This window comes from Loxodonta africana, chromosome 1 (genome assembly GCF_030014295.1).
Source record: "Loxodonta africana isolate mLoxAfr1 chromosome 1, mLoxAfr1.hap2, whole genome shotgun sequence".
NCBI lineage: Eukaryota > Metazoa > Chordata > Mammalia > Proboscidea > Elephantidae > Loxodonta > Loxodonta africana.
Window position 1 is genome coordinate 99,383,514 of NC_087342.1, and position 142,864 is coordinate 99,526,377.

The 142,864-nt window shown below is 46.5% G+C and overlaps 2 protein-coding genes across 4 annotated transcripts; one reads left to right on the forward strand and one right to left on the reverse strand.

Moving 5' to 3' along the window:
* The first annotated feature begins 14,666 nt into the window (after positions 1-14,666).
* Positions 14,667-64,885, forward strand: CMTR1 (cap methyltransferase 1). Of its 3 annotated transcripts, none has more exons than XM_064285417.1 (24): positions 14,667-14,789; positions 16,914-17,051; positions 24,490-24,641; positions 26,096-26,254; positions 28,299-28,391; positions 29,816-29,887; positions 31,726-31,820; positions 31,941-32,013; positions 36,721-36,919; positions 37,719-37,837; positions 46,288-46,384; positions 46,701-46,833; positions 47,566-47,745; positions 53,072-53,128; positions 54,800-54,857; positions 55,328-55,396; positions 56,335-56,466; positions 57,480-57,602; positions 58,287-58,378; positions 59,195-59,263; positions 60,692-60,739; positions 61,702-61,814; positions 62,418-62,526; positions 63,327-64,884. In XM_064285417.1, exons 2-24 carry the CDS (start codon positions 16,919-16,921, stop codon positions 63,457-63,459), a joined length of 2,508 nt encoding a protein of 835 aa, XP_064141487.1. In that variant the 5' UTR covers positions 14,667-14,789; positions 16,914-16,918; the 3' UTR covers positions 63,460-64,884. The 3 variants fall into 3 exon arrangements, with proteins under 3 accessions (XP_064141487.1, XP_064141482.1, XP_064141483.1); XM_064285412.1 differs by lacking the exon at positions 14,667-14,789 and adding an exon at positions 14,839-16,288; XM_064285413.1 differs by lacking the exon at positions 14,667-14,789 and adding an exon at positions 18,551-18,630 and having other exon boundaries at positions 16,938-17,051; positions 63,327-64,885.
* A 174-nt stretch (positions 64,886-65,059) lies between these two features.
* On the reverse strand, positions 65,060-82,578 carry CCDC167 (coiled-coil domain containing 167). The gene is made up of 5 exons (XM_064285428.1): positions 82,490-82,578; positions 68,524-68,618; positions 68,079-68,131; positions 66,461-66,560; positions 65,060-65,184 (listed from the first exon to the last, which is right to left on the reverse strand). Exons 1-5 carry the CDS (start codon positions 82,529-82,531, stop codon positions 65,172-65,174), a joined length of 303 nt encoding a protein of 100 aa, XP_064141498.1. The 5' UTR covers positions 82,532-82,578; the 3' UTR covers positions 65,060-65,171.
* Between the last annotated feature and the right edge of the window lie 60,286 nt (positions 82,579-142,864).

A 142,864-nucleotide genomic window follows, 5' to 3' on the forward strand; every position in this document is an offset into this window, starting at 1 on the left:
ATGCTAATTAGTATGCTTCCCTTCAAATTTTAGTTTTTCCTCATAGCCTTCTGGACATCATTTTCCATTGCATAGTGATGGTTAGAATTCATTAAATTAATTCTAGATAGCGGCTTTCAGGAATTCAACTGTCATTAGGTAGACTTAAGAATTTTCTCTTCCATAGTGCCCTGAGGCGAATTGTCACGTTGTTAAGTGTGCCATAGGATATCAGAGACACATCCATTCCAACATCCACTGAATTGGTCGTCAAGATAAATGTTCACCAACTGGGAAAGCCTAAGTGCTGGAGCAGGGAAGTTGTTGCTTCAAGACTCCCCCACACAGACGTGCGGAAAACAATCACATATAAAGTATATTCAAGCATTGTGATTGACATTTGTGACAAAAAGAAATATCCCATCAAATGATCTTCTGAAGTTGCTGCCCACATCAGGACAAGAGGAGGCTGCTGTTCTGGGATAGAAGACATTATGCCATGTGCAAGACATTTGTGGCTTCTCGACATAGGAGTCAAGACTTCAAAGGTGAGATCTGGGTTGGCAATACAGTTGTGGGAGTTGTGGATGTATAGATGATCATTGGGGTCATAAAAGAGAGTAAAATCCCCCAGGAAGAGTGGGCAGAGGGAGAAATGACCCAAGACAGAACACTGAGGAACACTGATGTTCAAGGGAGTTGCCTACCAAGACCAAGAAGAGATAGGAGGCAAGAGGTATTTTAAAAAAATATTGCAGAGGGCAAGAGAGTGTTTCATGGAACAGAGTGGTTGACTCGGCCAAAGGTTGCTGTTTGGTCAGGTAAGATTAAGACCTAAAAAAAGTATCAATGGATTTAGCATCCAGAAGGTCCTTCGAAGAGTAGTCTTAGTAGTATAGTGGAGACAAAACAACCATTTGCCCTCCATTAGGAAGTGAGTGAGAAATAAAGAACTGTAAGAGTCTGTGGCAACCAACAACAACAACAAAACTTTCAGGGAAAAAAGGGGGAGGTGGAAATAAAAGTCTGAAGACTTGGTGGAGGGAAGTCGAGAAATTTTTCTACTGATGGTTTCTATTTCTTCTGTGAATGAAGGGAAAGAGAAATGGTGGGATAGGAGATTTGAAGGTGGTGGAGAAGGTCTGAGATAGCTGCTGCAGAGAGCTCACTAGGGAAATGGATTGCTGGGCTGCATGGAGGTATGGTGTCCAGGGAGGCCAAGGATTTCTGTGGCGTCATAGAGTCCCTGGGTGGCACAAATGGCTAAACACTCAACTGCCAGCTGAAAGATTGGCAGTTCAAAGCCTCAGAAGACAGGCCTGGCGGTCTGCTTCCAAAAGGTCACAGCCTAAAAAAACCCTATGGAGGCTACCATCAATAACCACCCTGACATAGAACACAACAGAGAGTCCCTGACGGAACAGGAGAAAAGTAGAGTGCAGAGCTCAAATTCTAGTAGAAAGACCAGACTTAATGGTCTGATTGAGACTGGAGGGACCTCAGAAGACATGCCTCCCAGACTCTCTTAGCCCAGACTAAAACCATTCCCAAAGTTAACTCTTCAGACAAAGATTAGACTGGACTATTAAGACATAAAATGATACTTGTGAAGAGTGTGCTTCTTAGCTCAAGTACATACATGAGACTAAATGGGCAGCTCGTGTCTGGAGGTGAGATGAGAAGGCAGAAAGTGACAGGAGCTGGTTGAATGGACACAGGAAATATACGGTGGAAAGGAGGAGTGTGCTGTCACATTATAGGGAGAACAACTAGGGTCACATGACAATGAGTGTATAAATTTTTGTGTGAGAAACTAACTTGAACTGTAAACTTTCAATTAAAGCGCAATAAAAAAAAAATAAACAGATAAAAAAAAAAAAACCCTGTGGAGCAGTGATATTCTGTACACATGGGGTTGCCATGAGTCGGAATGGACTTTATGGCAACTAACAACAACAATGGAGCCCTGGTGGCGCAGTGATTAAGAGCTCACCTGCTAACCAAAATGTCAGCAGTTCGAATCCAACAGCTGCTCATCAGAAACCCTATGAGGCAGTTCTGTCATGTCCTATGGGGTTGCTATGAGTTGGAATCAACTTGATGGCAGTGTTTTGTTTTGTTTTGTTTTGTTTTAACAACAACAACAGTAGGTACCACTATGTGATTTTCCCTGGCAGGGCTCAGTCCCATATGTCTGGAGAAAATGGAGCTAGATGGATTCAGGGTTGGGATTTTGGCAAGGCGGTGCCATGGGGATCAAGAGGAGTTGAAGTGATGGAGCTTAAAGTTAAGGCTGATTGGGGTGGAAAATGAAGACCAGGGGGAGCTGATAAGTGAAAAGTAGAGAGGACCAGGGCCTGGAGGAGGTACCTGCGGAGTCAAAAAATGGTATGTGAAGGAGACAGCCTGAAGTCAGAGAACAGATGTGTGGATTTAGTATTTAAAATCTGTAATAGTTCCATGACCAAACATGGATGTCCTCATCCAAAAAGAAAATGATAGGCTTTGCCTCATGAGAACTCTCCATGAAAATAATTTTGGATATTCTTCTTAAATATATTTATGAACACACTGCAATTATGGGTATATTCTTATCATTTATATTAATTAAAAATAAGAATATATTATTAAAGAATGTATTTATAAGAACTCTTCATCTTCAAGAATATATTCTTAATATACCCCTTAATCTTCCACTTTCCTTCCACCTTAATTTCTAGCTGCATCAGCAGGGTGTTGGGCAGACAAATTAAACATTATTTTAAAATGCTGTTACAAAAATCTTTCTTGCCTCTTGTCCTTTTCCTGCAACTGTCCTACCTACATTTGTCCTTCTTTTTTGTCGACCAGCACCTGGCTTACTTTCTTATGTTTAACTAGCCTCCATCTTTATGAAGCAGAGCCCACCCTCAACACCCACCCTCCAAAGAAACTGAAAATACCAGACACGTGGCTTTCCCAGCATCCTTCGCAGCTAGAGCTGGACACATGACTAATAACAAAACCAAATCCATTGCCATCGTGTTGATTCTGACTCAGAGGAGCCCTATAGGACAGAGTAGAACAACCCCATAGGGTTTCCAAGGCTGTAATCTTTACAGAAGCAGACTGCCAGATCTTTCTCCCTCGGCGCAGCTGGTGGGTTCAAACTGCTGACCTTTTGGTTAGCCTCTGAGTGCTTAACCACTGCTCCACCAGGGCTCCGAAACTTGACTAGGCGCCATCAATTAGACACACTCAGGCTGTGAATTGGAAACTAATGATGGAAAGCATCCAGGAATAGCAGAATCGTGGTTCTGTAAGGGTGGTGGCTGGGAAGTCTAGTTTCCAGAGGTGGTTGTGGCAACAGTTCTGGCAGCGTTGTCCATGGTCAAGGGTATTTGCCATGCAAGCTTTGGTGTTTGTGCGCAGGTGCCAGGGACAGTGGTGACTTCACCCGAGTGGTTCTACAGTGTGATTTGGGGTATTTTTCCTGGCGGAATAGCCACCAAGCCCTGTTCTTTGGTCCTCCCAAAGATACATCTTTATCCTTTCATTATTCCTTTTCTAGTTAATGTAGCCAGAATCCATTTCTGTTGTTTACACCTGAGTCAGAGAACTTACAGAGCCTGGTTGAACCTTGCCCCAAGTGGATGAGCTAGCTTATATCCCCCAAAATACTCCTTTTGACTTGAGTTAGCATCATCTAGGTTCCATTGCTTTTGTAGGTGGCAGCATGGGGTGATGAAAAGAGTAGGAGCTTTGAGTCTACCTTTCACTCTCTCTGTGACCTTCAGCTAGTTACTGGATCTCTCTGGCCTCAGTTATTTCCCCTAACAGATGAGAAGGTACTCCCTGCTCTAACCCACTCTGATTACAGATTTTGGGTAATATCTAAAAGATCTGTCCTGAGTACTGAGTGCCAGATTGAGGTGCTGATTGACCTTTAGCCCCTTTAGGATTCTCTTTTAAGTTCCTGGTATCCTAAAACAAATGGGTTTAATCTGCTCTCCTCCCCCACCTGTTATCTTCCCTCACAAACTCAGGAAATACTGGGCAGCTTGGGGACAATGGATATTCCAGAGGCTGAGGGAGGTGGGAAGCAAGAGGGGATGGAGGGAGCTACCTAAAAATCTAGGAAGGAGAGAGATAAACCTCCTCAACCTCACCCTCTTGCAGAGGGACTGTCTTGCAAGGAGCTTTCCTCAGAGAAAACATACCACACATCCTGGAAGTCAGGCCCCAGGACAAAGTGACCAAGCACTCAGGCCTTCCCCCCATTCTTCTCAAAGTCTTTCAGCTAGACCTTTTGTAACATGGATAATTGTGCAATCCGAGTATGGGCCAAGCAGTTTCAAACATGTATGATGGTAGTAGGTAACTTAGTATAGCTAACACATGATACAAGTTATGTATAGAGTTATAAGTTCTGTGAGCAGCAGGGATTCTTTTACTTGTTTTTCTCTTTAAATTTCTTTTTTTTTAAATACATTGTCTGCTTTGAAGTAAAAGCATAAAAACACAGTATGTTGTACAGATGATATTTGTATGTTATTTTTCTTTGGAAAATACCTACCATTTAAAAAAAGAAAACTGGTGATGGGACTTGTGGTTATGTAACTATGGCCAAGTGAGGAGATCAGCAAATCATCTCCCCCTCAAAAGCAACTATTGACAAAAGCAAAGCTGGCACAAAAACAAACAAAAATCCAACTTTTTCAGTGCTTTAGAAATCAACTAAAGAGGCATACAGCCATCTGAGAACCATTTATGCTTAGGAAGCTGCTAAACTTGAGATAAGGACCGTAGGAATCTGTGGTGCTCTGGTCTGGAGCTGCTCCATCTAAAAACCAATAAAAAATGAAACCCATCGTCATTGAGTTGATTCCAACTCATAGCGACCCTACAGGACAGAATAGAACTGCCCCATAGGGTTTCCAAGGGGCACATGGTGGATTCGAACTGCTGACCTTTTGGTTAGCAACTGTAGCTCTTAACTACTATACCACCGGCGTTTCCTGCTCCATCTAACTCCTCCCCAATTTGTTCAAACTAGAGGTTCTGCTAGAATGTGGCAGGCTGTGAAGACTGGCAGATTCTCTGCTGCAGTTGAAAGAGGTTCACTGGATTTGGAGCAATGGATGACGACTACGCCTTGTGGCATTGTTGGTAGAAATGATGATTTCAGAGGCAGGTGAGCAGGGAGGGCCAATGGCTCTACTAGCCTGAGGTTGTGGTCTTGCTTGGGACAAGCATATTCCTGGCTGAGGCAGCACACATGTGCAAAGGAGACTGGAATGGACCCAAGTCAGCTACACATTCCTGAGGTTGTGTGCATGTGCACAGGTGATACAAAAGGTGTCAACAGAAAGTGGAAACTGGGGAAGACTTGAAAATTGACTAAAGTTTGAATGTCATTCCCTACCCACACACAGATTTATCAGCAGAAGATGGAAGGCTTACTGGCTTGAAGTAGTTGAGCACAACCTCTGCCAATCAGTGACTGACCACTAAGCTACACAGACATGAGGTGACCCTTAAAAAAAAAAAAAAAGTGTTGCTGTTGAGTGAATTCTGACTCATAGTGACCCTATAAGACAGAATAGAACTGCCCCATAGGGCTTCCAAGGAGCAGCTGGTGGATTCAAACTGCCAATCTTTTGGTTAGCAACTGAGCTCTTAATCACTGTGCCACCAGGACCTTTAGGAGGTAAGAAATAAAACTAAGAACTAAAAGCTAACAGAAAAAAACAAAACAAAACCAGAGACATCAGCAGTTGCACACTAAAGGGGACACAGATATCACAGATTTAGCTTAGACAGTAACAGAGAAAAAAACAAAAATTAGCAACAATAGCAGCCTTCTGGGGAAAAATTAGAATTCGGGGTTGCTACAATATATTATCTAAAATGTCCATTTATCAACAACAACAACGAAAAGACATGCATAGGAAGAGGAAAGTGTGACCCAAACTAAGGGGGAAAAAATAGTCGATAGAAACAGACTCTGAGTATTATAAATGTTGGATTTAGCAGTCAAGGACTTCAAAGTGAGTATTATAAATATGTTCAAAGAACCAAAGGCAACCATGTTTAAAGAAATAAAAGAAAATGTGACAACGATGAGTCAACAGAGATTCACGATCAGGAGGTAGAAATAAATAAATAAATAAAAATTATGGAGTTGAAAAATGCAGTAACTAAACGAAAAATTTGGTAGAGGGGCTTAGCTGCAGATTTGAGATGATATAAAATTATCCATGAACTTGAATCAATAGAAATCACTCAATCTGAAGAACAGAAAAAATAAATTGAGAAGAAATAAACAGAGTTTCAGAGACCTGTGGGAAAATGTCAGGCACACTGAGATATGTCTCATGGGAGTCTTTATAATAAGAGGAGCGAGGGAAAAGAGCAGAAAAATAATTGTGGAAGAAATAATGGTCAAACACTTCCAAATTGGGTTTAAAAACATTAATCTACAGATACAAGAATGAGACAAACCCCAAGTAGGATAAATACAAAAAGATCCACACCTAGACACCTTGTTGAAATGCAAAGAGAATATCATGGAAGCAAGAGAAAAAATGACTTATCACATACAGGGGAGCATAATACAATGATCCCATCAGAAAAAATGGAAGCCAGAAGACAGTGGAATGGCATATTCCAAGTACTGAACAAAAAAATTTTATATCTAGCAAAACTATCCTTCAGAAAAAATGAAGGCAAAATAAAGGTATTTCCAAAGAGTAAGAGATTTTGTTGCTAGTAGACCTGCCTTATAAGAAATTCTAAAAGGAGTCCTTCAGACTGAAAGGAAATGCACCAGACAGCAACTTGAATCCACAGGAAGAAATGAGGAGTACCATAAATGGTAAATATATGGATTAATATAAAAGAATTTTAAATACATTATCTTTCATTTATTTTCTCAAATATCTAAAAAGATTTAAGATTATATAAAGCAATAATTATAATGCTGTATTGTTGGGTTTATAATACATATAGATGTTATATGACAATAAAAACTTTATGAGAAAACCAAATGATGTACCTAGGAAGACACAGAAAGCTACTTGATATTATGTGCAACAATAGCCAAATTCCAGGAAGGTTACAATTCTTGAGCTGCTACTGCTATAATTCACGTGTCTTTCTGAGGATTGAGTCATTAAAAGTGATAAAACTTCAGACAAAGTGTAAAACTTGCCTTGTTTTACTAACTTGTTATACATATTTCTTAGATATCATTTTACTCAATGTACATTTTTTTCTATGAAGATTTGTGAAAACGGTAGACAGAAAATCAGGAAGGATATGCAAAAGCTGAATGACATCACCAACCAACTGAATGTAATTGACGCTTATAGAACACTCCACTCAACAGCAGCAGGATGCATGTTCTTTTAACGTGTGCATATGCAGCAAGATAGATGCTAACCTGTGTCATAAAGCAAAACTTACCATACGTAAAAGAATAGAAATCATACAAAGTAAGATCTAACTATAATAGTGTTAAAATAGAAATCAATAACAAATAACTGGGAAATCTCCAAATACTTGGAAATTAAATTCTTTTAAATAATTAAGATGAATAATCAATGAGTTAAAAAGAAGCCTCAAGGAAAATTAGAAAATTTTGAACTGAATAAAAATGAAAACACAACATATCAAAATTGGTGGGATGCAACTAAAGCAACCTTCGAAGGGTACCTACAACATTAAATACCTCTGTCAGAAAGGAATAAGGGTCATGAATCAACAATCCAAGCTTCTACGTTAAGAAACTAGAAAAAGGAGAGAAGTGAACCCAAAGCAAGCAGAAGGAAGAAAATACTAAAGATACATGCATAACTCAATAAAATTTAAAACAGAAAAATAAAGAAACCAAAAGCTGATTCTTTGGAAAAATCAGTAAAATTGATAAACTCCTTGCCAGACTAACAAAGACAAAAGGAGAGAAGATACAGATAACCAATATCAGAATTGAAAGATGGAAATTCTTTACAGACCCTGAAGACATTAAAAAGTTCATAGGGGAAATACTAAAAATATCTCTACACCCATGGACCAATTTATTGAAAGCTACAAACCACCAAAACTCAACCAAGAAGAAATAGATCGACAACTCCACAGTTAGAGTTGGAATCTGTTGATTTTATCTTCCTGCTTCTTTGTATATTGAGTAATTTTGGATTTTCTCTGAACATTTTGAATATTTGTTATATGACTCTGAGTCTTGTTTAGATGCTATGGAGAATCTTGTGTTGTTTTTTGTTTTTGTTTTCTTAACAGACACCTTTCCCAGTTAGGTTCAAGCCACAAGGTCCTACCCACCATCTGTGGGCTAGGGTTCCAAAGTCAATTTAGTGCTTAAAGCATTTCCATTGCTATTTGCATCTTTCTTGTGTGTGCACCACCCAGTGACTATTTATGGGCCTGAACAATGGTGTAGTCCATAGTTCAATTCTCCAAGCCTTTGATGTGCTATTTAGGGTTAGATTCTCACAGGCAGGGCTCAGGGTGGGCCCTTATTCATATACAACTTTATGGGGTTGTTTCTTGAGCTTCCTTCTTTCTGCTATTTTCATGACACTCTGAGCTTCTACAGGACTCCCTTTCTGGCTGTCTGGCTAGAAAGCCAGGGCTTATTTTCCTGTACTCTGCAATACACTTCCTGCAACTAACTGTATTTGCCTCCACGGCCTTGTGGCAAGAGAAGACAGAAAGAAAGAAAAATGCAACGAGGATTTGGGACTACAGCCTCCCCAACTGCCACTGCTTACACTGTGACTGTCACCATGATTGCCTGGGGCTGGGGTGAAAAAAAAAAAAAGTGAACCAAAAAACAAAACAAAACAACATGAGATTTTCTATACTTCTCTGACCCACAGAGGCCTCTTTCTTTCTCCTGGGACAAGAAATAGAAGCCTTTTCCTGGGGCTCTTTGTTTTTTCACTTGTTGCTTAGCTCCAGGCTTCAGGCTATCTTTCACTCTAGGCCAAGAGATACCAGAGAGTGAAAAATTGGGAAACTCACCACGGATTTGGCAATTCTTTGACTTCAGTTTACTTCCTCAACACTCAGTAGCATTTACTTTTCGGTATCCTCAGATAGCTCCTTTATGCATTCTGTCCAGAGTTTTTAACTGTATTCAGTAAGAGAAATAGGGTGGAACATGCTTTCTTCAGCTTGACAGGAACTAGAACCCTGTTTGTCTTTTTATTATTGAGTTTTATGGATTTTGGATATAAGTCATTTATCAGATATACGTGTTGTAAATATTTTCTTCCAGTCTGTGACTTGCCTATTCAATTTCTCAGTGGTGTCTTTTCATGAGCAGAAGCATTTTATTTTGATGATGTTCATTTTATGAAGTTTTTTTTTTTTTTTTTTTTTACAGTTAATGCTTTCTGGGTCACATGTTTACACATGTTTAAAAAAATAAAAACAAAACTTTGTTTATTCCAAAGCCACAAAGATGTTTTTTAAGTTTCGTTTTATAAGCTTTGTCATTTTAGCTCTTATGTTTAGGTCTATGATCCATCTTAACTGAATTTTGTATATGGCAAAACCAAACCAAACCCTCTGCCGTGACTCACAGTGACCCTACAGGACAGAGTAGAACTGCCCCATAGAGTTTCCAAGGAGCGCCTGGTAGATTAGAACTGCTAACCTTTTGGTTAGCAGCTGTAGCACTTAACCATTACTCCACCAGGGTTTCCTTGCATATGGTAGGAGGTAGGAATCAAGGCTCATTTCCCTCCGTCTGATTATCTGGTTGTTCCAACCCTATTCATTGAATACATTCACGTATATTTAAAAAATAAAATTTAACTTTAACTTGTCTATATTTTAAATGCATTATCTTATTTAATTCTTTATCAAAGAAACATTTATGATGGTATCGCTATGAGTTGGAATCCACTGGATGGCGGTGGGTTTGGTTTTGGTTATGTATGGTAAAAAATTATGTATAGTAAATAAATGGTTTTGGTTATGTATAGTAAATAATTTACCTGGGGCCAGATAGTGGAACAATGTGATTTATGGCCAGGGCTTTGGGTCTCATGGTATCACCTCAACCTCCTGAGGGGTTGGAGACTGAAGTCCGTTACAATCGTGCCTATGTGACTGAGTCCCAATAAAAACTCTGGACACCAAGGCTCACGTGAGCTTCCCTGGTTGGAATACTCTGTACATATTGTCACACATCATTACCAAGAGTAGTTAGCATTGTCCACAACTCTACTGGGAGAGGAACAACTGGGGGCTCCTTGCCTGGAATTCTCCTGAGCTCTGTCCTTGAGTCTCTTCCCTTAGCTGATTTTAATCTGTATCCTTTCACTATAATAAACCATAATCATGAGTATAACAGCTTTTAGTGGGTTCTGTAATTCCCAAACCATAAGGTGGCATTAAGGACCCCTGAACATGCAATTGGTGTCAGAAATGAAGGTGGTCTTGTGGAATACCTCCTAACTTTCCAGTATATCAGTGTTTTTTAAATATGTTGTTAACTGCATCTCAATATAATTGATTTCCTTTGGAATTCTATATATTTTATTTTATACACTTAAAATTATTATTTTGAGAATAGGTCCACAGGCTTTACAAGATTGTCAAAGATATCTATGGCACAACAGAATTTAAGAACGCTTGGTGAGGTAGAAAGACACTCAACTTTAGAATCAAAAGAGGTGGGTTATATACCAGTTTACTGCTTCCTAGCTCTGTGACCTTGGGCACATCACTGAGCCTTCATTCAGCTTTCATAAATCAACAGATTCAATAAATGTCTATTGAGCATCAACTACCAGCTGTTGTATTAAATCTTGTGGGTACTCTAGTGAACAAGACTTCCCTGTACAGAGTTTACAATAGAGTGAAGAAGGCAGAGGAGTCAACAGACTGTTACACAATGTAAGTGAGTAAGTGATTTGATAGCTGAAGTACAGAGTGCTAGGGAGCAATGAGGTGGGGCTTCCAACCTAGACTTGTGTGGTCAGAAAAGATTTTCAGAGATAAGAGCACTAAACTGAGACCTGAGGGATAAGTGGACATTAACCAAGCAAAGAGCAGGATAAAAGTGATCCAAGCAGGGGAATGAACATGTACAAAGGCCTAAAGAGACATGGCACGTTTGAAAAACTGAAAGAGTCCAGTATGGGGAGAACTAAGGGACCAATAGTAGAAGGAAGGACTGCAGAAGGGGCCAAGGGCCTGACTGAAGGGTCTTCTAAGCCATCTTAAGTGAATAGCATCACCATCCATGCTGTTGTGCAAGCCAGAAATCTGAGGACTCCTCCTCTCCCTCATTCCCTAGACCTTCCAATCTACCCTTCATTGAGCTTACCTCCTAAATGTCTCTCAAATTATCCATTTCTCTCCATCCCCATTGCCATTAGCTTCATCCTAAGAGCAGTGGGAATCCATTGGCCATTTTAATCAGGGTTGTGATGGGATTGGGTTTAATTTTTAAGAGGATAATTTTGGTCGTGTGAAGAACAGGTTAGAGGGATTGAGACTAGAGAGAGGTGCAATTATTTGGAAATTATTGGAGAAATTCTGGTTAGAGAGGGTTAGTATGTGGGTAGTAGCAATGGGGAAGGAGAGGAATGGACAGATTTGAGAGACATTTAGGAGGTGTCTTAGGCTAGGTTCTCTAGAGGGGCAAAACCAATGAAGCCTATATATATATATATATATATATAAAACAGTGCCATCGAGTTGATTCCAACTCATAGTGACTCTATAGGACAGAGTAGAACTGCCCCATAGAGTTTCCAAGGAGCGATATATATATACACCCATTGCCATCTATATGGATACACACACACACCACACCCATTGCCGTCGTGTCGATTCTGACTCATAGTCACCCTATAGGACAGAATAGAACTGCCCCATAGGATTTCCAAGGAGTTGCTGATGGATTCAAACTGCCAACCTTTTGGTTAGCAGCCAAACTTTTAACCACTACACCACCAGGTTTTCCTATAGAGAGGGAGACATTTATTTCAAAGAAATGGCTCACATCGTTGTGGAAGCTGGCAAGTCCCAAATCTGTGGGTCAGGTGTCAGGCTGGAGGCTTCTCCTGAGTCACGTGGTCACAGGGGCCTACGAACCAAACCCCAAATCAGCAGGTCAGACTGCAAGCCGCGGGCTCACGGGGCTGCAGGAGCTGGTGAATCCCAAAAACTGCAGGTCAGATGGTAGACTGCTGGCTCACGTCCCAAGAACCAGAGGTCAGAGGATGACGAGTCAGTTGCAGGATCATGAGACAGCAAGTTTTGCCAGAACATCCATATATATTGGATGCAGGCCACACCCCCAAGGAAATTCCCCTTTCAACTGATTGGCTGCTGCAGTGCAATGAAATACTTAATATGGCCCTTCTAGCCATTGTCTTTGTAACTTCCAACAAATTACTGGGGGGAGCTATGCAAATGAGGTGCTTGTGGCCCACCCAGGGGATTGGATAGCTTTCTAATAATGTAAATAAGGTGCATGGCACTTTTGTGGGGGTTATAACTGGTTGCTGTCATGTCAATTCCGACTCATAGTGACCCTATAGGACAAAGTAAACTGCCCCATGGGGTTTCCAAGGAGCAACTGGTGGATTTGAACTGTCGACCTTTTGGTTAGCGGCTGAGCTCTTAACCACTGTGCCATCAGGGCTCCTTTGTGGGGGTAGGACCATGCAAACAAAATGTATGGAACCTTAATGAGGAGATTGGTCAGTTTTGCCATCCCACTAGGCTTAAAACGAGCCATTCCAAAGGCGGGAAGGAAGATCTCACCATGACTAAGAAAGAACAGCCAGGAGTGGAGCATGTTCTTTGGACCTGGGATCCGTGTGCTGAGAACCTCCTACATCCAAGAGACAGAGAGAGTGGTAACACTGGAGACAGGGAGAGATGGGGAGAAGCAGTGGCAGAGAAATGGCGGCAGCAGAACCAGGAAACCAGGAGGAGATGGCGCAGTGAGCTTCCTGGTCCACAGAATGAGAAAGCTGAGCACTTTTGTGCAAGAGGCTTCCTGGTGGAGTGGAATGCCTCTGAGCACTTATCCGCAGAGCTAAAAGAACTTTGTAACACTTGCCTGAGCAGGGCAGAGGCCAAGGGGTCAGAGAGAGGCGTGCCTGCGGCCATGGCTGAGAAGAGGCTGTCCTGATAGAAGAACTGTATCTCAAGTGTTCCTGAACCTGAATTGTAACCCGTTACTTCCCTAGTAAACCCCATAATGGTAAATATTGTCTGTGAGTTCTGTATGGCTATTGCAACAAATTAGCAAACCAAGCAGAGAAGTAGGGTGCCACAGGAGGGACAGCTGATGTCAGAATTGGTAAAAAGGTTGGAGAGGGGAGGTATGTCTGACCTCTGCCTCATAGGAATCAGCCTTAGGCTGTTGATCTCGATTCTCTTTCCCCCTTGTGAAGCTAGAGGAGGTCGGATGCCCCTGTCAGGCCATTTTTACAGTTGCTCACATCAGATCACAAAATGGAGGATGATTACATAATATCTCCCAAACCACTGAGAATCATGCCCTAGCTATGTTGACGCATAACCATAACCACCACAGGAAGTAAACTCAGTGATGGGTAGACTGGAGGGTTTGGGGAATGAGGGAGATGGAGATTCCTCAGATTACTGGTTTGCCCAACAGCTTGGGTGGTGATGCTACTGATGCTATTCACTGGAAAGGGAGTAGACTAATAGGAGAAGATAAAGTTCATCTTGAACGTGCCGGGTTGGAGGTGACTGAGTGAGGATGTTCAACTGACTCTGGACATAAACTCATTGCCCTGGAGTTGATTCTGACTCATAGCGACGCTATAGGACAGAGTGGAACTGCTTCATAGGGTTTCCAAGGCTGTAAATCTTTATGAAAGTAGACTGCCACATCTTTCTCCCACTGAGCAGCTGGTGGGTTCTAATCACCAGCCTTTCGGTTAGCAGCCAAGCGCTTAACCACTGTGCCACCAGGGCTCTCTAGATTTTGGACGTATTAGTCTGAAAACTGGAAGAGGGGTTTTAGATGGGGAGCCAGCATTCCTCCCTCCCTCCCTTCCTTCGTTCAACATCTGTTGGAGATCTACTATATATGCTGGATGTTGGGGGTAGAGCAGTGAACAAGACGACTGGGCTTTTGCCCTCAGCCAGTTTACAGTATGCCTCTCTGAACTTGTTCTTGTTCTGTGAATGAATGTCAAAATGAGGTTAAGACGAGGAAATGTGAAGGCATCTGGCCCTTTTATTTTTTATATCTGTTCCTCATCCTCAGGAGTCGGAAAAGAAAGGGCTCTATTGCTTTAGCTTTTGTACCCTTGGGAAACCCTAGTGGCGTAGTGGTTAAGTGCTATAGCTGCTAACCCTAAAGGTCCGCAGTTCGAATCCTCCAGGCGCTCCTTGGGAACTCTATGGGGCAGTTTTCTATGGGGCAGTTCTACTCTGTCCTATAGGGTCGCTATGAGTGGGAATCGACTGGATAGCATTGGGTTTGGTTTTTTATTTTGTATCCTTGCCATCGGCTCTTCCGCGCAGGCGCCGTGGAACTCCCTCGTGGACTTAATGGACCCGCCTTTCCTGGGGCCAAGACCCAGCGGAGGGGAGGGAGCGGGTGCCCTGTGACGTCATCAAGCCGCGCGGCCTGCAGGGCGGAACCGGAGCGCGACGGCGGGGCTGACGATCCTGGGCTGGCTTGTGGGAAAACGAAACTGAGGGAGGAGGCGGCGGCTCTGGCAGCTGCAGGGCCTGGCCCAGCGGCGGCGGCGGCGGCCTGATCCCCCTTTCCGCTCCCTGGCAGCTCGCTCTGTTCCCTCAGCGTGAGTGCCGACGCGCGGCCCGGGGGGAGCGAGCGGGCGGGAGCGCGGGCTCGGCATCCCTCTTCTCCCCTCCACCGCCGCCTGGGCCCCCAACCCGCGGTGGTTACCCTCGCCGCCTCCTCGCCTCTTGTCGCTCTGCTCCTCCCTTGCTCCCTACTCCTCCAGCTCTCAGGACCCGGAGCTGCCGCTGACATATGTCTCTGCGCACGCATTCACACACGTTGTCTTCAAATGAAAAGGCCTGGGGAGAAGGGAGCCCTTCTCATCTCTTCCCTCCGTGAATGGAGGTTGCAGTGCGAAACCGAGGCGCAGGGAGAGACTACTAGAAGGGGTTTGCACCCCCTCCTTGGGGGAGGCAGCAGGTTGAACCAAGCTACCTGCCTTCTACTTACAAGTTCCCTGCTAGCGCACATTCTTGTAGTATGTGTAGGTCACTTGAGCTGAGCACTGGCTAGCTATGTGACCTTACCCTCTTTTCCAGTAGAAAATGAGAGGGTTGAACTAGATGATTTGGAAGGCCCAAATATAAGGTCATGTGATTTAGAGAGAAGCATCAGCAGCTCCCTTTCACACAGATACCTCCTCTTTTTTTTTTCGACTACCCCAAAACAGTCTGCATTGCGTTTTCTGTGCTTTCAATCTCCCCCAGAGTCGTTTAAGATTCAGAAGGGGGTTTTTTGCTACTTGTTGGCTCTGTGATGGAGTTTCCCACAGCTCACATTGTGGGCCTTGTTTGAGGGATTTCAGACTGCTTTGAAGTGAAATGTGGCTGAGCTTGGTCTTGCTTTTCCTTTGCTCCAGTTCCTGCTTCTCCAGAGCAGTCCCTGCCTGTACCTAGTAAGAGATTGCGTCCTTAGGAGGGATGAGATTGTGCATTGGATCGGCTGCTTCATCCTTGAGCTAGAGAGAAGTAAAACATGTGACCTAGGGTTTCACGAGGTTGAGAGATTAGTGGCACCTTTGGACTTTATTGCTTTTTTGTTGTGGCTGCTGTGGCTTATGTTGTAAGCCTGCTCTTGTGCCCCTGTAGTTCTTCTTCCCCAAGGATTGTAGCCCAGCTGGTTACCCAAGCTGTATGTCCTTACGGTTTGAGTCCTTTCTCTTTTTGGGGGCCTCTCTCAACCAGTTGGAGCCCTGGTGGCACAGTGGTGAAGAGCTCAGCTGTTATCCGAAAGGTCAGCAGTTCGAATCCACCAGCTCCTTCGAAACCCTGTGGGACAGTTCTACTCTGTCCTGTAGGGTCGCTGTGAGTTGGAATTGACTTGACGGCAGTGGGTTTTTTTGTTTGTTTGTTGTACAACCAATCAGATGTCCATAAACCACACTGTATTCACTACTTCACTTGGCATGCTCTTTAAGTTGATCATTCCTTAAGATTTCAGGGTCTTATAATCATGTTATTCGATCCTCTTTCTTCTCCTGCTTGCCTCTCTTATATCAACCCATGGACATGGATGATGGTGACATGGTGCCTACCTTCCCCATTGTTTTTTGTGGAGGTGGGTTTCTGTTCTTAAAATTATTGTTATGTACTTCAGTCCTGTGATATGGCTACCCAGTAACTTTCCCACTCTTCCCTCAATCCTAAGTCAACCACTGCTTGTACTCCTTACTCTGGTTATAAACTTTCCCAATTCCTTAATATTTTTGAACACGTATCTCTTAATTTTCTTGGTAAAATAATAATGGTGATGAAATAACCATTTGGATGAATCTCTTTACTTTGGAAGTATTGGTTGGTTTTGTTGATTAGGTTTCATAATTCATTTCCAGTGTACATTGTTATGACCAGTTTTGGATCAAAAGCATAGAATAACAAGTACCCAAGGCCCCTTTTTCCTTTGTGGAAATTGATCTATGACTTTTTGGTATCTGATATTGACAGCAACCCAGGGGCCTCAGGGTCTGTGAGCAGCACATTGTCCAGTAAAACTAACGTCTTTGAAAACCAGAGCCTGGCTAACATCCTTTTTGAACCTCATTCTGAGGAAGAGGTTATTCAAGTGTTCGCACTGGAAAGTGTTTGGAGTTGCCAGATTCCATCCCATTTATACTTGGAATCCCTGCTCAGATCCCAGTGACTGTGACTGAAGGGCAGCTAAATGTCTGGATTTATGGTTGCAGTAACAATGAAGAGGAGAGCTGACCCAGAATGCACTGCCCCCATCAAGAAGCAGAAGAAAAGGGTTGCAGAGCTTGCCTTGAGCCTCAGTTCCACATCTGATGATGAACCTCCCTCCTCCATCAATCATGCAGCAAAAGGTATGCTTGCCCATGTGGTCTGAGGCCGTTGGTTGGTTATTTGAAGCTGTGATGCCTGAATTGGGCAGTGTACAGCCCACTGCCCCTTGAGGAAAAGTAGGCAAATTCTACAGAGAAATGTTGGCTGTAGACTTTCTTCCCTTCTGCCATTCTCTAAGCGTGGGGAACTTGTTTTAAATAAAAAATTGGAATTTTTCCAGAAGTGCCTTAGTTCTGTAATTGACCCTTCAATAGATGGCACTCTTTTGCTGTCTTAAACCAGTTGGAAGTAGTGGGGAAATGTGGAGTGCTCTGTTCCTTTAATAGCTATTAATGATCCTGGGGCTCTTTCACAGTGAGGGACCCTTTGCTGTCCCTTCGTCGGCCTAATTCCCCTCAGGTTTTTGCATTCTGTTTTCTTAACTCGGCTGCAGTAGTAGTCAGAAACAGACAACTGTATAGGAGAATCTCTGTGTTCACTGTTTGCATTAAGGTCAAGGGATTTTACTGATCTGATAGAAACTAGCATTTTGTTTAGCATACTTTTTAGGGTTATGGGCATCCACAGCTTCCACGGATGCTTCCTGTGAGAAATTGTGAAGCATCTAGGAGCTTGCCTTAAATACCAAGCGGTCAGAAGTAGTTGCATTTGCATTTACCCTAACTTGCCAGCAGCCTTACGTTTTGAATCCTCTGCTGGAGCACTGGTAAACTGGAATGAAATTTGGTAACATATTGGTGACTGAGCGGGTGTGAAGCGTCCTTTGAGGCTGGTAAAAAATGCAGTTTATTCACAAGTGTAGGCTACTTGAAGGGCAGTTACTCATCAGCTGTTACTGAGAAACTGATCCAAAGAGAAGAAGCTTAACAGGCAGTACACGTAATGAAGCATCTTGTGTGGCTGTGATCCAGGCTGGATAAGAGACTCTCTGATAGCCCTATGTGTGGAGATATGTGTGCCTTTAAAGTTGTCGAGGTGGATTCCAGGATGGGAGAGAAAGGATATATGTAATTGGGGTTCCTAAGTGGAAAAGCAAAAACACGTTGGGCCCATTGGTACTAGGGCCTGTTGAGGAAAGGGAATATTTCCTCCTTTTCTTTTTTTTTCACCACCTGGGAACTGAGCAGCTTGGTGAAGGTAGAGCATCTCTTGGATAGGGCTCTGGGGTATTGGAGAGAGAGCCTACAAGGGAGAAGAAAGGAGGGCGTGTCAGGGGAATAAGTAATATTCAGGTGGTGGAGGCATCTGGTTCTAAGTGGATCTTGGTGGACATTTGCTCTCCAGTTAAATCTCCTTGAAGTAAGGAGAGGACAGCTCTTGGGTGAAGGGAGGTAAGGGTGTATAAGGATCCTTCAGGGGGACCAGTCTGCTTTAAATTTCAGGCTTTTAAAACTGTGACTGCGAATTGAGAATGTTTCCCTCCCCCACATTCCCTTTAATTTTACCAAATAGCTTTAACCTTTCTGAGAGTAGCACCATATGACTCAGCCAGGACTGACTGTTGCTATTGTGTGCACAGAATGGAAATCCAGAGGTGGCCACTCCCTTGTGTGTGTGCAGCAGAAGGCCAGTTGGTCCCTTTGATTTGCAGAAAATGAGGTAGGAGGCAAAGGCAAAGCAACTTTGTTAAATTTCCCTGGGTCAGTTTGTCTTAGGAAGGAGCCACTCCACATTGACACAAGAACTCTGAGGGTTATAGTTTGGAGGCTTTTATCAGCAAGACTGCTCTCTATGCACCCCCCCCCCCCAGCCACCCCACCCCATGCCTGGCTTGGAATAAAATGCTAAGTAAATATTTGCTGAACGGAATTGGTAGAAGGCAACAATAGTGTCTTTTCCAAGAAACTTAAAATGTTTCACATCTTTTATTTCGCCTATCCCTTCTCCAGTCTATAGAATATCATTTCATTAAGTACTGAATATTTATATCATCTGTGTACTGTATTTGCTCCTCTTATACCTCCCCTGGACGGTGTGCCCCGATAGCTTGCTGTTTGCCCAGAAACTACATGTCCCCTGAGGTGTATATGCAGCTTTTCTTAATCAAGTCATTGCTAAAGTAAGTGCATTTCCTTTTGCTCCAACCACTTCTACCTGGACATACTGTTCAAATAGAAGACTGAAAAGTGCTCTTTAGGGAGGACAATTAGAAAAAACAAAACAAAAAACTAGTAGTTACTGTTTCTGTCTGCCTGGGCCTTGTTATCGCTTCCTCTGCTAGATCAATGTAATGACTCATTAATAGATCTGTTTTGTTCAACCAGCTTGTTTATTTTACATTATGTGCAAGGTAGCTGCATTACGGACACCTGGCCAGAGTAATGGGAAAAGGGATGTGGTTGTCGTGTCCAGTGTTGCATCATGTGTTCTTTTGAGTATTTTAAGAGGAGCTTGAAGGCATTTTCAAGCATAAACTCTTGAAAATTTGCTAATAGCAACCTTTCGAAGTAAGGAGGGGTAGATGAGATCATTTTGTTCTTTTTGGTTGTTGCCTAGACCCCAAGGATCTTTCCTTCCTCTCCTCAGAAGTGGAGCCAGCGTGGGCTTCTGGCCCTTATGCATCAAGTTGCTTTGGAAGTTGCCAGCTTCCTTCACCAAACCAGAGTAAATATGCTTTCCTTCCACCAGGTTTGATTCTCGCCTGAGTAGGCTATTTGCCCTGAGACACCATTGCTTTCCTGTCAGCCCAGATTCATGACCTTAATCAAAAACTTCCTTTATCGGTATCCGTTTAAATTGCTCTAACGAGTTGCCATTTGTCTGGCATGAAGGAGAAATTAAGTCTTTGAACAGAAATGAGTGTGTTATACAGCGATTGTTTTGCAGGATGTGTTTATTAAAATCCATAATTTATTCTCTATCTGTGTGCTGCTCACCTTGGCTGTAAGTGGTTGGAGCTGCTCCTCCTTGTGTGTTGTGACTGTCGTTTTTAATCTTGACACGTTCGCCTTACTGCTCTCTTGCTGTGTGAAAAATTTTGCCAGCAGCTGGAAGACCTCTGGTTCCTCTATAAAGTTAACCTTTCTTCTTTAAAATGACTTAAGAATTATGATTTCTATCAGGTAGAGAAGAAACTAAATGAAAACTCTAAATAATGTTTTGAGCTCACTGGTAGGTTTAAGAAGGGGAGCTCCTGGGGAGGTAAATGGGAATGCCACCCAGGCTTGGCAAGTTCTTAATGAAGTTAATGATTTTAATAGATTGACCTTATTACTCCTGTTAATTTATATTCTCATTATAAAATCGTCTGCTCAATATTTGCTAAATTCTTTTTAGTCTTGGGAGGCTAAATCTTCTCTTTAGTTCCTGCTGCGGCCATGACAGTTGCCTCCTATTCATCTGTAAAGAGTAGCCCCAAGGGCCCAGGGCTAAGAATGAGTTGTGTCTGTGGCAGGACTAATCCAGGGAATGTTGTCTTAAATCATGTCAGTCTAAGAATTGGTTTTGAACACCACGTGAAATAAAAGGGAGAAATAAGACTTATCTGCTTATCCAGCACACTTCTTAACCTGATAAAGAAATGGCTAGGAGAATGATATTTTAGCCCCCATCAACCTCCCTCTCTGAACTTGGAAAGGGGAGCTGTTTAGTAGGTGACACCCTGGGAGGAGGAATGGAGTGGAAAGATCTTTGTGCCAGGTATCGAGAACCCTAGGATTTTGCACCAGAATCACCACTGATTTGCCTAATGAACCTTCCACTCAAATTTCATTGTCTTTGTCATATTTGACAGAAAATGTTACGAAGACAAAACAAAAGATCTCTGAGATCTGTGAATAGCAGGAACCCTACCCAGGAATGAGAATCAAACCAGTCTAGTGCCCATTGATGGGCCTTCAAGGAAGTCTAACCGCCTGGTAATGCCCTGGAGCTGGAGCACACTCTCCTTTGAGAAGGAAACCAGGCTTGTCTAACCTTTGCATAGATAGACCCCGTGAGTCCCCAGATAGCTAGTTGAAAGGAGTAAGAACTGATTAGATTTAACGTTGTAGGAACCCTGGCTCCCTGGGCTGCACAGAAGGAAACTTAAGAGCTGCGCTCAGGGAACTGCCCACGTTCCTGGTACCACTTCTTTCCATCACAGGCAGCACAGGTTGAAGACTTAGAAATAAAGTGAAGAGAATCTATACCTTTAGAAGTGCTGTTCTTTAGTGTGTGGGCACTCTGTTGCAGAGCCCATCTTTCCTCCGCATGGGAGATGAAATGAGAGGCCCAGGGATAGTCTTGAGCCACTCAGGGGGCCCTTTGTCCTCAGACCTGCTGCCCTCTGAAGATTTCCCTAGAAAAGAGCCTGACTCCTCCGAAGGCTTGGTGTGGTACTTTATTTTTCCCTAATTTTCAGACTAATATATTCTTATTCTCCACAGATTGAGAAAATGCAGAAAAGTGCATAAGATAAAAAAAATACACATCGTCTCACATCTCAGTTTCCATGGTTACTTGTGGTTAATGTTCTAGTGTCTCTCCTTCTGTGTGGCACTCTGTGGCTGGTGTGCTGCGTTGGTCCACATAAGTGAGTCAGCTTCTTATTAATGGCATTGGACAGCCACCTTAACGGGAAGGGGCAGTCTTGGTGCTTCTCATAGAGGAACAATCTCAACCGAAATTCCTCTTTGCTAACTGCTTAGGAGGCAGACTTTTTGTATTAAGTTTATTCAAATGTTATTACACACGTTTACCTGCCTTTTCTTTCTTTTATAAAATGTTATGTCCTTTTAAAAAATGTATATTTATCTATTAGAATTTTAGGCTTCCTGAGGCTGGGATTGTTACTTTTAGTAAGCACCCCATTCATTTACATAGCATTGACCTTTTACAGAACAGGTCCTGAACCAAGGTTGTCTGATCTGTTAAACAATACCAGCGTCCTGGATCCTGATAAATGTCCTATTTCAGCTTACTTGAGGCGCTAAATCATAGCCTGAGGAGGTCCCAGTTAGGATATAAATATTCCATCCTCATCCTTAAGCTTTTAGAGTTCTGAACTTTTTGTAATAATTGTGTGAAGCATTAATTGCATGGACACTGTAGAGAATTGAAGGACTTGTCAGCCAGGTAAGGAGTGTAGGGCTCCTAAAGATATGGATTAATTAGTTAGGCCTGCGGTGCTGGGGAAGCCTCTTTGCTCTTGAAGAACGTCAGCCCTAGGTCAGTTTGTGTTCTGGTAGGGTAATGGGTAGGTAAGTGCAGATAGACGAATTACGATGTAATCCTCACATTGTGAATGTCTGAATGGTGACTGTCTTGGGTATATAGAGACTTTTTTACACTGCTGCCCTCTGCCCCTTCTGTCAATCCCCCACGAGCAGTCATGCTTTAACTCAGCATCTCTTTAAACCAATTGTGCCACTTTGCCAAGTCAGTTTTTAAAAAATTATTTAAGATTCTAATGGCACTAACTTAGTTCATACATCAAAAAATTAAAAAAAAAAAATCAGTGTAAACTCTAGTGATATAAAAATGTAAATCAAATGTCACTTAGTTTTCTTTCACTTGTTCCATGTCCCAGCCCCAGCGTATGTGGATAATCACTTTTATTGACCATGTATATCTTTCTTTCAAAAAGTTCTTTGTGCTATTAAAAGAAATAAAAATGACGCAGTGGTTAAAACATTTGACTGCTAATTGAAAGGTTGACAATTCAAACCCACCAGCCACTCCACAGGAGAAAGATGTGGCAGTCTGCTTCCGTGAAGATTTACAGCCTTGGAAACCCTATGGGCCAGTAGAACTCTGTTTCCTACTCTGTCCTATAGGGTCACTATGAGTTGGTATTGACTTGATGGCAGTGGGTTTGGTTTGGGTTTGGGTCATGCACAAGAGTTTGGAATCTGTGCTCATGCATATAGTCTGGGTCATATGTTATTCACTGGACTGTGTGTCCTGGTCATCTGTCCATTTCAGTGCACAGAGTGGAGGTTTCCAAACTTTCTTGGCTCTCAGCATCCGTATTTTCGCTGTAACTTTTTCCTTAGTTTCCGTAGGCCAAAAGAAATACCTAATAGTTCAGTATATTAAGTCATTAGGTCTAAACAATAAGCATTTATATACTAACAAGTAATAGACATTTGAAAGAATTTACACATAAATTGAAAGAAAAAAAATTTTTTTTTCTTTAAATAACCGCAGTTGCTTATTAATGAGATGTATGTATCTGTTGGGTACTGTACAGCTTCTCAAACTTTGGAGTCAGGCACCACCACCCATGTTTCCTGTTGTGCATTCCTCCTCTCTTGTGATATATACTGTTTTCGGTGGGAATATGTTAACTCACAACCAAATTTTTTTTTATTGTGCTTTTAATGAAAGTTTACAATTCAAGTCAGTTTCTCATACAAAAACTCACACACACATTGTTATGTGACCCTAGTTACTCTCCCTACAATGTAACAGCACACTTTTCTCTCTACCCCGTATTTCCCATGCCCATTCAACCAGCTTCTGTCCCCCTCTGTTTTCTCATCTTGCCTTCAGACAGGTAACAACAAATTTTTTAGATACAGTCTATTTCAAATTTTGGGTGAGTTTTCCTGAGAAGCTACTGGAATAAAATTACATTGGGTTGAAAGAACTTTCAAGCTAACAGATTCATGTACCCACATAGGAGAGGAAAAGAGCCAGTCACAGTGACTACCCAGATGGGGGATCATTCCAGCTCTAACACAAGTAGCCCACCACTTCCAGCAGCTAAGAATGGTCTTTTCTTTTTTTTTTGAGACTTTGGCAACAAGGCTGTTGACATGAAGGTGATGGCCTAGCTCCCTCAGGCTGCCAGCTCCCTCCTGGAGCTTTTAGCTGCAGTTTCTCTCTTCTCTGCCTCAGTTGATGCTGCTTACCTCCTCTTTTTTTTTCTTATTGTTTCCTCCTCTTTTTTTCCTTCTCCCTTTTCCCCCTTCTTCTTCTCCTACTTCTCTCCCTATGAGCTAGCTCTTTGGTAAACTCAATCCTCTTACCTATAAATTTGAAGGACTATGAAAAGGAGTTAGGAGATAGAACAATCAGAAAATGTTATTCTAATGAAGGGATTAGTTGAAAATGGAAACAGGCATCAGTGTTCGGAAATTGAGATTCGAGTAACAAGCAGCAGCAGCAGAAACAACAATCATATCTTCAATAAATATGCTTCATATTTGACATTGTACTTTCAAATACATTATTTTATTTAATTCTCAAACAACCTTGTGTGGTAGGTATTACCATCCCAGTTTTAGAGGAGAGGAAACTGAGGGGATGAGGAAAGAAAAGTGGTATTTTTGAGCTCCCTTTATGCATCGTGTACCATTAAGAGCAAGAGTGACTTACCCAAGATGATACAGCTAGGAAGAGGTAGAGAGTGGCTTTGATGCTGGATCATTTAATAAACTTTATATGTGGACACTTGTTGAATGACGAAACTTGGAGTTCTAGAGGCTGTTTTGTGCCGTAAACGCACCTGAATATTTTCCTTTCTTCCCCCAGCATCTACTACAAGCCTAAGTGGTTCTGACAGTGAAACTGAGGGGAAACAACGCAGCTCTGACTCTTTCGACCATGCATTCAAAGCAGACTCACTCGTGGAGGGAACTTCCTCTCGTTATTCCATGTATAACAGTGTCTCCCAGAAGCTTATGGTATGTCAGTCTTCGGGTTGGGTGTCTAAAGCACGACCAGCAGAGTGAGAGAAGGGATGAAAAGAAGAAAAGCCAGGGCATGAGTGTTTTCTCTGTGTTGCAGCTACCGAAATTCAATAGAGAAAGCCCTCTTCTCAATAGAAATATCTGTCACGTTTGAATCATCCATGGGAAATGGCCGCTGAGGCCTGCTTCTCATGTGTTGTCCGGAGCTGGATCACTTTTTGCTCCCCTTAGTAATGAGTTCTTATGAGCACATATGAACATACTTCCCTACATATGCATGTGTGCAGATGGATAAAGAGGCCTGTGAGTTTTTACTCTAGTGAGTAATCTCAGAAGAAATTACTAACTTACTCACTCCCAGGTGCCTAAAATAAATGATAATGGCACAGTCTTCCCTTCCCAAAAGAAGTGCACATTTCTCTTTCCCAACTTCCACACCCCGTTGATACACCACAAGAAGGAGGCGAATAGGAAGACCTGCAAGTTAGCCTTCCATCTATCATCAGGAATGTTATGGTTGGTGCCTCTGTTTTCTCTCAAATTCATTTAGGAATGAGAATTGGCAATTCTGAAGTCATAGTTAAGATTCTGGTTTGGGGCCACAAGCTTTGAGGAAGTGGAAGATGGGAGGATTGTGATTCAGTCAGCCTCTTGGACCTGGGGGAAAGATTTGTGGCTCCTGTAGGAAGCCCAGCTGGCTCTTGAGCTGGTAATGGCCTTCCAAAGGGAATATAGACTCTCCATGGGGAATTAGATCTTAGGGTTAGAGTTCTTTTATTAGGCAAAGGTCTGTAGGGTTTGGGATTTGGGCCCCAGATTTTGAGGTATGCAACTGAGCCCAGTGGCTCTAGAGTTTAGTGTAAGCTTATAAACAACTGTGACATTTAATAAGTATTTCTGTCCCAGGATCTTATAGTACCTTCCATACCTCAGTTTTACATGAAACGAGTTTTCAGTTAATCTCTTGATTAAGTGGGCTCCTACAGGCCCTCATTGTCCTTGCCTAGTAAGGCTGCATGACTGGCTGAGGGTAGGTTAGAAGTTGCTTGAAGCAGTTCATTTTAAATTATGTTCTCTTTGTAAACTCTGTACTCTAGATCTACCTCTCACTTAATCAGACAAATTAGCTGGAAGGGTAGTTGTGCAAATGTCCAATGAGATTTATTAAGTACTTCTGATGCTTTTAATTACAGCTATGAGGTCCTTTTTCTCATTTATCCAACTTCTGGTTGCCCTAGACTTTCCCCTCCAAAATAGACAGCCACTGGGCCTACAGTTATATTGCAGTTATTTTTTTAAGTCTCTTTTTTTCATTAGACTAGAAGGCAAATTTTAGGCTTTACTGAACCTATATTCTCAGGGTTTAGTGCAATGACTGACGCATGATAGAGGCTACATAAATGTCTGTTGAATTGAATTAACTGTGGTCCATTACTTCTCTTTGTCAGGCCAAGATGGGCTTCAAGGAAGGTGAAGGATTAGGTAAACACAGCCAGGGTCGCAAGGACATTGTTGAGGCCTCTAATCAAAAAGGTCGAAGAGGCTTGGGTCTGACACTGCGGGGCTTTGACCAAGAACTGAACGTGGACTGGCGAGATGAACCAGAGGTAACTGGTGTGGGGAGGGGGAGCAGGAAAGGCTCTTGTGTTTTTGGATGCGTGGGTTTAAGATACAGTATTAACAAACCGGAAAGCTCCAGAGGCAATATGGTTAGGGTGGCTAAAAGAAATCGGAACTGATTTCTTACGTGGAAGGTACTGGGTATGTCCAGAATGGAAACGAGGAGACTGGGGTCAGGTGTGGTAGAATGTGGGTTTGTTTCCTGTAGCTTTAGAGGGCTGTCTAAGACCAGTGGGTATAAGATGCTGGGAGGCAGAGTTTGGCCCCACCAAGAACTTTAATAAATAAATCCAGCTCTCTACCGGCGGACTAAGATACCTTACAAGGTAGTGTGCTCTCCCTACTGAAGGTATTCAAATGGGCTGAATGAGGACCCATTCTCCCACAGTGTGAGAGGTGGATTGGGTGCCTTCTGAAGACCGTATGTAATAGCAAAATATTACCATTACAGAGCCAAGACTAGAGGGAATAGAACACAGATGTTTAGCCTTCTACGTAGTTGCTGTAGTTGAGCTTCACATGTGGCTCTGAACTCTGGAAAGTTGATGTTTTATTTGTCTTCCTGATGTTGCAGTTCAGGAAAGAACTCCAGCGAACCTGCACATGATGAAAAGCTAATAAGCCTTCAGAGTCATATACTGACGAGCCAGGCCTAATGGCTTCTGGGGTGGTCCTGCTGTGTTGCCTTGTGAAGAGATGACACTAGCAGAATAGCACATGAAACAGTGAAGAATAGGGTAAATATGTGCACTTGGTTGCTAGATGTAGGCTTTCATCTCAGAAATCCACGGTGATTTCTGTGACCTCGTTTGTGTGAAAATAAGTAAAGAATCCCAGTCCTTTTCAACGGAACTAACTTAGAACTAACTTTGCTAAATGTGGAAACTGAAATTTGCCTATAAAATCTCTGATTTTAATGGAGACAAACTGTTGAAATTCCTTGTGGACTCTGGCTGTCCTCACTACCATTTACCATGATTCCGTTTTTCTCTAGCGAAAGATGCCCTATCTTTTGATTGAGAGTTTGGCCTGGGTGATAATTGGTAGCTGCTGCTTTAAGGTAGATGAGTCTGGGTGGCCTGAAGTGAATATCCAACTTTCAGAGACACCTCAGGGAGAATGCGCAGTGGAAGGTTTGACCCTTCGGACAAAGTCCGCCTTGCAGGTGGCCTTAATGTCCGTGTTTCCATGGGGAGACTGATTCTGCTTTTTCTTTTCAGAGGGACATCTGAAAGTAGACATGAGCTTCTTTCTTAGAGTTTATAATTCACAACCGTTCATGCTTAAAGGTGGTGGATTTGACCGGGGGAGAAGCCATGATTCACTGCCAGATTCACCCACAAAAGGCTTCTGTAATTTTTCTTTTAAACTTTTTCTCAGTTGATGGTGGTTGGCTTACTCTCAAGACCTCGCATTGTGATGCCATTTTATGCCTTTCAGAGCATGTAATATTACCTTTAATCGCATTGCTTCAATTTGCAATGGTGAATCTCTTTTCCACACTTGCTTGGGAGGCTGTGTGTGAAGCTGCCATGCAGGTTAGTCACCTGTTTAGCTTTTATAATCCGCGTTTCTCTTAGCCCAGTGCTTCTTATCCCTAATGGCACATTGGAGTCATCTGTGGACTTTTGAAAAGGACTGTGCTCAGTCCCCACCTCATATTGAGAATCATATACTCTGGGGGTGGGTCCCAGGCATCACTACTTTTCTAAAGGACTGCAGATGGTCCTAATGTACAGCCGGCTTGAGAACCACTGTGATAGCCTGATGAGGAAAGTAATTGAGAAATTAAGGGGAAGCAGCTATCAGAGATGCCAATTTCTGCTCAGCCTTGGAGTGAATGGGGAGGAACCCTATTCACGAGTCAGCAGTCTCTGGGTAACTTTGTGAATAACACTTTGAAAGGCATCAAGAGGGAAGACTTATTGCCACTGAACCCCTCTTGATTGTTTTGGGGAGCCCTGGCGAGTAGGGGCACAGTCCTGAGGGTCTGTCTTAAACCTATCTTACTTGCCTCTCTTTTGTTTTTAGCCCAGTGCCTGTGAGCAGGTGTCATGGTTCCCAGAGTGTACCACTGAAATTCCTGACACTCAAGAAATGAGCGATTGGATGGTTGTGGGAAAGGTAGGGTTTCAGGAAGGTGCACTTTGAATCTTGGCATTTATCTCCTGGCTTTTCTCTTTCTCTTCTTTGGTATGTGTGTCTACTTGCAGATTAAGAAAAATGTGATCCTGACCATTCCGGCTGGAATACGGCTGTGTCAAGAGGGTGTATCAAGGGCTTTACAAATAGACCCTTGGGAGATGTGACAGATTTTTTTTTTTCTTTCTAGTTGTTTAACTTGCAAGGCAGCACAAAATGTATATCGTTTGTCTTCCTCCTGGGTGCTTTTGGAAGTAGTTGATTATGCATCTGTGTATATTCTGGTCACTGCTGGGCACTGTTCCAGGTAGATGAAAAGACAATTTCCCTGTCCTCAGAAAATAATGAGCGAGCTGTTACAGAGTGAATTTGTTTAATCTCCTTCTGGAAAATCCTAAGAATAAAGTAGATAGCAACCAAATCAATATGGTCTAGAGGATAGTTCTCAAAGTATGTGGGGATCCTGGGGATCCCTAAGATCCTTTCAGCGGTCCACTAGGTCAAAGCTATTTTCATAATGATACTAAAAAGTTGTTTGCCTTTTTTTTTTTTACTCTCAGTCTCACAAGTTACAGTGGAGTTTTCCAGAGGCTATGGTGTGTCATTATCACAACCCATTGAATGCAGAAGCAGAGAGGAGAAATCTAGCTGTGCTCTATTAAGCTAGACATTAAAGAAATTTGAAAAAGATGGATAGCAGTGCCACTCTTCTCAGTAATTTTCTAAAATATGTTATTGATGTTAATATAGCATCTTGTTCTTTGAAAGTGGCTTGATATCTTAAATCTCTCCATTTTAATTTCTAAAAATAGATATTGATAGATATAACCCGCATAAACAAAACTCTTTGGGGTCCTCAGTGATTTTTAAGAATGTAAGACCTGAGAGCACGTAGTATCGAGCACCACTGGTTTAGAGGAAGCCTCATTCAGACATCAGGTTACACTTGACGTCCCCATGAGGCCTTTTAAGTTTTTATTTTCTATGACACTGCCAGGTTAGTGCCTGGTGTTGTGCATTCATACTCATCACAGAACGAGATGCTTCCAGGTTGAAGGACAGGCTCTGTCATCTGGGGCAGTCCTCATCCTTCTGCTTGCATGCTCCAGGGGCAGACAGCTTGAATGTCTCCGTCCTGCTTGCTTTTCCCAGCCTCAGCATTTGTGAGTCTTGTATCCATATGGTGCTCCAGTCAGAGCTCCCAGGGGGCTGCTTCATCTCTGAGCCATCTGGAGTATAGCCAGGGGGATTTAGGATTTTCTCTTTCCACCCCTCAGGGATTGATGTTCCTTGGCAGAGACTCAAGCCCCTTCTTACTCTATTCATTCAGAACCCTAGTTTCTGCATTCATCCCCCCCAAATGCAGTCACACACGATCGTCATTTATTGTTTCCTTCTCCCTTTAGAGAAAGATGGTTATCGAAGATGAGACAGAGTTTTGTGGGGAAGAGCTGCTTCACAGCGTGTTGCAGTGTAAGGTAAGGCCTGTGCTTGAACTTGAAAGCTGGACTTGAAAACCTTGTGCGAGGTGGTTTGCTGGGCTTTTCTAGTCTTCTTTTTGAGTGTGTTGTGGGGGTGGCTGAAGTTCACTTAATGTTTTTCCTGGAGATAGGATGTGTAGCTTGGTACCACTGAACCCTCTTTATTTACCCAAGGTGTCCTTCTTCAGGGTCACTGCCCTGCCGTATAATGTCGTGCTGCTCCTGTGGTCAGTAGCCAGGAAGGATTCACTTACAATACCAGTGGGCTGGTTCACTGTAATCTCGAGGGACCCTCAGTGGAAGGAGCATAGGTTTGGAACCCCGTTTTAGCATCTGATAGATCCCAGTTCCACAGCTTTTGTGCTCTGGGACTTTGGGCCAGTTGATTTGGCTTCTCTGAGTTTGCTTCCTCCCCTGTGAAGTGGGAGAAAATGCATTCCTTCCAGGGTTATTGTGAGACTTAGATGAAATAGTGGGTATGAAGTTCCTAGTTACAGTGGTGACTGTTAGCGTCTCCTTGATTATGGGTCAGGAAGCCCATCGCCTGGGGAAGAATCCGTGGAGGGAAACTCTGAGGAGGAAATGGGCAAGAGAAGAAGGAGGGCCTCAGTCCAGCCTCACAGTTATTTTCTGTTCGGCAGGGGTTCAGTGTCATTTAGGTGACTGGCACTCAGGTGAAGTTAGGATTCCTTTTTTGAGAGAGGAAGGGGAGAAGGGAGCTTGAGGGGAGAAGGCATCCCTGCTGTGTGCCAGGGACTGTGGTAGATGCTATCAGAAAGCCCTGGTCTTGGTTTGTTTTCTGTCTCTGAGTGAGCCCCAGTTGGGTGAGCCTTGGTATCAGAACTCTCCCCCTGTGGATGGCTGCTGTCGGGGTAGAGTGAGAGACAGATTTGTTATGAGGATTAGCAATGCCAAGAGACAGCTCTGTGCATAACAACAGGTGCCACTAATTAACCACTTACCGTGTGCCACGCACGTGCTTATATTTCCCTTTTACCATCTTACTGGCGAGGTAGTTGAGAGAGTGCTTGAGTAGCGTGTCTCGAGACACACAATTAGGAGCTATGAGTTGGGCTCCTCAGGGTCCTTTTTTAAAAATTTTATGGTGCTTTTTAGGTGAACGTTTACAACCCACGTTAGCTTCTCATTCAAAAAGTTACGCACATATTATTTTGTAACATTGGTTGCAGTCCCCACATGTGACAGCAGTCCCCACCTATCCACCCTGGTTTCCCTGTGTCCATTTCCTGTCCAGTTCCTGTCCCTTCCTGCCTTCTCATCTTGCTTTTGGGCAGGAGTTGCCCATTTGGTCTCATGTATTTGATTGAACTAAGAAGCACATTCCTCATATGTGTTACTGTTTTATAGGCCTGTCTAATCTTTGTCTGGAGCCCTGGTGGCATAGTGATTAAGAGCTCGGCTGCTAACCAAAAGGTCGGCAGTTCAAATCTACCAGCTGCTCCTTGGAAACCCTATGGGGCAGTTCTGCGATGTCCTATATGGTTGCTATGAGTCGGAACTGTCTCGACGGCACCTAACAACAACCTTAGTCTGAAAAGTGAGCTTTGGGAGAGGTTTCATCCCTGAGTTAGCAAGGCGAATGGAGGTCATAGTCTCAGGGGTCCCTCCAGTCTCTGTCAGACCAGTAATTTCAATTTTGTTCTACATTTTTTTCCTGCTCCGTCTGGGACTCTGTTGTGATCCCTGTCGGAGCAGTCGGTGGTGGTAGCCGGGCACCATCTAGTTCTGCTGGGTCCTCAGGCTCTTAAGTCCCTTGTCCCATCCTGGAAGGACTGGAGTGGCACTCACTTGGGGGTCTGATTTTCTCTGGGCAGAGTGTGTTTGATGTCCTGGATGGAGAAGAGATGCGACGAGCCCGGACCCGGGCCAATCCCTACGAGATGATCCGAGGAGTTTTCTTCCTAAACAGGTTTGCCAACATTTCCTCATTCCTCTGACATGCCCCACTCCTTCTTTTCATTTGAGCCTCAGCTCTCTGTATGTCTGGTACTGAGAGTCACATTTTTCTTTCTGTCTTGCTCTGTTGCAGGGCAGCGATGAAGATGGCTAACATGGATTTTGTGTTTGATCGCATGTTTACAAATCCACGGGACTCTTGTGGGGTGAGAACAAGATTCTGCTTCTGAATTCATGGTGCTAAGTGGGCCTAGGCTTCAGTGGCTCAGAAGTTGCCATTTGTTCAATGCTAGGAGAGTGTTCCTGCTCTATGATAGAGATATACGTTGTTCTGAACTTCATCATGTCCCATATAACCTCCTGTGGCCCCAAGGGTGCCCCAGCAAGCAGTTTTCTCCAGGGCTTCACACCCAGAGTCCCAGCCCCCAGCTCTGCAGATCCTGCTGCTTGCAGCAGTGGAGAAGGACCACACCTGGGCAGAATCACCAACTATGGTATCTGTAGGGCCTGGACCCTCCTCCTCCATTCTTTAAACATTTCTTCAGCCGCTATTTTGTGCCAGGCACAGTGCTGGTAGGCACCCGGCATATAATTTTGAGTGAGATAGCCCTATGATCCCTGTCCCCATGGTGCGTAAGTTCTGGACATTCCGGTGGACTGGAGATCTGGGAAGGGTGTAAGATTGGGATGTTTGTAAAGCCTCTTTGTGCTCTTTAGAGAGCTTTGGCTTGCCTTCTTTGGGTAGGGTAGAGTATATGGGTGAGTGTGCAGTTCTTGCAGTCAGCTTATTTTCCAGATCAAAACTTGTGATGCCATCTGATTTGAGTTGTTTCTGGTGTGAGAGGGGAGTACTCTGGCAAGTATGGTTTGAGTGTTGAGTGAAATGTGGGCGTTTCAGGTCCTTTCAATGGTCTATTTAGAATCAGCACCTTGCCTGCGAATCTAGACTGTGTTGTTTGGGGGAGGAGGGTGGGATGGACCAGCACTTATGACCCAGGTGGCACCACATAAGTGCATGCCCTCTTTGGGCCTTAGCTGCCTTATCTCTGAAATAAGTCCTAGTGAGCTGCCAGAGGAGCTCTGGTGGCACAGTGGTTAAGAGCTCGGCTGCTAATCAAAAGGTCAGTAGTTTGAATCCACCAGCTTCTGCTTAGAAACCCTGTGGGGCAGTTCTCCTCTGTCCTGTAGGGTTGCTGTGAATCAGAACCAACTTGGTGGCACCTAACAACAACAAGCTGCCAGAGGGCTGGGGTGGGGCCAAAAGGCTCTTAAGATCTGTTCCAGCTCTAAGATCTGTGATTTCAGATGAGGCCGCCTTCCCTTTCTGCCTCTGAACAATCTTCATGTGGGACTGTAATTATCAGGCCCTGGCCTTTCTTCTGAAGTGGTAGAGTAAAATGATTTTCTACCCTGCTACATCTCGTTTCTCTGGACACAGTCCCTCTGTAATGAAAGAAAAAAGGAAATTTCATTCTAGAATTCCCTTCAGGGTTCTAAAGCATTTTTACTCAGTCCTAGAAAGTTAGTTCTCTTTGACAATGAAGGGGCCAGGAGCCAGGTGTACCCAAACCTGTTTCTGCTTTACTCGTCTTCATCTAGGCCCTTATTATCTACTTGCGAAGAAACGTATTTTCCAAGCTCTGTGATGTCTCAGTTCCCATCCACCTCACCGCTTCCTCCAAGCTGGCCAAACTGGCATTGCAGACCTCTCCAGCCTTGAGTCATTCCTCTCTTCTGGTCTCCCCTCCCCATTTTCCAGTACCGGCAGGCAGCACAAAAGGGCTCTTGGAATTAGCATTTTAAGAAAATTAGGTTGATATAATGTTGATTTAATTTTCTGAGTGCCAAATGATTTCCTTTAAACCCCTGCCTGGCAGAGGAGCTCTGTCAAGCTGATGGGAAGTCACAGTGTCATTTTGGGCTTTTGAATGTAAACGCCTCCAGCAGCTGCTATCTGGTTATTGTCTTTTGCTGTCAGGAAAATGAAGTAGGCACCAGGGTTGTACCATTCAGTTCGAGGGTGGAGATGTTAGTTACACAGGAAAAAGCAGCCGGCATTTGTAACACTCCAGGCAGCTTCTTGACCTGAATTGATTGGTAGTGGCCATGGAGAATTGCCCTTTCAGAGACGTTTCCCTGCACTCTACTATAAAAAGTGATTTCTCTTGAGCCCCCAGTGTTCTCTTCTCTTTTTATCTTTGTTTTCCTCTGAGGACAAGAGTGACAGCCAAGCCCAGCAGGCTTGGTGTGTATTTCATTCGAGCAGAAAGACACTCCAGAATAGTCCCCAGTGGAGGTGGGAGTTGCTGAAGGCCCAGGCACACACCCAGGTTTCCTGGGGTCTTAGTGTACCTCCTGAGTGAGGCAAATTATAAAATAAGAGCATGAAGAACTTGAAGCTGAGGAGTGTGGAGAGGCTGGGAGGTGGGAAGGGGAACTCTGAGGTTTTTGAATGAGTTTCTGGGGCTACAGGTTGTGGTAAAGTGACAAAAGGGACTAGGGTAGGAAAAGACAAACTGTAAATAAGAATTGAAAGAGACAGAAGGGAAGGAAGGGCATTTAAGTTTTTTAAGTTCTTTGGGTATATAGACACATGTTATAAACCATAATGCTACGTGAAGGATTTGTGTGCCTGGGGGTATTGTTGAGGTGAGAAAACAGTCTCTACAACATAACAGAGGACAGAAGCTAAATGTAGAGCTTAAGTTTCAGTCATATCTCAGGAAAGTAGACAACGTTTACAAAGTTCCTGCTGAGTGTGGAAAAAGATGGAAAAGGTAAAAGTTTTGACTTCGAGGAAGTTGATCTAGCTGAATATGTTACCTTACAGTTTCGTACTTTAGTTTATAAAGGCCTTTGACATATGATACTTAATCCTTTAAGTCTCGAGAAATACTGTAGCTACACTAATCCCAATTTACAGTTAAGGAACCTCGAATGTAAAGACTTAAATTCTGTGCTTGCTCTTAACTGTACAGCCAGTAAGTGGCAGAGCTGAGGACCCCAGCTGTTCTTTCTATGAAGGACTTGACCATGGCCTGTGAGGGCCACATGTGTTGAAATCACAGAATGAGATATTTATGCCTTTTTTTTTTTTGGAAGTGAGATGCCTTCATTATTTTTCCCTTCCTTTGGTCTTCACTCTCCCAGTCTTCCTTTGGTCCAGTGACTCACACCAGAGAGGCTGAAGCTGGGGGCCAGGGCAGCAGCCAGTATTGAGGAACGTTGTTCCTTCTGTCAGGTGTGTGCTGGGCTTCAGCTTGTGACCCCAGCCTCATTACCACTGTGCTATCGGGAAAGTGTTAACAATGTTCTTGGGAAATGCCATTAGATCTTTGTGTGTGTGTGCTAGTAAATATAGTCCAAAAATATGAATAGTTGACAGCTCAGAAACAAAATGTGGTGGATTGGGGAGAAAGGAAAAGAGCTGATACATCCCAGCATGCATTGGGCCCAGGGTGGGCTTGTCAGAGGATGATGTTTATTTTTAGCTAAAGTTACTTTCTTCAGAGACTTTATAAGTGTCTTGATAGAGCTAGATAGCTATCATCAGAGGCCCATTGTCACCTGGAAAGGGACTGGATCCTGAACATTTGTATTTCTGTCTCTCTTTTATAGCTGTCTCCCCTAAAGTGTTCTGGTCTGTATCTGGCAGTTACAGAACTCTGGACAAGCATTCAGTCATGCCAAACCTGTAGCGAGGGAAGGCTGAGGTTCCTAAGCCCCTTCCTGCTACATGTTCATCGGGGTCACAGGCCAACCCTAGTCCTCTGGAATCACTCCCCAGAGCTCGCCCTCATATCCCCAGTGCTGATGGCACGTCCTCTCTGCTGTGGAGAGCCAGGGCAAGTGGAATTCACTGTCTAGGGCCCAGGTGTGGGCAAGAGCATCCCTAGCATTCACGTAAAAAAGAAGTGTAAAAATAGTCTGGGCCAGTGTTGGGTTCAGCATAAATTTTAGGTTGAGGTGAAGCTACTCAATTGACTAAAAAATATGATCAGATAAAAATTCAAATGACTATTGTCATTCCTGAGGTAGGTGAGGGCTTTGAAGGTTGGTTGCATGGAAACTGCTGCTGCTGTAGCGCAGTGTCTCCTTCCCTCCCTGCCTTGTCAGTCCCCAGCTCTACGCTGCTCCAGGTGCCCCTGGCTAGCATGGGGCAAAGGCAGGAGAAGAAGGAAGGGAGTGCAGTTAAGAAGAGAGATTAAATGCAGTGTGGTATCTTGGATTGGAATAGCCTTGGACAGGAAAAAGACGTTAGTGGAAAAACTAGTGTAATCTGAATAAAGTGTGGAGTTTAATTAATGTACCCATGGTGGTCTCTTTAGTTTTAACAAATGTACAATGGTGCTGTAACATGTTGACTCTAGGGGAAACTGGGTAAAGGAGATACAAGAACTTTCTGTGCTGTCTTTGCAACTCTTCTATAAATCTAATGATTCTAAAGTAAAAAGTTTACTGGGGGGAAAAAAAGAAGGAAAGGAAAAGCAGAGGGTATGGCCTGGAAAGGCAAGCCTTTGTTGCCGGGAGGGGGTGATGTTAGAACCCCCCAAGACTTGGGTTGGGCAGGCAGACCTGAGACTAGAGGGCAGGCAAAATGGATTCTAGTTTTAGCTTTGCTGCAGACTGACTGTAAACAAGGCCACTCTGCCTCAGTTCCTCTCTTTTCCTGTCTGTAATGCAGGGATACAGCATCTATTCTACTCAGTAGGACTCTTGTAAGGTAGGATATGGTGAGAAAAATACTGAAAAATAAAAAATGCACATGGATATGATCACAGAGGATACAGTTCCTGGATGTTGTAGCCCTGGGGGGAGCTGAGTCTTCTGCTTCCTCTTTCTGCATTCTTCTTCCTGTTCTCCGTTGAGCCATCTTTTTTCCTTCCTCCCCTGTCCTCCACCTGCCTCTGCAGAAGCCACTGGTGAAGGACCGGGAAGCTGAACTCCTGTACTTTGCTGACGTCTGTGCAGGCCCGGGTGGCTTCTCAGAGTATGTGCTATGGAGGAAGAAGTGGCACGCCAAGGGCTTTGGAATGACTCTGAAAGGCCCTAACGACTTCAAGCTGGAGGACTTCTACTCAGCCTCCAGTGAGCTCTTCGAACCATACTATGGTAGGGACGTCAAGGAGGGTCCCAGGGTGGGAGGGACTGCCCATCTGTGGGGACTTCAGGGCAGAAGCCACTGTTGTCCACATGCCATGTTTTCTTTCCTAAGTGTCTTAGCTTGGGGGTTGCTATCCCTGTCCTAAGGGTCTTGGTTTCCTCTAGACTGTCCCTTTTTACCCCAAGCCTATAGGATACAGGTTAAGTGCTCCATTTGGCAAAATCTCATCAAAGCCATATTAATTCCTCCTTTCGGGAGCACTCTTCTTTTATGGAACAGGAGATAATGAAACTGCCAGGAACCGGCAGGGTTATTAACAATACAAACCCCACGCCCGTCTTTGAGCCCTGTGTCTAATAGACAGCCCAGCAGCCCCACAGCAGTCCTCTCGCTCTGTCTAGATTCTCATGTTTTGGCAGCAAATCCTACGTCCTTTCTTAACAATCCTTGTTTAGGAGGAGGAGTTAGAGCATATTGAAAAAGTGGATATTGGTTCCTAGATGTAGGTGCTTTAAACACAGCTGCGGTCTTGGAGAGGAGGGCCCTCTGTTTCAGTTGATAACTCTTGGCTGGTCAGCTCCTTTTGGACTCCGGTTTATAGCAGCAGGGCCCTTTTCTGGCCTCTTGATCTTCACTGCAAGGCAGCCCTATGGAATGGATGCTGTGCTGAGGAGCTCCTCACGGGAGCCTTTCTCCTGGGGCTCAACAGCCTCCTGGTACCCACGTACACTGTCCCAGAGAGCTCACATCCCAGCTTCTGGGATGCACAGGGCAGATGAGCTCACTCTGAATCTTGTGTCCTGCCAGGCGAGGGTGGGATTGATGGAGATGGAGACATCACCCGCCCAGAGAACATCACTGCTTTTCGGAATTTTGTCCTGGATAACACAGATCGCAAAGGGGTACACTTCCTGATGGCTGATGGGGTAAGTGACCTTTTCTCCACAGGGTGATACTTCAGGGATTTAATGTTTTAGAGGTTTGAGAGCTGTTTTTGCTTTGTTCTGTTTGGTCCTTTAGCTGTCCCCGCAGGTGGTAGCTCACTGTTCACATCTCAGGGATGCATGATTTTATTCTTTTTGTGCAGATTTTCAGTGGTAATTTTATAAAAGCTGTGATGTATAGGTACGTTTGCTTGAAGCAAGGTGGAACTTCCCAGCCCATTTTTTCACAGGGCTTCTGGTTGGCTGTGAGATGTGGTGAGAGGAAGACCATGACTAAAATAAACTAGCAAAAGTGAATGGGAGGCCTTACTTTACCTGATTTTAGAACCTATTATACCACCACAGTAGTCAAAACAGCCTGGTACTGGTACAACAACAGATACATGGACCAATGGAACAGAATTGAGAATCCAGACATAAATCCATCCACATATGAGCAGTTGATATTTGACAAAGGCCCCAAAACAGTTAAACAGGGAAAAGACAGTCTTTTTAACAAATGGTTCTGGCATAACTGGATATCCATCTGCAAAAAAATGAAACAAGACCCATACCTCACTCCATGCACAAAAACTAACTCAAAATGGATCAAAGACCTAAATATAAAATCTAAAACAATAAAGATCATGGAAGAAAAAATGGGGACAACTTTAGGAGCCCTAATACATGGCATAAACAGCATACAAAACATTGTAAAGAATGTAGAAGAAAAACTAGATAAGTGGGAGCCCCTAAAAATCAAACACCTGTGCTCATCCAAAGACTTCACCAAAAGAGTAAAAAGGCTACCTACAGACTGGGAAAAAGTTTTTAGCTATGACATTTCTGATCAGTGCCTGATTTCTAAAATCTACACGATACTGCAAAAAGACAAATAACCCAATTAAAAAATGGGCAAAAGATATGAATAGACGCTTCACTAAAGAAGACATTCAGGTAGCTAACAGATATATGAGGAAATGTTCTCGATCATTAGCCATTAGAGAAATGCAGATGAAAACTACAATGAGATTTCATCTCACTCCAGCAAGGCTGGCATTAATCATAACAACACAAAATAATAAATGTTGGAGAGGCTGTGGAGAGATTGGAACACTTCTACACAGCTGGCGGGAATGTCAAATGGTACAACCACTTTGGAAATCGATTTGGCGCTTCCTTAAAAAGCTAGAAATATAACTACCATACCCACCCAGCAATCTCACTCCTTGGAATATATCCTAGGGAAATAAGAGCCTTTACATGAACAGATGCATGCACACCTGTGTTTATAGCAGCACTGTTTACAATAGCAAAAAGATGGAAGCAACCAAGGTGCCCATCAACGGACGAATGGGTAAATAAATTATGGTATAGTCACTCAGTGGAATACTACGCATTGATAAAGAACAGTGAGGAATCTGTGAAACATTTCATAACATGGAGGAACCTGGAAGGCATTATGCTGAATGAAATTAATCAGTTGCAAAAGGAAAAACATTGTATAAGACCACTATTATAAGAATTTGAGAAATAGTTTAAACTGAGAAGAAAACATTCTTTTGTGGTTACGAGATGGAGGAGGGCGGGGGAGGGGCATTCACTAATTAGTAGATAAGAACTACTTTAAGTGAAGGGAAAGACAGCACACAATATAGGGGAGGTCAGCACAATTGGACTAAACCAAAAGCAAAGAAGGTTCCTGAATAAACTGAATGCTTTGAAGGCCAGCGTAGCAGGGGTGGGGTCTGGGGACCATGGTTTCAGGGGACATCTAAGTCAATTGGCATAATAAAATCTATTAACAAAACATTCTGCATCCCACTTTGAAGAGTGACGTCTGGGGTCTTAAAAACACTAGCAAGCAGCCATCTAAGATGCATCAATTGGTCTCAACCCACCTGGATCAAAGGAGAATGCAGAACACCAAGGACACAAGGCGATTACGAGCCCAAGAGACAGAAAGGGCCACATGAACCAGAGACTACATCATTCTGAGACCAGAAGAACTATATGGTGCCCGGCTACAACCAATGACTGCCCTGATAGGGAACACAACAGAGAACCCCTGAGTGAGCAGGAGAGCAGTGGGATGCAGACCCCAAATTCTCATAAGACCAGACTTAATGGTCTGACTGAGACTAGAAGGACCCTGGTGGTCATGGCCCCCAGACCTTCTGTTGCCCCAGGACAGGAACCATTCCCAAAGCTAACTCTTCAGACATGGATTGGACTGGGCAACAGGTTGGAGAGGGATACTGGTGAGGAGTGAGCTTCTTGGATCAGGTGGACACTTGAGACTATGTTGGCATCTCCTGCCTGAAGGGGAGATGAGAGGGTGGAGGAGGTTAGAAGCTGGAGAAATGGACATGAAAAGAGAGAGTGGAGGGAGAGAGCAGGCGGTCTCCTTAGGGGGAGAGTAGTTGGGAGTGTGTAGCAAGGTGTATATAAGTTTTTGTGTGAGAGACTGACTTGATCTGTAAACTTTCACTTAAAGCACAATAAAAATTATTTTAAAAAAAGCGAATGGGAAAAACACTCCCATCATTTGTCACCTTGGTGGTGTTGACAGCCTGCTCCTGGCAGAGATTGTCTATGTGTGGCCTCTCCTAAGCTTGCGATAGGCTGACAGATGGCTGCATCACCAAAGACAGCTGCTTAGGGAAGTCTACAAGAGGCTAATGTAAATATTCAAGGAACCTTGTTCCAGAGCTGCTGCCTGAGGCACAGAGGGGAGCCTGCTACAGCTTTGCTCACCAAAAGTTCTCACCCAGTAATCTGACCCTGCAGATAGTCCTTTCTGGAATGAGCTTCCACTTAGTGTAGATGAGGCACACAGAATATGGCAGTTTTTGCCAGGTTTGTGTGGTTAGAGCTGAGAAAAGCCTCTGGAGAGACCCTCTGTGAATGCCTTCTCAAACAGGAGCTGTGTTGAAAGGTGCAAGAAGGAGGGCAGGACATCCGCACAGGCTCTGAAGACACTGTGGCTCACCAGAGTGTGGACCGCAGCCAGGGAGCAACAAATAGGCTATGAGTGAGGGCCTGCTCCAGCTCACTAGAGTGGGGGCCTCGTAGTATTTGTGGGGCAGCTTAAGCAACATACACTACTGACCTTGGCTTTTTTTTTGTTTGTTTGTTTAAATAGACTCCCGTAAACAGGCATGCATTTTGAGCAGCATCTGTAAGTCTGGAAGACATTGCTAGAACATTTTTGATTCTGAGTCACTTAGTTATTATCTTGGCAGAACTGAGTTGGGGAGATCTGGCTGGGGCCAGATTAGCAGAGGCCAGCCTCCTTGACTTTTTTCAAAAAATACTTTGTGTTTTTGATGAAAGTTTACATAACAGGTTAGGTTCCCGTTTAACAATTTCTACACAGATTATTCAGTGACATTGGTTACATTTTTCACAGAGTGTCAACATGCTTATTAGTTCTGTTCTAGTTCTGTTTCCAGTAATATAGTTTCCCTGTCCCTTACCTTCTCATCTTTTCTTTAGGGTAATTGTTGACAATTTGGTCTTATATAGATGATTTTTTAAAGGAGCACAGTACTTATGGCTTATATTATTTATTTAATAAGCCAATCTGTTATTTAGCTAAAAGATGACCTCAGGGGATAGTTTTGGTTCAAAGTTTAAAGTATCTCAGGGTGATAGTCTTGGGGAGTCCTCTGGTCTTAACAGGTCCAGTAAATCCAGACTGTCAAAGAATTAGAGTTCCGTTCTACATTTTTCTCTCATTCTATCAAGATCAGTCTGTCGTGGCGGTGGTCAGAACTGTTGGTTGTGGTAGCCAGGCACCATTTAGTTCTGGTCTCAGGGTAGATGAGGCTGTGGTTCATAGAGACGTTTAGTCCTATAGACTAGTTTCTTCTCTGAGGCTTTGGTTTCCTTCTTTCTCTTTTGCTTCGGACAAGTAGAGACCAATAGTTGTATCTTAGATGGCCGCTCACAAGCTTTTAAGACTCCAGATAGTACTCACCAAAGTAGGATGTAGAACATAAACTTTATGTTATGCCAGTTGACCAAGTTGTCCCATAAGACTATGGTCATAAGCCTTCAAACTCAAAAAACCAAACTCGTGAGGTGTTTGGTCATATCTAAGAAGTATCCATAACTGTGTGCCTATGTGTTTTGTTAGAAACCCTGGTGGCGTAGTGGTTAAGTGCTATGGCTGCTAACTAAAAGGTCGACACTCCTTGGAAACCCTATGGGGCAGTTCTATTCTGTCCTGTAGGGTTACTGGAGTCAGAATTGACTTGCCGGCAGCACACACATGTAGATACATCTATATGTGTCTGCGTACATCTGTATGTGTCTGCGTACATCTATATGTGTCTGCGTACATATACACCTGTATGTATACATACATAACTGCACATTGTTTTTGTTGTTGTTGCAAGATTATATTGTCTTACCTTTACCAAAAATATCCTTTTCTCTTGTGTATTTCTCAGTGAGCTCATTTACCTTGGTCAAGCTGTGCGCACTTCACCCACATTCGGTGTTACTTTTCCCATCACCAAAAATGACAAGTGTCAAGTGTCTATCATCTGGAGAATGGTCCCCCCACCCCATCCCTGGTAACCACCAATGAACGTTGATCTCTATATATAGCTATTCTAGTTTTATAAAAGTGTGATTATACAATACTTGTCCTTTTGTGATTGACTTATTTCACTTAGCGTAATATTCTCCAGATTCATCCACGTTATAATATGTTTTGAGAACTCATCATTATTTTTTTATGGCTGCATATTATTCTGTTGTACGTATGTACCATGTTTTGTTTATCCATTCATCTGTTGATGGGCACTTAGGATGTTTCCATCTTTTTGCTATTGTGAATAGTGCTGCAGTGAATATAGGTGTGCATGTGTCTGTTCGTGTCTCTTATTAGCTCTTTGGGGTGATTACCTAGGAGTGAGATTGTTGGATCGTAAGGTATTTCTATTTCCAGTTTTTTGAGGAAGTACCATACCATTTTCCGTAGTGGTTGTACCATTTTACAATCCTACCAGCAGTGGATAAGAGTTCTAATCTCTCCACATCCTTGCCAGCATTGTTGTTCCCTGTTTTTTTTTTTTAAATCAGTGCTGTTTCAGCAGGGGAGATGGTATCTCACTGTAGGCGTAATATGCAGCTCTCTGATGGCTGATGATGGTGAGCATTTTTTCATGTGTTTGTTGGCCGCTTGAATGTCCTCTTTGGTGAAGTGTCTGTTTATATCCTTTGCCCATTTTTTAATTGGCTTGCCTTTTTGTTGTTGAGTTGTTGAAGTTTTCTTTATATTTTGGAGATTAGACCCTTGTTGGATATGTGGTTCCCAAAGATTTTTTTCCTGGTCGGTAGGTTGTCTTTTTACTCTTTTGATAAAGTCTTTTTGATAATATTTAAAGGATAAATAATTTTTATGAAGTCCCAGTTATCTAATTTGTCTTCTGTTTGTGCATTTGTACTTGTGTTTGATAACCTGTTTTTGAAAAAAATTAGGTGCCATAGTTTTGTCCCTATGTTATCTTCCAGGAACTCTATAGTTTTAGGCTTAATATTTAGGTCTTTGATACATTTTGAGTTAGTTTTTGTGTAGGGTGTGAGGTATGGATCCTGTTTCATATTTCTGCAAATGGATATCCAGTTTTTGCCAGCACCATTTGTTAAAGAGACTTATTTCTTCCCCATTGAAGGGACTTTGATCCCTTGTCCATAGACGGATGGGTTTATTTCTGAGATCTCAAGTCTGTTCCACTGGTCCGTGTGTTTATCATTGAACCAGTACCAGGCCATTTTTATTACTGTGGCTGTATAGTATGTTTGGAGGTCAGAGAGTGTGAGACCTCCTGCTTCGTTCTTCTTCAATATTTCTTTGGCTATTTGGGGCCTTTATCCTTTCCATATAAAGTTGGTAATTAGTTTTTCCGTTTCAGTAAAGAATGTTGTCGGAATTTGGATCAGGAATGCACTGTATGTAGAGATTGCTTTGGGTAGTGACATTTTCACATGTTAAGCGTACCAATCTATGAGCATGGAATGTCCTTTCGTTTACGTAGGTCTCTTGTAGTAGTGTTTTATAGTTTACAAATATAGGTCTTTTATATTTCTGGTTAGGTTTATTTCTAGATATATTATTATTTTGGGGACTATTGTAAACGGTATTGTTTTCTTGATTTCCTTTTCGGAGTTCTCTTTGTTAGTGTAGAGGAACTCCACTGATTTTTGTGTGTTGATCTTGTACCCTGCAACTTTGCTAAATTCTTACCTTAGATCTGGCAGCTTTCTTGTGGAATACCTGTGATTTTCTATTAGGATCATGTATCCGTGAGTATAGTTTTACTTCTTTTCTGATTTGGATACCTTTTACTTCCCTTTCTTGCCTTATTGCTCTGGGTAGGACTTCCAGTACAATATTGAATAAGAATGGCGATAATGAGCATCGTTGTCTCATTCCCATTCTCAAGAGGAAGGTCTCAGCCTTCTCCGTTGAGAATAATGTTGAGGAATTTCCCTTCTATTCTTATTTTGTTGAGAGTTTTTATCAGGAAAGGGCATTGGATTTTATCAGATGCCTTTTCTGCATCAATTGAGATGCTCGTATGATTCTTTTCGTTTGTTTTGTTTATGTGATGAATAACATTGATTGATTTTCTAATGTTGAACCACCCTTGTGTTCCTACTACGAATCTCACGCTATCGTGATGTATGATTTTCCTAATATGTTGTTGAATTCTGTTGAGAATTTTTTTAAAAGATATTTTATTGTGTTTTAGGTGAAAGTTTACAGAGCAAATTAGGTTCCCATTTAGTAATTTTTATACATATTGTTCCATGACATTGGTTACATTTTTCACAATCTGTCAGCATTCTCATTATTTCCATTCTGTTTGTTCTGTTTCCATTAATCTAGCTTCCCTGCCGCTCCTACCTTCTCATCTTTGCCTTAGGGTAAATGTTGACCATTTGATCTGATATAGTTGATTATTTAAGGGAACACAGTACTCACAGGTGATATTGTTTGTTTTATAAACCAATCTATTATTTAGATAGTAGAAGAGGCAAGTGACTCAGTGGGCATCTAACAACAATCTTATTTGGATGAAGGGAAACCTCTGGAAGTGGTTTAAGTTCCAAGTTCAAAGGGTATCTTAGGGCAGTAGTCTCAAGGGTTCTTCTAGCCTGTATCAGTCCAGTAAGCCTGGCCTTTTTTAGGAATCTGAGCTTTGTTCTACATTTTTCTCCCATTCTATCCAGGATCTGCTGTTGTGTCCTTAGTCTGAATGGTCAGTAGTGGTAGCTGGGCACCATCTAGTTCTTCTGGTCTCAGGCTAAATGAGGCTGTGGTTTGTGTGGGGTGTTAGCCCTGTGTACTAGTTTCTTCTTTGAGTCTTTGGTTTCTTTCATTCTCTTTTGCTCCAGATGAGTAGAGACCAATAGTTGTATCTTAGATAGCTGCTTGTAAGCTTTTAAGACCCCAGATGCTACTCACCAAATGAGTATGTATGAACTACGTTGTGCCAGTTGACCAAGTTGTCCCACAAAACTAAGGTCCTAAGCCTTTTAACCCGGTAAACCAATCCCGTGAGGTGTTTGGATATGTCTAGGAAGTCTCCGTAATTGCTCCCTATGTGCTTTATAGTTGAGAACTTCTATGTCCATATTCATGAGGTATGTTGGTCTGTAATTTTCTTTTTTTGTGTGATGTCTTTGCCTGGCTTTGGTATCAGGGTGATGTTGGTTTCATAGAATGAGTTTGGGAGTATTTACTTTTATATAACAAGGATCTCTGCTTTCTACTGAGATCTCTTGAGGAGGGCGGCTACCCTGGAACAGCAGCACACTTTCTTTGAGCAGACACCCTGGCCATAGAGAGCCTGCTAGCTAGAGGGAGGGGCTCCATAATCTTGGGACAGTCGGGGGGTACTGTGAGTAAACCCTTGGTCAGCCGAGAGCAATTACTGTATCTTTCAGAGCAGTGCTAACTTTTCTCCTGTCCCCAGACTGGGGCCTGTTCAGTGGGCAGTGCAGCAATTGGGTGACTCCAAGTGGAGGACTCATGCCACACTTATTCACTGGGTCTTGTTGGGACTCACCAGGCATTCTGGTTCCTATTTTGTAGTTGGCTGTGGCTAAACCAATATTTTGTCTCTGTTCTCCATTATTCTTCCTTCGAATTCCCACATGAGTTTAAACTCGGTTCCATCCTCTGGGAGTGATAAACAGAAAAATGGCACTGACTCAGCAGGCGGACCTGGGTGCTCATGCTGGCTCTATCTGTCATGCTCGTGCTTGGCCACATGACCCTGCTAAGATAATTTAAACACTGAGTTATGTCTTTATCAGTCAGATGGTGGTGATCGGTGAACACACTTGAAGAAACCTTGATGAAGATGAGGTAGGGATGTTGTTTTTGGTTCTCATTTCTTTTTCCTACTCCTATCCTTGTGCTCTCTTTTCAGGGTTTCTCAGTGGAAGGGCAGGAGAACCTGCAGGAGATCCTCAGCAAGCAGCTGCTGCTGTGTCAGTTCCTCATGGCGCTGTCCGTTGTACGGACAGGTAACACTTCCTCAGCTGTCTCCTCCCCCCAGGACCTGCCAGAGGCCAATTTGGACAAGAGCATGTGCATGTGTTGCCTTGGAAATGTAACTATTTATATATCAAGTGGAACGTGGCTAAACGAGAAACCTAGGGAAGAAAGTTCTATGGAATCCCCAAAGTACTCTCTAAAGCTGATTCTAACCTCTTAACTTGCCACAGACTTTTAATGGACCCAGGTGTTCTGACGTTGCTGTACTTATCCCCTGAGACCACTTTACTCACCTCCTGGAGTAAAACTGACTGACTGCTGTTGATTTTTTCCTCTCTAATCCAGGAGGCCACTTCATCTGTAAAACCTTTGACCTGTTCACACCATTCAGCGTGGGGCTCATCTACCTGCTGTACTGCTGCTTTGAAAGAGTATGTCTCTTTAAGCCAATTACCAGCCGTCCAGCCAACTCAGAGAGGTGAGGCCTTCCCTTCTTTTAACCACACTAGTTGGCTAAATGTCAGAACAGTGAACCCTGGGGCATCTCCCTGGCATGACCTCTCAAACTGCATTAAAACTCTTGACATCAGGGAAGTGATTAGAGACACTAGGAGTCAGGATTTGGGGATCTTAATGGTCCTGTGATGTGCCAGCTCAGCCTGTCTCCTTCTCCAAGATACTTATTCATGCATGTAGGTGGGATCCTCAGCTGGGCCCAGGATGGAGAAGGTGACCAGTAATAAGGATGTCTGGAGGGACGTGTGCTGGGAAGGGGCAAGGAGGTCGCCAGTCAGAGGCACTGCTGACACTCCAGGTGGGATGCAGTGCCCTCAAATAATGTGAGAGAGGATGCAGCCAGTCAGAATTTCCAGATGGCTAGTTAAAAACAGATTTCTGGGCCCTGTCCCTGGAAAAAGTCTGATTCACTAGGTCTGTAATTTAGCAGACTCCCCAGGTGATGGTGATGCAGCCAGCTTGGCCCAGGGCAGGTGGGAGCCATTGCCGTAGACAGTAGAAACAGCCTAATACAAAAAGGCGGGACTAGAGGTGCACTTTTGCAGCACAAAGGGTCAGTGCTAGTCTTTGTGCACAAACTTCAGGCTGAACAAGGAACCCTTTTAGCTTCATGACTTGGCAAGGGGTCGGTGGGGAAAGGAATGTGCGTGGAGGAAGATCTTGCTCAGTGGAGTAATGGGATATCTCTTGCCAGGTATGTGGTGTGCAAGGGCCTGAAGGTGGGCATAGATGACGTGCGGGATTACCTCTTCTCAGTGAATATTAAACTCAACCAGCTGCGGAACACAGATTCTGATGTCAACCTTTTGGTCCCCTTGGAGGTGATCAAGGGAGACCATGAATTTACTGACTACATGATACGGTCCAACGAGAGGTAAGCAAACCAGGTGCTTTTTGCTGGCATTGCTTGGGGTATCAAGGAAGACTAGAGAATGAAGGTCTGAGTGACTGGCTCTTGGTATCACTTTGTGCATCCTGACAAATTGGTAACTGGGATTGCTCTGCCGGCTTCAGGGCTCCTTGGGCTTTGGTTACCTCGGGGACCCTCGTCCTGCTCCCATGTCCCATCCTGAGGGCAGCTGGTGAGTCCCTGGCTGGCGTGGCCCTGTCCACAGGAGCCCAAGTGTGATAACAAAACCTGACAGGGAGCAACCTTGCCCTGTGTCCTTGGAAGCTGGAATAATTTCCCTTTAGTTGCTTCTATTTATAAAAGGCCATCTTTGTGGTTGCCTTGTGAAGTCCCCTGTCTGCAGAGGCAGGAGATGGCTGGAGAGCAAGTATACAACATGCTTAGGAAGTTTCTGGTACCAAAGCTTTTGCCAGTTCATGAGTTGCTCAGATGGGTGATCTGAATGCTATTTTTTGTTTGTTTGTATTTTACCGTTAATTATACCATTAGTTGCCCCCCTCCCTTTTTTAGTGGTAATAATTTAAAGCTGTGGCAGTTGGCACATTGTTCTGTAAGTGGGCAGGCCTTAGGGAAAGGTATTTTGAGGTAGTTTGGAGGATTGAGAGCAGCAATGAATCAATAGGAAGTGCTTTCTTAGGGGATCAAGCAGTTGTTTCAAAAGCCATATCTATAGGTCTATTTCCAAGTCTCCCATAGAAGATTGAAGGTATGGGTGACCCTGGAGAATCAGAACGGGAGGAAGTTGACTTTATCCTGCTCTTTCCAGCTCATCCAGCATTGCATGGTATTTTAATTTTCCACAGTACTCCCTCATTAGCTCTCCATCTGATAGTAATGCTCAGCACCAAGGTGGAGCAGACATTGTAGGTGAGGAAACAGGCCCAGGGACCAGCCGACAATCAGGAAAGTTGGGTGTTGGTTCTGGGCTACAGAACAATTTTTGCTGAACCGTGCCACCATCTGCTATGGGTATGCACGAATACATGGCAGAACTGAACTTCTTAATGCTTCCAACAGCACAGTGTTTAAGCAATGCCGTACCTAATCACTTCTTTCTTTCTTTCAATGGATACAATTTTTTTATTTGTACAAGTTATATTTGATTCTTTTATTCTGTGGGAACTTATTTTTCTTTCAAATTTATGGTTCTACAGATGTACTCATTTTTACATTGTAACTTTATTATTGTAAGTCCTTTTTGATTTATTTGTGCAATTTTTTTGTACCATTTTTTTAAATTAAGGTATAATTCCTTAAGTGAAGTGCAGCTCTTAAGCATACCTTTCAGTCAGTTTTGGCAGATACATACGCACATCCGTGGGGCCCACACCCTATCAAGGTTTAAAAAAAAAAAAAAAAGCATTTCTATCACCTCAGGAAAATTTCTTTCCACTCCTCCCCAGTTAACCCCCTTTCTCTCCCTAAAGTAACTACTCTTCTGATTTTTATCACCAGAGGCTAGTTTTCCCATTCTAGAACTTTATATAAAGAATCACACAGTATGCATGTTTGTATCTGGCTTTTTTCCCTCAGCGTAATGTTTTTGAGAGTCATTCATGTTGCATTAGTTTGTTCCTTCTTATTGCTGAGTAGTTTTCCATCGTGTGGATAGGTATACCACAGTTTATCTGTCCGGACACTTGTGCTGTTTCCAGTTTGGGGCTGTTAGGAATAAAGGTGCGACATTCTTACACAAGGTTTTTGGTGGACAGGTATTAATTTCTCTTGGCTGAATACCCTAGGGTAGATGTACATTTAGCTTTTTTAATGATGCCATACAATTTTTTAAAGTGGCTGCACCCAGCAAAGTGTGATTCTGATTGCACTGCATCCTTGCCAACATTTGATGTTGGCAATCTCTGTCACAGTTAATATTGGTCTCATCAAATGACATGGGGAGTGTTTCCCCCTCCTCCATTTTCTGAAATAATTTGTGTAAGAATGGTAGTTTTTCTCCCCTAGGTCTTTGATAGAACTTAATAGTAAAGCCATTTGAGCCTGGATTTTGCTTTCTGGGAAGTTTTAAAATTCAATTTCTTAACAGATATAGAAATCTCCAGATTTCTGTGTTTTCAATGAATTTGTGCTTTTCAGTTAATAATGTGTACTCATCTAAGGTGTTGAATTTATGGGCATAAAGTTCATATAATATCCCCTTATTATCTTCGATGTCTGTAGGATTTAGTAATATTCCTTCTGTGTTACTTTATATTGGTAACTTATGTTTTCTCTCTTTTATTCTGATTAATTTTGTTAGAGGTTTATCAATTTTATTCATCTTCTAAAAAAAAAAAAAAAATTTTTTTTTTTTCCTAAAGAACCAACTAGTGACCTGGCACTCTTATTTTTATTATTTCTGTTGTTATGCTTACTTTGGGCTTAATTTATTCTCTTCCTAGCTTCATTGATTTTAGTCTTTTCTTCTAATATATATAGATTTAAATGCTATAAATTTCTCTTTAAGGACGGCTTTAGCTGAATCTCAAAAGTTTTGTTATGTGTCTTTTGATTATCATATGGTTCAAAATATTAATTTCCTTTGTGATTTGTCCTTTGATTCATGGATTATTTAGATGTATGGTATTTAATATCCAGATATTTTGGGGTTTTTGAGATACCTTATTGGAATCTAATCTCATTATAGTCAGAGAACATACTATGATTTTAATCCTTTGAAATCTATTGAGGCTTGTTTTATGGCTCATCATATGATCTGTCTTGATGGATATTCCAACCGCTGTTGTTGGATATACCCGTTGCCGTCGAGTCGATTCCGACTCACAGCAACCCTATAGGACAGAGTAGAACTGCCCCCAATAGAGTTTTCAAAGAGGTGGATTTGAACTGCCAACCTTTTTATTAGCAGCCGTAGCACTTAACTACTATGCCACCAGGGTTTCCGCTGTTGGATATAGTTTCTATAAATGTTAATTTGGTCAAGTTGATTCATAGTGTTTTTCACATCTTCTGTATCTTAACTGATGTTTTGACTACTTACTCTGTCAATTGCCAAGAAGGGGGTATTAAAGCCTTCAACTATGATAAGTGAATTGTTTATTTCTCCCTTTCATTTTTTTCAATTTTTACTTCCTCATTCTATTTAGTATCTTCGTTATTAGGCACATGCACTTTTAAGATTATTTTGTCTTCTTGATGAATTGACCTTTTATCTTATGAAATATCCTTTAATCTCTAGTATTACTCTTTGTCTTGATGTCTGCTTTGCCTGATAGTGGCATAGCCACATCAGCTTTCTTAAACGCTTACTGTTTGTGTGGCATGTCTTTTTCTGTCCTTTTATTTTCAACTGCTATATTTTTTATTTTATTTTAAATAATTTAATTTAAAATATGTTTCTTGTAAACAACATATTGTTGGGTCTTACTTTTTTATCCAGCCTGACAGTCTCTGCCTTTTAATGGTGGTGTTTAGTACATTGATGCTGAAAGCAATTACTGATACATTTGGGTTTAAATCCTCTATCTTGGTGTTTAATTTCTGTTTATTTTGTCTGCTTTTTGTTCCTTCCCTTCCTCCTCCTTTTGGGGGTGAATTTGTTATGTTTTAGTATTCTTTTTATCTTTTTTTTTTAATGACTTTTTGTGTAGTTTTTTAGTTGTTGCTCTAGAAATTACAGTGTGCACCTTTTAACTTATATTCTGCCTTCAAAGAAAATTCAAGTACTTCGTGAACAACTTAAGGGTCTTACAACAGTATATTTGATATAACCCCACTTTTTACATTGTTACTATTTTTAAAGAGTTGATAGTCTTTTAAAGAAATTTAAAGACACATAAACCTACCTGTATATGTATAATTATCTTTAAAAGTTTCTTGATATTTACTGACATATTTACCCTTTCTGATGTTCTTTCTTTCCTACAGAAGCAAGTTCCTGTCAGAGATATTTTCCCTTTGGCCTAAAGAATTTCTTTTAGCATTCTTTTTGTAGTGAAAATCTGCCAGGGACTAATTCCTTCAGCTTTTTATCTCTTTGAAAATGTATATATTTCACTTTGATTTTTGAAGGATATTTTCAGTGGATATAGAATTTAATGTTGACCTTTTTTTTTTCCTTTTAGCATTTTAAAGATTCTATTCTGTTATTCTCTGCTTTCCTTGCTTCTGATGAGAAGTTAGCCATTATTGTTTCCATTGTTTCCCCATATGTCATGTGTCTTCTTTCCTCTGACTGCCTTCAAGATTTTTTTCTTTATTTTTTGTTTCCAGCAGTTTGACCATGATGTGTCTAGATGTGATTTTATTTGTTTTCAATCTGCTTGGAATTCACTGAGCTTCTTGGATCTGTGGATTGATTTCATTCATCAATTTGAGAAAAATTGCTGGACATCATCATGTTAATATTTTTTGTCCTGTTCTTTCCTCTGCTTCTGGAACTCCAGTTATACTTACGTTAAAGTGTTTGATACTGTCCCACAGATCTCAGATTTTTTTTTCATCTTTTCCCTTCTTTATATTTCAGTTCAAGTTATTATTGACCTTTCTTCAGGTCTTCAGGTTCACTGATTCTTTCCTCTACCATGTTCAGTGTGATGATAAACTCATCAAAATCATTCTTCAATCCTAATATCATATTTTTCATTTCTAGAATTTTCATTTGCCTTCTTAAAAAGTAATTTGTACTTGTCTCCTGTAATTCTCCATAATTTTATACTTGTTCTCCATCTTCTCCATCAGATCCTTTAACATGTTTATCAGTTATTGTAAATGCCCTGTCTGATAATTCCAACATTTGGGCCATCTCTGGGACTTGTTCTATTGGACTCTTTTCTGTCTTGTCAGTGAGTCACACTTTTGGGCTCCTTCATGTGTCTGTCTCGTAATTTTTGATTAAATGGCAGATGTGTGTAAAAAAGCAGTAGAGACTAAAGTGGGTTATAGTTATGCTCAGAGAAGGGTGGCTGTTATGTAGGTGGGTTGTCTGGTTAGTCTAGTCTGTAGTTGAACTGGACCTGGCTTTGTTGTTGCTTTATTTAGAATGAGTTCACCACTGCTTTCAAAATCTTTAAGGGTGGGATGGGAACTCTTTGTTTACAAGGGATCTGAGGCCTGGAGGGCTTGATTTAGTTGTTCTGTCCTGCCCTCAGCCTTCAGCAGGCCCAATGTACCTGTACCTCAGGGCGCAGTGAAGAGGGATTTTCTCTCAGCTCTCCAGCCCCTCGCCCAAATACAGATGGCCACTGATCCAACTAAATTTCTGTGTCCTGATGTCTTTTGGCTGTCTTTTTGGTAAGCCTTCTGAGGTCAATTTTTTTTTTTTTGCTTTTAGCCACTGCAGTGTGCAGATCAAAGCTCTGGCCAAAATCCATGCGTTCGTTCAAGACACGTGAGTATTACCCACTTTTCCAGAATTCACCTGTTTCAAGGGAAGATTTTGTCTGCTCCTCTCTCCTGAGGTCTTTGTTTATTGCATTTCAACAAACATTAAAAAAGTATTGTTTGTTTACTCTTAGATAAGAACTACTTTAGGTGAAGGGAAAGACAACACACAATACAGGGGAGGTCAGCACAGTTGGACTAAACCAAAAGCAAAGAAGTTTCCTGAATAAACTGAATGCTTCAAAGGCCAGCGTAGCAGGAGCAGGGCTCTGGGGACCATGGTTTCAGGGGACATCTAAGTCAACTGGCATAATAAAATCTATTAACAAAACATTCTGCATCCCACTTTGAAGAGTGGTGTCTGGGGTCTTAAACGCTAGCAAGCAGCCATCTAAGATGCATCAATTGGTCTCAACCCATCTGGATTAAAGGAGAATGCAGAACACCAAGGACACAAGGCGATTACGAGCCCAAGAGACAGAAAGGGCCACGTGAACCAGAGACTACATCATCCTGAGACCAGAAGAGCTAGATGGTGCCCGGCTACAACTGATGATTGCCCTGACAGAGAACGCAACAGAGAACCCTTGAGGGAGCAGGAGAGCAGTGGGATGCAGACCCCAAATTCTCATAAGACCAGACTTAATGGTCTGAGACTAGAAGGACCCTGGTGGTCATGGCCCCCAGACCTTCTGTTGGCCCAGGACAGGAACCATTCCCGAAGCCAACTCTTCAGACAGGAATGGGACTGGACAGTGGGTTGGAGAGGGATGCTGGTGAGGAGTGAGCTTCTTGGATCAGGTGGACACTTGAGACTATGTTGGCATATCCTGCCTGGAGGGGAGATGAGAGGGTGGAGGGGGTTAGAAGCTGGAGAAATGGACATGAAAAGAGAGAGTGGAGGGAGAGAGCGGGCTGTCTCATTAGGGGGAGAGTAATTGGGAGTGTGTAGCAAGGCATATATGGGTTTTTGTGTGAGAGACTGACTTGATTTGTAAACTTTCACTTAAAGCACAATAAAAATTATTTAAAAAAAAAAAAAAAACCTACTCTTTCATCTCATACAGTGCTGTGGTCTGTGAAGGATTCCAGAGAAACATGGCATGAACCTTGCCCTTGAAAAGGTTATATTGTCTTTGGGCAGATAAGAGTAAGCCAAGGAAAGGATACAGGAAAAGTTACTAACAGTGTATCATAGGTGTAGAGTGGCATAGTGTGAGTAGAATGCATGCTATTCATGGAGCACTGAGAGGTGGGACTAGTCAAGGAAAAGCTGTGGTAGGAGGTGAGCATAAGCTAGTTCAGCATTGCGGGACATGGTGACATCCTCTGGGATGGGCTTAATGTGGCCTGTGTCAGCAGAGGGAGAGTCAGACGTGCTGATGGGTGGCTGGAAGAAGGGTGTGGAGGGATCCTGGCATCCAGGGTGGTCAGGAGGGCAGTCTCCTCCCTTCCCATTGTGGTGGGAATGGGAGGTAATTCCACTTTGTGCATCTGAGCTCCCGTCATCTAAGAGGCAGGGCTATGTAAATGTCGTAAGCAAGCTGGGCTAACGGCCTCTGTGTGTGCGTGCACGTGCTCACTCTTGCAGACTTCTCTATGGAGTTCCGAGGGGCATGCAGGGTAGGGTACTTGTGCTTCTGGAGGTTTTAACAACTTGCTGGCTTTGTTTTCCTAGGACCCTGAGTGAGCCTCGGCAGGCAGAGATCCGGAAAGAGTGCCTCCGACTCTGGGGGGTGAGCATCTCCCCCAGGCACTTGTTGCTCTAGCAGGAGAGCTGTAAAGAAGAATGCTTTCTTTAGGGTCTCCTCAGCCCAAAAACGCCTGTCTACCCTCACAGGATTCCAGGGCTAGGTGTCTTGGCATTGTTGGGAATTATCTCCTTGACAGTTTCCCTGTCAGTTTGGCCCTAGAGCTGGGTCAGAAAGTATAAGGGGTGGTAGGTGGACAGGCCTCATTTTGCTGCTCGTGGCCCCCAAGTAGCAACACTGACCACAGAGGGACGTGTTATTGCGTGTGCTGCCATAGGATCTGAAAGGGATTGGGGATTGAATTATCCACCTCTGTCCTCCTTATCCCGTCCTCCTTTGTTTTGTGCCATTTCCTCTTCCCCGGTTGGAATCTATCCTCTTGACCACATACACGCACACACAGCCTTGGCCAGAAGGGTGTTTGAAAATCAAAGCTCCATGCTGTCTCATTTCAGATCCCAGACCAAGCTCGAGTTGCTCCCTCTTCCTCAGACCCAAAATCTAAGTTCTTTGAGCTAATCCAGGTAAGTTTGGTACCTGTGGTGGAAATAAAAAGTTACAGACCTTAACCATGGTTGTGGAAGGTATCACTGAAACCCCCAGGTGCCTGGCCTCCAGAGGGTTTGTATAGGCCCCACTCCTTGCTTCCGGGGCCTGGACTGATGCTGCCACAGTTGGGAAGCTTTGGGGTGGGGGTCTGGAGTTGCCCAAGAGCCCATCAGGTTGCCTGATGATTCTTATTCTGAGATGTACGTGTGCTTCACATTCCTGCTGCTCAGAGGTGGTGCAGCTTCTCATGCTCTGGGGAGTGTGGTGTGATTTTAAGCAGGGGAGCTGGGCAGAGAGCCAAACAGGGGCTGCCAGAGTGGCTCTGTGGTGGGGCCAGGCCTGTTTCTGGTAAGCTGGTCCTTGAAATTCTTCTGCCTTCAGTGTTTCCTACCGCTTGACCTCCAGCTTTTCCCTGGATCTCATTTAAATCTGGCCCAGAACATGGGCCGATATGCCAGTTCCGTGGGGGTCAGGGACTAGAGAATGAGGTTTAAGATGACCTCAGAAGAACACCATGTGTACATTTTTATGAGTGGGGTGGAGAGACCACTTAACTGCTCTCAAACCAACTGCTGGAGAACCCTTGCCTTCAGTTTTATTGAAGGGTCAGCTTTTATATTCTGGTGACATTTCCTTATAGCTCTGGTAAATCTATCTGTACTTGGGGACTCGGTGTTCTTTCCTTTTCCAGCTTCCTCTAATAGGTCCTAAAGGAAAACTCTGAGCAAGGAGGAAATAGATCCCATTTAGTGCGTGGTTAGGTAGAGAAGGGGATGGGGGAGCACAATCCAGAGAGCAAGAGCTTCCCCTCCCTTACCTCTCCCAACCTGCCCCCACCCCCCTGTAGGCACCCATACTGAGCACCTGTCCTTTCCCCCAAAGCAGCAGTTTTTTCTCTGACTCATGGCTACAGGGCACTGAGATTGACATCTTCAGCTACAAGCCCACACTGCTAACCTCCAAAACCCTGGAGAAGATCCGCCCTGTATTGGACTACCGCTGCATGGTATCTGGCAGTGAGCAGAAGTTCCTCATTGGCCTGGGGGTAAGTCTGCAGCTGGGCTCCCTCTCCAGCGTGCATGGCTGAGCAGTCCCCTCTGTCTGTGGGACCTGGACAAGCTGCCTGCCACACTGGGTGCATGTTCTCTTGGGCACATACCTTCTCAGCCAGGAGCTAGGGCTTGACTTGTCTTGGACAGTTCTGGGCCTCAGTGAAGATACTTCTTAGAACTTCATTCCCTTTTCTCTTCTGAGTTAGTCAGGTATCATTCATTCATTCTTTCACTTACTCATGTATTTGTTTATTGAACTCTATGCAAGGCATTTATTTGTCTGACCCCCCTCTTGGATCGCTGAGGGGAACACTACCCTGTGTCTTGTGATATGGTGCTTCCCAGGCTAGCAGGATGGCCAGCAGGCTCATCTGGCTTGGACACATACAGCCACTTCTCTGCAGCACCACTCCACCCCATGCCGCACCCTATCTTGCAAAGACAGTACATGTCCTTACTCAGGGGCCCTTGGAGTCTAAAATGAGGTGAGGGAAAGCTTTAGCAGTGCTGTATCTTAATTAACTTCATTGGGTGAAGTTGTTCCTTCTTTCAACTCTGACTTGTCTTTCTACATAATTTTACCTCTTCCTCCTCATTTACTCCCAGCATCCTCTCACACTTTGTCCTTTTCTCCTTTTACTTTTCTCTCCCCACTCTTTGCTTTTTGGACCCTTCACCAAACCCATCCCAAACACACACCAAACTCATTCTTTCTTAAGGGCCACAGTCATAGACTTATGCCTTTGGAATGGTGCACTTTGTTGCATTGGGATTGTTCCCTACCAGAAGAACAGGCCAGAACCTCTGCTTCTCTTCTGCCGAGGCAGTGAAGGACGACACTGCCATCGTCACTGACGTATAACTTAGATTAATCTCACCTAGACATTTTTCTCTGACATTTCCCAAACCCATCAGTTGCAGCCACCAACTTAATTTTTTGAGAACTGAGCCTCTCACCCCTCAATCTCCGTGCCTGCCTGACCTGATCTTTTCTCTCTGCATATAGAAGTCCCAGATCTACACATGGGATGGCCGCCAATCAGACCGCTGGGTCAAGCTGGACCTGAAGACAGAGCTACCTCGGGACACTCTGCTCTCTGTGGAGATTGTCCATGAGCTGAAAGGGGAGGTCAGAGGTGGTTCTGCTCACGTGTTCTTGCTCTGCCAGCTGGGGGACCAGGCAGGGCACTGCTAAGTCTGGCCCTTTGCCCTGAGTTAACTCGGTTACATTGTGTGTGGTAGTTGACAGGGCCCAGGGCTGGGGGAAGGCTGTGTAGTTTTCCCTTCTGTCTCCTTGAGCAGTTACTCTAAGCCATGGTATACTCTGGGAGAAATAACCACAGTCTCCATGTGTGTAGGAGGAGTCCTTGATTATTTCTGTTTATGGAGGGCCTAGTGGGCCTGCTTGGTGTTGTTTTGGTAGCTGACTTATTCTTTGACCAGGGATTCCTTGGGAAGGAAGCTACTTATTATTTCCCAGGAGTTTGGGGTATTATAGCCATATGGGTGACATTCAGAACTGTCAATGGGAGCAGTTGGCACAGGGTGGGAAGCCAGGCCCCGAGTTGGAGTATCATGGTGGCAGCAGCCTCACTGGGTTTGAAGTTCAAGAGGGCTTGTCACCCAAAGCCTCAGGAGCCCAAGCCAGTCTAATGCTGAGAATCAGCCGGGAGGGAAGCAAGAGAAATACTTGTGTTTAGAGCCCTGCCCTTCCATTATCCTGGCCTTGGGTAGAAAGGAGCCAATATGACATGGTGGGCAGAGTAGGCTAAGGCCAGTGTCTCGCAGGGTGGCCATGTACTTGTCCTTTTAGGGGAAGGCCCAGCGGAAGATTAGTGCCATCCACATCCTCGATGTCCTCGTGCTGAATGGCAGTGACGTGAGGGAGCAGCACTTTAACCAGCGGTCTGACCTGGGCCCCGGGAGTGGGAGGGTGGAGGTGGGCCCACAGGCTCGGTGGGCAGGAAGCCTCCAAGGCTGGGCCCCTTCCTTAACTGGTCTTCTCTCTCCAAAGACGTCTTTAGCTTTCCTCTCCCACCCACTGGCTAGACAGAATATGCTAGGGCTTGGGTCTTGATTGTCATTGATACCAGCTTACTCCATTTTTCCACATCTCCTCGGATCAGAGGTGATGTCTATGTTAAGGCTGAGCAAGAGGCTGTCTGCCTAGCACCCCCAAACAAATACTCTTCAGGGGCAGTCTGAGCTCTAATGCCAGCCTTACCTGGTCCACCAGGGACAGCTATGTCTCCACCACTGAACCCCCGCCACCCGCTACTGAACGGGGGAGCCAGGCTATCTTGTGGAAAGATAGGGTCTTCTCTGAAGAATGTAGCTTGTGCTTGGGTGGTCCTGTTTGAGGCAGTTCATCTGAGTGGGTGCACTGTAGTATCTGGGGTTTGAGGTGAAGGGGCAGGCAGATACAGTAAAGATGATGTCTAGTGGAGGTGACTGAGCACAGCTGAAGACACACTTCTGGAAAACCAGCCAAGACATAGTGAAATTAGAGGTCAGATTCCAGGAAGAGGAGAGGGCCTGAATAAAGACAGACGTCAGTGGAGGAGGGCAGGGTGGGCTTCCGGGAGGACATGAGCGCTGCCTCTTGGGGCAGCTTTGCTGTAGGTTGGGGAGTGTTCTCCCACTAGTGCTGTGAAAATGCCCTGGAGATAGGGGTGCTGCTGGACCTTTGCTTGTCGCTGAGACACTCTGTTTGAATTGTAGAATTCAGCTTGCTGAGAAATTTGTGAAAGCTGTTTCCAAGCCCAGTCGGCCTGACATGAATCCCATCAGGTGAGCATGTCTCTCCTATCGCTACTCACCCCTCCTTGTTGCTGCTTTCTGGCCAGTGCTTGGCTACACCCTTCAGTAGGGGGTGGGGGACTCAGTGGTGGAGACACACCTGTCCCTGGTGGACCGGGTAGGGCTGGCATTAGAGCTCAGACTGCCTCTGAAGAGTATTTGTTTGGGGGTGCTAGGTAGGTAGCCCTTTGGCCCGAGATTATCTCCCCAGCTTGCCTGTCGCAGTGGGTGACCCTCCACAGGCAGAGCTGCATTCCTGATGCTAAGGCACATCTGAGCATCCTCATTGAAGGTAAACATGCTTCTGAACTCAGTAAGTCACCTTGTGAATCTCCCATTCATGCCTGGTTATCATTAGCATATCACCTTCCCCCCCCCCCACACATCTTTTTCCAGGTAAGAAAAATTGCTGAGGGAATGGGAGTTTTAAACGTGAAAAAAGAAGGATGGTTTGAGGGAGTGGGGTCTTGGTGCTTGAGGAGAATGGCTAGGGCTGCCGTGTTAGGTAGTGTGAAAGTTCCAGGTCTGAGGAGGACAGGAACAGAGCCAGGGAGAAGGTGACAGAACACATTTTTCAGGGTAGGCTGAGGCCTGAGGTTATGGCCAGAAGGGCATTGCCTAGCCCTGCTGCTTGGCACTTCATACACCTGGAGCCTCAGGTGTCTGTTTACACGTTACCAAAATTTATTATTATTGTGCTTTTTAATGTAGATTTACTTAGGTAAAATTAAATTCAAGACGGAGAATGCATTTATAGTTGCACCTGAAAGTCCAAAAGCAAATTCCGTCTGCCCTTTAAAATGCCCTGTCTGCCAGTCCTGAAAGGCAGCTTCTAGGATCCCTGACTCTGATGCTTGTGGTTGGGTTGCTGGGTCTCTGGGGACGTTTCCCAGTAGCAGCTCCAAAGCCATGTTCAGGAGCCCCCCAGAGCCAAGGAGCCTTGCATCCCGTTAGGGGCCCCCTATCCCCATGTGTATTAGACTTTTAGGACCATTCAGAAGTAACTGCTGTAGGAAGGGCTAAAAGCCTTGAAGACAGACTTGGGCAAGAGCCTGGCCCCTGGTGTTTTGGCCTCTGGTGACAGTGAAGATGACCTGGGGATAGGAATGCTGGCAGAGACATCTTTGTTTGTTAGACTTTTCTTCCTCTGATCTTCCAGTAACCATAGTTGCACTCCCCAGCTGCCCTGAGGCAGGCCTGAGGACATGTTTGGCCAGCCCTAACACCTAGGGCATGTCTGTGCAGGAGAGCCGTGTGACAGGCTAGGGTTCTTCACAGTTAGTGGGCTGACTGGTGGCAGGGGAGGGACCTGAGGCAGAGGGCAAGGGCAGGGCTCCTGTCTACCAGCTGCTGCCTGGACAAGAGTGCCTCCATGCCCCCAAGGAAGCCTTTGACCTTTCTCCATCCCTTTACCTGCAGGGTGAAGGAGGTATACAGGCTGGAGGAGATGGAGAAGATTTTCGTCAGGTGAGAGACTGAACCAGGGTAGCTCAAAATTTGAGAGGAGTTGGGGCAATAGGGTCACTGTGAGTCAGAATTGACTCGATGGCAATGGGTTTGGGTTTTTTTTGAAGGGTCGGGGGCAGGGGTGTGGCAGTGCCCAGGATTCATTCCATGTTATTTGTAGAGATGGTTTGGGGTGAGGTGGTGGATTGGCCTTGGCAGGCTGCCCCTTCCCTGCCTCACTTGCCTCAGTGTGGCTCTGGGGCAGCCAAGAGCCCCCCAGCTGAGCGCTGATTCAGCACTCTGTCAGGAGTGGAGCGGGGCTGTGTGTGTCAGGCAGAAATACGGGCTCATTGATGCTGTAACAGTTACACTTGTCCCTGTGAGGGGCAGAGCAGCAAACTGCTTGGAACACCGTAAATCCCAGCTCCTGGTGCTGACAGGGAGATTGGAGGGGTAGAGGGGGCATAAATGCTTTCTCTTATTCTTAGTGGCGTGCCGGCCATTCGCAGGTCTTTGGGTCTGATCCTGGGTGTGTGCATGGGTGCTCTGGTCACTGGGGAGTTGGCTGGTCTCACTGCTCTCCTGGCTGGGTTTACTGCATACTTTTCAGTGGCCACAGTGATGCCATGGGTGGTGGACTGAAGACCCAGTGGCATTTGTGGTCCCTAATCTCCCCCTCATTGGTGTCACCTTAAAACCCCCAAAGAGCAGTAACCCAGCAGGGTCATCTGCCCCTCTCTGCTGCCGTTGCCTGATTGGGAGTTGAGGGCCTGAGTTCTAAACCCAGTACTGCCACTAACAGACTTGCTGTGTGGCCTGGAGCAGCCCACTGAAGTTTTCGTGCCTTGGTTTCTTCTTAAGTTGAACTGAGTAAAATACTGTGGTTGGTGTGATTTTGATGTTAACCAGAGACTAATGTTTGTACTTTCTTTTACATGCACACACTTGAACTTCCTGTCTGCACACCTGCTTGGGGCAATCAGGTTAGAGATGAAGATCATCAAGGGTTCCAGTGGCACACCCAAGCTCAGCTACACAGGACGGGACGACCGGCACTTTGTACCCACCGGCCTCTACATCGTCAGGACAGTGAATGGTGGGTGAGGAGTGATTGCCCTTCCTGATTCTCACCCTCCTCTCCTTCCCCAGCCAGGGCGATTGCCCAGACCTGCCTGAGCCAGGCTAAAGGTCCCACCAAAGCAGGTAGCAGCCAGGCTGGCAGTTCACTGTGTATGTTGGGGTAACTGTGTTCCCTGAGCCTCTTCTGTTCTTTGGTGGGCCTTGGGGGTTGGGTTGGGATGGGGAGAGGGAGCCCAACTTGTATATGCTCATAGGGCAGTGGGAAGGGCCTTCTTGGAGGGCAGGCACAGATCCAGAAAGTCACATTTAGTTTCCTCTCAGTTTACATCCTTGGTAGAGTCCTTTCTTCAGTGCCCTCTGGCTAACAGTCCCCCTCCCTCTGTCAGGGGCCCAGGGATGCTGCCCTGATGGCAGATTGGCAAGACTGGGGCTAGGGTTGAGAAGTAGTCGTTTTCCCAGAGCCCCTTTGGACTGGTGGTGAAGACAGCATCCTCACAGCTGCTCTCCGCCTGCCTTCCGGGGAGGGAGTAGTGGGGAGGCACACCCCTACAGTGGTAGAGCTGTCCCCCATGGGTTCTCTGTGTCCTTTCTGGGCTCTTTTCCCTCTTCCTCCCATCAGAGCCATGGACGATGGCATTCAGCAAAAGCTTCAAAAGGAAGTTCTTCTACAACAAGATAACCAAGACCTCTACCTATGTCCTGCCTGCAGACTCCATTGCCCCGTTTCAGTGAGTAGCCCTCCTCCAGCCTGCCCCCGTCTGCAGCCCCAGGTATTGCTGCCAGGACATGCTGCATGACCTGAGACTGATGGCTGCCCTCGCAGGGGCTCCCCTGAGTGGGCAGGTTCTATTCGTATTGGGACTACCCTCCTCCCCACAGGGATGGGGATGGCGGTCCAGCACAGGGTATGGCTGGGCCTGGGTAGTATACTTGGTGAGAGAGGGGCTGTGATGCCAGGACCTGCCGTGATGGTTAGGTGTCCTGGGTGTGAAAGCATCTGCCCCAGGAAGTAGTCGCGGCTTACGTGATGTTCTGACATTGACCCCATGATAGAAACTTGCTGAGGGCCAACAGCCTTGCCCCTCACACGAGGACCCCAGTCCTCCCTCGTCAGGACTCAGCATCCATTTACCAGATTGTTGGTCACAGGTTTTGACAGTAGCCCACGGCCCTAATGTGCTTATAGTTAGACATCGACGGTTTTTCTGTGACCACACTAATACTATTATATTAGAGCAGCAGACAGATAAACCAGGAATATCAGTAATTGTAGGAATCTGCTTGGATGCAATTAGCTGCAGCAGCTGTTTGATGGGAAAAACTGGTTCTGCAAGGCAGGAAGAAGGAGTTAGAGGCCTTTTGGCTGCCAGAGAGAAGACTCCAAATTGGAGTCATTGGCAGACTCTCCTCACCCCTCGCCAGCCTTGAAGGTCACCTAAGTCCCTGCTGCCAGGAGTGTGGTGGTGGCCTCTTGGTCCTGCTCCACCTGGACGCAGCCACTGACCTCCCTCTCTCTCCTCTTTCCCAGCATCTGCTACTACAGCCGGCTCTTCTGGGAGTGGGGGGATGGCATACGTGTGCACGACTCCCAGAAGCCCCAGGATCCGGACAAGCTGTCCAAGGAAGACGTCCTGTCCTTCATCCAGATGCATAGCACCTGAGGGCCTTGGGCGGCCCACCCCTGCTGCCTGCCCTGCCACTCACTAGGCAGGGTGCTCTGTGCCTGGGTCCCCAGTGCTGGCTTTCTTCCTCCTCTCGGAATGGGATTGCAGCGCATGGTCACTGCAGCCTGGCCACGAGGGGTGGCCTCCTTGTCTCCCCTGAAGAGCGCAGTCAGGGGCCTTCAGAGGACACTCACCCATTTCTTCTGGGACACCTTTTCGGCTCCTCTCTCCAGGGACAAGCCTGGGAACTGTTTCCCCTACCAGAACTCAGCCTGAAGGAAGCTGGCCCTGTGGTGGGTTTGAGGTCAGTGCCCTGGGCACATGGGGCTGGTGGAGGAAGTGTTGGAGAGTGGCAGGGCTTGGGCTCCGCTGTTCTCTCCTGTATCCTGTAGACTCACTTTTCTGAGTTCCATGCATTGCCCCTGAGGGTGGCCATGCCCCTGCTTTGCCCACCTTTTTATTGGGCAAACCTTGAGTGGGGGGAGGCCCACTGTTCATGAGCTGGCCAGGAGGAGCTGCTTTGTAAATCAAGGTTTTGTTTCTTTGAACTTCCTCTGTTTTGATGCCAAGTTGGCAATTTTCTTGTCTCCTCGCCACATACCCTGTCCTAGCCTTCCCTGGAGTTCTTCCCAGCCTGGACCTCTGACAGTCCCGGCAGGCCGGGAAGGGAGGAGTGTGGGCCCCACATCCCTGACCTCACATCTGACCAGGTAGCACCTTCTCTGGTACTGGACGTGACTGCCTCCCGTAGTTGGAGAGCTTTCCTGAGCCCCATCCCCTTTCATCCAAACCTTGGGCAGCTCTAGAAGGGGAGGAAGCAGCTTAAAGACCTGCCATCTTCTCTCCTCCAGCAGCAGTGGCCCCACCAGTAACAGAAGGCACCTCTGGGGTTTGGGTCAGTGCCCAGCCATCTGGCAATCATGGCGCCACCACTGGCCGTAGCCAGCCTAGGGCCTTGGCAGAGTCCTGAGAGCCGGAGGCAGCTCTTTGCCACCCTTTTCCCTCCTTTGTTTTTCTTCCCCGGTAGGAGATACAATCTGCTTTCCTTTGTCTTATGTGGTCACTCCATTTCCTCTCTCTTGGCGGAGGCAGAGGGAAGAGGGGAGGCTGGGCAGTAGCGTTGTGGGGTGGGGGAGGGCATCTGTGTTTGTTTTAATGGGAAATACCTCTCAGAGATGCTCATGGGCCTCCCTAGGGCCCCATCCCAGTGCTAGACTGGTTTCCATGGAGATAGGGCACTGAGTCTCCCGTGAGGTTGCAATCGACTCCACCGTGGGGCTTCTCCAGCCAGCATCCAGCGCCACCCCCTCCACCCCCCAACTGGCAGCAGCACTGCTGAGATGTTGTATTTCCACCCAATTCTGGGTATATCGTGTGTCTTGCAAAATCTTGGGTCATTAAAGATAAACATATTTTTAATGTCTGTGTGGCTCTGTACTGGGGCTGCTGTTCTTTGTCCTTGGTGCTTTGTGGTCTGGGACTGGCTTGGATGTGAAACAGCCTGGGCTGCGGTGAAGGGGAAGGAGCTCCTCTCAGAAGAGGGAGGAGAGACGGTTTGTTTAATCAGAGCCTAGTCTGCTGGGCGCAGGGCTTCCAGGGAGGCGTCGGATGGGCTAATGAAGGACCCACACCGCAGCAGGGCAAGAGACACCTTCCCCCTTCCATGAATCATACCACTCATTCCACGGTGACACTGTGACAGTCCAGGATCAGCCTGTGTGACTAAAATAATGGAGGCGTCAGACCAATTAGTGTCACTAGGCCCCGGGGGAGGGGGAGGAGGGAGAGATGGGTTTGCTGACCCCTGGCCCTGCTGATGGTGCCTCCCTTTCCAGTCAGGCTTTTCTCCCCCCGTTTTCTCACACTGGTGCTGCCCCCCTTCACCCTTCACAAAAGTCTGCCTACACTTGTCTTGGCTCCTTAGCCCTGGCCCCTGAGGGTCCTCCTTGACGTTCACAGCCCTTAGCTCCCTGGGATAACTCCTTTCCTTGTTGCTTATTTAGTTTAATCTCCCCAGAACAAGCCCTTCCTTTGGTCACCTACTCTGCTCTGCCTTGCTCTTTGCTCTAGCCTCCTGCTCCCCCACTTCCTAGGCAGATCAGGAGGGGAGTTGGGAGTGTGCTCAGGGACGGTGGGTGATGTCTGTGTTTGCAGCTCCCGCCTCCCTACTCCCCCTCCCCTTCCACTCTGTTCCACCCCTACCACTTCTCACTGCAGACCCCGCCTGATTTACTGGCCACCGTCACCATAAGTCTGTCTGGTCATTACCATGGCTCTTGCTGTCCACTTGCTCTCTGGGAGGCCTCACCAGCCCTGCCTGCCTCTTGAAGATGGATTAACTCTGTGCTCCCCCCGGGACCTCCTCATGGCCACTTGAAATCCCCAAGTTGCCCTTCACTGCACAGGCTGCATTTTTTCTGTCATAATTACACTGACTGTAGGGCAAGGCAGTGTGCTTGGTTGGGGAGGCAGATGGTGTGGTGTCTGCCTGCGGCTCCAACTGTACCCAGGCCCTGGAAGTGGCTCCTGGCATAGTTGTGGCTTGGAAAGTGCTTCCTGCTGTCTCCCTCATTTGCCATTTAAGTGGGGGCTCACCTTCGCAGCCCCCTCTTCTCCCTCCCTTCTCAGTTCTAAGCCAAGAGCATTCCCTTGGATATCTCTTCCCAAGTGCTGCCCTGCTGCCCCTAGCCACAGTCAGACCGTGACATTTACTCAGCAGACAGGAGCAGCCCAGCGCTCTTTATTGCCTCTTCCTTGGGTTCAGGGAGGAGCCGGCACAATGTCTTCCTGAAGACCCAGGCTCCACGGCAGCCAGGGAGGCAAGAGGGCCTGGGCCAGGCCTGGTTCCCAAGCACTGGGCAGACTCAAAGCTGCGCTCAGGCGTGTGGGTTGGGGACAAGTGCTCCTAGCATCTTGGTCCTCTTGAGGCTTGAGGGGCCTGCTTGGTCCTCACAAGCTGAGAGCTGCCTGTACTGGCTGTGGGGAGTCCCAGGCTCACATGGTCCAGTAGATGTAGATGAGGGTCAGGAGGATGAAGATGGCCACAGAGAGCAGCATGTTCTTCCGGTTCTCTTGCCGAAGCAGCTTCAGCTCTTTCTCTGGGAGGAAGAAGGGTGGTGGATGGGAGAGGTAGTTTAGACCCCTCTCGTCTGCCTCTGCCTCCCTCTCTCTTGTCAACAAATGGGTGTACACACTGCTGATGTGTCCTCTCCCAGCTACTTTCTTCCTTATCCATAAAAGTGACCTGTCTTCCTTGATCTGCCCAGATCCTTGCATGTTTTGGTTACAGATCCCGACCTAATAAAAGTCCCAGCCATTTCTCTTCAAATGCAATTTAGGTTGAGGATAGGATGTGTGAAGTGTCACCAAAAAGGCCGTACCTGGAAGCCACGGTAGGAGGTAGTATGGGATCACCAGGTGATCCTCTGGGCTCTGTGGTGCTCATCCTTCCAGGGTTCTCATCTGCCAACTAGATCTGAGGGCAGGGACCTCCTAGGCCCTGACCATGGGGAGGTGCAGGGTGGGGCCACACCACTGGTGCATCCATTCCACAGAAGTTCCCTGAGCCCCTGCCTCTGCTGGGTGCCCAGCCAAGCCAGGAGCTAGGGGTGCTGAGAGGAGGCAGTTTGTGCCCACAAGGCACTGTCTTGGCTCTAGGGGAAGTCAGTCCTGTTATTCTGCTGCCATGTGTGTATCTAATCATTCCTTCCATGTGACACACAGGCGGCAGATACTTTGAGCTAAATTGAGTGGTGATGCTGCGATTTTCTATAAAAATTGCTAGGCTTGAGGGAGAACTGATCTCAGCCCTACCTGGAAAAGGATGGGAGACAGACAAACCTGCAAACAAGATCTGGGTAGGCCAGTCCATGCCTGGGGCCAGGATACCCCCTGCTCCAGCCATGTTTAATTACAGGGGCATGTAATTAATGTGTGTTGTATGTGTGGGCGCTCAGTGCTTAAAGTACTGTTTTAGACTGTTCCCTCTGGAGGGTCCCTGCCATCTGGGCTATTCTGGGGCAGATTCTTGGCTCCGCAGAGGAAGCACAGAATGGACAAGTCTGAGGAGCCACCTGCGATGTTTTCCTCCCTGGCTTTTAGGGGCCAGGCCTGCAAGGCCAGGGGCAGCCACCTCCACCCCTCTAGCCTGGTGCCGTGCCAGGGCTCTGCCCCCAGTGTCCACAAGGTGGCAGCATTTCTCTACCCACAGGAGCCCTTCCCCGGGCTCCCACCGGAGGCTCATCTTCCTTCATCACTGCCCCACTCCCTTCGAAGGGTTTTCAGTGGGAGGGAGTAGAAGGCTGGGAGGGGAGACTGAGTCTGAGTCAATGTAAGTCTCTGAACCTGGCTGCCAAAAGGGAGAAGATGGTCCTATACATAGGCCACCTCTCTTCCTCCCTTGAAACAAAGGAACAAACCCACTTTGCTCCCAGGCTGGCGGATGGGTGCCTTCAAGGCTACTGGTCCTACAGCAGATTCCTGCAGCCTCCTGGGGGCTGGCTCCCTCCAGAGAGCCCCCTTGCTCCCTGCAACCTTGTCAGGCCCCCTGGGCTGTCTGACCCCTCCAACTCTCGGGACTAGAGGTTGGAGCTGTTAAATGAAGGGAAATTTCTTACCATAGTTGGAAACTTTATTCATCAAGCTGTTTTTCTCCTTCTCCAGAGACCTCCTATGAGAGAGGAAGGGGTTTTATGGTTCAAGCCCTTTCCTTCCTCCTACCTGAGGGGCAGCCAGCACACCAGGCTGGATGGGGGGACAAGGGCTTAGGTCTCCAGTAGCAGGTGAGGGAGTGGGCGGGTGGAGACTTGCCTTAGAGACAATAAAGCACAATACTATGTGGGTGCCTCAGAACTGGGGGGCAGGCAAACACCAAGGCCCAAGCCAGTGAATGCCCCAGGGTTCTGGCAAGAAGAGGTGTGGGGAATACCCTGGTGAGAGGCAGAATATCTGTGTTACGGTGGGAGAGAGGCTTCCTGGGTTGGAAGCTCAGCGGTCAGGGCCCCAGGATAGATTGGGAGGGCAGAGATGGGGGAAGGTGGGGTAGCTAGGCAGGAACAGTACCTGGCCTCTGGGCTCAGCTCTGCCCGGTGGAGCCTGTTGTCCACGGCCTCCAGGTCCCTCCGACACTGGGACAGCTTTTCTTCCAGGCCATCGATCTGAAACACAGCACATGGAGAAGGCAGCCATCATTCAGCTTCCAAAACATTGGGGTTGGAGGAGGAAGCCTCTCAGAGTCTTCTTGGACAGGTTCCCTCCCCCCAAGGCCTACACTAATCTTTGTGGGCAGGGGGCCCAAGTACCTCTTCCCCAGAGCATCTATTTGCTGTCCTGTGTTTATCCCCCACCCCACCTCCGTGGTTCAGCTCTGGGCTTCTCCTGAACTAGGGCTGTCCCTTGCTGTGGGTGCTGCTTGGGGGGGTCTCAGCTGCCCTGACCCTCTAGGCCACATGTGGGTGGGGTGGACCAGGACCAGCCCTGCAGTCAGCTTTCACTCCCCAGCATGATGCCTCATGTGGGCCCTGAACAGGAGCAACCAGAGCTCTGAGCGCGCACACCTGCCCCACGGGCTTCTGCAGTGAAACAAGGTGGTATGAGGCTCCTGCTTCCAAGCACACACACGAGGGGCGGAAGATTAGGAATCTAGGAACCAGAAAGCGTAGGTATTTTTCTCATTCACACACTTCATCTTAGTATTTTTCCCATGAGAATCAGTAAAGATTACTGTGGAAAAAAAAAAAAGAGCTCGTAAACCCTTCTGTTTCTGAGTTAGTTCTTATGCAAAAACACTGCCCATCACGGAGGCAGAAGTAACTCGGGTGGCAAAACTGCTACGCGCCTGAAAGGCTGGTTCCCGAAGGTAGATTTCCCATTTGTTTTTAATATAATTTCATATGTGCTCTTGGGAAGTAATCTGGGTTGTGGAGAAATATTTTATAAAACACTGGACTAGGTTATCCAAGCCTGGTTCTGGCATCGTGCTGTGAAAACCCATCTCTCTCTGTGTGTCTGTCTGACAGTCTCAAAGTGTCTGTCTAATTGGCCACCTCTCTGGGCCTGGGTCTGCTCCATGTTCACTTCCACCCTGCTGGTGGGAGCCTGGAATAGGTGGGGGGAGGTTCCAAGGGCCCTGTGTCCCTTAGCAGCTGACTGAATGGTGCCTTGGGTGCCTGTAATGTCTGCTTTTCTATCTCTAACTTCACTTATTCCCACCATATCCCTGGGAGGGATAGGAAATAGGACCTCCACTTCACAAAGGGAAGAACAGGATCCCCAAATGGAAAAACTGTTTTGAGGAGTCAGAGTGGAGCACCCTCTCCTTACCTGTCTCCTTTCCTTTCTGGAGTGCCTCCTGCAGAGAAGGTAATCAGTGGCTGCATAGACTCAGGAAGGCAGGAAGGTGAGGAGTCAGAACCCTGGGCTTCTGCAGGTTGGGCCTCAGGAAAGTTGAATTCTAAGTCTCTGGGCCTTCTGGCTACCTGCTGCTCCTCTCCCCAGCCAGCGCCCATCCTGACCACTTCTGGGTCAGCCACTTCCTCTTCCCAGGCCAGCCCAGATGACACACTATCTACCTCCTCCCTTCCAGCCCCAGCCCTCTGCCAACTCCAGCTCCTCAAGCAGGGCCCTGTGGGAGGGAGCAACTGCAGAGCCTTAGTTAATTGCCTGGTTAATTGTGTCATTTTCTTTGCTAATGGGCACCAAAGGGAGGGCCATCCTGGGAAACAGCCCCAGTCAGGAGATGGGGTCCATGCCTGGGGAGGCCGAAGGCTTTCCTGGAAGCTGCACTACACGGACATGAACATGGACAGCCAGCTTCAGGGAACAGGAACAGTCTGATAGGGTGGTCAGTGGGGCCAGCAGGAACAGGAGCGTCAGGACCCACACAGCAATCCCCAACACACACAGCCTAGCCCTGCAGGGCCCTGATGCATGCTGCTTCCGTGATGGCAAAACAGCAATCAGGGCACCAAATTCCACACTGAGTCTCAAAGCTTAATTCTTGAAGCTCTACCTCCTCCATAAGGCCTTCGGTGCTGCCCTTGGCTGGAGGGGTACCGCCCTCCTCTCAGGAGACTGAGCATTCTGTTTTTCACGTGTTATCTTTCCCAAAGTCCAGGAGCCTCTAGGGCAGATGATGTAAACTTGGCAGCCCCCAGGTCACATCTGGTCTCTAGGTTGACCCATTTCACATGTGACCTGCCTCGCCCCTGAGGATGCCTGAGTTTGTAGCTCTTGTCCTAGAGGGTGAGGTGGCCATCTGTCTCTTCTTTGTGCCCACCACAACACGGGGCCCACAGCGGTCTTTGTAGCTATGGAGGAATGGGTGGGGCCGAAGGGCTAGGGACAGATGGTTTAGGCCTCATGTAGCAACTGGAGTCTGAAGTCATCCCGTCATGCCCACAGAAGCAAGAAGCAACTATACACGCACGTAGATTCTGCATTTTGCAGATTACCCAACGCAAATCTTAGTCCCAGGTTAATCTCTCCCTGCCACTCCTGGGGCCAGTCCTTGCTTTGCACATCATTCTGAGGAGGGGGTAGGTTGGGAATTTTCATCCCTAAACACCTCTGGAAGGCTACCAGGTGCCGAAACAAGTGGTATTGGCCCAGAGCAAGGCCAGGAACTCATGCTAGGCAAAATCTTAAAATTGAGGTTGGCAAACCACAAGTGGCCAAGCCAATCTGCCATCATGCCCCGGGCAGGAGCTGCGGAGCTAGCAGCTGGAGGCCTTTATCTGGACAAGCCCAATTTATTCTCAGTTCCACTGAATATCCCCACTTTCATTTACCACTTTTTAATGAGGCTTAAACGGGCGAACACAAATCAAGGTTTTAGGGACTCAAGTTCTAACCTCCCTCTATGAATATTTATGTCCTGCTGACAGCTCTCTGATTCCCTTCTAAACAGCAAGTTCCCCTTCTTTATCACCCAGCTGCTTGATGTGGGGCGAGTGAGGGGACACAGAGTAGCAGAAGGCTCGTGCACTTATAGACCACAAACCCACCCTCAGGTGACCCACTGGGTCCCCAGCTGGGCCTGGTTCTGGAAGCTGGCAGTCACACATGCCGCAGCACTTGCAGAAGCAGAAAGCCCGCTCTTGGGCAGCTGTAATGATGGGTGCAAAGACTCCAGGTGATCTCCTGGCTGCAGAGAAGGCAGGGAGGGAGGGGCAGGACAGCTGCATCTTTTAGTTATGACTGGCATCAAGAGTGGGGGCTGCAGAGCTGGCCCAGCAAGGTGAGAGAGACCCCAGAAAGAGGGCCTCCAAGGAGGTCACTAGTTGGATTTTCAGTCAACTCTCAACTACATGCATGTGGACTATGCACTTTGCCAATTAGCCAATGTATATCTGTAGCCCTCGGTTAGCTTCCTCCCCGCCACCACGCTGAAGGCAACCGAGGACTGGCAGGGACAAGATAGCTGGGACCAGGCAGATCAAGAACACAAATGCTAGGAGACCCTGTAAGTGCGAGGATCAGATATGGGCAATCAGTCGGGAGCCTGAATGGCCAGAAGCCTGGAATCATGGCTTCATGTCCTGGTAAAGAGCGTGGGCTCTCATCAGGTTCCTCGGCTCTGCCACTCATTTGCTGGGTGAATTACTTAATTCTGTGCCTCTGTTTCCTCAGGTGTAAAACAAAGGATGTTTCACGTCTCAAAGAGTTGTTCTGAGGATGACATGAAGCAGTACACGTAAGGTGCTTAGGATAGTGCCTAACATATTAAAAGCTCAATAAAAGTGTTTGCTATCATTATCACAGAGTGGTTTTCACTGGAACTTTGGGGGAGTAGAAAGAAAAGTTAATTTGTGGCAAGAGTAAGGGAGAAAAAAGTGGATTTGTAAGTTGGAGTGGAATCTCCACTGGTTACTGGCTGGCAGCAGCAGGAAGGGGAGCCCCGGTGGCTTGGATTCGGGCCAGTCTTCCGAGGCTATGTTGGGTTTCAGCAGTGAGGGGCCCCCAGGGAAGACCATCAGAACAGCAACACCTCTGCAGGCCAGACAGTGCAGCTGGCTCAGGCACACAGCATGCTGGGAACCTCATGATCCTACCCTGGGGTTGGAAGCTGGGGTAGATGACAGGGCTAGAGCAGTGTCCTAGAGGTAGAGGAGACTCAGATGAGGTCTAGGCACTGTGGGCATCTGAAGAGACGTGAATGGCAGGTGGAGCCCAGTGGCAAGGAGTCGGGGTTCACCCCCACCATGGCCCAGCAGGGTCTAGCATCTAACTAAGCTGGGGGCTGGAACCCAAAACCCAGAAACTAGGCAAAAGAGGTCCCATCAAAGGGATCGGACCGACCCAGTGGGTAAGGAAGGCTACACTCCAGAGGCTAAGGATGTTCCCAGGACTCCTGCCTGACAGGCTGGAGAGGGATCTGACAGGAAGAGCCATGGTAGGCCCAAGATTGGCTCAGGTGCTGTACTTGCCTGGAGTTGGAGGGGCAGCTCTGCCGGCTGTGTCTGCCATGGGCAAAGCAGAAATGGTCAAGGTGGTCTCATTCAGGCCCAGCGATGCACGGTAACATTAAGGAGTGTCCACGCACACATTTATATTCAGAAAACCAAGAGTCAGAGCACAGAGATGACAGCAGCTGAAGCAAAGCTGTGGGCCGGAAGGGGAGCAGAGGGGACACCAGGAAGTGAGAAAGGATGGTGGTGTGAATTCCTCACAAGTTAGTAAACTCCTTCAGGGCAGCACCCCGTGGCCCTGGTGGGTCCTGTGTAAGCCCATGTGGGCAGTTCAAGGGACCAGAAGGTGCAGGGCATCCCAGTGGGAATGCGTTCTTGATCCAGAGGCCAGCAGCTGGGCTTAAAGTGCCCGTAGGGCCACAGGGGAGAAGCAATGCAGGAGAAAGAGGAAAAGGGAGAAAAAAAGGGGTACAGGAGGTGGCAGTAGTGGAAGCAGCATCCTTCAATCCCTTAAGTGGAAGGGAGCTGTGGGTCCACAGGGGGAGGCCTGGAAGCTGGGATCCAGTAAGTCTGCATTTCAACAACAATAACAAAAAGCCCCGCAGGTGATCCCAGTGCCCAGCAGGATGAGAACCACTGCCTTTCATTATCCAAGCGAACCTGGGGGAATCGAGGCCTGGCTGGTGACCTTCCAGTACTGGGTAGAGAAGGCTCAGTGAGGAGACAAAGTAAGGGGCCAAAGGCTCCTCCACAAAGGCGGGGGCATTTCCTGCAAAAGAATTCTAAGACCTGAAGTCAGACAGGCAGTCAAGGCTGGCAGAGGCTGCCTCAGAGTCCTTAGAGGTAAGGACAAGGCCCCAGCCCCAGCCAAGTGCTGCCATCGCTCCTGCTGGCAGGAACCAAGGGCAGAAAGGGCTTCTTCATTCCCAGTCACTGGGGACAAGTGCCCCTTCCACACAGATGCAGCTCTGAGCCGGGTGCTCGGTGGGGCTGGGAGAAGAGTGTGTGTGTTATTGGTAGGGAGGGGTGGTGCTCAGCTGGCAGCTCAGCAACCCAAAGCCAGCTAAGCAAAATCCCCACTGCCACCTGACTCGGGGAATAACACCTTATTCTCAGAGCTTTAGGGAAGTCTCCCTGGGGTCCTATATACCATAAAACCACTGTGTTAAAAGAAACTGTAAAATTCGTCTGCAATCCCCGTGAGGCATCTTTTCAGGAGTGTGGAGTCCTCGGAAATCAAAGCCCTGAATGAGGCCTCTTCAGGGGCAGGGCACCTGTCTCCAGCTCCTGCAGGACAACTGCCCCAGCCAGCGCACTGGTCAGGCCAGGCCCACAGTGGGTGCAGCTCCAGGGTGTCCCTGCCAATGGGGGCCTCACCGCAGTTTTTATCCTGCTGACTGACAAACACAACCCACAGGCTGTCCTTCACGCAAGGTGGCTGAATGGCACACCCACAGAGCTCCCCGCCCACCCCCTAAAGAGCCACTGTCTAGGGCCAGACCTTCTGCTGGGAAAGAGCAGAAGGCCCCCTCAGTGCTTGGCTGTGGGCCATGCCGGCCACTCTTCTTTCTGCCTTAGGCAGCCAGTCTCTGTCTTGCCTGCCTTGCTCTCTCTCAGGAGCTGTTGGAATGGGTGGCCTCAGGTTTTGCTTGGTCCCTGTCCACATAATAGATACTCTCTGTGAGGGTATGACCATGGTTGTGGGGCACACTCTGCACCTCCTATCAGGCCCTTGCTAGGCACTGAGACCTACTAAAGAGCATGGTGTCAGGGTACCTGAGCCAAGCGGAGCCTCGGCTATCAGTCTGGATGACACAGCATGAGTCAAAGCAGTGTCCGGACACCAAAAGTCCACACAAATCTGGGTTTTTCTGCCTCAAACCTTATGTTCTTTCCACTATTTCACGCTCTTTTTCCAAAATCCCTCAAGAAAACACTGATGACAAAGAACGGTTCTGTGGAACAAAGACATTTCCACATACCAGTCAAAGTCAATCTAAGCTTGTTGGTCTGGCTTCGACAGATTCTCTCCTCTGAATAATCTTGTATGAGGGCTTTGCTTGGTCTCTGTCCACACAATAGATGCTCTCTGTGCAGGAAGAACTTGATTGAAATCTGTTTGCTTTGAGATGAAGGAGACAGGAGCCCAGCATCTCTCATGAAGCAGCAATCACCCTCCAGCTCCCCTCTCTCCCAACATCCCAGGCACCCTCCCCCATCACTTAAACTGCCAAAAAAAAAAAAAAAAAGGCACCCCCCAAAATTCACATAAAAACAACCAGTTAACCGAAGGAAAAAGCTGGCTAGTTGGGCATGATAAACCCAACTGTGGGGTTCCCCCAGTGGGGATCGAAGCATTCCTTTTCACTTGCTAATTCACAATGTGGAGATTGGGGTCAGCTGTTTCTTCTCCAGCCCCAGCAGCCTGGGAACTGGATTCCCAGGCTGGACAGCCACTCATTTTCATACATAGGGGAGGCCCCAGGACATGTATTACAATGGGTAAGAAGCCAGAGCCCTGCCCAGATGGTCTCTGACAAGCAGAGCTTGGGCTTTCCATCTGGAGCATACGGACGACACAGTCCTTGTGTCATAGGCATTGGTTTTCCAGGTGACCAGCCTCAAGCCCAGAAGGGCTGATTACCCTGACACCCCTTAGGGGTGCTTTTCGGTGGAGGAGGCTCATAGGGATCTGTGGGGGCAGAACACAAACCTCTGACCATGGCCCTAGATTATCAGTCCCCATGAGCAGTTTCTCTCCCAGGCTGAGCAGATGAAGACAGTAAACCCCTTCAGTTTTTATTTAGCCAGTGAACAATTTTCAGGAAGAGCAGAAAGAGTTGAGGGGCTGTCATTTCTATGGAGACTCAGCCCCTCCTTCCCTAAGTTAGAATTTGCAGGCCCAGCTGAAGCCCACGCAGCTCCAAGGCCTTACTTCAGATGTGTTGACATGAGGCTGTGCGCCCTCGAAGTAGAGCGCCCGTCAGCTCTTGCCTGAAGCTTTCAAAAGTCCCTGGGCCAGAACGTTGTTTAGGGTTTGTTTTCTCTTCTTTCCTCCAATATATATTTTTTGATAAATTAGCAAAATGTTCTTCACCGCTGAAAGGCTCAAAGCACTTTTCAAGAACTGGCATCTACTCCATGCCTTATGAATTCATTAATTAAGATGCTGGCAAACAGCCACTCCACACATGCTGACATCCAGCCGCGTTAGGTAATGAGGTTTTAGTCTCCTGACCCCCAACGAGTGGAGCAGAGCCAGACACAGGCTGCCAAGAGAAACCACCTGCCCAGTGGTGACCTGTCGCTTGCACCTGGCAGCAGGTGAGGCTCATTTAAGGGTCAGTGGCCTCTGAACAGTCTCGGCGTGCAGTGAGCCTTCCTCCCAGTCCCTGGCCATGTGGCTCCCCAGCAAAGCAGCATGCACCTGCCTACTCCACTGTGGCCTCCTAACCTCTGACCACAGGACCCCTCAACTTGGCCCAGATGTCAGTGTCGAGGGTTCAACTGCCTCCTCCTGCCACTCAAGCCAATTTGGCAAATATTTATTGACGGTCCACTAAGTAGCTTCTGTCCCTTATGTCAGAAGATTGGTAGCTTCCCCCAGCCTTGAGCACAGCCTATTCCAGAACTGAGGCTGCCTTCATCCATACTTAGCGAGTGCTTCTGCCCCTCCCTGCCCTCATGGAGCTGACAGTCTAGTGGCTAAAATAACTACAAGTGTCCCGTCTCTTTTCCTCCTGGTGTTCATCCTAGCCTAGTCCATTTGCTCCCCTCAACCTATCACCTCTCGCTAGTCATCACGGACCCTGGCCTCTTTTTCTGGCAAGGGTTCCAGTGAATTGTAAAAGACTTCCGTTAACCCTTTTCCTCATAGCAGATACTATTATTTGGTCAACCCAACATTGATACCCAACCCCTCCTCCTTTGTCCACCTCTACTACAGGAGTTTGGAAAAGCTCAACAGATACTTTCCCAGCCTCCTCAAGACCCAGCTCTGGCCAATGAGATGTTCTAGAAATCAAGAGGGAGATTCCTAGGAAGGCTTTGCTTTCCTGATAAAAGGGTAAACAGTTTTTTTGTTTAACTCTTCATTAATTTTTTTAAAAATTCATTTTTATTGTGCTTTAAGTGAAAGCTGACAAATCAAGTCAGTCTCTCATACAAAAATTTATATATACCTTGCTATACACTCCTAATTGCTCTCTCCCTGATGAGACAGTACACTCTTTCCCTCCCCTTTCTCTCCTCATGTCCATTCGGGCAGCTTCTGACCCCCTCTGCCTTCTCATCTCCCCTCCAGACAGGAGATGCCAACATAGTCTCATGTGTCTATTTGATCCAAGAAGCTCATTCTTCACCACTATCATTTTCCATCCCATATTCCAGTCCAATCCCTGTCTGAAGAGTTGGCTTTGGGAATGGTTCCTGTCTTGGGCTAACAGAAGGTCTGGGGACCATGGCCTCCGGGGTCCTTCTAGTCCCAGTCTGACCATTAAGTCTGCTCTTTTTATGAGAATTTTGGGTCTGCATCCCACTGCTCTCCTACTCCCTCAGAGGCTCTCTGTTGTGTTCCCTGTTAGGGCAGTCATCAGTTGCAGCTGGGCACCATCTAGTTCTGGTCTCAGGCTGATGTAATCTCTGGTTTATGTGGTCCTTTCTGTCTCCTAGGCTTATAATTACCTTGTGTCTTTGGTGTTCTTTATTCTTTCTTGCTCCAGGTGGGTTGAGACCAATTGATGCATCTTAGATGGCCGCTTGCTAGGGTTTAAGACCCCAGACCCACTCTCCAAAGTGGGATACAGAATGTTTTCTTAATAGATTTTATTAGGGGCAAACAGTTTTGCTGTTCCTTTCCCTTTCTTCCTGCCTTAATGTTAGATACGATGACTGGAGCTGTAGCAGCCATCTTGTGACTGTGAAGGGATACATAGGAATGCAGAAATACCTGCCCCGACACAGCTGAGCTGTTGAACCAATCCAATAGCTACCCACATCCAAATTTCTTGTTATGAGGAAAAAAATCGCTAGGGTCAATGTTCTGTACCTGTAGCATAAAGCTTTCCGAACGGATAGATTTTTGTACCAGGGACAAGATCCAACCAAGTTTTCCCCTTTAAGATGTCAGCTAAGATGCTGGACATCTGTTAAGACCAACTGGCTGTTGCAATACCTAAAGACACCAGGTTGAGCGGTCTAGCTATGAAAGAAAAGTGCAATGACCAAGAAAGAGTTTATTATCATCAGAGATTTTAAAAAACATATAGGGTTTTACATCAGCCCAGCCAGAATCCTCCTGTCAGTTTAGACTAAAATGAACTTTTCTCTCAGCCAGAATCTTCCTAACTACCAGTTTAGACTGATACCACCTTTCTCTCCTCCCACACAGCATTAAAATCAGTACCAGGGCTGGCAATTTCTCACCGGGACTATTAATTCTCTCTTGTTATTCAGAGTAAACTCTCAGAAGCTAGAACTCACCCATTTTTCCAACTCTGAGATCTCAGAAGGTAGCAAATGAGTTGGATAAAAAGGTCTTGAGAAGAGCCATCAGTGGGCGAGGGGATCCTAAAGGTGTTTTGGTTGTCCCGGCAGGTGACTGCCCAGTACAGCTGGCCCAAGCCGGCCCGGTGGGGTGAGTGCCGCCTGTTCAGTAAGTGCTTCATTACAAGTGGAGACTGTGCGCAGGTGCTGAGATCGCTCACTTGTGGGGTTTTTATTGCACTCGTTAGATTAACAAACATTTTTGATTAAATCACCACTTCATTGGCTCTGAGCACACGACTTTTAATAAGAGGACAATATCTACTGCTACTGAGCATCACTGCACATTCAATACTCAGACCCGCTGGGGGTGATGGAGACACAAGGTGGGAATACAGCCAGATGCCAGGCTTTTTCTAAGGAACACAGTTACAGATCTCAAACTCGAGAATACCCAAGCAAAAAGTAACGCTAGAGACCAAGATGGCAAATGTGAAGACCTGAAGAGGTATATACAGGGTAACATACCAGGTGAACCTGACCCATATAAGGCACTAGGAGAGTACATACCCCTCCAAACTAAAACACAAAACAGTTGCTGTCAAGTCAATTTCGACTCATGGTGACCCCATGTGTGTCACAGTAGATTGTATTCCAGAGGGTTTTCATCAGCTGATTTTTCTGAGGCAGATCACTAGGCTCTTCTTCCGAGGTGCCTCTGGATGAACTGAACCTCCAATGTTTTGGTTAGCAGCTGAGCATGTTTGCACCACTCAGGGACTCCTCCAAATTCAAAACACTTTAAAAAATGTGTCAGCCAAACGAAAGGCATCTGTGATTTGTATCAGGACCATAGTCAGTGAGTTTGTAACCCCTGATGACTTTCAAGTCCTTCATGTTACAGATGAGAAAACTAAAGCCCAAACAAGAGAGTCGACCAAGCCACGGTAGAAGGATGCAAATGAATTACACAGGCAAACATTTAAACATTTCACTGCTAAACAAAAGGTTGGGGTTCGAGTTCACCCAGAGGTGCCATCGAAAAAAGGCCTGGCAATCTACTTCCAAAAAAGCAGCCACTGAAAACCCTATGGAGTGCGGTTCTATTCTGACACACATAGGCTCACCATGGCAACTGGTTACTAATAAGAAAGAGCTACCATTTATTGATTACCCACACTGTGTTGAGTACACACTAGGCCCTGTACACATACTCATTTAATCCTCACAACCACACTGTGAGGTAGGCTGGGACCTGTGGTGGAGACTGCTGGCTGTCCCCTAAAACATGCTAGCCGCTTCTTCCATAGTAACCGAGCTGTAGCTGGGTACATGGCCTCCTAGCTGATGAATGCATTTCCCAGCCCCCCTTGTAGTCAGGTGAGGCCACAAGTCTTAGTTCCGGCCAATGGAAAGCACGCACTGCTGGCCCAGGGTCCTAAAGACAGTGGGTGTGCTTCTCCACTCTCTCTTGCCCTGCCAGTGGACACATCTATGGGGTGCGACCTGGTTTCAGTCATGCAGGTGATAACAAGGCCTTGACAGATGGCAAAACCGCCACTGTCCTGGCGCTCTAGGCCGGGGTGGGCACGCTAGAGTCTCTGGGCCAAATCCATTCCGCTGCCTGTTTTTGTAAATAAAGTTTTACTGGAACACAGCAACACCCATTCACTGACATATTATCTATGGCTGCTTTTGTGCTAAGATGGCTTGAGTAGTTGCAACAGAGATCATATGCCTGCAAGCCTAAAATATTTACTATCTGGCCCCTTACAAAGTTTACCGACCCCTGCTCTAGGCTGTTAGTTAGAAAGAAATAAACTTCTTTGTTCTTGAAGCCACCAAATTTCGGGGTGTGGTTGTTGCTGTTAGCTGCTATTGAGTCAGCCCTGAATTATGGCAACCCCATACACAACGGAACAAAATTCTGTCCAGTTCTGCACCATCCCATGACTGTTGCGGAACAAGGTCCACTGACAGATGGACCTCATGACGTGTATTGGCCAGGAATTGAACCTAAGTCTTCCGTACAGATGACAAGAATGTTACCACTGAACCACCCATGTCCTTATTTAAAAAAAACCTAAAAACACTGCCGACAGGTTAATTCCAACTCATGGTGACTCCATGTGTTATGGAGTAGAACTGCTCCATAGGGTTTTCTTAGCTGTAATCTTTATGGGAGATCACCAGGCCTTTCTTCTGCAGCACAGCTGGGCGGGTTTGAACTGCCAACCTTTTGGTTAGCAGCCAATTGCAAATCACTTGCACCACCCAGGGGCCTTCAACGCCCTACGGCTGCTTAAAAAAAAAACGGTTGCCGTTGAGTTGATTCTGACTCACGGTGACCCCACATGATTCAGAGGAGAACTACGCTCCATAGGGTTTCAATGGCTATTATCTTTCAGAAGCAGATTGTCAGGGCTTTCTTTTGAGGCACCTGTGGGCAGATTCAAACCACCAACCTTTTGGTTCGCAGCCGAGCGCTTCACTGTTTGCACCACCCAGGGACTTTTCATCCTACCCTAATACAGGTTATAACGTCTGTGCTCCCACTATGTAGTGCCATCTCATTGTCCCATACGTAAAATATTTCCTTTTAGAAGGAGAGTCACGTTTCTATCAAACTTTTCTTCCACCAAGTACGTGAGTATCTCTCAGTGGGGTGGTACTAAACCACCTGTGTGGGAGTGTGAGGCTTGTTCGAAATTCACACTCAAGCTGTCAGAGGGGAGGGGAGGTTCACTCAGTTTTTAACAAGCTCCACAAATGATTCTTATGCACTCTTCAGTTTGAGAACCACTTAGGTAGTAAGCCTCAAGCGGCAGCAGCAAGCCTCAAGAAGACAGTTGTTGGGTGTAGTCAAGTTGATGCCGACTCACAGCGATCCCATGTAACAAAATAGAACTGCTTCATGAGGTTTTCTTGGCTGGAATCTTTATGGAAGCAGATCACTAGGTCTTTCTCCGGAGGAGCCGCTAAACCCACTAAAACCAAACCCACTGCCGTTGAGGCGATTCCAACTCACAGTGACCCTATAGGACAGAGTAGAACTGCTCCATAGAGTTTCCAAAGAGTGCCTGGCGGTTTCGAACAGCCGACCTCTTGGTTAGCAGCCGTAGCACTTAACCACTGCGCCACCAGGGTTAGGTGGGTTCAAACATGGAAACCTTTTGGTTAGTATCTAAGCATTTAACTGCTGTGCCACCAGGGTTCCTTCTAAGAAGACAGCATGATTTTTATTACCCCGTACCTCTTGCAACCTCTAGGAGGGTGCTCTAAGGGAACTGTAACCTAGTAGAAAAAAGGTGCCCTGCCAGGCAGGTGGTCTACGCTTGATTCTCAGCCCGACCAGCTCCACTGGTTCACCCTGGGCTCCACTGGGATCTCAGTTTCCCCATTTGTAAAAGTGGGAATTATATCTCTCCACCTTATGGGCTTGTAGTAAGGATAACTAAGAATGCAAGTGAAAGTAGCTGCTCAATACACATCGGTTTTAAGCCCTTTGGTAACATCACCATCCCAGAATTCTTCACAGGTTCAAAAGTAAATCTCAAGCTACCTGCTTCAGTCCCACTAGAGGAAAAACTTCCCATTTCAAGGGATATTAACTCAGGGTCACCCCATGTGTGCAGGGTAGAACTGCTCCATAGGGTTTTCAAGGCTGTGATCTTTGCGGAAGCAGATCGCCAGGCCTGTCTTCCAGGTGCCTCTGGGCGGGTTCGAACTGCCAACGAGTAACATACTGAACAGCGTGGGCTCACATACCTTTGGGGTCCCCCTCACTTGAGCCCCGCCTCTTTTTGTATTCTTCATTTTCACGTCCCCAGTCAGATCCTCCTTATTTCCGTGACCCCCACGGAACTCCATCACCTCTGTGTCCCTCCCCCTTGGAGCTCCCCTTCACCTCCAAGTCTCTTCCCCTTTGGGGGTCCCCTCACCTCCGATGCCTCGGTCCCCCTCACTTCTGGATGCCCCCTTGGGCCCTCTCACCCCTCGCTTCCCTCTCCCAACCCCCCGTCGTCCTTACTTCCTCCCCTTGGGCCCTCCTCTAACCTACGGCTGACCGACCCACTATCTCTCAGGAGATCGTTGAAGACGACTAATGACCTCGCTCAACCCCGTTTCCCCCTCACCTCTAGAGCGACGCCCAGATTCTCCCGCTTCTTTTTAGTCATGTCACTTGCCGGAAACCGCCAGTCATCACTGGACACGACCACTAGTCGCACCACGCATGCGCAAGTACGCGTCGTCCTCTCTCATTGGCTGCCGGGCTATGGGGGCGGGGGTGTGGCTGGAGGCCGCCATCTTATTGAGGGGCGCGGCCAGCTTGGGGCGGCCATGTTTATGAGGGGCAATCTGTAGTTTGAAGCGTCAGTCTCAGCCCTAGGAGTAGGGGAGGATAAGAAGGTTGACCCGGGAGGAACAACGACCCGACCTGAGGTCGAGCTGTTCCTTGCCTTCCTAGCTCCGGGCCTCTTTACATGGCTGAGAGACTTTTTTTCACCCCCATCTTCTCCTGTACCCTTCATCCTTTCAGAACGCACCCCGTTTGGCTTTGGTGCAACCTACTTACTCCGTATTTAAATTCTGTCCATCCCGTAAGGCCGGACCTGGAGCCGTGCTCGTCTTTGGGAAGCCTCGTCTTGATCCCCTTGGGATCTGATAATGGCCTTTTATTCCTCCTTTTTGTCTTGTGTTTTTACTCATTTTTCTTGTGTCATTGTAAAAAACAGCCTACCAACATCACAGAAAACATAAATGAAAAGTAGTATCCTTCATGCTACTATCCTTAACATTGTCTCTGGGTATTCCCTTCTAGGCTTAGCCACAGTACGCGGTAGACCTTTGGCCTTCGAAATGTTTTGACTGTGACCCCACAATAAAAAATGTATTTTACATCGTGGCGCAGTTAACCATATAACCAAACTTTCATGATAAGTGCCTATATCACCTGTGATGCACTCTAATCTTTTCTAGTCTATTTCATTTTTTTAAAAAAAAAAAGCTGGTGGTAGGAGACCTTATTAAGTTTTTTTCTTGACCCATTAATGAATAAATCCATTGCTGTCTCAACTCGATTCTGACTCATAGTAACCCCCGTGTAAAAGAGTAGAGGTGCCCCGTAGGGTTTCCAAGGCTGTAATTTTTATGGAAGCAGACTGTCACATCTTTCTTGGAAGGAGCTGTTGGTGGGTTCAAACCACTGATGTTTCAGTAAGCAGCAGATTACCTAACCACTGTGCCACCAGGGCTGCTTCATTAGTGGATAGTGAACTTCAAATTGGAAAACACTGTCGTAAGCATTTTTCCATGTCTTTGAAATCATCATTTGTGATGGTTGTATATGCCGCCAAGTGAATACATTCCAGTCTTGTATTGGACAGTATTTTACTGGGCGTTGCCTCCAAAAAATACTGAAGCAAACATCTTTGTGCACATAGCTCTATTCTTTCAGTTTTTTTTTCTTTAAGATAAGTTTGCGGAAGTGTAATTACTGGGTCAAAGCGTGTGAGACCAGAATCAAAGCTCCTTATTTCCAGACCTGTTATCTCTCGGAGTCTGTGTTTCTGTGTGTGAATAATAACCCCAACCCAGTGTTTGGGAGGAAAAACATCTTCAGATCTGTGTTCTCTTCCTGATAGAGTCATTGAGTGATGGAACTGGAGAGGACCTGAGATAGCATCTTGCCTGGCTGCCTCAATGAACCCGGCAGAGGGAAAAAAAAAAAAAAGACGGAAAGCGTAGTAAATTCTGTCTGAACAGGAAGCAGGCTGTTGAGCAGTTGTTTAATACAGCCCTCCGTTTAACACCCAGCACAGGAAAATTGTATTTAAGAACATTGTCTGTCAACCATCAATCAACAGCATTTATTGTCAGAACATTCTTCGCAGCATTGGTTCTAATCCAGAAAAACCAGATTCTGTACTTTCCAATTATCACAGGCACCAGCCCCGGAGAGGTGAGAAGAGGAGGAAAAACACTGTGTTCTTTTACAAGTGACTCCTTCTGTTTGTTTGGCTCTAAGGAAAAGCCAAGGAGATCTGCGTGCACCTCGTGTCAGTCCCTTGTCTCTCTCCATTCCCCTGCAAAATGAAGGGTGAGCTGTCATCCTTTTCCCTGAAAACCAAAAAAAAAAAAAAAAAAACCCAGTTGCTGTAAAGTTGATTCCAACTCATGGCAACCCCATATGTATCAGAGTAGAACTGTAGAACTGTGTTCCACAGGGTTTTCAAGATCATGACCTTTCAGAAGCAGATTGCCATAACTTTTTTCTAAGGAGGCTCAAAAAAAAAAAAAAAAAAAAACCCATTGCCATCAAGTCAATTCAGACTCATAGTGACCCTGCAGGACAGAGTAGAACTGCCCATATGGTTTCCAAGAAGTGGCCGATGGATTCAAACTGCTGACCTTTTGGTTAGCAGCCAAGCTTTTAACCACTGCGCCACCAAGGCTCCAGAGGAGCCTCTGGGTGGATTCAAACCACCAACCTCTTGGTTGGTCGTTGAGTGCTTAACTGTTTGCTCCACCTGGGGCTTCTAAGCCTTGTAGCACAGGTCTGGTAACGGAGCGAAATACTTGAAACAAGGCTGGAAGGAGAGATTATGTGGGGTGTAGCGAGACCAGCCTGGATTCCAATCCCAGCTCTGCCACTTGGCAGCAGTGTGATGTGGAGGAAGATCCTTGACCTTGCTGAACCTCAGTTTCCACATCTGTAAGACTGGCTCATTGCGCCAGGCTCACAGGATCATTGTGAGAGTTAGTGGTTGGTGCTCTGGCTGGTGACTGACCAGAAGAGATGCTGCTGGACCAATGGCTCTTGCTGCTAGCTTTTCATTATAGGGTTTCACTTAGCAATTGTTGTCATTCGTAGTTTTTGTTATTGTTTTTAAGACAGGGAGCAAAGGCCCTGAGATCAGAGGGTGCCTGTTTGAGAAATAGCGAAGAGACTGGTGTGGTTAGAGGAGAAGCAAGTAAAGAGAAACAGACTATACTATCAGGGAGGTAATAGGGGGTTGAGTGTGGAACCTAGAGACTTAATAAGACAAGGAATAAAGGGGCCCCAAATCTGCAAACAAAGTGACAAGAAATGGGCCAGGGCACAGAAGCAAAGCCATTCCCCAGAACAATGGGGCACGGTTTCTAAAAATAGCCTGCAAACTTCTTTAAAGTTGCCTTTCAGAAGCAGCTGGAGAAAACCAGGCCCAGGGACATGCGCAGAACATCCACCTGTGGCCACTGTGTGAACTTCCACCAGGGGCAGCGAGGGGCTGCAGCCCCAGCCGGGGAATCGAACCCGGGGAGTGAGAGAGACTGCGCAGGTGCAACACCCCATAATAAGTCCTGCTATGAATCCCAGAGACCTCCGGGACAGGAGCTGTCTTGGAAAGCTGCTGTGCGCACCTTAGCTAACATTTCCCCACCTGTGCCTATGAATAAACATGAATCTTTTCCTGCCCAAAAAGTTTTAAAATCTCAGGCCCATCTTTTGTTTTGTGAGATGAGGGTAAGCGTTGCTCTAGGCCCTCCTTGTCTCTGCTTGCAAGCCTCTTCAATAAAGCTTTGCTCGTGTGGAAAACTACGTGATTTACCTGCTCATTCTTGACCAGTGAGAGGCAAGAACATTATTCCAGTAACATTTTGGTATTGGTTTCTATCAGCTTCAACATTACTGTGCATATCTTGTTATGAGTGTGGGGCAAATACTTGGGTTGTTTCCTATTATCAAGGGTGTATATTTCATTGCAAAGGCAGCCCCCATTGGGTGCTTCTTTGCTTAGAGCGAGATGCCCACTTCACCTCTCTACTTATCCTTCGTTCTGAGACCTTTGGTGTGCCCAGATATTGTGGACAGTGGTGACCCCTGTAGTATCAGGGAGACATAAAGCACCCCAGGCAACATTCCAAGGTCCTTTCGTGCCCCTGGTACATATGGAGACCAACTTTGACTCCCACGGGAGCTGTTTGTCAAGCGTTATGCAGCACAGCCTGGCTTCATGCTGGAAATTCTGCCCTCAAGCAGATGGATTACTGGGGGTTGTCTGTCTGTCTTTGTTTCCCAGTGAGCCATGATTCTGAGTAGCTATTTGGCAGTTTTAGAGTGCTGAAGGGAAATGGAACACTGGGTTCACTCCTGGCCAGTTCTCACTGCATATCCTTGGGCAGGTCAAGCCTCTTCTTTGGCTCTGAATTTCCTCATCTGCAAAAAGGGCACAACAGCGAGAATTACAAAATGCTTGGGATTCCTTCAGCTGAGATGCCCCGGGATTCTGTTTTTGCTGGTCTTGCTCTCTGTAAGGTCCCCAGATACAAGACACTCTGGTAACCTGTAACGTAGACATATAAAATAAGAGTTAATCATTACCCTGAAGATATCTTCAATCAAGTTAGAGAGACAGACTGACAGCATGAAATAGTGAATATCAGACATCATCTAATTAAGTGCCAGCTGGCTGGTACTTACTATTGATGCATTAGGAGCTATTTGCTAGAGTATTTAGGGTGGCTTTGTGGAGGCTGTGGGTGTTGAAGGGTAGATGAAATTGGGTAGGTGGAGAGGGCATCCCAGGTGGGGGGAACAAGTTAAACAAGGGGGTAGAGGAAGAATCCCTGGTGGCACAAATGGCTAAGTGCTTGACTACTAGCTCAAAGGTTGGCGGTTCAAACTCATCCAGAGGTACCTCAGACGACAGGCCTGGTGATGTGATTCTGAAAGGCCACAGCCTCGAAAACCCTAAGGAGCAGTTCTACTCTGCACACATGGGGTCACTGTGAGTCAGAATCAACTCAAGGGCAACTTACAACAACAATGACATGGACATGATTCCAAGCAAGAGGGTAGAGGAGTAGGGACCCAAATCCAACATGTGCTCCTTTAGCTGGGACCACCCATGCCTAAGGAACACTGGTGGGACAATGGCTAAGCACCTGGCTGCTAACTGAGAGGTTGGCAGTTCAAATCTTCCAGCCACTCCTCGGGAGAAAAGACCTGGCGATCTGCTCCTGTAAAGATTTACAGTCTAGGAAACCCTATGGGCAGCTGCTCTGTCCTATAGGATCGCTAGGAGTCAAAACTGGCTTGACAGCACACAACAAAACAAACCCATGCCTGCACGGGGTACCCTTTTCAACTTTGCATGAAAGCAAACAAATTGAGCCAAATGAGTTGTCTTTGAGTTGACCCCACGCGTATCAGAGTAGAGCTGTGCACCACAGGGTTTTCAAGGGCTGATCTTTCAGAAGAAGATTGCCAGGCCTTTCTTCTGAGGCACTTCTGAGTGGACTCAAACCTCTAACCTTTTGGTTAGTAGGCAAGCAATTATGGAGACCACATAGGGACTCCATAGGCTATGTCACAGCACTGGCTTATTTGTCCTGGAGACTCTTGGGTCGTTTTTCCTTCATCTTGCCTCCTCCTATGCTTGGCTGACCACTGTGACCTCTCACCAGACCTGGATCCCAGCCACAGCCCTGAGGGAGCCATTTCAGAGCAGGGATGGGGGAGAGTGGAATTTCTCACTGTCAAAAGCATTTCAGGCAGGAAATGAAGAATTTCATAGGTGGTTAAAAATATGGTGGAGTCTGATTTATGTTTGAATTTTGTTCCAGGACAGCAGATTATAGCCCAAGTTCTGAGGCAAAGGCAGCAGGGTCTTTATGGCCTGCTTGGATCAGTTTTATGTCTTAGCGGTTTTTATATGTTTCAGCTAAGCCAAGATGCTTGAACTTTTTTGTCCCATACTTCATTGGGAAAAAAACAAAACAAAACAAACAACTCATGTACCACTCCTTGCACCCAATCTCGTTTAACCATATGAAGAAAAGAAAGCAAAATGGACCGAAAGAATGTTCTAGCTTTCTATTTGATTGGTATCCAGTTTTTTTAATCAAATTAAATCAAATAATAAATAGACAATCCACATGAGGCCCTGAAATAGATGTAAGTAAAAATCATGTAGGAACCCTGGTGGCACAACCATTAAACACTTGGCTGCTAGCCAAAAGTTTGGCAGTTCAAACCCACCCAGAGGCTCAGGGGAGGAAGGCCTGGAGATCTGCTCCCATAAAGATTATAGCTTAGAAAACCCTATGGGGCAGTTATACTCTGTCCTATAGGGTAACTATGAGTTGGAGTTGGCTCTACGGTGCACAACAACAACAAACATCATGGAAGAGCCCTGGTGGCACAACGGTTAAACACTTGACTGTGAACTGGAGGGTTGGCAATTTGGAGCAGGAGAAAGTCCTGGCAATCTGCTCTCATAAAAATTCCAGCCTAGATGGGGCAGTTCTACTCTGTCACATGGGGTTGCTATGAGTTGGAACTGATGCGATGGCACCCAACAACAGCAACAACATGTATGATATAAGCGAAAGGACAGGATTCTAAATATTATTGAACGTGCTGATCACTACATCACACAATATCCTCTTGATGAGAAGAAATTTGCATCAGATACTGTTGTTGTTTTTAGGTGCCATTGAGTCGGCTCCGACTCATAGCGACCCCACACACAACAGTATGAAACACTGCCCAGCCCTGTGCCATCCTTACAGTTGTTGTTATGCTTGACCCATTATTGTAGCCACTGTGTCAATCCACCTCGTTGAGGGTCTTCCTCTTTTCCGCTGACCCTGTACTTTGCCAAGCATGATGTCCTTCTCCGGGGACTGATCCCTTCTGACAGCTTGTCCAAAATATGTAAGACACAGTCTCGCCGTCCTTACTTCTAAGGAGCGTTCTAGCTGTACTTCTTCCAAGACAGGCTTGTTCGTTCTTTTGGCAGTCCATGATATATTCAATAGTCTTCGCCAACACCACAAATCAGACATTAGTGCCCAGATAAGTTGTGCGGCCTTTTCCAGCAAGCCGATCAATTTTTATCTTATGGTTATTATACCTTTAATAACTGATCATGCTTCCCACTTTCCTTTATTCATGAGGAAGCTCAGACCTGTACTTGTACAGGGATTTTGAGCACAAGTTTCCATGTTCCAGCTTTTTCCCCAGCTTAATTTTCTTTTTCTACTCTTGTTTTTTTCCTTTTGCTCTAACATTTCATGTATTTTTATCCCACTGTATTGTGTAATGTTTGGTAAGCTACCTCAAATCCTTTTTTGGAACACAAAGGAAGATAAATACATCAATAAATACATCCTGTGTTTGTAAATATGGCACTTTGTTCTTTCTAAAGCAATTTTCACATCTCTTCACTCTGTGGGGCCTCAAACAGCTCTGTGAGGAAAGTAGGGCAGGCTCAATCACCCCATTTTGCAGACAAGGAAGCTGAGATATGTCCACAAATGAAGTGGCTTGCAGAAGAGAACCGATCTACCCCTTCTTCTGTAGAGAAGATCACTTGAACTCTTCTGAAGAAGGAGATATAAATATGAAATTAACATTCTATTAGGTGACTTGTTTTTTAATTGTGGTAGAATATATAAAAACATTTGCCAATTCAGCCATTTTTAAATGTATAATTCAGTGATGTTGACTACATCCATCATGCTGTGTAACCGTTACCACTATCCTTTTCCAAATTATTTCACCACCATTGACAGAAGTTCAGTGCTCCCTAAGCAATAACTCCCCTTCTCACCTTCCCTCTCACCCCTGGTTATCACTAATAAGCTTTGGTCTCTATGTTGTTGTTGTTGGGTGCCAAGTTGATTCCAACTCATAGTGGTCCTGTTACAAGTGGGGTCATATAGTATCTGTCCTTTTGTGACTGCCTTCTGTTACTCATCACAGTGTTTTCAAAGTTCATCCATGTTGTAACAAGTTTCAAGACTTCACTTCTCTTTATGGCTGAGTAATATTCCAGTGTATGCATATACCACATTTAGTTCATCCATTCTTCTGTTGGTGGACATTGAGGTTGTGTCTACCTTTTGGCTATTGTGAAGAGTGCTGCAGTGAACATTGGTGTGCTAGGCGATTTTTTATTAGTAGATGTAGGTTGAGAAGAAGGAAACCAAGGTTGGGGTTGCCAATTGGAGGGGACAGAAGTTGAGGTGAACACTGGTTTCAGAGATTCCTCCAGGCTCCCTATCCGTGATGCCATCCCTAACCCTCCACCACCACACACACATACTTTCTGGTAACAGATCCATTCCCATTCCCGCTGCTCACTTGGGTGGCATATGATCCAGTCTGGGCAACCAATCATAGAACCACATGCTCCTGCCCAAAGTGATAGGTTCAAAAGGGAGGTCAGATGACCTTAGCTGGGCCAATAAGAGTCCTTCCCTGGCATTTTATAGTTTGTAGTTAGGAGATGAAGTCTCATCTCTACTCTGGTAGCAGAGCTGTTGGGATGTGATCCTGGAACTGCTGACAGCCGTGTGGACCGTGAAAGATGGCAGACAGCATGCGTAGGGCGTAGCAGCTATGAGAGATGATGAGAGAGTGTCCCAGTAATGTTTGAAATTGAGTACCAGGCACATCCCAGGATGGACCCAAATAAATCTCCTTAACACTAGGTTTCTTTCATTTACAGTCCAGAGATTTAATCAGTCATGAAGTTTTTAGACTGATTTTTTTTTTTAGGGGGTGGGGGTGGGGAGGGAATAGACCCTTAAGTTCTGATTCTGTGGAGTTCAAGTTTTGGTCTTCCAGTTCCACAGGTCTGGAACCTCAATGTTTAGCTTCTCCAAGGGGTCTTAGACCCTAGGAAGCATCCGTCTAGATCCAGACCATAAAAAAAGGCAGGAGAGCTTAGTGGTTTAGAGTGTGGCTCCTGGATCTGTTGCTTACCAATTGTGTGACCTTGGGCAAGTTACTTAACCTCTCTGAGCTCCGACTTCCTCATTTCTAAAATGAGGATAATAATAGTAGCTGTCTCATTAAGGTTCTTGTGAGGAGTGTACAAAATAGTCCATTTTCGCAAATAATGCTTTGCCTGGCACCTGGTTAAAAACCCACTGCTGTCGAGTCTATTCCGACTCATAGCGACCCTAGAGGACAGAGTAGGACTGCCCCACAGAATTTCCAAGGAGTGCCTGGCGGATTCGAACTGCCGACCTCTTGGTTAAAAGCCATAGCGCTTAACCACTACACCACCAAGTTAGCACACCACAAATGTAGTTACATGATTTGGACAATTTTCACGCAGTATCCCTCAAGCATTCCTTTGAAAGACGCAGAGGAAATATCTGCAAATCTCTTTAGCCATGAAGACTGATGCTCAGGGAGGCTAGGTTACATAAGTGAAAGACTTTGAATTCTGGATGTCAGAATCAGATGCCGGGTCCTCTCTTTTGGACCCTGCTTCCCAAATGGCTCAGTGCTGGCTATTGTCAGGAAGCCAATTTAACAGCTTCTAAAGGGCACTATCCCCTCTAGGGACAGAGTTCGTTGTAGAAGCCAAATTCCAGCCAGAAGTCTGCTTGGTGAGGACAGAGGATTGGTGCTGGAGAGATGCCCAGAGAAAACACTGCTTAAGCTGGCTTGCCTAGACCAGCCAGTGTCTGCTCACCCTGATGGCACAGCCTTTCTCCATCTTCTTCCTCACTGCCAGCTCTCCATACCCACACGTCTCCCATACAAGAATTCTAGGAAACAGATGGTCAGAGCCAGAAGATAATATACAGATCACTCTAGTCCCATCATCCATTCAACATTTATTGAATATCAGTATAGCAGGCAGAGTAGATGTACTGATGAACCAGGCTCTGATTAGATTTCTCATTTTACAGATGAGAAAACTGAGTTCCAGGAAGTAAAATGGATTCCCTAAGGTCTGCACCGAATTAGTGACTTTGGGAGACACTTTCTAGAAATATTTGCCTAGCTCGCAATGGCCCCTTTTTTTGAGGTTTATGTGACCCCTGCCTTCCTGGTCACAGCTGATGGGACCAGAGGAAAACACTTGACTGAGGCTGAGCCAATTAGATTTTACCTCCCAGGAATTTAGCTCTGGAATGAGATGCTGATCTTAGCACAGAAATGTCTTACCAGCACTACCCGTCCTGAGTCATGTGTAGTATTCTGGGTCCTTGCAACATATCTTCTCTCCTCTTCATTTTTTGGGGGCTTATGTTTGAAGTTATTAATGTTATTTTTACTTGCAACACAAATAACCTTAACTCAGACTGTGGCTGAGCTTCCGTTAAAACACAAAGCTTTTGTCTCCCATACCCGTGTTCTTTCCATCACACTGACTGGCATCGAAGATTCCCTCCTCAAGGATCTCTCAGAATTCTGAACTTTCAGGGATATGCCAAACTCATGCCATCAAAAGGGTTTCAGGGAAGGGGATATCTGGGAGGTGCCAAGTTCTTGTTCCTTGAAGCAATTGCATCAGGAGTGGGTGCAGATCCTACAGCCAGACACCGAGTTCAAGTCAATACAGGTCCCCAACTCACTAGCTGTGTACCATGGACAAGTCACTTTTCTTGGTTTCTTTCTCATAAAGTTGATATAAGACTTCATAGATGTATAAAATGCTTAGGACAATATGCAACAAAGGCTGTCTATTTATTATGTGAGCAACCTGCTTTTTTTTTTTTTAGCATTGTATTTACCCACAAAACCTTCCCTGACCCTTGGGGCTTGGCCCATCTCTCTACTGGTTTGTCAAGTTGACTCTGACTCATGTGTGTCAGAGTAGAACTGTGCTCCATAGATTTTCAGTGGCTGGTTTTTCAGAAATAGATTGCCAGGCTTTTCTTCCAAGGCACCTCTAGGTAGACTCGAACCTCCAGTCGGGGAACTGCTATTCCCCTGAGAATTGCTTTGGACCAATTGTACTTTTTGCATACAAACAAGTGACATTCAAAGTCCAAGCCTGACAACCACAAGAAAAGCAATCAGTCTCTGAGCTTTGATATGTGTATTGTACTTGTGACGGGTTAAGTTGTTTCAGCTCATGCAACCACTAGGGCAGGAGTGGACCAGCCTGATCAAAGTTTTTGATCAAATCTTCATTCGACACGTATTTACTAAGTGCCTACTGCATGGTGAGCTCTATGCCAGGGCTTGGGGGCAGGAGCTCTCTGTATAGTGACAGACTAATAGAGAAATACCATGTTACCAGCACTGTGAGAGAGGTAAGCATAAGAATGTACGGATGTGTTGAGTATGTGGACGTAGCCCACACCGGGGAGTTAGGGAAGGAAGCTCAGAAGAAGGCAAAGATGAGTAAGAGACAGGCAATGTAATTTCACACCCATCAGCTCAGCAGACATCTGACAAAGACAAGTGTTGACAAAGATGTGGAGCCATGGCAACGCTGATATACTGCGGGGGGAGTGTAAATTGGTACAACAGTTTAGAAAACAACTCCTCATTAACTAGTTGAAGATGCACTTGTGCACGCTTTGACACATACAAGACTGTATTTGTTGCAATGGCAAAGAATAGAAAACAACTTAAACGTCCATTGTAATCGTCAGCTACTGATACAATAATGCTGTGTAACAAACAACCCGGACATATCTCAGTGGCTTGCAACAATTATTTCTTGCTCACAGGATTGCAGGTTAGCTGTGGTTCAGATTCACATCTACTTCCTGCATCTCTCATTTTGGGACTCAGGCTGAGGAGACAATTCACTGGGAATCCTTCTCACGGCAGATGGCAGGACTTCAAGAGGCCAAGCTAAACCATATGAGTGCATTTTAAATCTCTGCTCACATCATATTCTCTAACATTCCATTGGCTGAAACAAGGCACATGGTCAAGCCCAACATTAATGGGGCAGGGGATGTATACCTACTATATATATGGCGAAAGGTATGATTGTATAATCCTATTGCAGCCATAAAGATTTGGAAACAATCACTCAATCAACCATATCCATCAATAGAAAAATGAATCAATAAATTCTGGTTACGTCGTTGCTGCTGTTAGGAGCCATCGAGCTGATCCCAAATCATAGTGATCTGACGTGACAGAGCAGAACTGCCCCGTGGGGTTTCCTGGGCTGTAGTCTTTATGGAAGTGGATTGCCATGGCTTTCTCCCAAGAAGCTGCTGGGAGGGTTCAAGTCACCAACTTTTTGGTTAGCAGCTGAGTGCTTAACCATTGCACCACCACTGGGGCTCCTAGTCATACAATATTATACAGCAATGAAACAAATAACGTAGAGGAAGGGTCAACAAACTGTGACCCGCTGGCCAAATTTGTCTGGCAGCCTGTTTTTTTAAATAAGCTTTCATTGGGAACAGAGCCGCCTATGCTCATTCATTTACACATTGTCTCAGGCTGCTTTCATGCTACAGTGACTGAGTTGAGTAGCTGCAACAGAGGCTATTTGGCCCACAAAGCCTAAGATATTTACTATCTGTCCCTTTACAGAAAAACCCTGTCGACTCCTGATCTACAGCCGCACATAGAAACATGGGTAAATCTCACAGACATAATGTTATGTGAAAAAAACAAGTTGCAGAGGAATGTATGCCAGATGATACCACTTACTTAAAGTTTAAAAACATTCACAACAATACGGTATATTGCTTAACTATTCAAACATATGCTGTACGGATATAAATAATACTTCAGAATGGTGAACATCCAGTGCAGGCTAGTGATTACCCCAGTGAGGGGAGAGACATGTGATCGGGGACAGGTGCCCAGAGGGCTTCTACTGCATTGGTAACACTTTATTTCTTAAGCTAGGTGATGGAGGTAGTCTCGAAAAAAACAAACCCACTGCCATCACGTAGATTCCAACTCATAGCGACCATGTAGGAGAGAGTAGAACTGCCCCATAGAGTTTCCAAGGCGCACCTGGTGGATTTGAACTGCCGACCTCTCGGTTAGCAGCCGTAGCACTTAACCACTACACCACCAGGGTTTCAGATGGAGGTAGTACATGGGTATTAATTTCATTGTTATTTATACCTTTTATGTTGGTCCTAAATATTTCATAGTAGGCAAAGAAAAAAGAGGTGAGTACAGAAAGTAGGGGAAGAGGATCTTTGTAATAGCCTATAAGGCCCTCTAAGAAGCCCTGGTGGTGCAGTGGTTAAGTACTCAGCTGCTAGCCGAAAGGTTGGCAGTTCAAACCCACCAGCTGCTCCGCCATTTGCTTCCATAAAGATTACAGCCTAGAAAATCCTATGGGTCAGTTCTACTCCATCACGTGGAGTTGCTATGAGTTGAAATCAACTTGACAGCACTCAACAACAACACAAGACTTGAGGAGGTCAAAGGGGCCAGGGAGACGTCCCTGGGAATCTCGGTAGCTTCTATACCCAGCATCCTTGGCCACCATACCTAGCCCTTTCCCACCAGCTCCCCCAGCAAGCAGGGCTGCCTTGTCCCCTCCAAGGTGATGCTCCTGTTCCAGGCTCCTGCTTGTACTTGGATGACCCCTCTCCCCCCGGAATTCTGACCTCTCTCGCCTTGCTTAGCCCCACTCCCTACAAGGCCCAATGTCCCCCTACACAAAACCCCTCTACACGGAAACCCGTTCCCTTCCCCTCAGGACGCTTGCTGCCTCCTAGAGTTCTCAAGCTGTTTCCTGTATATATCTGTTTTGTTTCCAGATGCCAGCTGCCAAGGGTGGGCCTCCATGTCTCTGCCGTGCACCAGAGCAGCCAACAGGGCCGAGGGCCTTGCAGATGCCCAGGAAACCCTTACAGAGCGAGGCAAAGGTCCTGTTATTTCAACAAGACACATTTAGAGACAAGTATTCCTTTTGGGCTCCATAAAATGGCACTTGCCTACCCTCCTCCGTCTCTTCTGGCGAGAAGCGTATGCTTCCACACGTGTTGTAGCCTTTATTCCTCCAAGACCGCTGGGAGGAAGATGCTGTTATTGCTGCTTCCAGATGAGGACACTGCGGCCCAGGGAAAGGCAGGAACCTGCCCAGAGCCATGTCAATGAGGCCAGAGCCAGGTCGGAGCCAGCTGAGTCTTCCCAGTAAGGCAGGAGAGCCAGCTCCCTTCCCCCTGCCAGCGGCCTCTCCCCCTCTCCTTCGGAGCTAGAAACACCGAAACCTTCACTCCAGAGGGGAAGTAAGAACCTAATCCGTGTCTTTTGCAGTGAACAAAGGCTCAGGGAGCCCCTCCTAAACGCCTTGCTGGAGGCACCAGCGCTTTATCTATCTCCCTCGCCTCCTCACTTTGAGGTTGGAAAGGAATCACAGAGAGAGCCTGCCCTCCTGCCTGGATTTTGCTCCTCGGCGCAGGCCTGGCTTTGGCTAGATCACTGCTTAGCTGCCTTACACAGCTCTGTCTGTGGGAAAAGTTCAAACTTCATGTGCTGGCCCAGCACGCCTTGAACCGCCCCAGCTCACCTGTCCAGCCTCCAGCCCTCTATGAAAGGCCCACCCACTCTGAGACCTGCAGGAGGGTTGTGTGGAGGTGGGATGTGGCTGTCTTGTGCTGGCCTGCGGGGCAAAGAGTGAGCCCTGTGGGTAGGGGGCAAGGCCTTTCTGGGACAGAGCTCTTTTCCACTGCTGTGCAGAAAACCTTCCCTTTGCCCCCCAAGATCAGCACTCCACCTTTCAACACCCTGCCCTCTGCCCTGGAAGACTGGCCTCTCTGGAGGACATCCAAGGTGGGTTTGGGGGATGGGCAAAGAGTAAGCAGAGGGTATTTATTACCCCAGCCCCTTCTCTGCAGCAGTCCCTGGGTGTTGCAAATTGTTAGCACACTGTGCTGCTAACCAAAAGATTGGAGATTCGAGTCCACCCGGAGGTACCTTGGCCAGGTAATCTCCTGAAATATCAGCCATTGAAAGCCCTATGGAGCACAGGTCTACTCTGACACACCGGGTTGCCATGATTTGGAATCAACAAAACAATGGCAACAACTGTTCTTTTATTCCCTCCCTGCAAGGTCACCAGGGGTTGGTTGTGTCCCTTGACCCAAGATTACAGCTCCTGTGAGGCAGCCCTTTCCACATGGCTGTCTCTTGGCCAGGAGCTGCTCTCACTCCTTTCCCCTTCAGGGTTAGGGGTAGTAATGACACTCCACTGTTGCCAGCCCGGGGGTACTGCAGCACCCCTTCTGGGTTTCCCTAAACCCGGCCTGAAGCTTTGTAACCAAAAAACAACCAAACCCACTGCCGTGGGGCTGATTCCAACTCATAGCAACCCTAAATGAAGACAGGGTAGAACTTCCCCCAAAACGTTTCCAAGGCTGTAAATCTTTACAGAAACAGACTGCCACATCTTTCTGCCATGGAGTGGCTGATGGGTTTGAACCGCCAATCTTCTGATTAGCAGTCAAGTGCTTTAACCACTATGCCACCAAGGCTCCCTGCTTGTACCTCTGTTAGCAAGCCCTTTATTAAACTCACCTCAAATTATCCAGTGTGCACCAGACGAACCAGATGGTGGCTGGCTACAACCGATGACTGCCCTGACAGAGAACACAACAGAGAACCCCTGAGGGAGCAGGAGAGCAGTGGGATGCAGACCCCAAATTCTCATAAGACCAGACTTAATGGTCTGACTGAGACTAGAAGGACCCCGATGGTCTTGGCCCCCAGACCTTCTGTTAGCCCAGGACAGGAACCATTCCCAAAGCCAACTCTTCAGACATGGATTGGACTGGACAATGGGTTGGAGAGGGATGCTGGTGAGGAGTGAGCTTCTTGGATCAGGTGGACACTGGAGACTATGTTGGCATTTCCTGCCTGGAGGGGAGATGGGAGGGTAGAGGGGGTTAAAAGCTGGAGAAATGGACACGAAAAGAGAGAGTGGAGGGAGGGAGTGGACTGTCTCATTAGAGGGAGAGCAACTGGGAGTATGTAGCAAGGTGTATATAAGTTTTTGTGTGAGAGACTGACTTGATTTGTAAACTTTCACTTAAAGCACAATAAAAATTATATATATAAAAAAAAATTATCCAGTGTGCATCTGCCGTCTTGTTGCTTCCAGGACCCTGACTGAATCAAGTGCCAGCCACCTGAGAAATTGCTGAATCCCCAGACAGGAAGTGAGACTGAGACAGCAGGCCTCAGACAAGCAGAAGGGCTCCGTCTGCCGGTCTCCTGGAACAGTGGAGAGACCCCTTGGTGGGCTACAGTCAACTTCATCTTGTAAACCAGACTAAATGCTCACTGCATCCAAGCATGGAGGGGAGAGAAAATGCTGAAAATGGCTGTCTGTTATTCCTCCTCCAGAAAGAATACATTCCCAATGGGTCAAGAGTCCAGGGCACAGACTGAATCACAAATGGGTACCATACTGTGCATTAAACAGATATTTAAAATAAATCCAAATATTTTGATCACCCATTCCGTGTGTAAACATTCTTGAGGACGTGTCATGTATCAGGGTCCTAGCAGGAAATAGATGCCACATTTAAATTAGGGTTATTTAAGAAGGTTTATTCACAAAAGACTCTTGATAAAGGTATGGGTGTAGGGAGGGTCACAAGGGACAGTGTAGTAAGCAGGGGCTGGTAGCAGCAGAGCTGTTACCACCCATTGGTCCAAAGGAGAGCGGAGGAAGCAGTGATCAAAAGTTGGGAGGAGAGAGTCAACCTGTGAGGAGCTTCCCAGTAAAAGGACACAGGCAGCCTGAGGTGGCTCTACAGGAAGGGAGCCAGGGGTAGAGGTGTTATCTAAGGTATGGCAGGTATGGAATGTGCCTGGGCACTACCTGAAGGGCATGCCACTGAACGGTCTCTATGAACCCAGTGCAGCCCAACAGCATCCTTCTGTGTGTGTTGTTGTTGTGAGTTGCCACTCGTGTTAACCTTATGTATAACAGAATGAAACGTTGCCCAGTTTCACTTGCCATCTTCATGACTGCTGGTATGCTTGACTCCATTGTTTTGGCTTTTGTGTCAATTTATTTCCTTAAGGGTTTTCCTCATTTTTGCTGCCTTTCTACCAACCATGATGCCCTTTTCTAGCAGTTAGTCTTTCCTGATGACATGTCCAAAGTAAGTGAGTCAAAGTCTCGCCATTCTCACATCTAAGGAGTGTTCTGGTTGTATTTCTTCTAAGATTGATTTGTTCGTTGTCTGGCTGTCCACGGTATATTCAATATTCTTTGCCAACACCGCAGTTTAAATACATCAATTCTTCTTCTGTCTTCCTTTTTCATTGTCCAGCTTTTGAATGCACATGAGGCAATTGAAAAGACCATGGCTTGGAACTCCTCAGGCGGAGATTGGACTGGACTATAAGACATAAAATGATACTGGTGAGGAGTGTGCTTCTTAGCTCACGTAGATACCTGAGACTAGGTGGGTGGCTCCTGTCCAGAGGTGAGATGGGAAGGCAGAAGGGGTTAGGAGCTGGTTGAACGGACACGGGAAATACAGTGTGGAGAGTAGGGAGTGTGCTATCACATTATAGGAGGAGCAGCTAGGGTCACATAACAATCTGTATAAGTTTTTGTATGAGAAAAAACTTATACACTTGAATTGTAAACTTTTACTTAAAGCACAATTAAAAAAAAGAAAAGACCATGGCTTGGGTCAACAAAGTGACATCTTCGCTTTTTAAAACTTTAAGGAAGTCTTTCGCAGCAGATTTGTCTAGCAAAATATATTTTATTTCTTTTTGTTTTTTAAAGTTTTTTGTGCTTTAGGTGAAAATTCACAGCACAAACTAGTTTCTCATTCAAAAATGTATACGCAAATTGTTTAATGACATTAGTTGCAATCCCTGCAATGTGACAGCACTCTCCAACTTTCCATCCCGGGTTCCCCATGTTCATTCATCCAGTTTTCTTGTCCCTTTCTGCCTTCTCACTTTGCTTTTGGGCAGGAGTTGCCCATCTGGCCTTGTATATTTGATCGAACTAAGAAGCACATTCCTCACGTGTGTTATTGTTTGTTTTATAGGCCTGTCTAATCTTTGACTGAAAAGTGAGCTTCAGGAGTAGCTTCAGTTCATTCAGCATGGTGTCCGGGGGCCATAGTCTCAGGGATTCCTCCAGTCTCTGTCAGACCAGTAAATCTGGTCTTTTTTTGTGAAATTGAATTTTGTTCTACATTTTTCTCACGCTCTGTCCAGGACTCTCTATTGTGATCCCTGTCAGAGCAGTCAGTGGTGGTAGCCAGGCACCATCTAGTTCTTCTGGGATCAGGCTGGTGGAGGCTATGGTTCATGTGATCCTTTAGTCCTTTGGGCTAATCTTTCCCTTGTGTCTTTGGTCTCCTTCATTCTCCTTTGCTCCAAATGCTTCATTCTCTTTTCTACCAATAGATATCTCTTAGATGGCTGCTCAAAAGTTTTTAAGACCTCAGATGCTACTCACCAAAGTAGGGCGTAGTACATTTTCTTTATGAACTATGTTATGCCAATTGACCTAGATGTCTCCTGAGACCATGGTCCCCAGGCCTCAGCCCCAGCAGCTCGTTCCCTTAAGGTGTTTGGATGTGTCTAGAAAGCTTCTATGACTTTCCCTCGGTCAAGTTGTGCTGACTTCCTCTATATTTTGTGTTGTCTTTCCCTTCACGAAAGCTGACACTTGTCTACTATCTCGTTACTGATTTCTGCTCCCCAGCGAAATTGTTTTTTCTGTGTGTAAACCTTTTCATGAGTTTTTATAATAGTGGTCTCATACAATATTTATCATTTTGTGATTGATTGACTTATTTCACTCAGCATGATGCCCTCCAGATTCATCCATATTGTGAGATATTTCACAGATTCATCATTGTCCTTTATCGTTCCATAGTATTCCATTGTGTGATTTGATTTTTCTCTGTGTTGAAAATTCTGTCTCTATGATTTTTTTTTTATGTTGATGAGATAGGATTATCGGCAGTTATGCTAACGAGGCAGGACTCAATCTATAAGACTGGATTGTGTCTTGAGCCAATCTCTTTTGAGATGTAAAAGAGAGAGAAGGGCAGAGAGACAGGGGACCTCATACCACAAGAAAGCAGCACCAGGACCAGAGCTCATCCTTTGGACCTGAGGTTCCTGCACGGAGAAGCTCCTAGACCACGGGAAGATTGATGACAAGGACCTTCCTCCAGAATCCACAGAGAGAGAAAGCCTTCTCCCGGAGCTGGCACCCTGAATTTGGACTTCTAGCCTACTAGACTGTGAAAGAATAAATGCCTGTTTGTTAAAGCCATCCACTGTAGAATTTCTGTTATAGTAGCCCTAGATAACCAAGATAGATGTTGACTGTGGATCCAAGTAGAATGAAATCACTGACAACTTCAATTTCTTCTTCATTTATCATGATGTTGTATAATTGGTACAATACCAGCGTACATATATATAAAAACTGATCAAGCAGTTCACTTACAGTTAGTGCATTTTACTATATGTAAATTACACATGCACACCCACACAGGTCTGGGACCAGTGGGTTCTCTCTTTTTTTCCATTGTTCATGTGGGAAGCTGGAGCAGTCAGTTGATCCAGGGCTACCTCTGTCTTTCTTCTCTTCTTACCTTCTCCCCTCACACAGCTGATGTGACCTGGCCCAGGGTACCTTCCAGGAGGAGGACCAGCCAATGGGTCACGCTCATAAAGCACTTACTACGTGCCAGGTGCTGCTCTAAGCACTTAACATGCGTTAACTCATTTAATCCTTAAACAACCCTATGAATGATGATAATTAAAAAAAACCCCAAACCTGTTGCCATCTTGGATCGATTCCGACTCATAGTGACCCTATGGTACAGAGTAGAACTGCCCCATATTGTTTCCAAGGAGTGGCTGGTGGATTCAAACTGCCAACATTTTGGTTAGCAGCTGTAGCTCTTAACCACTGCGCTACCAGGGCTCTACTGGTTTTTATTTTTACCTTCATTTTACAAACGAGGAAATCTAGGCACGGAGAAGGAAAATGACTTGCCCAAGGTTACACAGTTAGTAAGGAGTATAGCTGGGCTTTAGTGGCCCCAGGGTCTGTGCTCTTACCCACAGCTATGTGGCTTTTCTTGGCTTATTGTCCATGGGGCCAGGAAGGAAGCTGCACTCGGATCCTGTCCCCTCAAAGCTTATCTCTCTTTTTTTCTCTCATGTTCTACAAACCCCAACTTTCTTCTTCTCACATGGTGAATGATGTAGGACTTGAGTCCAGGTCTGGGCTAGCTGGGCAATGCATAGTAACTAATTAGCAGCACTCCAGGGAAAGCATCCTGACAAACCGGAGTCAGAGCCCTAGGGTTGGGCCTCCTGCTCTACCAGGAGGCTCTCCTGCAAGGCCAGCCTGTAAGAGGGAGGGTTTGTGTTTGCCTAGACACCCCCCAGCGGGATGGCTCTTCCTCTCCCTTGCTGGCTGATCATTCTGCTTCCTACCCCCATAATGTGCTCCTGCTCCTGGCCCATCCACATCCTCCTTAGCCTTCCAGGCCTTGTTAAAATCCCACTGTCTGTGGAGAGTGCCCCGTCCACTCCAACCACAGTAGCTACTCTGTCTGAGCCTGAGAGCCAGGCCTGAGAGCCCTTCTCACTATAAGCTCAGGAAGAGTAGGACCCACGTCTGTCTTGCTCACTGTCACTGCCTGTACACCTTCCTCAAAGGTGCTTGGACATCCAGGCCCCCAGTGACCATTTGGATTATGGAAGGGATTTTGGGTTGTCCCATATGATGTCTGTCTGCCTACCTGTCCGTCCATCCATCCATCTATCTATCTTACAGCACATCCCAGAATCCCTTCTCTGTCTCTTCACTTGCATTCTTTCTGGTTATAATACATGGGTAACTGTACCTATGTATTACAAGCAGGAAGAAAGCAAATGAAGAGACACATCAGGCAAGGTATAGTCTTGATACGTGGGCCAAGGTAGGGTCATCAGAGGTTTTTCAGCTGGTGCATTTTAGGATCAGAATTCTCCAAGTGTCCCAGGGTATTTGGGGCTGGCATCATCCCTCCTTTCTGAAGTGTCTGCTGAGAGCAGTGGCAGCTTGACAAGACCCCTCCCCACTGGCTGCAGAAGAAACTGGTGGGCCTGGGCTCATTAGCAGCGAGAGCTGAGGGCAGCCAGATGGGGCAGCGCTTACAAGGCCTGCTCCGCTGGCTGCCAGGCACCATTAGTGCCTGCCCTGTTGGGGAAGGCCCGCTGGCAGGGGCCGTGACAATCGACAGGCTCATGTCAGAAGGCCTTGGGCTGACTGAACTCCGTCGTTGCACAAGACAGGTCATTTTCCTCCCCAGCTTCCACGCCTGTACCAGAGCTGTTTTCTTTTCCCTTAACTCTGTTGGTATTGAAGTCTGGGCGGTATGACAGGCCTGGCAGACAGCCCAGAGGCCAGCGCCCCAGGCAGACACTCTCTTTGCCTTATTATTCAGCTTCCGCGGTCTCTCTGCGATTGGGTGGCATTTGTGAGCACAAAAGAGAAGACTCTGGGGCATTCAGGAGGCCCTTTTGCAAAAGGGCGCTACAGGCTCCTGGCTGGAGATCCCCCTGAGGTCGGTTTGAGTCTATTTTCAGCCGTCAAGGCATTTCTGTTTGCATCCTGACCCTGGCCTCCTGGGCCCTGTGGGAGGTAGCTACTAGATGCCTGGGGAGAGGGGCTGGCCTGAAGATTTCTCCTAGGGCTTCCTTGCAGGTAGGATCTGCTTGCTGTTGGCTGCTCAGTCTCTCTGCCGAGCTGGGGTTGTGGTCTCCCCAAGGTCCACAAATGACGTGACGGGGAGCATCCACAGGAGTCAGTCCCTTGCACAGGCCCGGCATCCACCCCTCTGCCTGCCAGGCCTTTCTCTCCCCTTTGCAGCCCCGTAGCAGAGGGAACAGAAGCAGCTACACTGCCCGCCTACAGCCCACCGTGTAGCTGGGAGTCAGCAACAAAGGGCCAACTCCCTTAATTGGTATACCTTGTGTGATTCGGGGCTTCTTTGTCACCCACATCACCATCCCTGGTACCAAGATCAAAGCTCCTGACAGCTGCACACCAAGCTTTCCTCTCTGCAGGGAACAGCCAACTGGAGCAAGTGAGGATGAAAGACCGAGCTTGAGATTGGGATGGAAAGGGTTTTTCTTAAGACAGCAGTCTCCAGTCCCCTTACTGTCCCCTGTCGACCCCACATCAGGTCCCTCCCTCCTCCCCTGCCCACCAACACGTGTGCGTGTGCACGCACACAGACACACAGGAATGCGGCCCTGAAGTGGTGGCTGTCTGTTGTTGATTTTAATCTGTTCACCCAGGAGTCCCAGTTTGGCTCAACAGATAGCAGTATTTGCTTATTAATTTGTTTATTGATTTATTGGCTGTACTTGGGCCTTTTCCTGGGAAGGGCTCCAGATGAGCAGGCCTTGCAGCATTCAGCCTTCAGTCAGACTCAAGTCTGGGCTTAGAACGTCGCAATACCTGAAGCTGGTGGGCCTGGGTCAATGCAATGCCCAGGAGGACTGCCCGGTGGTGTGTTGAGGCACTAAGGGATTGAGGCCAGGTGGGGAGGAAATCACGGGCTGCAGCAGCTCCAAGGTGCAAACATGCCGCACACCACACTCCGTGGTCACGCACCCCTGGAGTTGTGCAATGGGGCACTCCTGTGAGAGGTTATTACAGACCCATGGCCAGGTCAGGGAAAGGAAAGTCTCCATCCTGGGAGAGGCCCTCTGCTGGTGTTTAAGAAGCCTCCTTTCCAAAGGCAGAGGATGGAGGAGAGAACCGGTCCAAGGTCTCTGGTGCCCCAAGGCGCTCAGATTCATGTCTTAGGACGGGTTTTCTGAACGTGCCAGGACTGAGTAAGGCAAGGGGTGTTTCTAGCAATGGCTTTCTCAGCTCTTGCATAATAATACTACATTTTTTAAAATCTCTGAGGACGTCTGTGGCTTTGTCGCCTTTTGGAGGCATATGTTGACTACAGATTGTGGCAGCAGGATGGTGGGGGAGGGGAAGGGAGAGAAAGGAGGAGGAAGCGCATCTGAACAGCATTCTGTCACGAATGTAGAAAGAGCCCTGCCAGAGGACATGCAAGAGTGAGACAGGCACCACAAAGGGCGAGTGAGTGTGGGCTCCAGCCACACAGATGGGGGAGGTTCCAGCTCCAACATTTAAGAGCTAGGCACCCTCAGACAAGTCACTTACCCTCTCTATGTCTCGTCTCATCTGTCAAATGAGGGTAGAGCGTTGGCTTCATGGGGTTGATGTGTTAAGTGCTCAGTTGCTAACTGAAAGGTTTGAACCCACCAGCAGCTCTAGAGGAGAAAAGACCTGGTGATCTGCTCCTGTAAAGGTAACAGTCAGGAAAACATTATGGGGCAGTTGTACTCTGTCATATAGGGTCGCTATGAGTCTGTATCGACTGGATGGCGCTCAACAACAACTAATCTGTAGATGGTTATTACCTTTTTAGCATATACACAAGACTGGAGGCATGATATTTCCTGATGGAAATGCATGCCTGAAGTGAGAGGAGGACCTGTCTGAGTAAATCCAAAGTCCAGATTTGCCTTCCTTGTTGACTGCTCTGGATACCTCTGGGCCTCCTGGAGCCCCTTCCCCTCCCTCTCCCTTCAGAAACAAGTTCAAAACCTCACATGTTGCTGTAAACCAGCACAGCTCTGGTACCTGCTCAGAGAATGCTGGTGTTACACTGTGTTCCCGGGTTGGCCTTACGGGCACCGGTCAGGTTGGGCAAAAGGAAAGGGCTGTAGCCCACAACCCTGGGAGAGGCAGTATCGGGTCCCAGGGAAGATATAGATTGAGGGTTTGACTGTCTAGGCTCCTATTCCAGCCCTGGACTCACTTGCTGTGCAGCTATGAGCAAGTGACTTAGCCTCTCTGTGCTCTGGTTTCTGTATCTACAAAGGAAGGTTAATGAGCCATTGAAAGCCCCATGGAGCCCAGTTCTACTCTGACACACACGGGGTTGCCAGGAGTCGGAATCAACTCCACAGCAACTTCTTTTTTTTTTTTAAGGGAGATTATTTTTAGTTTGTTTTGTTTGTTAGGCACCATTGAGTTGGTTCCGACTCATAGCGACCCTATCCACAACAGAACGAAATACTGCCCGGTCCTGCGCCATCCTTACAATCTTTGTTATGCTTGAGCTCATTGTTGCAGCCACTGTCAATCCACCTCGTCAAGGGTCTTCCTCTTTTCCGCTGACCCTGTACTCTGCCAAGCATGATGTCCTTCTCCAGGGACTGACCCCTCCTGACAACATGTCCAAAGTATGTAAGACGCAGTCTCGCCATCCTTGCTTCTAAGGAGCATTCTGGTTGTACTTCTTCTAAGACAGATTTGTTCGTTCTTTTGGCAGTCAATGGTATAGTCAATATTCTTCCCCAACACCACAATTCAAAGGTGTCAACTCTTCTTCGGTCTTCCTTATTCATTGCCCAGCTTTCACATGCATATGATGTGATTGAAAATACCATGGCTTGGGTCAGGCGCACCTTAGTCTTCAGGGTGACATCTTTGCTCTTCAACACTTTAAAGAGGTCCTTTGCAGCAGATTTACCCAATGCAATGCGTCTTTTGATTTCTTGACTGCTGCTTCCATGGCTGTTGATTGTGGATCCAAGTAAAATGAAATTCTTGACAACTTCAATCTTTTCTCTGTTTATCATGATGTTGCTCATTGGTCCAGTTGTGAGGATTTTTGTTCTCTTTATGTTGAGGCGTAATCCATACTGAAGGCTGTGCTCTTTGATCTTCATTAGTAAGTGCTTCAAGTCCTCTTCACTTTCAGCAAGCAAGGTTGTGTCACCTGCATAACACAGGTTGTTAATGAGTCTTCCTCCAATCTTGATGCCCCGTTCTTCTTCATATAGTCCAGCTTCTCAGATTATTTGCTCAGCATAGAGATTGAATAGGTATGGTGAAAGAATACAACCCTGGCGCACACCTTTCCTGACTTTAAACCATGCAGTATTTGCCCTGTTGCGTTCGAACAACTGCCTCTTGACCTATGTTCAGGTTCCTCACGAGCACAATTAAGTGTCCTGGAGTTCCCATTTTTCTCAATGTTATCCATAATTTGTTATGATCCACACAATTGAATGCCTTTGCATAGTCAATAAGACACAGGTAAACATCTTTCCGCTATTCTCTGCTTTCAGCCAGGATTCATTTGACATCAGCAATCATATCCCTGGTTCCACGTCCTCTTCTGAAACCAGCCTGAATTTCTGGAAGTTCCCTGTCGATATACTGCTACAGCTGTTTTTGAATGACCTTCAGCAAAGTTTTGCTTGCATGTGATATTAATGATATTGTTCTATAATTTCCACATTTGGTTGGATCACCTTTCTTGGGAATAGGCATAAATATGGATCTCTTCCAGTCAGTTGGCCAGGAAGCTGTCTTCTATATTTCTTGGCATAGACGAGTGAGCACCTCCAGCACTGCATCCATTTGTTTAAGCATCTCAATTGCTATTCCATCAATTCCTGGAGCCTTGTTTTACGCCAATGCCTTCAGAGCAGCTTGGACTTCTTCCTTCAGTACCGTCGGTTCCTGATCATATGCCACCTCTTGAAATGGTTGAATATCGACTAATTCTTTTTGGTGTAATGACTCTGTGTATTCCTTCCATCTTCCTTTGATGCTTCCTGAGTCATTTAATATTTTCCCCATAGAATCCTTCACTATTGCAACTCGAGGCTTGAATTTTTTCTTCAGTTCTTTCAGCTTGATAAATGCCGAGCCTGTTCTTCCCTTTTGGTTTTCCATCTCCAGCTCTTTGCACATATCATTATAATACTTTGTCTTCTCGAGACGCCCTTTGAAATCTTCTATTCAGTTCTTTTACTTCATCAATTCTTCCTTTTGCTTTAGCTCAATGCTCAAGAGCAAGTTTCAGAGTCTCTTCTGACATCCACCTTAATCTTTTCTTTCTTTCCTGTCTTTTCAGTGACCTCTTGCTTTCTTCATGGATGATGTCCTTGATGTCATTCCACAACTCATCTGGTCTTCTGTCACTAGTGTTCAATGCATCAAATCTATTCTTGAGACAGTCTCTAAATTCAGGTGGGATATACTCAAGGTCATATTTTGGCTCTTGTGGACTTGCTCTGATTTTCTTCAGTTTCAGCTTGAACTTGCATATGAGCAATTGATGGTCCGTTCCACAGTCGGCCCCTGGCCTTGTTCTGACTGATGATATTGAGCTTTTCCATCATCTTTTTCCACAGATGTAGTCAATTTGATTTCTGTGTGTTCCGTCTGGCAAGGTCCATGTGTATAAAAAAAAAAAGTATAGTCGCTGTTTATGTTGGTGACAGAAGGTATTTGCAATGAAGAAGTCGTTGGTCTTGCAAAATTCTATCATTCGATCTCTGGCATTGTTTCTATCACCAAGGCATATTTTCCAACTACGTACCCTTCTTCCTTGTTTCCAGCTTTCGCATTCCAATCACCAGTAATTATCAATGCATCCTGATTGCATGTTTGATCAATTTCAGGTTGCAGCAGCTGATAGAAATCTTCTATTTCTTCATCTTTGGCCCTAGTGGTTGGTGCGTAAATTTGGATAATAGTAGTATTAACTGGTCTTCCTTGTAGGCGTATGGATATTATCCTATCACTGACAGCTTTGTACTTCAGGATAGATGTTGAAACATTCTTTTCGATGATGAATGCAAGGGAGATTATAATAGTATATAATTGCTGTAGGTTAAACAAGTTAATACATGTTACACACTTAAAACACTTAGCACTTGGTACCCAGGTTCCACATCTTACTCCACATAGGATTTGAAACACTTGTAACACATTTTCCATTATTCTTACCCACACCCCAGTGCATACTACACTCAAGCCATGCCAGTCTATCCCTGCCATTCAGTTCTTGCCTCTTTGCCTTTGCGTTTGTAGTTCCTCAGCCAGGAATACCCTTCCTCCCAACCTTGGCCTATCAAAGGTCTTCTCATCATTCAGAGACTGGCTTCACTCCCTCTGGAAAATCTTTCTTAGTCCATCAGGACAGAATTTATCTCTCTCTCTCTCCAGAGCTCCCCAAGCTCTCAGCATATGTCTCACGTATAGCACACAGCTCCTAACTCCCACCGTCTTGAGAACACCTCCCCATTCTTTGGGATTTGATTTTGATGTATGCCATCACTCTCTCCAGGAAGCCTTCCCACATCCCTTTCCCCCCTCCCCCTCTTCCTACAAGTTGAGTTGTGGTCCTTCCTCTGTGCTTCTTCCCACCATATTCTGTGTATAACCATTATCTCCACACTAGGTTGGTCTGTTCTCTTGTGCGCCTAACCCTGCTGACTGAGAGCTGCTAGTGATGGGGTCAATATCAGTTAAAATTGAGATAGGTTCCAGGTAATAGTAAAATCCCAAATATTGACTTAGATAATATAGAAGTTTTATTTCTTTTTCTCTTGAAAGTCTGGAGTCCAGGCTGATATAGTGGCTCCTCTCCCCACAGTCCTCTGGGACCTAGTCTCCTACTATTTTGCTGCTGTATCATGAGTGGCCACCATTCCCAAGATCTCCTCATATTCTATTATGGCTGCTGCAATTCCAGCCATTACTTTCACTATCCAGACAGCTGGGGTAAGTATGAGTGCAAACTATCTCTTAAGGGAAGTCCCAGAAGCGATCATTGGACACTTTCCTTTATACTTCCTTGGTCGAAAGGTAGTCACATGGCCATGTCTAGCTGCAAGGGAGGCTGAGAATTGTAGTCATTATTCTGTGTGGCTATGAGCCCAGCCAAAAGCCCCATGACTATGGGAGAAGAGGAGAATAGAAATGGGGACAACCAGCAGTTTCTGCTATAGGGCCCTTGCCTCGTTCATCCCTGTGTTGTGTTCCCTGCCACTCCCAGTGCATTGTCTGGCACACAGCAAGTGCTCAATGTTTACGGAAGAAAAAACTTGTACTGATGGTCACAGTGTGTGCGTTTACCTTTGATTGGTCTCTGTGTTCCTCCCTCCCCAATTCACTCACTCAACAAATATTTGTTGATACCTACTATGTGCTGGGGAAACCCTGGTGGCATAGTGGTTAAGAGTTATGGCTGCTAACCAAAAGGTCAGCAGTTTGAATCCACCAGGCACTCTATGGGGCAGTTCTACTCTGTCCCATAGGGTCGCTATGAGTTGGTATCGACTCAACAGCAATGGGTTTTTTTTTTTTTTTTTAACTATGTGCTGGGTGTTGTTCTAGGTGCAGCGATAAGGCAGTGAATGAAACAGACAAAAGCCCACACCTTCCAGAATCTTTCAGTGGCTTCTATAGTGACAGGAAGCGCTACTCTAAGTGCTTTCTGAGGAGTAACTCATTCCAGCTACTTACCAACCAATATATATATATATATATTTTTTAAAAGGTTGTTATCAAGTAGATCCTGATTCATAGAGACTCCATGTGTGTCAGAATAGAGCTATGTTCTGTAGGGTTTTCAATGGCTGATTTGTCAGAAGTAGGTCACCAATCCTTTCTTTTGAGGCACTTCTGGGTGGACTGGATCCTCTAACCTTTGGGTTGGCAGCCAAGCACACTAACTGTTTGTACCACCTTAAGAATCCCCAACCAATATTAGTCATCTCTGTTTTACAGATGAGGAAACTGAGGCACAGGAAAGTTAAATAACTTGCCAAGATTGTAAGACACAGGGCTGGGATTTAAACCCAGGGGGCTAGCCTGAGAGTCTGCCCTCTTATCAGTGTTTTTTATACTGTGGTACTCTTGCTGTACATACTGTGCTGTGTCCTGCTTTTCCACTTAACTGTGTCACAGACATTTTTCCCTAATTTTTGTAATCACCATTTGTGGTGGCCACATGGGGGGAAGGTGGGGCAGAGCAGCTCTGGTTTACTGTGTATTGGAGAAAGGGTGGCTGTGGTCCCTGTGCGGCGGTCAGGAAGGGTTCGTGTGCATTTGATTGAGAAGGGCCTGCCAGGGCTAATGGACTGGGGCCCTGCTGGCCTGGGAGACATTTTCCTCCTGCCATCTTTGATTCTCCAACTGAGGTGTGTCTTTCAGCCCCTTCCCATCCTCTCATAAAGGGGTGGTGGCCAAAATAGGGTCTCCCATTTTGCAGACAGGCACATCAAGGCCCAGAAATTTAGTTAAGTGATTTCTGCCTCCAGGCCACAGGATGCACAGTGATCAGGGATGGAGCTTGGGTCTTGGGGACTCCTGATCCAGGCCAGGCCCGTCTGACTCATCACCAGCCCCACAGGCACAGATTCTAAGATTCTAGGGGTCTTAAAACACCAGGTTAAATCTGTGGATGGCCTTACAATCACCAAGTGCTGTGGCCAGGCTGATTCCTGGCAAGCTTTGTGTGAAGTGCTTTGGGGAAGCAGAAGAAATTAAGATACAATGCTTGTTTCATGGTGGCTGGGGAGGTTTACAATCAGGTTGGGCATATGAAAAAAACAAAAAAAATCAAACCCGCTGCCATCGAGCCGATTCCGACTCAGTGACTCTATAGCACAGAGTAGAACAGCCCCGTAGGGTTTCCAAGGCTGTAAATCTTTTTGGAAGCAGACTGCCACGTCTTTCTCCCCCAGGGTAGGTAGTGGATTTGAACCACTGACCTTTTGGTTACCAGGTGAGCCCTTAGCCACTGCGCCTCCCGGGCACTTGGAAATAGGAAACATTTCTAACATTCAGATATTATGGTATGTGGTAATACCTGCGAGAGCCGGTGTGCATTGGAGCTGTAAAGAAAACTTCATGGAAGAGGAGGATTTGAGCTGAACCTGAAGAAGTCATAGGAATTAAATCCACGTATGAGGGATATAGGGGTACCAGCTTGACTAAAGGCACTGAGGTTGTGCTGAAGGTAGCAGATTCCAGATACAAAGTGAAGCCGGTGTAACCGGGGAGGCCTTATTGAAGAGGAAGCAGTGACATTGGAGAGGAAACGAGGGGTCAGACTGTGCAGGGGTTTGAAAAACCAGCAGGGGCGTTTGGACTTCATTCTGTAATACAGGGAAAACACATATTCAGCACTAGTGCCTCATATTTCCCCTCCTTCATCCATGGCAGACATCACTAAACAATCATCGTACTCTCCCTGCTGAATCACATGCGGCCTCAGAGTCCTTTTCAACACAGAGCTCCAGGTAGCCCCTGCCTGTGGATTGCAATTGGCACGGGAGGGGAAACGTAGTTGTTGTGGGATATTGGAAGCCACTAGACTCTTGAGCAGGAGAATGAGTGTGAGAAAGGGTATCGTATTTATGAAGCACGGGTGAGCTGCTTGCCTTGATCCCAGTCAGCCTTCAGTTACAGCCACAGTGAGGGAGGGTCCCTCTGAAGACCACAGAGCAGTGGGGCCTCAGCCTTTGCCCTTGTAAACCCAGGCCTGCTTCCCTGGTGAGAGCACTCAGCTTTTCTCATCACAGAAACTGGGCACAGAGAGACGCAGTCACACCACTCAGGTGAGATTGAATTCTGAATGAGGACCCCGTTTACTGCCCCTCCCACCTCCACCACTGTTGAGGGAGAGAGGAGGCGAGGGCTGGGTGGGTGTTGGAACCCAGATTTTAATTTAGTGAGTTTAAATTCACCTTTAAAATGCATAGAGGTCCAAATAAAACTCATCTGTCATGGTTTTCAGTGTGAGAGGGCTCCATCCATCCACCACAGATATGTGTGTATATATATATATATACATATATATATATTTTTTACCCCCCAGAAGTATCGATTCTCAGAGACTGTAAACAGACCATAAGAATGCTTTCAGGCTTCCCACCCTCTGATTTCAACCATGTAGATATGACTCTGAGATGACATTGCTCGTTTGGTTCTGCTGATGTGTGTGTGGGTGTCTCAGGATGGTGAGAGGCACAGGGACTGGAAGGATGGGGATAAAAAGGGAGTCATTCTGCCTTTCCTGAGCTGCTGGGACATCCTGTAGACACCATGTGGTGTTGTTCATCCATTGGGGTCTCAAGGATGACAGATGGGGAGGGGGGCTAGGATGCTCCTGGAGTGGGCAGCTAAAGGTCCCCTCTTTGCAGGCCCCTGACTCCTCATCCTGCCTCCCGGCTGTAACTTTATCCCTGGCCAGGGAGGCTTGTTGATAACTAAGGTCCCTGGTGAGCGCTGAGTCTGTGAGCAGCTGAGAGATATGTTTATTTTCTTTTAATGTTGTTCAGGGTTCAATTTACCCAGTGGCATGCTAGTAAATAAATAAGAAAACCAAACCTTTGACAGGGGGAAATATGGAGTTTTCCTCCTATATTCCTCAGTAATATCTCAAAATTTTTGTGACTCACGAGGGCCTGCAGTGTTTGGCTAAAGAAAAAAAGGAAAAGAAAACCACTGCATTTTACATGTATTTGTCAACAGCTTTACAGCAAGTGGAGAATATTCCATATAATGTGGCCCTGTGTGCCAGCCACTCCGACACCAGGCTCCCCGAGGTCCGTGGCTATGTCCGAACCCAGGGAAGTGTAACCTGTATAATTGTATCTCTGTAAAGGGGGCTGTTTTCCACTGCTCAGAGCCCATTACCCACCAAATCTCCTGACACTCATCTCCCAAGCCTCCAAGATTGGGACGTCGGAGTGGGGAGTTATGACACAAAAATCATTCAAATGCTCCAGCTCCAAACATGAAACACGGCAGCAGTTAAGGAGAGAAAAAAAGGCAAATGAAGGAGAAGTTGTTACAGGTGAATGAGGCGGAAGGAGGCGAGGCTAGCGAGGTGAGAATGACCACTATGGGTTCTGTTATTTATTTACCTGCAAGACTATTAAAACCCTATTGTGTGCCAGGCATTGAGCCCTGGTGGCCCAACGGTTAAGTACTTGGCTGCTAACCAAAAGGTTGGCGGTTCAAATCCACCCAGCATCTCCACAGGAGGAAGACCCGGCAATCTGTTCCCATAAAGATAATAGCCTAGAAAACCCTATGGGGCAGTTCTACTCTGTCACATGGAGTAGCTGTGAGTCGGGATCGACTCCACAGCACCTGACAACAACAATGCAGTAAAGATAGCAACAGTAATACTAAAGTGGCCATTTACTAAGCTAGGTGCTAGGCCCCGTGCTAAGCATGTAAAATGTCAGAGTTGAGTAGCTACGTTCCTCGTCCTCAGGCAGTTTACAATTTGGTGGGAGAGGCGCTACCTGGATGAGCTGCCCCCTAAAAACCAAGGAAATTTCTAGTCTTGAGGGTCAGTCAGGAATGCCAAATTGGGGAATTTTTATAATTTTGAAATTCAGGTTCTGGTTGATGTTGGAAGCCTCAATTCTTTGTCTTTGAGGGGCCGAGGGCCAAGGTTACCGGAAACTCTGGTAACGAAGGTGTTCATGGGAGAACTCACCAAACTTAGCACAGATGGGATGGGCAAAGGACAGGGCTGGAGAAATAAGGTGGGAGAGAAAGGGAATTGCAGGACAGAGGCAGGGATCAGGGGACAGGGAGAAAGACATCTCCCATTGGAAAGTGAAAGGAATAGGGCCCTTGGCACGCAGATGAGTTGGGGATTCTAGGGCCCCAGCCCGGGGTCCAGTTTTGGGAAGAGCTAGGTGCTTCTGTGGAAACCCTGGTGGTGTAGTGGTTAAATACTACGGCTGCTAACCAAAGGGTCGGCAGTTCAAATCCACCAGGCACTCTTTGGAAGCTCTGTGGGGGCAGTTCTACTCTGTCCCATAGGGTCGCTATGAGTCGGAATCGACTCGATGGCATTGGGTTTGGTTTTTCGGTTTTTGGGTGCTTCTGTAACTGAGGCCTTCTGCATCCTGGAAGGAATCAGTGAAGGCAGCTGAGAATGAAATTCCTCCTCTAGATGCAGGACAGACCGTCTGAAGATGTGCCTCCCAGGGATAGGAGAGAGAGAAAGAGGGAGTAGGTGGAATCCATGACCTTTCCAAGTAGCAGGGCATAGAAGGGGATGGTAGGGAAATGGTTGTCCCCAGGTGGCTCCCCTTTCTTAGGCCTGGGTAGGAGGAGGGGAGAGAAAGCTTGAAGGGAGCTTCTGGAAGCTCTCCCAGGTGCTGAGCTGGATTCCTGGAGGTTTCAGGGTAGAACTTTGCTCCATAGGATTTTCAATGACTTTGCTTTGCAGTAGATCTCCAGGCCTTTCTTCTGAGGTACCTCAGTAGCTGAGCACCTAACTGTTTGCACCACCTAGGGACTCCTTTCTGGTCTATAGGAGAAGTTGAAAGCCCAGTGGTTTTCAAAGTGTGGCCCTTGGATCGACAGCATCAATATCACCTAGGAACTTACTAAAAGTTAAAATTCTTGGACTCCACCCTACACTTACTGAATCGGACACCGTGGGGAAGGATGTGCACAGCAGAGATCTGTGTTTTTTACAAATCCTCCAGGGCATTCTGATACCATAATTTGGAGGATCACTGCTCTAACCAATAGCTTTCTCTGGCCCCAATCCCAGGCCCCTAGTCCTTTCCTCCACACACACCCTGTCCACACCTCTATCATGGTGCTTGTTGTGTGCCATCGAGTCGATTCGAACTCATAGCAACCCTATATGACAGAGTAGAATTGCCCCATAGGGTTTTCTAGGCTGTAATCTTTACAAGAGCAGATCACCAGGTCTTTTCTTCCACAGAGCAGCTAGTGGTTTTGAACCACTGACTTTTCAGTTGACAACCAAGCACTTAAACGTTGCGTGCCATCAGGGCTCCTTACCATGGCACTTACCACCCTGAATTTGAAAGCCTCTGTATGTTCACTTTCTCCTCAAAGCTGAGCTCCATGAGAGGAGGGCAATGTCTCACTTATCTCTGACCTGCCAGTGGCTGGCATAGACTTTAACACATAATAAATAGGTGTATAGTAAGTCTTGTGGGTGGCTGGGTAGATGGACGGATGATGGATAGATGGATGGAATGATGGATGGATGGATGGGTGATGGTTGATGGATGGACTCATAGATGGATGCTAGAGAGGCAGCTAAATGAACATTTAAAAAACATGAATGAGATCGGGTCACTTCATTTCTTAAAACCCTCCAAGTGTTCATAGCTCATTTAGAATGAAATCCAGCTCCTTGCCATGGCTTCCCAGGCCCTTGGGTCTGACCCTGTGGCCACGCCTCTCTGATTTGTTCCACTGTCCCCTCACTCACTGCTCTCTGCCTTTCAAACATGCCAAACTCATTCCTGCCTCAAGGCCTTTGCACTGATCATGCTCTCTATCTGGGGTGCTCTTTCCCCAGATTGCTACATGCTGGGCTTTTTCTCATTTCTCAGGGTTTGACTCAAAAAACAGTGCCTCAGAGAGGCCCTAAAACATCTAAAGCATCACCTGCCTTGCCAGTCATCTCCTAGTTCATTACCTTGTTGATTTGTTTGTTTTCCCCTTCATGGCACTAGTACAGTTTCTAAGGGTGTCTTGGGAGAGATCTCCCTCCCCATTTCCATATGCCCATTCTAATATCCCTCCAAATAAAGAAAAACAACCCTTCATATAGACAATTGATGTTTTCTCAATTTTTAAAAACTTTCCAATATTTATTTAGATTTTAAATAAAATCATTGTGCATATTTAGCAAACTCAGCTTTAAAACGATGTCCCTTCTAACCATCTTGTCCCTAAGTCCCTATGGATGGGACTTCTGGAACAGCCTTGGGCTAAACCCCTTTGAGCCCACCATGATGACCCAAGTTGCACCTGGAAATGGTGGGAGTTGTAGACATGGGGCAATTTGGGCCCTGCAATCTAGGGTGCTTTATTGAGCAAGAAGTAAAATGGGCTACCCTGCAGAGAAAATAGAGATTATGGACCAAGACTTAACACATTCAGAGAAATGATGAAAGTTGGGTGCTTTAGGACTAGGGTGCAAGGTGTGTTAATGGTTAATCAGAGAAGCGTTCCTGTAAATGGGCATTTGTGTTGCATTTGGGAGATTTTAAAGGAATGAAGGCAACTAAAATAATCATAATAATAGTTATCATGTATAGCGCTGGACTCCATGACAGGCAGCATTCTAAAAAAGGTTTGTACGTATTTATTTAATTCTTATAAGAACCCAAAGAGGTGATGTTATTATCACTTCCATTTTTGTTGTTGTTCGGTGCTGTCGAGTTGAATCCAAGTCATAGCTACCCTATGTACAACAGAATGAAACGCTGCCAAGTCTTGTGCCATCCTCACAGTGGTTGTTATGCTTGGGCCCATTGTTGCAGCCACTGTGTCAGTCCATTTCCTTAGAGGTCTGCCTCTGTTTCGCTGACCCTCCACTTCACCAAGCATGATGCCCTTCTCCAGGGACTGGTCACCCCTGATAACATGTCCACAGTACTTGAGATGAAGTGTCACCATCCTTGCTTCTAAGGAGTATTCTGGCTGCTCATCTTCCAAGACAGATTTGTTCATTCTTCTGGGAGTTCATGGTGTATTCATTATTCTTCACCAACACCATAATTCAAAGACATCAATTCTTTTTCAGTCTTCCTTATTCATTGTCCAGCTTTCGCATGCATATGAGGCAACTGAAAACACCGTGGCTTGGGTCAGGCACACCTTAGTCTTCAAGGTGACATCTTTGCTTTTTAACACTTTGAAGAGGTCTTTTGCAGCAGATTTGCCCAATGCAACATGCCATTTGATTTCCTGACCACTGCTCCCATGGATGTTGATTGTGGATCCAAGTAAAATGAATTCCTTGACAACCTTAATCTTTTCTCCACTTATCACAATGTTGCTTATTGGTCCAGTTGTGAGGAATTTTGTTTTCTTTATGCTGAGGTGCAATTCATACTGCTTGAGCTCATTGTTGGAGCTACTCTGTCAGTCCATTTCCTTGAAGGTCTTCCTCTTTTTCGATGACCCTCTACTTTACCAAGCATGATGTCCTTCTCCAGGGTCTGGTCCCTCCTGATAACATGTCCAATGTACGTGAGACGAAGTCTCGCTATCCTTGCTTCTAAGGAGCATCCTGGCTGTACTTCTTCCAAGACAGATTTGTTCATAGTCTTGAATCTTCATCAGTAAGTGCTTCAAGTCCTCCTCACGTTTTGCAAACAAGATTGTGTCATCTGCATATCACAGGTTGTTAATGAGTCTTCCTCCAATCCTGATGCCCCATTCTTCTTCATATAGTCTAACTTCTTGGATTATTTGCTCAGCATACAGGCTGAATAAGTATGGTGAAAGAATACAATCCTGACACACACCTTTCCTGGCTTTAAAACATGCAGTAGGTGTTTGAACGACTCCTGGTCTCTATACAGGTTCCTCATAAGCACAACTAAGTGTTCTGGAATTCCCATTCTTCAAAATGTTATCCGTAATTTGTCATGATTTACACAGTCGAATGCCTTTGCATAGTCAATAAAACACAGGTAAACATCTTTCTGGGAAAACTGAGGCACAGAGAGATGAAGTAACCTCCTCATGGTTCCTAGCTAGTAAGAGGTTGGAGCAGGAGTCAAACCCTGAAAATCTACTTTTTTTTAATTGAGATATAATTCACATACCATAATATTCACCCTTTTAAAGTGTACAATCAGTGATACTTAGCATACTCAGAAAGCTGTGCAACCAACACTGCTATCTAATTCCAGAACATTTCCTTCACCCCAAAAAGAAAGTCTGTGCCCATTTGCAGTTACTCTGCATTTCCTCTCCCCCCAGCCCCTGGCAGCCACTAATCTGCTTTCTGCCTCTATGGTTTTGTCTATTCTGGAAGTTTCACATAAACAGAATCATACAATATGTGGCCTTTTTTTACTTAGCATAATGTTTTCAAAGTTCATTCATGTTGTAGCGTGAATCATTTTTTTGTGGCTAAGTGATATTCCACTGTATGGATAAATCACATTTTGATGATCCGTTCATCTGTTGATGGACACTTGTTTTTCCCTTTTGGCTATTATGAATAATGCTATGATGGACATCCGTGTACAAATTTTTACGTGGAACTGTGTTTTCAATTCTCCTGTGTATTTTTTTTTTATATACCTAGGAGTAGAATGGCTGGGTCATATGGTAAAGGGCCGTGTTTGCACAACGGTGAAGCACTCAGCTACTAACTTAAAGTTGGTAAGTTGAACTCACCCAGCAGAGTGGCTCTGTGGAAGACAGACCTGGTGAATCTGCTTCTGTAAATATTACAGCCAAGAAAACCCTATGGGGCAGTTCTACTCTGTCATATGCAGTCACTGTGACTCAAAATGGACTCAAGGGCACCCAGTAACACGGTAACTCTATGTGCAACTTTTTGAGGAACCGTTGAACTGTTTTCCAAAGTGGCTGCACCATTTTCCATTCCCACCAGCAGTGTTTGAGGGTTCCAATTTCTCTGCATCCTCTCTAATACGTGCTTTTGTCTGTCATAGTTATTCTAGTCAGTGTGAAGTGGTGTCTCGTTGTGATTTTGATTTGCAGTTCCCTGATTGCTAATTATGTTGCACCTCTTTGGGGAATCTGGGTTGAGTCTTAACCATCACACCTATTATCTCTCCAATAATGACATCAGCAGCACTCTAAGGCTGCAGGTCTTTGCAGTTTCCTAAGCCTGTTCCCACACTCTGACTGATTCTGAGTGCCCGAGATGGCCAGGTCAGGCCTTTCATCCCCACTTTCTAGGTGAGGTGGTGAAGTTAATGTGGTTGAGCCAACCACCTGAGGCTCCACAAACAGGAAGAGGCAAAAAACCAAAAACCTGTTGCTGTAGAGTTTGACTCATGGTGACCCCATGTGTTACAGGGCAGAAATGCTTCATCAGGCTTTCTTGGCTGTGATCTCTATGGAAGTAGGAGGTAGATTGCCAGGCCTTTCTTCCACAGCATCGCTGGGTGGGTTCAAACTGCCAAACTCTATGTTAGTAAACCCAAAGACCAAACCCAGTGCCGTTGAGTTGTTTCAGACTCATAGAGTCCCTGTAGGACAGAGTAGAACTGCCCCTTAGAGTTTCCAAGAAGCGCCTGGGGGATCCAAACTGCCGACCTTTTGTTAGCAGTCGTAGCTCTTAACCACTACACCACGAGGTTACTAGTCAGTACAAATTGTTTGTGCCACTCAAGGACCTATGAAAGAGGCAAAAACAGGGTTCAAATATTTGCCAACAAGCCTGGCTACCTGCCTGCTGGAGAACCCTCTGGGTCCCTGTCTTCCAATGGCAGTCACCAAGCCCCCATCCTGGGCAAGCAGAGGGCATTTGGAAAATGATACTAAAAAGCCAGCAGGCAGGCAGCCTTCCTCCACCTCTCCCCAGCCCACTCTCTCGCAGCTGTAAGATATATATAGCGCCAACGGAGAAATGAATCCTGTTTGTCTGCAGCCCCTTCTGCAGATCCATCACTGAGCAGCGCTCGGTGCAGATTTTGCAAACAGCTTGAGATTACTGAATTAATTAGAATAAAATTAATCAAAACACCCACCACAAAGGAACCTGAGCGTGTGGAGGGTGACTTGGGCGAGGGTGCAGGCGTAGCCGAGAGATGGTATTATCGGCTGCACTGGCTTTTTGCCCGGAGCCCACTGGGGCAGGCCAGCAGCGTGGGGTGGAATCTGCTCCTGCCAGCTCCCGCATGGGGGTCCCAGCCCCTGATTCTGCAAACTGGGTCCTGCCAGGAAAGGACACTGCCACTTCCTTCCAGGCTGCGCATTTTGTGGGGACCAAAGTTTGTGTCCTGATAGGGTGCTAGGCTGAGCCTTCAAGAGGTGATGAATGGGAGGGAGGTGAAAAGTGGGTCCAGGGAGAGGGAGTCCTTGAAAGGTATTGGGAGGTGGCAGGGATAATGCAACAGATTCAGGTCAGAACACCTGGGGTCTCCGAGCATCATCAGCCCAGTGTCCCTGGATGGATGTTTTGGACTTTATTCACCTGTTTCAGTCCTAAATTGTATAAAATCATCTAAAGGTTAAGGGCACAGACCCTAGGCCAGACTGCCTGGATAAAACCTTGGCTCTACCACTCATTAGTTGGACGACCTTAAGCACTTACTAGCTGTGTAGTAGTCTCTTAGTTTTCTCATTTGTCATATGTGGATAATAATAGTACCAGCCTTTTGGGGCTTTGGTGAAGATAAATGAGTTCATAATATAACAGTCTTCAAATTGCACCTGGTGGCGCAGGGGTTAAAGCACTTGACTGCTATCTGAAAGGATCGACAGTTCTAACCTACCAGGCACTTCGAGGGAGAAAGGTGTGGCAGTCTGCTTTCTTGAAGATTTCCAGCCTTGGAAACCCTATAGGGCAGTTCTACTCTGCCCTATACGGTTGCTATGAGTCAGAATCGACTAGACGGCAGTGGGTTTGTTTTAGTTTTATTCAGTGCTATATAAGCGTAAGCTGTTACTATTGTATTGAACCAGCCATGAAGCCCTTCACCTTGGCTTCACATTTCCTTTTTCTTCCTGCTGCCACTATCTCAGGCAGGTCTTCATCACCTCATTCGTTCATTTATTTCATTCATTTATTGAGCTCCACCAAACCCTGAGAATGCAAAGATAAGACCCAGCCCCTGCCCTCAGGGGCGCCGAGTCTAAGTCTAGACATATTCATCAAAGGGTGTGGATGAACCATGCACAAACTGTCCCGGGAGTTAAGGAAGGCTTCACAGAGGAGACGTCGCTTGAGCCGCAGTTCTCCAGGTACACCAGCCTGGGAAAGGCATTCCAGGCAGGGGCAACAGCTTTGCCACCAAAGTCAGTGTCCTAAAGCAGAACTTTGATCAAGTGATGTCCTGGTTCAAGAACCTGACATCAAAAAAAAAAAAGAACCTGACATCAGCCCCATTAACCCACCATAGTCAATATCATAGTTGATGCTACAGTTGATGTTAAACCCCTCTGCTGCTCAGGTTTCAGGTGTTTCCCCAAATCTTCACCTACTTCCCTATCCCATTCTCTCCAACTCCCAGCCCAGCCTTTCAGCTGGGACTGTTTGAACCTGTCTCCTCTTCTGTAAGATGATAGAGTTATTGTCAGACTTAAATGTTCATGTCAATGCTGCAGGTGCTTAATAAATGAGCCCTCTCCCCCCTGACACACCCTAAACTGCTTGGTACCACTCTCTTTTTTAAAGTGTGTGTGGGAGGCAGCACTGTGGCCAGTTCAGAGCCCTGAGCACTGGCCCTGGGGCCAGCAGAGCAAGTCTGAGTCCTGGCTTTGCTTGAACTGGTCATACTCCCATCCCTTCCCCAAGCTGAGGCTTCCTTTTATTTCCTCTTCTGCCAAAAGAAATGATTGCAGTGTTCGTCAACAGGGCAGTGTGGGCATGTCAAGGGGAACAATTCTTTGTTGTGCAAGACTGTCCCACGGAGGGGGCAGTTTAGCATCCCAGTAGCCCCCCCAGGGGGATCCCTGGTGGCACAGTCGTTAAGCACTTGGCTGCTAACTGGATGGTCAGCAGTTTGAACTCACCAGCAGCTCTGCAGGAGAAAGATGCGGCAGGCTGCTTCCGTAAAGACTAAAACCAAACCCTTTGCCACTGAGATGATTCCAACTGCTGGTGACCCTATGGGACTGAGTAGAACTGCTCCACAGGGTTTCCAAGGAGGAGCTGGTGGATTCAATCAGCCAACCTTTTGGTTAGCCGCCAAGCTCTTAACCACTGAGCCACCAGGGCTCCTTGGAAACTCTATGGGGCGGTTCTATTCTGTCCTATAGGGTTGCTATGAATCAGAATGGGCTCCTTAACAAAGGGTAACTGGTAGCACTCCCAGGCATCGATGCAGGTAGAACCCACATCTCCTCTCTCATTTCCAATCCCACTCGCCCTGTCCAGGAGCAAAGATTCCCTAATATGAAGCATTTCCATGGTGTTTTCCAGCTCTGACTTTCTACCAATCTCTGACTTCTCAGTTATATGTCTAATGTCTCAAGGGTGGGGGACTCTGCCTTGCGCACCCCCCACAGGGCCTAGAGGGGCTTTGGGTACATGATAAGGCAGTAATCAGGGTGTCAGTGATAAGACTCCTGGGAGCATATATAGCCCAGGCTCTGGACCTGCACTGAAAAAACCAAACCTGTTTTGGGTAAAACTGCCCCATAGGGTTTCCAAGGCTGTGACCTTTACAGAAGCAGACTGCCACATCTTGCTCCCTTGGAGCACCCGGTGGGTTTGAATTACTGACCTTTTGGTTAGCAGCTAAGCTGCTTAACCACTGCACCACCAGGAATCCTTGGACTGAGATGTTCAAATCCAGAATGAGAAGGTTCAAATCCAGGTCTGCTACTTGTAGGCTGTGTAATGCTGTGAAAGCTGCTTAACCTCTCTGAGCTCCAACACTTGTTTCTTCTGTAAAACGAACGGTGGTAAGAATTCCCATCTCATCCTGTTATTGTGAGGGCTAAATAAGATAATAAACATAAAGCACCTAGCACAGAGCCTAGCATGTAATTAAATATTCAGTAAAAGGTTCGTTCGGTCTTTCCAGGCAAAATTGAATCTCTCTCAACTTTCTCATTCAGTAAGGGTAATAATGTCACGCTCCCAGGGCTGTTGTGAGGCCAAAGTCAGCAATGCACATAAGTGCATGCTTAGCATGGTGAGTGACTGACAAGAGTGTAAATGGTTCACCATCTTTGGAGATCAATTTGGCAATATCATTCGAAATTACAAATGCATGTATCCTTTGTCCCAGTAATTCTGTCTCTAGTTATTTTTCCTGTAGATATATCTTCAAGTGTGCAAAATAACATACGTAGAAGGTTAGTATTTGCAAAAGATTTGAAATAATTCAAGATGTCCATTGACAGTGGACTGGTGAAATCAGTTATGAGACACATATACATAGAACACTATGCAACTATTTAAAGGAAGGAGGAAGTGCTTTATGAACTGACATGGAAAGAGCTCCAACGTATAGTTTTGGAGAAAAAAGAACAGTATGTCTGGAATGCCTACATCTGTGTGCTTATCTACCCAGAGAATAGTCCTGGAATGATTATAGTAAATGAGCTACAGTGGCTGGTGTCCAGCTGTTGTCTTCAGGGAGGAAAACTGGGGAGCAGGGAGGGAGGAAGGCTTTTGTGAATTTGGAAACATGCACATACAAGCTGTCCGTAAGTATAAAACCTGGTGTAAAATGTCAGGAACTGTAATAGAGACCAAATCTGAAGGGAGGTCTCTGTGCTGGGCAATGCCTGTGAGGTTTGGCTCCCCTGAGTCTTGGCATATGGTCCATTGCTCCTACCATCAGCAAACACTGCCGGAGGCTGGGAGACGCAGAGCCCCCTTGGGAGAGGCAGTGGTTTGGTCCATCCCCAGCACCTTGGGTACCACTTTCTCCCAAGGGTCCCCACACATTTACTCTTACACTGGAGGCTGTTGTACCAAAAGTCTAATTGCTCTGCCTGGGACTGTACCACTCAAGGGCTCTGTGGGCATCCATGTTATTGGAAAAGGAGCTTCTGCGTGGCCTCAGCAGCTGCCAAGGATGGAATTTCACAGATGGGCCTACCTCTGAGCCCTTTCTCCCTGCCTGGAGCACAGGAGCTGCCGCTGTAGCTCTGAAGGGATGAGATATCCCACCCTGAGGCAGGACTCAGCCTCTGGGGCGGGGGGGGGGGGGGGGGGGAGGTGGGCGGGCAGATATAGACCCTTTGGAGTCATATACTCTTGGGTTCAAATCCCCTCTGGGCCACTTACCTGCCATGTGATCTTGGGCACAGCACTTAACCTCTGTGGGCCCCAGATGCCACATCTGTAATGTGGGACAATCACACCCACTTCACAGGGTTGTGACTAGTGAAGGTGATGTTTGTAAAGTGCATTCACACAAAGCAATTATGGAGGCAAGTTCTGAGTGCAAGCAGTTTATTTGGAGGGTGATCTCAGGAAGCACTAGGGGAAGGAGACAGGGAAGGGAGGAAAGCCAATAAAAGGTGTGTTAAAGCGTCCTGGTGGCACAGCTGTTGAGCACTTCGCTGCTAATCCAAAGGTTAGCAATTTGAACCCACCCAGCAGTTCTTCAGGAGAAAAACCTGGCGATACCCTCCCTTAAAGATTACAGCCTAGAAAACTCTATGGAGTGGTTCTACTCTGTCACATGTGGTTGCGATGAGTTAAATGGACTCGACAGCACACACAGCAAGTCAGAATCGACTAGACAGCACACAACAATAAGGGGGTCTTAGAGACTTTTTTTTTTTTTTAGAGACTAGCTAAAACTGAAGACCAGAGAGGGGAAGCAATTTGCTCAAAGTCACACAGCCAGCTAGTGACAGACCAGGAACTGACTTTGGACCTCTCGTTTTTCTTGACACACCTTTGCCTATCTTTGGCCTTCTCTCCTTCTGGGTTACCAGTCCTAGGTGGGGGTATGTGGGAGGCGGCATCTGCAGGGTGCTTGGTGCTGCAGTGCGGAAGCCAGGGGGCCATAAATCGGCCGTGTCCCAATCAGATTATGATCTTTAAGACACATGCTGCGAATTTCAAAAGCAGCAAAGGAATCAGGACCCAGAGGAGGCACGTGTTGCCTGTCCCTGTTTTGTAACCCCGGGCTGGCATCAAAGAGGAACAGAAGAGCTGGGCTCACTAGGGTGTGAAATTTCCTTTTTGTCTCCTGGGGTGGGGAGGGAGAGATGAGAAATTGCGACGCACCTCGTGTGTAATTAAAGGCTCTGAAATTTCTGGAGGATTATGTTGCTCAAAGAGACACAAGGGGCTCTGGGTGGTCTAGCTGGGCCCCAGCTGACGTGCCTCTGGATAGACTGAGGGAGGCAGGGAGGTGTCAGTGTGTGTGTGTGAGTTCGGGCTGAGGGCAAAACACAACTGACAAGATGTAAATTAACTCTTGCAGCCTGTAGTTCTCAGAAAAGCCAGAGCAGGGGCTGGCTGTCCTTGCCTGGAGAAATCCTCTGGGAGACATCACCCTTGGACCATGAGGAGTGTCCTTGCCAAACGCTAGTGGGCTGCTGCAGATATGTCTGGCAGGACTAGGGTGACCAACATGTCCCAGTTTGCCCAGGATTGTTCCAGTTTTACCACTGAAAGTCCTGTGTCCTGGGAACCTTCTTAGTCCAGGGCAAATGAAGATGGCTGGTCACCTTAGGCATGACCCTCCACCCCCACCCTCACCAGGCCTGAACCCAGAGAAGCCAGCCGTATCAGAAGACTGGGCTGGACAAGGGCACAGGCCATGGGCAAGTCCAGGCCACCCAGCCATGTTTCCATATCTGTCTCTGACTCTTGTCTTTGGTTCCCTGTGCCTTTACCTGGGAGTCCGGGGGTGGTCCAAATGGTTAACTGAAAGATCGATGGTTCGAGTCCACCCAGAGGCACCTCAGAAGAAAAGTCTGGCAATCTTCTTCCAAAACATCAGCCATTGAAAATCCTATAAAGCACAGCTCTACTCTGACACACATGGGGTAGTCATGAATTGGAATCAACTCAACAGAAACTGGTTGGTTGGTTGGCCTTTATCTGATTGCTCCCTTGAATCAGCTCACACCCCTGCCAGGGGCCCTTCTTGCTCTAGGAGGAGGTCCATGATTCCCTCCTGGAGGGCAGAGCTGTGTATCTGAGAAGGAACCTGATTGTGGAGAGGGTGCAAGGCAGGGGCCAAAGCCCGGCAGTGATGGCTGTGCACTCTGGGAAAGCCCCCCTCCACCTCTCCTCCTGGGCTTCGGTTTCAAAGAAAGAGGCAGGACTGGAAGACTTCTTTTTCTTTCTTCTCTCTCTCTCTTTTTTTTTTTTTCTTAAAGATTTATGTTTACATTATGAATTCAATGCAATTGTTTGTTGAAAAAAAAATTTTAACAGTACAGAAAGGGAAAGAGGGAGAGGTTAAAGTCCCCTTCTCCTTCACCTCATCCTGCGGGACAACCACTGTTAACAGTCTCTTTTTTATCTTTCCAGACATTTTCTATGCATATGCAAGCGTGTGAGTATATATAGCCTTTATTTAAAATGTAACACAAATGAGATTGTACCCTGCATGCTATTCTGCAACTTGCTTTTTCTGTTTAACCATATATCCTGGACATCTTTCCATGTCCACAGGCACATAAATCTCCCTCACCCCGGTCCGCTGCAGAATGTTCTGCTGTAAGGATGCACCACGGCTGATTTCTCAGGCCTCTCATAGCTCCCAAGCTCACTGCCCAGGCAAGAGAAAAACAACTGGGAGTGGGAGTGGGTGGCGGAATGGGACTGGGGAACATCAGCAGATTGTCAGTCCAAGAAATCTTGGTGCCTGCCGTTTCTCTTCATTAAAGGATGTAAAATGCTTTGGAGCTGTGCCAAAGGGGAACAGGAGCTCCGGGGTCTGGAGGATTAGGTATTCCGGGCGTGGGAAGAGAGCCCTTCATGAAGACACACGGAGCAGCCCCTCTGGCCCACAGACGCTAGGCTTTCGGTTAATGCAATACGACAGGCTGCAGTGCCCGATAAGTTTTTCCATTTCTTTGTCTTTCCTGAGAGAGGCCAATGATTATCACCTTCTTTTTTTTTTTTAGGTTACCAGGAGCAGAGCGCAGAGGGACAGCACAGCTCGTGCGCTTCCAGCTGGCTCCCATCAAGAAGTTAGAAGGGAGCCTGCAAATACATTTCTTGTTATCATCTCTCCACCCCAGAATGACTTTCCTTGGCGGGGCTGGGGGCGGGGAGGCGGGCAGCAGGCCCCTCAAGGGGATCTGGGCAGGAATATTAATGTCCCGACTTCCCGGCGCAGGGGGAGGAGCCGCGGCAGCCCCGCCAGGTCCTAGGAGGGACTAGAAGATGGCTGTCGAGCAGCCCGTGGGAAGGACGGATCCTCGGGCCAGCAGCTAGGGCCGCTCAAGTCCTAATGAAAACATCTCCTCGCTCCTGGCAGGGCACCCGACACGCCGCCCAGGCCTCTCGGCCACTTGGGAGAAGATGGGCCCAGGGCGCGGACAACCAAGGAGCCGGGCTGTGCGCACACAGAGACATCGCTTTTCTCCCAGCCCGTGCATCCATCTAGAGGGTCTAGATAGATAATACAATCTCTCTGCCCACACCCCATTTGCTGGAGACAGCCTGGGCTTCTGAATTTTTTATGGCCTCACTTAGCTTGGAGGAAATCCAGAGGTCAAAGCCTGCGCAGACGCTCCAATCACCTTGCCCGTCCGGGCACGCGACCTTTCCGAAACGGGCTCACCCACGGGGCCCTAAATTAAGGCGATTACACTGCAGTTCGCCGCGCGATGTTACTTTGATACACTACCTGCTGCAGCCAGGCCCGGGAGGCGTGCATTATTTACAAGGGAGGCTGCCAGCGCTGCGCACTAGAGCCGCCAGCGCTCTGCGGGGTCCCTCCTGTCCCTGCAACCCCGCCCAGCCCGCGGCAGGGTGCGGAGTCTGGAAGGGGGACCAGAGCAACTTCTCTCTCTCCCAGTGACCCTTTCCTGACCGAAACAGAGGCCTAGAGAGGAACGAGTGGCCGAACGTGGCAGCTGGCGCTGAGGGCGGGGGGTGGGGGTGGGGTGGTATTGGGGAGAAGTGCTACTTCCGGCTCTCAGACTCTCAAGGACACTCAGCTCCCCCTTAGCCGGCCTATAGGGGCCAAAGCGGAGGGCGGTTCAGGAACTACACGGAGGGGATGCCCACCGCACAAGGCTACCTGCCGGACACTGGCAGATTGCCAGGCCTTTCTTCGGAGGTGCCTCTGGGTGGGTTCCCAGTTAGTAGTTGAGTGTTTAACCACGTGGCTACCCAGGGACTCCCTGGCTGTCTGTCTGCCAGCAACCAGGCCCAGCAATTCGGCCTGTCCTAGCCTGTGCAAACACGAAGGGAGATCAGGCTTCCCCTTTTCCCTGCCCCTGGAAGCTGAGACTGCCCAGCTGTGGCCTGGTTTCATCCTCACTGGGGACTGGGGCAGAAGCTGGGCAGGCTGTCTCTCTCCAGCTCCCCCATTATGGCTTGGCATCAGCATCTAGATTGCAGGTTACTTCTGCTTTTATCCAAAGCGGTCCTTAAGGGAGATGGGTTTCTGATTGAAATCCAGTCAATTGGTACTGAGGCTTGCAGGGCACAGCGTGAGCACACTTCTGGGGAAATTGCCCTGGTCGGGGGAGGAAGGGGGCCAGGGAGGGGAGGAGGAGCTCTGGCCTTGCTCTGCTCTCAAGCCTGTGAGCAAGCCTCCAGGTCCTCTGAATGGTATCAGTAGGAGCCCCCTACACAGAATCCACTCTGCTTCTCCAGTTCAGAGGCATTGATGGAGGGACTGTCTCCAGTGACCCCCAGAGGGCACTGCACCCGGTCTTTGGCTTCCTGATAGTGTGTGGTTAATGAGCCGGAGGAGGTGGCCCAAGTAGGTGAGATAGGCTGTCTGTTTTGTGGGGAGGAAGCGTGCGGTCTGTGGTGAATCATGGTGGTTGGTCTGCCCAGATGTGAGCTAGTATTGAACACCCTAGTTCCTGTTCTCCAAGATTTACCAACAAACAGGGAGAGGGAATGGGTCCCTGCAGAACACACAAGGCTGGGGATGGTCCTGCCATTGGTACTTGGGGGAGGGGGCTGTCCTCAGCTTAGGGCAGGGTGCTGTGCAATTCTTCACAGTGTGCATAGCGGGCTGGGCTCCAAGTTCCTTGTTATCTGTGCAGTGTCCCCATCCCCACCCCAGCCTTCCTTTCTCATCAGGGAGTAGTTTGAGAGGTGCCACGAAGGCATCTCAAATCCCCTACGTCTTTCCCCCATCAGGTCTGAAAGTCCTTGATGTAGAGGTTCTTGTACTCTAGATTACACATTACTCTTGCACAGCCTGATTTAAAACGTAAATTCTCCTGGGAGAGGCAACACTTTGAATCCCCAACCTCTCCTAGTGGAGGAGTTTATCAGCCCACCAGGAGCCATGTGGAGGAACCAGGTGCTAGGTTTCAAGGTGTGGAGAAAACCCCAAACCTAACTCGTTACCATCTAGTTGATTCCCACTCATGGCGACCCCATGTATCGAGAAGAACTGCTCGGTAGGATTTTCTGGTTGTATAATTGTTATAGAAGCAGTTTGCCAGGTCTTTCTTCCATGGTGCCACTGGGTGGATTAGAACACAGCAACTTTTAGGTTGGTAGACAAGTGCAAACCATTTGCACCACCCAGTGACCTAAGGTGTAGAGAGGCCCCCAGAAAAAAGAAAATGGGGCACAGGAAGGTGAAGGAAGACAAATGCTCCTGCTTCCCCATTGCCTGGGAGAGGCTGTGGCAGTGGGGAGGAAATGCAGAGACTTGGAGACCTTGAGTGTAGTACGTTCCCTGGTATCCCAGAAATGTCAGCAGCTCATTCTGCCTGTTCTTCCTGGGCCAGCAAAGAACAGATCTATCATTTCTCTGTCCACTTTGGGACTTGCCTGGGATGAACATATTTTTTAAAAGGAATTCCAGTTGCTGCAGGAGCAGATGGTGCTGTAGGGCAGCTAAGAGCGGGAGAAAGAGCGCTTGGCTTGCAAGTTAGGAGAGCTGGGTCTTTGCCCTGCTCCTACCCCTTCTTAGACATGCGACTGTGGCCAGGTCACTCCCTTGCTGTCCCAGTTTCGCTTGTGAAGAATGAGTGGGTCCCCTCCAGTGTGCAGTGCTGAGGACTCCCTCCCCTGCAGGGCTGAGGATGGAATACTACCCTGGTCAGCAAGGAAGATTTATTTTCCTATTTATTTGTCCCTTCAGCTGGCGAACAGTGGGGCCTTCTTCCAGGCCATGGGGAGCAAAGCCCGCACCAACCACTACTGTGTTCACCATTCTCTGCCTGCAGCTGTTTGCCCGAGTAATTTTTTTAGCGGCCTCCCTGGCAGGGGCTGGGTCACTATGTCCTGCATATTTGCCTCTGGCCCCTCCCCGTGGTTATCAGGAGGGGCAGCCCCAGGTGCAGGGGTGGATGAGACTGGAACACCCATCCGTCCCTCTGTCCATCCATCCGTTCATCATGGGTCAACTCCTGAGTCTTAAAGAATATTAAAGACCATCCAGTCTAGCTGCCACCTTGTGCCTTCAGGCCCCTCCTCAGAAGCTTTACCTCTTGTGGCGGGAGGCTGACCACCTCTAACTGACCTACTCTCTTAGAAAATTCATCTTTTTCTGGAACCAAAGTCTAGAACCTGTAACCCGTATCATCTCTTACTAACTGGGGGCAGTACATAGAACAAGATGAATTCCAGGGGACCGCCCTTCAGGTATTTCAGGGCAGCCATCTTATTCACATTCCACCCCATCTTCTCAGGGCCCAACAAGCCCAGTGCCCTGATTGCCTGCTTCCGAGTCCCCTTACGATCTCACTCCTGACAAGAATTGATTGAACTTCTAGTCTGATGGCAGAGCCACTGGTCTTCAGGGAGCTCCCAGTCCATGGGGCCCCTAGTCCGGGAGACAGTCTTCCTAGGACCAAAAAAAAAAAAGATTAACAAAATTATACAAGCATTTAGAATTTCCACCTAGTGTGGTTACTGGTCTGGAAATCCACTCAGAGGCAAGTGGGTTTAGTAAAGTCTTCCCAAAAAACACCCATTGTCGTTGAGTCCATTCCGACTCATAGTGACCCTATAAGACAGAGTAGAACTGCCCCATAGAGTTTCCAAGGAGCGCCTGGTGGATTTGAATTGCTGACCTTTTGACTACACCACCAGGGTTTTCAAAGTCTTTCAGGAACAGAGGTTTTCCAGTCTTCTCTGAAGCAGCCTTCCTGCCTTTTCTTAGAGAGCGTGGGGGCACCAGAGTGCTCCAAGAGGCACTGGGCTTGCTCTGTTGCCCCCACCTACCACAGAGTGGGAGAGGGAAAGAAGTGGGAGACAATATTCTTGAATTCTCCCCATCCCACTCCCAGCCAACCTGGCTGTTGGGGACCCACAGGCTTTGGTACCACAAGGATCCAGTCTCCTGTCCCTCAACATGTTCAGTCCCCAGTGCTCCCACTATTTCTACAAACTCCTAGAAGTTGTTGCTGGGGGGACTGGCTCACACTGGCACACACATTGGTGCACAGGGCCTTCCACATCCATTCCTCCTCCATCCCATCCCCAGCTCTTAATTTATTATTGACTCTGGAACTGACTTTGAAATTATGGAAGACCATGTTGTTTCTTTCCTTGGTGTCTGTTATGGTCCCTGAGGGAAGGCGCGCTGAGAGCGCCAGATACACAAATATGCTGTGAAAACCCTGTGGAGTTGCGGTTCTTGCAAGGGGAAGGAAATCAGCTGCAATAAGCTGCGGCTGCAGCGCAGGAAAGCCTCCAATGTGGGCCCTCAGTGGGGCTCCGGGCCCCCTTTTCTTTGCTTTCCCCCTTCCCGACCACCTGGCCGGGGACCTCTGTCTTCATGTCCTCCTGCAGGACAGTGACATCAGAGGGGATTATCAACTTCCTGGGGCCTGTGAAGAAGAGGAGGAGGCCAGGGCACACAAAGAAGCAGTCTCTGGCCCTCTCCCTGAGCGATTAGCTTGAATAAGGTGGTAGGAGGGGCAGGTGGGAGTCAATTTTCATTTTCCTAGAATGATTAGAAGGGAGAGTGTTATTTGGAAGTTTCTGAGAGGTGAAACGGGTTCATTGGCCACCAAATGAAAAGACCAGTAGGCATCTGGCCTTTCCCTCTTCCTCTCCTGAGGAGAACCAAGGGCTAAAACCCTTAAGTGACTGCCTCATAGCAGGTGGTGCACTTACACAGAAAATAGAACTGGCCTGGGGCTGGGGCCACGGAAGGCGCTGGTTCTAGCCCTCAGCTGGCTAATGAGTTGGCTCACCATGACCTGGTCTTGGGCTTGTCTCTGGCCTTTAGCACAGAGAACTTAACTACATCAGGTGGCAGATGTTAAATGTTAATCGCACTGAGTAGGTTAGGCTCTCCCGCTAACTTGCTTTGTGACCTATGGCAAGTCACCTAACCTCTTCCAGTTTTATTTTTAATGTGTCAAAGGAGAGCAAAAGCAAGATGAATGGAACATTCCTGGGACACAAGAGTAATCACCGTGGGACACAGTGTTTTATACTTGTGACCTGAACACGCTTTCCCACATGTCCACCAGCCAAAGTAACATGCTGTCTGCCAGTCTGACCCACCAACAACGCTATGAAAGGGACACTTTTACATCCAATGGTACAATCATGATTTTTCATAGCTAATTATTATCTTGGTGATTTAAAACCCTAGTGCTGAAATGAATTCCTAACAATATGGCTGTGTCATTTTGCTTCTTTAAAACTTACTAAGATCTTTTTCCTTGGAGAGATGGTGGGGTATAGTGGTTAAAAGCCTGAACTCAGGAGTCTGAATGGCTGAGTTTGAATCCCAGCTCTGCCACTTACCAGCTATATGACCTTGAGCATGTTCCTTAACCTCTCTGTGCCCCAGTTTCTTCATCTCTAAAGTGGAGATAGTAATACTACATTATGAAGTTGTCGTGAGGTTCAAATGAATGAATTTGTGGGAAGGGCTTAGGACAGTATCTGGCATCTGTAAGTACTTGGTAAGTGTTGAGTCGCTGGGTGGTGCAGTTAATACACTCGGCTGCTTACTGAAAGGTTGGAAATTCAAGTTTACTCAGAAGAAAGGCTGGGTGATCTACTTCCAAAAAATCAGCCACTGAAAACCCTATAAAGGGCAGTTCTACTCTGACACACGTGGGGTCCTCATGAGTCAGAACCAACTCAACGGCAACTGGAAAGTGTTGAGTAAACACTGTAAACAATAACTACAACACTTCAACACTTCTCAGGAAAAGTGGGCTCTCGATTTTTATCACGATGGGCCCTGAATCTTTGCTGGAGTGATTGATGGGGGTACATGTAATATCTGAAATCCCAAGAAGCACTCAACAGGATGATCTTTAAGGTATGCTTTTAGTTGAAGTGCTGGGGGTGGTGTGTGTGTATGAGTCTGTGTTTCTGGTTAATAGAATATTCTGGATAACTGAGAGTAGCCCACCTCTTTTAGTTTTATTCCCCTCGAAGTCGAAAGTTTAGTTGAAACGCACAAATCTCTTTCCTTGCTTTATTCAGCAGGGTTGTCGATAATTCCTCTCTGCGGACACGGCAAGTAATTATTGAACGAGCCCTGCACAGACTGGCGGAAGGCAGGCAAGTCGGTGCTGCCACCATCTTCTCTCCACTCCAGGCTTCCATATCCATAAAATGATGGTAATAATGCTCAATATTGACGTTATCAAGGATTTTATTTTACTTAGATCCACAATCAATGCCCATGGGAGCAGCAGTCAAGAAATCAAACGCTGTATTGCATTGGGCAAATCTGCAAAAGGCCTCTTTAAAGTTAAAAAGCAAAGATGTTATTTAGAGGACTAAAGTGCACCTGACCCAAGCAATGCTATTTTCAATCACCTCATATGCATGTAAAAGCTGAACAATGAATAAGGAAGACCGAAGAAAAATTGATGCCTTTGAATTACGGTATTGGCGAAGAATATTGAACATAACATAGACTGCCAGAAGAACAAACAAATCTGTCTTGGAAGAAGTACAGCCAGAATGCTCCTTAGAAGCGAGGATGGCAAGGCTTCGTCTCAAGTACTTCAGACATGTTATCAGGAGGGACCAGTCTCTAGAGAAAGACATCATGCTTGGTAAAGTAGAGGGTCAGCTAAAGAGAGGAAGACCCTCAGTAAGATGGACTGACACAGCGGCTGCAACGATGGGCTCAAGCATCAAGCATAACAACAGTTGTGAGGATGGCGCAGGACTGGGCAGTGTTTTTTTCTGTTGTATATAGGGTCACTACATGTCAGAACCAATTGGACGGCACCTAACAACAACAATAGATGAAGTTGGGCTTTCCCTCCTCATGAGGGGAAATCAGGTGGGGTGATGGCATCAAGAGGACTTTACTGTAAAGTGCTGGACACCCAAGAGGGCACGTCATCCTCACCATGGAGCCCCTGCTCCCTGCTGAGAGGAGCCATTTTCAGAACAAGAAGCCACGTCATCCCAGGCCACAGACGCCTAAAGGGGAGTGCCAGAAGATGGACTAAGGGTGCTGAGCCTGGGGCTTCTCCTCAGGGGTTAGAATGTTATTTTGTTCCTTTTGAGGTTCTTTTCTGATCTGGTTTTGTCCTAAAAGTGAACACAAAAACCCAGTTAATGAACAACGCTATGAGGTGAGATTCAGAGGTTAGATGTGTGTGTTTAAGACATACCGTACACACATGTAGTGCCTGTGCAGGCCCAGCCTTGCCAGACGCCATCATAACAATTATTTCAGTTTCCAGAGCTCATGTTCAGTCCACACCTCATGCTTTGCAGACGTAGACGTTCGTTCGCCTGATAGGTATTTAAGATGCTGTTCTAGGTGCTGGGGAGACAGCCATGAATAAAACTGACAAGGTCCCTGCCCTCATGGAGCCTACGTTTTGGTGACCCTATGTGTGTCAGAATAGAGCTGTACTTCACAGGGTTTTCAATGGCTGATTTTTTGGAAGTAAATCACCAGACTTTTCTTCCAAGACATCTCTGGGTAGTCTTGAACCGCCAACCTTTCAGTTAGCAGCCAAGTGCTTAGCAATTTGCATCCCCCCCCCACACACACAAAAAAACTCAGTTGTCATTGAGTTGATTCCATCTCATGGCAACCCCATGTGTGTCAAGGTAGAACCGTGTTCCATGGAGTTTTCATGGCTATGACTTCTCAGACACAGATCTCCAGGCCTTTCTTCTGAGGTACCTCTGGGCGGACTTGAGCCCCCATCCTTTCAGTTAGTAGCTAAGCTCTTAACCATTTACACCAGTCAGGGCACGTTCCGGTAGAGAGAGACTTACAATAAACAGGAAGACAAGTAAGTGGGTTTTGAATTGCAATGAGTGCTTTGAAGAAAATAAGCCAGGGCAATGGGATTGAGAGTGAATGGGGGTGAGGGCACTTCCTTCAGGGTGGTCAGGACAGGATAGAGTCTGCTGAGTGTGCAACTTTATGTAACAGAGACTGTCCTAAGTTCTTTAATAACAATGCTACTGCTTCCCTGTGTAATAATATGATAATTAACAGTTATGTGCTTGTCATACCCTGTCTGGGTGGTTTATAAGAACCGACTCATCTAATGCCCCAACAACCCCAGGAGGAGGATACCATTATTACCTCCATTTTACAGATGAAAAACTGAGGCCCAGAGAGGTTAATTAACTTTTCCAACATTGCACAGCTAGTAAGAAGTAAAAATGGGATTTGAGGCTCTGATGGATTTATATAAAATTGTTGCTTTGGAGGGACTACAGTTTAAGTATTTGAACTGCCAAATGAATAGTTACACGTATTAAGTATTCTTCACTCAATTTCACCCATTTTCAAAATGCGTTTAGTAATTTGTAGGTTTTATTTCATTTTAGCGGAGAGGGCCTCCTTTGGAATTTGGGAAGTTAATGGTTCAGGGAGATTGGTAGCTTCCAGGGTGGTAAAGGTAGAGAAATCACGAACTTGTGCAATATGAGAGCTGCAAAAGTCGTGTAGAACACCTGGCCAAGTCACATATGTGTAGATTGAGAAAGTGGGCCCAGAACCACACACATACACACACACACACACACACACACACACACACACACACATATATACTGGTTTTCCCTCCATCTAGCCTCCAGTGCATTTTGAAGAGCGTGTCAGATTCTATTAAGAGTAACCAAACACAGTGTTGAGACACGGTTTCGGCCTGTCTATCCAGGGACCCACAGCTTTGGAGGCAGCAAATATGCCCATTTGTTACTATTTGCAAAGATGGTATACACCAACATGGGCTTTCTGTAAACAAATTAAAAAGTAATAAAATGGCCCCATCTGCATGCTAGAGCCATGTGCTTCCATTTTAATGAAGCTTGCTATATTGCAAAGCCATTTGGATGGCTTGCCAAACGTTGCTAATGCCCAGGGCTGAATATGGAACTGTGTTGTCCTTCCTTCCTTCAGTTCTTCCTTCCTTTAGTGTGTACTGGGTGCCTGCCTGTGTGGGCAGGGCTACAGAGGATCTGGTCCCGGCCTGTGTATACGTTACAGCTAAATATCAAGGTCAGATATCATAAGAGGGTCTACATGAGCTGAATAAACAGTAATAACAGTAATAATATTTAATCAGCATTTACCATATGTCCGGGTAGCGATATTTTCTGTCTGCCCCTCCAAATCCTCTCTCGGCCCTCTCCTACCCTGTGCTGTGCCCCCTGGAAGTTGACCTGTGTGGTTGCATCCCCAGGGTCTCTCGTTTCCTCCTCTGGTTGGCTTTGCCCCATGGGAGGCACCAGTAGGAGATGGGAGGGAGAACGGTGAGTGAGGGTGCATATTTATTTTGGGATGGCAGTGACTGTTTCCTTAGTACTCACGTCTCCTGTCCCAGCCCCTCTCCTAGCTCTATCTCCAGCTACCAGTAGCTGCTCCCTCCCTGTACGCTTTTAGACCTAGGAGTAGTAACAGCTCCATATTGCCAGCCCCCTGGGGTGCTGTACTAACCCTTATTGCTTTCCCTCAACCCTGCGTGCATCTTTGCCAACAACCCTTTTGGTTAACTTTCCTCAGTAGCTTGAATGAACCATCTGTTTCTTTCCAGGGCCCTGATTAATATAAGCAGCCTGAGCTAAGCCTTCACGGATATGATCTCCATTCTCAAAACAACTCTGTAGGGTAGGGGCTATTATTAGCCCCATTTACAGATGAGGAAACTGAGGTTCAACTTCCCCAAGACCAATGAAGGGGCAGAGTTTGAACTTCAGTCAACAGAATTTAGCTCTTAATCACTGCCTCACCTGCTGGAGAAGAAGGACTCCAGCCCTGTTTACCTTCAGGCACCACTAGGGAGGGGACCGGCCCACTCACCTGTCATGCAAGCATTTGTTAACAAATATTTATTGAGTGACTGCTACCAGCCGAGAGTCTCTGGGTGAGGCAAATGGTTAAGTCCCCCACTACTACCTGTCAGATTGGAGGTTTGAGTCCACCCAGATGTACTTCAGAAGAAAGTCCTGTTGATCTGCTTCTGAAAAATCAGCCGTTGAAAATCCTGTGGAGCACAGTTCTACTCTGACACATGTGGGGTCGTCACGAGTAGGAATCAACTCAATGGCAACTGGTTTGGTTTTGGCTTACTATGAGCCAGGCACAGTGTCAGGCACTGGGATTTAGAGATTAAAAAAATAACCATCCCATTTCCTTGGGAGAGGACCACAGCCTGGTCCCATGGCTGTCAACCCTGGCTGTCTGTTAGCATCACCTGGAGTTAAAAAAAAAAAAAATCAATGACTCCCCCCGCCCATCTCCCCCAACCTGACCAACTGAATCAAAATCTCTGGTGGGGAAGCCTGAGTGTTAGTGCTTTAGAAAACTCCCCTGGGTAGTCTAATGAGCATTGAAGTTAAGGACTGAAGATGAGGTCCACACTTGAGAGCAATGGGGGTCAGAGAAGTTTGAGAGAATGTAGGGTGGGGGTGATTGGGACATGCGGGCTGGGCCTGGAGAGCTTGGAAAGATGGAGGCTGTTGGGGGCACAGTTATGGATACTTCTTAGACATAGCCAAACACCTCGTGGGATTGGATTTCTGGGTTTGAAGGTTTAGGATATAGTCTCGTAGGACATATCGGTTAATTGGGATAATATGGTTCATAAAGTTATGTTCTACACCCTAGTTTGATGAGTAGTACCTGGTGTCTTAAAAGCTTGCAAACTGCTATCTAAAGTACACTCAGGGAAGAAGGTGTGTCCCCAACACGATGTCCTTCAACCTCAACCACCAACCTCAACCCTTACCAAGTCTTTTGAATTCTTGTCCATAGCTTTAATGCTCTATCTTGCTGCTCACCTACCTAGAGGAAAACAGAAAAAAGGAAATCAAAGACTCAAAGAAGAAAATAGTCTACAGGACAAATAGTCTACATGAACCATGGCCTCATCTACACTGAGACCAGAAGAACTAGATAGTGCCCGGCCACCACTACCAACCATTCTAATCAGAGCCACAATAGGTGGACCCTGAAGGAATGAGATAAAAATGTGAAATAGAACCACAAATTCCTTTAAAACAAACAAACGGAGTTACCCAACTGGTTGAGACTGGAAGACCCCTGAGACTATCGCCCTGACATAATCTTCAAACCTTGAACAGGGAAACTAACCTGAGGTCACCTTGTAGCTAAATAACAAATTGGCTCAAAAAATAATGAGTATCGCCGGTAAGCACTGTGCTCCTTTAAAAAAATCGACTATATGAGACCAAATGGTCAACAATTACTTTAAAACAAAGATGAGAACGTGAGGGAGGGGAAAGGGAAACTAGATTAATGGAAATTGAACAACCAGAACAGAAATAATGCAAATGTTCACGGATTGTGAAGAATGTAACTGATGTCACTGAACAACTTGTGTAAAAATTCTTGAATGGGAACTAAACTGCTGTGTAAACCTTCACTGAAAAGACGATAAAACATTATTTAAAAAAAAAATGGAGATTGGCAGAGGTGAGTGTTTAGACTGGGAGGGTGGCTGGTCTGCATGTTTGCAATTATTCATTCAATAAACACTACCAGTTGGGTAGCTCCTCAACTGCAGGCAATTCCTGTGGTTCAGGTGCAGAGATGGTCCTTCTGACTGGGCACTGGAGAGGGACTGGGTGTCAGGGAGCCAACTACACTCTTTCCTGCCCCTGTAGCCAGGACCAGGTTTGTGAAAGCTGCTGGCGGGAGTTGGGGGCAGGACCAGGGAAGAGGGTGTGTCCCCAACATGACATCCCTCAGTCCCGACCACCAAAATTAGAAGCTGGCATAGACAGACTCCGTGACTTTCACTGAGTTTTTGAATTCTTGTCCAGGGCTTTTAATGCTCTGTCTCGCTGTCCACCTACCCAAACAGGATAACAGGAAATTTGTGAGTGAAGAGAACATGTGTCACCCTCTCCCTAAAGCACCCGTAAGGCCAAAGTCTCATCCTTGGAGATAAGTGAGGTGACACCAAAGGAGATACTATCTCCTGCCCTTAGAAAGCCCCGGCCTGAGGGGAGACACAGTCCTGCCCTCAGGGAGCCCCAGTCTGAGGGGAGACATAACACTGCCCTCAGGGACTCTCAGTTTGAGGGGGAAAAGCAGGTGCCAGGCATGGCAGCCTCAGCCCAAACTTTCAATTTCTTCTTCCAGAAGACTCCCCTGACTTCACCCGCTCCTCCTCCCACATGCTCTCCACTCTTCACCCTCACCAGCCTTGTGGCCCTTATCCCACCATCTTGACCTGCTACACATCAGCCCCCTCCCCTCCGGATGGTGAGGCCTCAAAGCATGTCTGTCTCATTCTTTTTTTTTTTTTTTAATATATATCTAGAGTCCCCAATGCCTGCAACGATGCCAGATGGACCGGCAGCTGATAATGATCATTAAGCATTTAGTCTGTGCTACATATTGTTTGAAATCTTTATCTGTATTATTATTTAATCTTTACAACAGCACTGGGGGACAGCTTCTATTACTAGCCTCATTTTATAGATGAGGAAACAGAGGCACAGAGGGGTTAAGCAACTTGCGCAAGGGTGCAGAGCTGGTCAGCACCACAGGTTGAACCCAGGCGGTCTGGCTGTGGGCCCATGCTCTTGATCACTTGCCATCCTCCTCTCATAGAAATGGGCTGGACCAATCAGGTGTAGTTCTGAGGCCAAGGCTTGGTTGGAGGAAGCAGGCCTCACCTCCGTGCCCTTTTGGCTAAGCATCCCTGGGAAAGAAGGAGTTCAAGATCGACTTGTTCCTCCTACTCTGCTCCCTGTCCTTGTGCTGAGAGGCTGAGGGTTTGGGGGTATGGCAGCTCTGGCCTCGAGTGGACAGAGAGCATGGCGGGTTGTCAGTTGCTAGCTTACTGAGAAGGGCGGGTCCTTCCAGCCCTGCACAGATGGTAGTCCCAGTTGGGGGCAGGAAACTCTATTAGCAGCTCAGGTCTGCTGCATCTGGAGCCGGGATCAGCCTTCCTTCTGCCCCCTTCCTGGAGGGGAAGGTGGGTCACAGTGGCTTCAAGGTGGCGCAGGAGAAACAGACTACACCTCCTCAGGTGGCTGCCCTGGCAGTACACCCAGCCCCTACCAGGGGGTCACTCAAGGCTAAGTCTGCAGGAAGCTAAAGTACCACCTACCCGGGCTAGGATTCGTGCATTAACTCTTTTAATCCCCACAACAGCCCTGGGTGGTGGCAACTCTTGATATCCAGGTTTTGCTACAGGTTCAGAGAGACTGAGTCACTTGCCCAAGGTCACACAGGCCATGCTAAATCCAGAGCCAGGGTCCTTGACCACTAGACATCGCCTCTGTGTCTGGCAGCCTTGTTGAGCCAGCCCACACAACTGGGCCTATGCCTCAGTTTCTTCTCTGAGCCTCTAGCCCCCCAGTGGAAATATCCTTGCCTGGAACCCCCACCTAACATGGTAGTTCAGAGCTTGAGCACTGGAGTCATACTCCGGCTCTGCTGTGTGGTCCTGGTTAAGCTACCTACTCTCTCTGTGCTTCAGTTTCCACAGGTTCAAGATACAGGTGATAATCTGGTGGGGTGGCCTAGAAATCTGAATTTTAAAATCAGTGCCCCAGTTGAATCTGAAGTCCACTAAAGTCTGAAACCTCTGGCATGGAAGGTAGGGGGAGTCATAAAAATTGTTTAGACTAGGGTCAGGTGAGATCCCACCTGCTAACCCTAAGATTGTCTGACATCTGACCCTTTCACGCTAAACTCCTGTTGAGAAAAACTCTAGGAACCCCTTTTCCTCTCACTATAGTGCTGGCCCGTGAATTGGATATTCCATGGTCTCACAAAATCTCCTACATGACAAGAAGCCCTAAGGCCCCGCATTGCAGCACTCAGCCTCTTAGTAAGAAGCAGGTACAATGGCTCCTTGTACTTGGGGTCTAGGCCTGTGTTAGTGCATAGCTGTGCACATCTCTGGGTCCGTGTAGGTCTGTGTGTGTGTCTCTGTGTGTGCATATGTCTGTGCCCCTGTATCTCTATGGGTGTCTGTGCCCGTGTACCTGTGTGTTCATACGTGTCTTTGTATCTGGGTGTGCAGCACCAGCGTATCTCTGGTGTCGAGGTAGCTCGGGCTGGTGTTACTGGGTCTGAAGAGCTGGCAGCTCCCTCTCAGCCTCCTGGCATCCCTGCAGACCCAACTGTCTGCTCTCTCTGGAGTTGAGGTTAGTTTTCCTTAACTATCTCCTGCCTGAGTCCTGGACCACCATCTTGAACTGTGTACTGCTCAGCAGGCCAGCACCAAGTCACAGGGGTAGGGCACCAGAACTGGGAGCCACTAGAGGTCACCCAGGCTGAGGCCCTGGGAGCAGAGTGGAAGGGCCACAGAGTCTGTGACCTGCCTCCTGTATGGTATTGGCTGAGTGACTTTGGGGCAGGGAGTTGGTGGATCGTCTGGAGTTCAATCATGTTTAAAATGGGACAGATAATAAGTATGTCATGGGACTGTTACGAGGCAGGAATGACACAGAGTATGTGAGAAGACATGAGAAGTCAGGAACCCATGGTTTAGTTGAAAAGATAGACTCATCACCAAATTATAAACTAGACATAATAATGTTGTTGTTGTTAGGTGCTGTTGAATTATTTTTGACTCATAGTGACCCCAGGTGACAGAGTAGAACTGCCCCATAGGGTTTTCTAGGCTGTAACCTTTACGGAGCAGATCAACAGATCTTTCTCCCTCAGACCTACTCGGTGAGTCGAACTGCCAACCTTTTGGTCAGCAGCTGAGTGCTTAACTGTTGTGCCACCGGGACTCCTAAACATAATAATAAAAAAAGCCATCGTAGTCGAGTCAATTCTGACTCAGAGCAACCCTATAAGACAGAGTACAACTGCCCCATAGAGTTTCCAAGGAGTGGCTGGTGGATTCGAACTGCTGACCTTTTGGTTAGCAGCTGAACTCTTAACCACTTTGCCACCA

Excerpts from the sequence above, each read along its gene's own strand:
- CCDC167 (XM_064285428.1), bottom strand. The coding sequence starts at position 82,531 with ATGACTAAAAAGAAGCGGGAGAATCTGGGCGTCGCTCTAGAG. Across the intron at positions 68,619-82,489 it reads ATCTGGGCGTCGCTCTAGAG|ATCGATGGCCTGGAAGAAAA; the intron begins GTGAGGGGGAAA and ends GCTGTGTTTCAG. Across the intron at positions 68,132-68,523 it reads GAGCTGAGCCCAGAGGCCAG|GAGGTCTCTGGAGAAGGAGA; the intron begins GTACTGTTCCTG and ends CCTCTCTCATAG.
- CMTR1 (XM_064285412.1), top strand. The coding sequence starts at position 16,234 with ATGGACATGGATGATGGTGACATGGTGCCTACCTTCCCCATTGTTTTT. Across the intron at positions 28,392-29,815 it reads ATTGGATGGTTGTGGGAAAG|AGAAAGATGGTTATCGAAGA; the intron begins GTAGGGTTTCAG and ends TTCTCCCTTTAG. Across the intron at positions 36,920-37,718 it reads GCTCTTCGAACCATACTATG|GCGAGGGTGGGATTGATGGA; the intron begins GTAGGGACGTCA and ends GTGTCCTGCCAG.